Source organism: Rhyacophila brunnea, unplaced genomic scaffold, assembly GCF_057557595.1.
Source record: "Rhyacophila brunnea isolate RB1 unplaced genomic scaffold, BYU_Rbru_1.0 scaffold_12, whole genome shotgun sequence".
Lineage (NCBI taxonomy): Eukaryota > Metazoa > Arthropoda > Insecta > Trichoptera > Rhyacophilidae > Rhyacophila > Rhyacophila brunnea.
In genome coordinates this window covers 18,328,022-18,466,211 of record NW_028232774.1, presented here as the reverse complement: position 1 = coordinate 18,466,211, position 138,190 = coordinate 18,328,022, and the positions used below count along the sequence as shown (strand labels likewise).

The 138,190-nt window shown below is 33.8% G+C and overlaps 9 protein-coding genes and 3 non-coding genes across 15 annotated transcripts; 4 read left to right on the top strand and 8 right to left on the bottom strand.

Annotated features, from left to right (window-relative positions):
- The first annotated feature begins 1,278 nt into the window (after window positions 1-1,278).
- On the top strand, window positions 1,279-45,010 carry LOC147077860 (ethanolaminephosphotransferase 1-like). 2 transcript variants are annotated; one of them, XM_085940146.1, is made up of 8 exons: window positions 1,358-1,540; window positions 23,447-23,515; window positions 35,082-35,280; window positions 36,093-36,355; window positions 36,896-37,053; window positions 37,596-37,776; window positions 38,361-38,537; window positions 44,819-45,010. In XM_085940146.1, the coding sequence occupies exons 1-8, from the start codon at window positions 1,487-1,489 to the stop codon at window positions 44,879-44,881; spliced, it is 1,164 nt and encodes a 387-aa protein (XP_085796272.1). In that variant the 5' UTR covers window positions 1,358-1,486; the 3' UTR covers window positions 44,882-45,010. The 2 variants fall into 2 exon arrangements, with proteins under 2 accessions (XP_085796271.1, XP_085796272.1); XM_085940145.1 differs by lacking the exon at window positions 44,819-45,010 and having other exon boundaries at window positions 1,279-1,540; window positions 38,361-38,703.
- An 11,875-nt stretch (window positions 45,011-56,885) lies between these two features.
- LOC147077859 (coiled-coil-helix-coiled-coil-helix domain-containing protein 7) lies at window positions 56,886-60,058 on the bottom strand. Its single transcript, XM_085960897.1, has 3 exons — window positions 59,881-60,058; window positions 58,673-58,771; window positions 56,886-57,655 (listed from the first exon to the last, which is right to left on the bottom strand). The coding sequence occupies exons 1-3, from the start codon at window positions 59,935-59,937 to the stop codon at window positions 57,551-57,553; spliced, it is 261 nt and encodes an 86-aa protein (XP_085817023.1). The 5' UTR covers window positions 59,938-60,058; the 3' UTR covers window positions 56,886-57,550.
- A 10,497-nt stretch (window positions 60,059-70,555) lies between these two features.
- Cep89 (Centrosomal protein 89kDa) lies at window positions 70,556-83,099 on the bottom strand. The gene is made up of 12 exons (XM_085960879.1): window positions 82,872-83,099; window positions 81,633-82,096; window positions 80,608-81,084; window positions 79,143-79,471; window positions 78,110-78,336; window positions 77,399-77,623; window positions 76,721-77,014; window positions 75,892-76,066; window positions 75,602-75,769; window positions 75,161-75,344; window positions 74,338-74,516; window positions 70,556-73,921 (listed from the first exon to the last, which is right to left on the bottom strand). The coding sequence occupies exons 2-12, from the start codon at window positions 82,074-82,076 to the stop codon at window positions 73,741-73,743; spliced, it is 2,883 nt and encodes a 960-aa protein (XP_085817005.1). The 5' UTR covers window positions 82,077-82,096; window positions 82,872-83,099; the 3' UTR covers window positions 70,556-73,740.
- Window positions 83,100-83,303: 204 nt separating this feature from the next.
- Window positions 83,304-87,185, top strand: ND-B22 (NADH dehydrogenase (ubiquinone) B22 subunit). Of its 2 annotated transcripts, none has more exons than XM_085960882.1 (3): window positions 83,304-83,405; window positions 86,178-86,320; window positions 86,809-87,185. In XM_085960882.1, the coding sequence occupies exons 1-3, from the start codon at window positions 83,368-83,370 to the stop codon at window positions 87,000-87,002; spliced, it is 375 nt and encodes a 124-aa protein (XP_085817008.1). In that variant the 5' UTR covers window positions 83,304-83,367; the 3' UTR covers window positions 87,003-87,185. The 2 variants fall into 2 exon arrangements, with proteins under 2 accessions (XP_085817008.1, XP_085817007.1); XM_085960881.1 differs by having other exon boundaries at window positions 83,304-83,461.
- A 171-nt stretch (window positions 87,186-87,356) lies between these two features.
- On the bottom strand, window positions 87,357-101,871 carry Der-1 (derlin 1). Its single transcript, XM_085960880.1, has 7 exons — window positions 101,435-101,871; window positions 99,035-99,238; window positions 98,301-98,449; window positions 96,791-96,901; window positions 96,103-96,242; window positions 94,911-94,984; window positions 87,357-90,318 (listed from the first exon to the last, which is right to left on the bottom strand). The coding sequence occupies exons 1-6, from the start codon at window positions 101,585-101,587 to the stop codon at window positions 94,980-94,982; spliced, it is 762 nt and encodes a 253-aa protein (XP_085817006.1). The 5' UTR covers window positions 101,588-101,871; the 3' UTR covers window positions 87,357-90,318; window positions 94,911-94,979.
- A 7,145-nt stretch (window positions 101,872-109,016) lies between these two features.
- Window positions 109,017-117,644, bottom strand: RpL7 (ribosomal protein L7). Its single transcript, XM_085960878.1, has 5 exons — window positions 117,600-117,644; window positions 117,062-117,232; window positions 114,873-115,082; window positions 109,721-109,864; window positions 109,017-109,374 (listed from the first exon to the last, which is right to left on the bottom strand). Exons 2-5 carry the CDS (start codon window positions 117,218-117,220, stop codon window positions 109,084-109,086), a joined length of 804 nt encoding a protein of 267 aa, XP_085817004.1. The 5' UTR covers window positions 117,221-117,232; window positions 117,600-117,644; the 3' UTR covers window positions 109,017-109,083.
- Window positions 109,567-109,652, bottom strand: LOC147077855 (small nucleolar RNA snR60/Z15/Z230/Z193/J17). The gene has a single exon (XR_015069279.1). It is a non-coding gene; the product is annotated as a small nucleolar RNA snR60/Z15/Z230/Z193/J17 (small nucleolar RNA).
- LOC147077854 (small nucleolar RNA snR60/Z15/Z230/Z193/J17) lies at window positions 111,675-111,759 on the bottom strand. The gene has a single exon (XR_015069277.1). It is a non-coding gene; the product is annotated as a small nucleolar RNA snR60/Z15/Z230/Z193/J17 (small nucleolar RNA).
- Window positions 115,202-115,287, bottom strand: LOC147077853 (small nucleolar RNA snR60/Z15/Z230/Z193/J17). Its single transcript, XR_015069278.1, has one exon. It is a non-coding gene; the product is annotated as a small nucleolar RNA snR60/Z15/Z230/Z193/J17 (small nucleolar RNA).
- A 362-nt stretch (window positions 117,645-118,006) lies between the features above and the next one.
- Window positions 118,007-125,122, top strand: Zmynd10 (zinc finger MYND-type containing 10). Its single transcript, XM_085960874.1, has 11 exons — window positions 118,007-118,113; window positions 118,193-118,301; window positions 118,508-118,621; window positions 118,885-119,024; window positions 119,685-119,801; window positions 121,085-121,233; window positions 122,194-122,345; window positions 122,598-122,744; window positions 124,168-124,280; window positions 124,370-124,495; window positions 124,734-125,122. The coding sequence occupies exons 1-11, from the start codon at window positions 118,010-118,012 to the stop codon at window positions 124,801-124,803; spliced, it is 1,341 nt and encodes a 446-aa protein (XP_085817000.1). The 5' UTR covers window positions 118,007-118,009; the 3' UTR covers window positions 124,804-125,122.
- Window positions 125,108-130,209, bottom strand: RpS12 (ribosomal protein S12). 2 transcript variants are annotated; one of them, XM_085960877.1, is made up of 6 exons: window positions 130,148-130,209; window positions 129,987-130,023; window positions 129,553-129,693; window positions 127,797-127,899; window positions 125,754-125,855; window positions 125,108-125,238 (listed from the first exon to the last, which is right to left on the bottom strand). In XM_085960877.1, exons 2-6 carry the CDS (start codon window positions 130,001-130,003, stop codon window positions 125,176-125,178), a joined length of 426 nt encoding a protein of 141 aa, XP_085817003.1. In that variant the 5' UTR covers window positions 130,004-130,023; window positions 130,148-130,209; the 3' UTR covers window positions 125,108-125,175. The 2 variants fall into 2 exon arrangements, with proteins under 2 accessions (XP_085817003.1, XP_085817002.1); XM_085960876.1 differs by having other exon boundaries at window positions 130,137-130,167.
- A 251-nt stretch (window positions 130,210-130,460) lies between these two features.
- On the top strand, window positions 130,461-136,077 carry LOC147077849 (uncharacterized). Its single transcript, XM_085940086.1, has 6 exons — window positions 130,461-130,660; window positions 130,764-131,486; window positions 131,905-132,198; window positions 133,001-133,180; window positions 134,181-134,942; window positions 135,404-136,077. The coding sequence occupies exons 1-6, from the start codon at window positions 130,505-130,507 to the stop codon at window positions 135,716-135,718; spliced, it is 2,430 nt and encodes an 809-aa protein (XP_085796212.1). The 5' UTR covers window positions 130,461-130,504; the 3' UTR covers window positions 135,719-136,077.
- Window positions 136,078-138,190: the final 2,113 nt, after the last annotated feature.

The window sequence follows — 138,190 nt, the reverse complement described above, 5'->3', positions numbered from 1 at the left end:
ACAAAAAAATGTGTTATTTTAAAAAAAAATCCAATCGATTTTAGAGAATTGGTAAAATAGTTTGAGACTTTAATATTTGTGTCGCTGAGTTTCAAAACCCGCTATAACACTTTTTCATTATGTTGAGAAAATCAATAAAAACTTTTTGAACTAAAAAGGTTTTTGAATGTTTCAGTAGTGTTATAGCGGAATTTGATAGACACATTGATTTTGTTTCATAAATGACAGTTAATCGTAGCAGATTTTGAAAGAGGCGATAAAATTTTCATGTAGGGATTCTAATAACGAATACAACGATATATATATATATCTTAATTATTTCAAAAAAGTGTTATAGCGGGTTTTGAAACTCAGCGACACATTTGCTTGTATCTATTTAGTTATTACTTTTTTTTCTTACTAGACGTTTATATTTCATTCACAAGTTTTATGTACAATTTAAATAATATGGCTGAACGTTATGTGATGCATTTTTACTTAGAACTTGTTTGAAACACACTTTGACCAATATTATTTATTATCCATCATCAAACACTTTTTTACGATAGCCTCAATAATTGATAATTAACAATAATTGATAATATACCAATAATTATTATTGGTGGTTTATTTCATTTTTTTAGGAAAACTACAATCTGTTCAAACTAAGTTGGAGTAAAACTATTAATTATTTTCAATCAAAATTATTTAGGAACGTCTTGATTTTCACAACGAAAATAATATCACATAGTTTTAAGCGCCAAAATTTGTGGTCAAATCGTAAATAAATTATTGCATATTTTGTCTATGGTAATCCCGAGAAATGAATCATGTGTAGCTTCAGACAGGTCCGATTTAGTCAATTTTTCCTTGCCTCCCTCTATATAATTGTATTGAGGGCCCAACCCTAACGGAACAATGCCTCACACGCTTATCAAAAACAAATCATTAAGTTCGGAGCGAAACATGCTATTGATGTAAGAAAAAGAAAAATTGAACACTTGATGGAAACCAACAGGTAATGTTACAGATGACCCGACATAGTTGTAACATTTGACGGTTGGGTGGCCTGACACCCGATATTAATATCGTCCTACACACCAGTCAAATTAGCCTGAACGCGCATTTAAGTTGATTGTTTGATTACATACTCAATATAATAAAAGAAAACCCAAGAAGTAGGTACCTCAAAGTTGGTCTTTGTATCCGAAAAAGTTCGTTGGTCGAGTATTTTTGACGCGGGCAACTTTGAGTGCAATACGCAAATTAAATTTGTGGTTATGTTTGCAATTCCAGTTTGTAGTTCCATAGTAAAAGTCATGAATTGAGTTAGTGTGTGAGCGGTATCGTTTATTCAATTGAATTTGAAGGACGGAAATGAGTTGATGTTTATTCAATAGACCTAGCCTTAGTTTTATAAATTTAGCACCCTTTCTAGTCTACTAAGTGAAATAGTGACCTGTTTTCTGTTATAAAATTGCAGTGCAATAATAAATCAAACGCCAAAATGGATTACGAATATTTGTCGGCGGAACAGCTAAAAGGCTTCGATAATTACAAGGTATGCATTTAATCTCTATCGATTCAATAATGAGCATTCAATTATATGTAAAACCACACGAAGCTGACTCGTTTATCAATTTCGTTACACATTTTATGTCATCATTTGCGAACTGAAAATGGGTGCAACTTCCTATTATAATGAGCGCTAATCGTTTAGATTGCGCAAAATACTAAATGTCAAAATTAAATAAATAGTAATAGACATTATACTATAAATCAGATACAGTAGGGATGGATTTAGATTACTTACAGATTCACCAATTACTCAGAAGCATATATTTTTTCTGTCACTTTTATTGAGTGCCCAAAAAATGAAAATGAGTAGGTACATAGATACCTACATCATTTTTATCATTGCACCGTTTCTGAAGTATGTAATTGAACCAAATCAATTTAAAATACTTATCTCTCGAGGCCATGGAAAAAAACGCACAATTCATTCAATTATTTTATAGGAACACTAAAGGCGTAATGTCTGTAAATTATCGTAATTTATAATACTTATTATAGGTAATGATATGTTTACAAGAAAACTGTATGATCGATTTTTGTTTCGAAGATCTTGATTTAAAAAAAAAGGAACGTTTAACGCTAAAAAATATTTTTATGTTTAAAATTTAATCTGACAACAAATAAAATAAAATGTATCCTACAAGTCGTTCTTATTTCAAATAAAACATTTCTTTACTAGGCGATTTTGGGTCTGTTTACGTTTTCATCAGGGCCGATAATATTAAATTGTTATGAAAACTGTTTCTACCTATTGGTAAGATTTTAGGTACTTAGTTAACAAAATCTACAATATTTTCAAATATTTTATAAAACTTGTATTTTACATTATTAATTTTTAGATCCGCGTAAATCCGCGTAATTTTTAGATCATATAGTTTTAGGTTAATAAATTGATAAGTATATATCTCTATACATCTCAATTGAAAAAATAATTGTGTATTATAAATAAACAATAACAATCAACATTTTCATGGTGATATTTTGAGAATAGAAAATTAATTCGGAAAACTGGTTTTATAATCTTTTACGCAACCGTAGTATTATTAAATTGTTATATTAACATATTATTATACGCAAAAGCCGTAAAACTCGAATAAATATGACATTTAACCTACATCGTACTATAATGAAAAAATAAAGTAAGTAGGTACGTCATGTTACATATTTATTATCGTCTAACATTGACACCTCGTATCTGACATTCAATATTTTTGATAGGGGGTACCTAGTTAAAATTTTATACAAAAACTATTAATAATGATATTAAATAAAAACAAAAATACGCTTAGTGAAAAAATAATTTAGCTCTAACTTTGTTAATAATGCGAAGCATTGTTTTTTCCAATCTTTCTCATTTTTATTAATTTATGTGAAAAAATAAAATAAATAGGCAACTTACACATGGGTATAAATCAATCTTCATTCAAACTCAGTTTATTTCTAATGTAGTTAGGTATTTGTTATTTAAAGTATTTTTTCTGTTATATTTTAGTTTTTATTTTATTTTTCATAAAAATTGATCGGGATTATGTTTATCAATTCCTCGATTCATAGGTATCGAAAATAACTCGGGATTGGAATCCCTAGTCTGGACTATACATTATGATTTGTCATAAATCCAGACAATCATAGATTGATCGCTGCCGCCAATTGTGCGCACATGCGTGAATAATAGATACCTAGGGTTATTGACATAGATAATACTGTAAGGCACTATCAATCTAGATCGCGGTCGGTCAGTTTAATCTTGATCCATGATCGTGATCTAGATTGAACGTGTAATGCCCCCTATATAATATATTAGTATGTAGGTACAAGGGATACAATGGAATTTCAGTCTCAGTGTTGAGACCCGCTGAGACCAATAATTATTTATTTTATAATAAGTTATGAGGACAGTTGTCTTTAATAATAGGTACCTAATTAAATAAGTACATTAGTAAAACCATGTAGGTACTGCAATATAATTATTCATTTTATTTATTGTTTTTTAGACAAATAACAATCGTAAATAATACAATATCTCTGAAACTTCCTGTAGCTCCTTCCTGGATGAGCAACCCGCATGATATAGGGATGATTTCTTGAGGTCCAGGAAGGATTTTTTAAATAATAATTTGTCGAAAAGTGTGTATTTTTATTGAACTTATTATAATATAAAAATAATGTAATATTTATGTGGTTTCTGATAATAAGTGATCGTTATGTTATGAATCATTTTTATTCCCTCACATAATTATATATTTTTTGTCCAATCAAATACTCCGTTAAGAAAATCATACGACTGATAATAGTAATTATTATTATCAGACTTAGAACTTTAACATTCCATAATTAAAACACAATTAGAACATTTTTTTTATTATAGACAGGGGTTCTAAATCTTGGCCTTCGAACAAATGACAACATATATTATTAAGCCAATATTATTTATTGAATGCGAACGACTAGTTATTTGGATAATAATACAATTAAACCACCATAAAAAACCTAAAACACAACTTGTTGCAATTTCGAGTCAATTGCAAATTCCAAGTTTACCAAATATATTTTACTGTTAAGTACTTACTATCATTAAAATTAGAGGTACATTATATGCATTGACAAAAGAATAATTTTAAGAGGTGCCATGACCCCACTACGGACATCAGATGTACCAAAATATGGCTTTAATACCTTTTTTATGGTATTAATATATTTCATATTATGATCATGGAATGTTAGAATGCAATTCTTAATTTTCGACCTTTACAGGGCATGTAGGCCATATAATTGATACAATAATTGTAAAAAGACGTCTTAATTTAAAGTTTTGTGAGCGTTTTCGAGGTTAAGTTTGGATATTATATTATTTTTAATATAAATTATATATACTAAATTAGTCCTTGTATATTGTTGTGCCTACATACTTACGTAAATAAGTACTTAATAATTCTACTTTAATTGAGTCAATTACGTTGACAACTGTTTCGAGCTATAAACCCATCTTCGATCGTATAGTCGATTGCTCCGAAGGTTTGTAACCCGAAACAGGTGTCAACGTAAATGATTCAATTAAAATAGAATTAACAAAAATTACTTTGTTTCAAAATTAATTATACACTTCACTTTAAACATTTAGTACCACAATACTACTAAATATTTAGATTTTTACGAAGAAATACTATAATAGTTAATTTGTAGATAGGTATTACCTAGTGCTAGTCGATAATGAAATATCATTAGTGTCATAATTTTGACATTATCATATATACGCGGTATCCTTGCCTGCATCCACTCATTTCTTAATATCACTTATTATTTGCGAAATATTTATCATAATGGAGAGAGCCTTCGTGTAATCTATTTAAATTTGTTTTCGTAATTCAAACGGGTTTGGCGCCACTGCCGAAAAGAAATATGACAAGATAACATTATTATTGTTTATGGTTCACCAAACGGCAGTACCTACTGCAGACGGCGCAACGTGCTTGACTGTGACTCCAATTTAAGTAAAAATAGCCGCGTTATGTATTACTTATTGGTCTTATCATTAAATTTGCTTGAAAGAACAGAGAGTATGAAATTTCTCTACCAATTTTATTCTGAGTTGTACTTTCACCATAATGAGTAGGTGCTAATAAATTGTTATACTATTCATGTGAAACTTTATAATTACAGGTGATTGCAAATCGGTAGATATAATAATAGGTATACCGCACGTTTGATTTTAAGTCACCTTTCCCCGACACCACCAGGTTTGTATGTCGATTATGGATCATGATAAATTATTTTCATTAGTTAAACGGTGAGAGAGAAGTAACAATACAAATCCTTCGCACTATTATAGCCCATTCACAATCAGGATCTTGGGAAGCATCCAACGTACATACTTGTGGAAGGAGCTTGTCGGTCGTTACGCCATGCTATGCTCCCAGTGACGTCCCTAGGCAAAATTCCGCCCCTAGGCAGCGCCAAAATGCCGCCCCATTTTTTATACAGTATTTTTTATCATACTTTCATGACTCTAATATCTAAGAAATGTGTTGTAGGGATGTATTACTAACAAAATATATAGGTACCGCTAAAACATACAACTTTAAATTTATAAATATTTTTTTGACGTTGGTAATACAGTGGCTTCTTACATGACATTTTTGCGATACATTAATTTACTCTGTCTTGACGATCCGTGTCACTTTTCTTATTCAAAAAACTTGGTAACATTTGTAATGATATTTTTAGCCTGAGATCACAAAGTTTTGGGCATTAGGCATAAAGTCCACTAAAGCAGGCTTACGGAACGTAATCAAATACGCCAGCGCACACTGGACTTGACGACGCTTTGTGCCCGCCTGCCCCATGAGTCACCGTTTTTGGCTTCTCAGCGATACGAATTAACGAAAATACAACGTAGTCCATTCATTGAACACGGCAAGCAAAATCACGCTCCTCGAAGCGTCGTCGATCGATGGGCGAGAAGCCATTATTTAAGAACAATGAACTCTTTGTTTAGTTATTGCGTGTCCGATATTAATTACAAGCCCCGAGAAATTTAATAATATTTGTATTGCTTTGTTATGAGAGACGCTGATAATAATAATTATTTTGTGCTCCTTGAGCCCCTTATTACATAGGTGAAGGGTAATGCGCGGGTGGGAGGGGCCTACTCAGTAGTGAGCGCACCGAACGCTTTTTTGGTGGGCTTTATGCCTTAAATCGATTTCTGGTCACCAAGAACATCAAAGGGCAACGGAAGTAAACTAGTCATCGCAAACCAATTAATTATTGCATTGTTTCCAACCAGTGAGCTGATTTTTTAATGGAAAGATATTTGCGTTTTTACTAAGTTTATGTAGCTATTTCTATGTTATTTATATCAAATGATTCTCCTCGATTTGCCGCCCTTCGAGTAACTGCCTCTCCCAAGCGACACTCAATCTGCATACCCCTGCGGGACGTGACTGTATGCTCCCGAATGATTGTGGATACGGTGTGAATAATTATTTATAATAATTTCGTTGGCGAAAATCACAACGTCGTTCAATACTATCATTCACTCAACATGAAACATTGGCTGGTATTAATTTTCTCTTTAGAGAAGTAACCCGTTTTATTTCCCATGCTTTCATAATGTAATTAGAATAAGTAATAATATCCGCAATGCATCAAAATGATAGAAAATTGCTATGCATGCATTCGCCTAGTAATTTGTTATTTTATTAGTTATTTATTACACTATCAAAGAGTTTGGAATATAAATAACTAAATAAGTTCATATAAAGTTTTGTATTACAAAACTACCTAATTGGTAATTGAATGATGTATATACGTATGTTTGGATCGTTGTAACTATTGCTTTATATACCAAAGCGGCTGTCGACTTAAATAACTCGAATATCAAAGAATTAATTAAAAAAAATGTTTCAAAACTATATGTGTATATTCAAATTATTCGCGTTAGTTATTGTCCTTGACAGTGATATGCATCGTTCCCGCTTGGTGTTGCCATGTTGGGGCTATTGGCTTCCTTATGAAGCCATTCCCTAACGCCTAACAGGAAGGACTTTATACAACTATATTTTGTACTTAAAATACTTAGTAACTCATGGATCAGGCCTGCGATTTCCTAACTATCGACTCGTGTGTCACCCGACGACATGACGTAATTGTGACGTCAGCCAATACACGCTCGAGGCATGCCGCCCAATACACACTGCTCACCATAGATATTATTATGATGAAACACCTATTTGTGTATGGTGACAATGAATAACGCCACTATTTGACTAGCGTTATTTTCTCGAATGCTATTATCACTCCGGTAGTACGTCACAATGATGTCATATGACGTCATGTCGACCGGGCGGCTTGGACTCGCAAGTTCTAACATAGGGCCCCAGATAAGTTACACATTTAAGAACTAGTACATAATCAGATATAGAGAATACGATACATTCATAGAGGAGATACTCTTATCAAATAAGGATCTCACATTATGACGTCGTAGATCATGAAAGTAAGTAGGTATGTATCGTATCTACATAATATAAGGAATTTATCACAATTAAATGACCATTAAATGGCAATTCACTTCATTCAAAAATATTTTCTACTATTCACATTAATATTATTATGTAATAACCACGTGACATTTTATTGATAAGAACGATCAATTATTGATAGAGCATTGATCCAATAAGAAGTACCGATTAAAAATGTGATAACAGATGAAATGACAGAACGTAAACAATGTTTTATTGATTTCATACTTTTAATATTATACTTAGTATTTATAACTTAGTTACCCTCTAACTTAATATATTATTTTCTAAAAACGGATGAGATTGTTGAAGTCACTATAGTCCAGTAGCAAGGTATAGTTTGATCCTGCAAAAGGTCGGAATATTTTCTGTTTTTAAAGGTTATATATTCCAGGTACACACCCGCTCTCGCCGCCATCTTGGAAAAATGACGTACAAAATCGGTACCTAGATGAAAAGATAATTGCCAGGTTACAGGTTTTGGTTGATTTTTATATCTAATGGATAGCTACAGCGCTGTAAGGCATAAATCCCACTAAAAAGCGCTCGGTGCGCTCACTACTGAGTAGGTCCCCTCCCACCCGCGCATTACCCTTCACATATGTAATAAGGGGCCCAAGAAGCACAAAATAATTATTATTATCAGCGTCTCCCATAACAAAGCAATAAAAATATTATATTATTTCTCGGGGCTTGTAATTAATATTCACGATGACATCATTCTACCAGCAAAATATTGGACACGCAGCAAACTAAACAATGGGTTCACTGTTATTAAATAATGCCTTCTCGCCCGTCTATCGACGACGCTTCCGAAGCGTGATTTTGCTTGCCGTGTTCAATGAATGGACTGCGTTGTATTTTCGTTAATTCGTATCGCTGAGAAGCCTAAAAACGATGAATCATGGGGTACGCGGGCACAATGCGTCGTCAAATCCAGTGTGCGCTGGCGTATTTGATTACGTTGTATTTTCGATGATTCACATAGAATATGCGCGAGCGCCCCGCAAGTCCGCTTTAGTGGACTTTATGCCTAAGGTAGAGAAAAATATTTTAAAAAAATGCCATTTTACAATTTATACAATCCTCTATGGATCTTGTCCGCTTTCAGATCTCTCCATGCCTGCATATTATAATGTGGTGTATTTCTCCAATTTTAAAGACTCAATGTAGTGTGTGTCCTTTCAAACTCAACTCAGTCTTCCAATTATTTTTCTTACCTCTAGATTTGTTGTCATTAAAATGTGCTATACTTGGGTCCGCAAACATGCGATATAGCTCTGAGTTGTACCTCGTTCGCCAGACATTTTATTGTATGGCTCAAAAAATCCATCGTAGGGTTCCCCTCCCACGTACCTTAATTTATTTGCCACCCATACGTAGCGCATGACCTGTCCATCCCCACCAGGCACCAATGGGTGTATTAAATTATTTATTGATAAGAGAACACACTAATTCCCTCGACCAATCTGAAAGTCTTTCACCCTGCTACCATGCTACAACCAGGATGTATGTCCAGTGATCTCCCGTGGGGGTAGGCGGATTGAGCGTCGCTTGGGGGCGGCAGTTACTCGAAGGGCGGCAAATCGAGGAGAATCATTTGTTATATTATATAAAAATAGCTAAGTACCTAATCTTAGTAATGAAAATATCTTGCTATTAAAAAAAATCAGCTCACTGGTTGGAAACAAAATGTATTAATTAATATTATAAAAGATTTAACAGTACTTCAATTTTATTATTTTGTCGGGTTCGCGATGTCTAGTTCACTTTCGTTGCCCTTCGACGTCCTCGGTGACCAGAAAACGGATGATAAAAAATTTTGTTTAAAAAATGGGGCGGCATTTTAGCGCTGCCCAGTGGCGGCATTTTGTCTGGGGACGTCACTGTGTATGTCTTCATAACAATGACGGTCACGAGTTTGGATCAAGATAATTTTATTATTGTTACGCCAAGGTTTGCTAATGTACCTACCGACTACCGACGATGTAGCAGGTAGCGTGTAGAGGCAAAAGTAAGATTATATGGAATTGTACGAATAGTATGTAATCGTAGACATTTAACCAGGCGCCTACGTAATTAAGTGAGTTACATAATAATTAACGTAATAAACGTACCACATTACCGTGCGGTTCAATAGTTTGGGCGGGAAAAAGAATAGGACGAACGCTAAGCCAATACAACAGTGCGATCTAAACACGGTCGACGATAGCGACCATAGACAATATACACATTTTCTCCGCCTACTTTCTGCACATGTTTTTATAATATCATCATGCGACAACCCGGTGTGGGTCTTGGCCTCCTCCAACAGCTCTCTCCACCTGTCCCCGCCGCGTGTGGCCGCTTTCCAATTCGGTACCCCCAGAATACGGCAGTCACTGGCAGCTCCATCCAACCAGCGAATCTTTGGCCTGCCTCTTCTTCTATGCCCTATTGGATTTCTGAACATCACTCTCTTTGCCGGTTCATTGTCATTCATACGGTGCACATGACCTAGCCATCGCAATCTCCCAATCTTAAGGCTATATCTCAGTTGAGGCATGGTCTAAAAAGATCGTGGCTAGGCGATGCGCGGATTGCGGGTCGCGGGTGCAAATGACGCATGCCAAACGAAATATAATTTGTCATATAAATCCAAAATGCGTCCATTTAATGTTCTGTTTATGGTTCTATTAGTAACAATAATAATAAATTCATTCACATGTTTTCTTTTTAAAGTAAATGGGTAACGTTTTTAGTCATCTTTACACGATTTAAGAATTAATACCCCCGTCGCCATCACGAAACAAATTGACGTGTTCCCAGCTCGACGTTCTCTCTCCGAATAGCAGCGAGTCCAAAATTTCGTCGCGCCTATAGTTGAAAATTATTTGCCGTTTCACTGATGTATCTCCTTAATTGATTGAACTGCGCTGCAATCTTCGTACAGCCGTAGAGCTCAGCATTATATCTCCTCCAATTGGTGCCGTCCTTGATCGGTCCATATATACTGCGGAGAATAATATAAACTATCATTATTTAGAATATTTAGAAACCGAAACAGAGACGAGCCCGGATGGATTTTCCATCAGTTATCGTATCCGTTATTAGAGTTGCCAGTTAAATAATTGACGTGAAAATTACTATATTGCCATATTTTTCATACTACCCACTTTTCTAATTTCGATTGAAATATTATTATTTCTTAAAATATAGGTACTGCATTATACCAACCAATATGTTTAGAAACTAATTATAAAAATAATATTAATTTTAGTGGATAAAAATGCGTAAATATACATCGAACGGAGACTGAACGGACAACTAAACTGATCGTCTAAATACACCGCCGTTTAAAAACTGAACGGAGACCTCGACTGAACGGACAACAGAACTGACGTCTAAAAGGACCGTTCCCGTATCTTTCAAATTATGTTTGCCAACGAGAGAAGTGAAAATTTACATCGCCTTTCGATTCCTTATTATTTAAGCCTTGGAGAAATAAACGACTAATTTAGGTATATTGTTATCTGCAATCTGGTAAATAAAAAAATACGGCGGTAATATTGTATATTATGATAATCTTTATGTTGATTTAATTACTGATTAACTGAGGAGTAATGATGATTGATGAATACTTCATGTTCAAATTTATGAGATTAGCTAAGCTACGAGATTTGATTAACATAATAAAATTACCTTCCGTCCGTTCATTTCTGTTATCTATTTAATATCGATATTTTCTCTTTAGAAATAGGTACATAGCAAAATTATTTCAGGGCATGAGTACCTACCGCAAAAAGATTGAAAATGAAAAGAAACCAACACAACTTGATTCGCTGTTTAAACTCAATTTAAAACACAAATATAAAGTTTTACCGAAAATACTTTACGGTTCACCTAAAAATATAATATATAAGCAAAACTTTCCTTTTATTTAAATGAGTACTTAATTCTAAAGATTTAAGAATGTAACATTATTAATTAAATATATTTTTACATAATATACTTACCTATTAGTTTTTTTTAGAATTAAACTATTTTACCACGTTTTTATTAACTCGCATTCTTGTTTGTCTGGTACAGATTTTTTCTTGTGCAGTACAATTTTTTTAAACTAACTTCCCGACTAGCTAGACATATGAAACTTTTAGAATATATTAGAGCACGACGACAATGCATTCTTTTAATACTTTTGGCCATCTTTAAACAGTATTGAATTCATTTTCAGTTAATCCTGTTTTGTATGTTTCGGAAAAAAATCGTTAAAAGTAATATTTACTTATTTATTATTCCATGTCCGATCCTAATAGGATCATATGGGCCTCCACAGAGTGGAGGTTTGTATTAACAGATTTTATGTTTACGAGAAATGGATGTCAGCCACTTGCTCAACCTATTAGGTCCATACCCTGACTCATACACAAATTGAAAAACAATATGTGTACTTGCCAGACCCAGGATTCGAACCTGGGACCCTCGACACCACATACCGGCGCTTAAGCCACGCGGCCATCGTGTCTATCATATTTACTACTCACTATTATTGGTTGCTAAGTGGGTCCTAGCATCTGAATTATTAATATATACGTGCGTTACTATGTAAATCAATATGAAATGTCAAAATGGCATTTCTGTATTCTATAATATTTATTCAGTATTTCTATCAAGTACCTACAATAAAAAGATTTATTCATACAAAGAATCGTCAAGTTTATATGATTCAACAGAAAATCTTAAAACGAGGTATATAAAAAGTTCTTTTTATATTGTAATTATTTAATAAAGATTGTTATATTCTTAAGTCTTGTGGATTATTGATTTGAGAAAAAATAGATCAATTAAATTATTAGCAACTGCACGTACATTAAAATAAAAAATGAGACATCGCGAGTAGAAAACTACAAGGTTCTAAGTGGTTATCCTTGGCGAAACAAAAGTAACAATGTTTCAGCTTAGAATACTACTTCATTATTGGGTTTGCTTTCTCAAGGATGAACACTTAGAACCTTGTAGTATTAGGCTCGCGACATGCAGACGCCGTCTATGAATTAAAGTTAATAATATATTGATTCCAAATTATATTAAATATGAACAAAACACCTCAAATGCATAAGTATAGTTAAGAAATCTCGATCAGCGGCCCTATGTTAGAACTTGCGAGTGCAAGCTTCCTGGTCGACATGACGTCATATGACATCATTGTGACGTACTACCGGTGTGATAATAGCACTCGAGAAAATAACGCTACTCAGACAGCGGCGCTATTCATTGTCACCATACACATATAGGTGTTTCATCGTAATAATATCTACGGTGAGCACTGCGCGCGGGCGGCATGCCTCGAGCGTGTATTGGCTGACGTCACAATTACGTCATGTCGTCTGGTGCCACACGAGTCGATAGTTAGGAAATCGCGGTGCAGATTACAACTTACATCGATAGCTTAATTGGATAAAGCAGAAAATCCAGAATGCGGTTGTTGTTGCTTCAAATCGTACTTGGAGTGCTATTTTTCTAAAAAAAAAGTCTTGTATGTGTGTTTCTAAGATTGTTTTAGAATAATGTAGGTATGTTAAATTAGATTTATAATTCACGTGTTCACCGAAAAATAATTGGAAAAAGTTGCCAAAATCATTGATGTCTTATTGGTTGTATTCATAATTTTAGAATGATGACGTAGTAATATTTTTTATGTGATAATGCCATCAGAAGTCAAGACAAAAATAACTGTATTAAGTATTACATAATATAAAGTGGGCGGATTGGTAATGAATGGCTGAGAACCATTCCTTGTAAAAATTCTAACTTCCATACTGTGGAGTGGCCGTATATATGCTAATCTTTGGCGCGAAAATGGTAATTTTCTTTTTAAAAAGATCGACATGATACGTCGTATGGAGTGTACAGTAGAACCTCTATATAACGGACTAACGCGGGTGAGGGGGTATCCGTTAAAGCCGAAAGTCCGTTATATATAACACAAACATAATCCTCTTTATTCGTCTTCGGATGATATATCCAGACACACCCGTTGTGGAGTGCCGTTAATGTTCGATGTCGACGCGCTTGTTTTCGGTAATCCTGCTTTGAAAAAAGAATTAAGTTTTGTTTGCACTTTTGAAGTCTGCTGTTTTTTATAATTAACTCTCTCATTAAAAGCCTTAAATGGAAATGGGCTGGACACATAGCTCAACGAAGAGACAACCGTTTGACAAATTTAGTCATCCAGTGGTATCCAAGAGGTACAACACATCCGCAAGGTTGACCTAGAGGCCGCTGGATCGATGAAATGATAAAGTTCTGCGGAAGTACGTGGCAACGCAACGCACAGGACCGAGAGATGTGGAATTAGCTTGGAGAGGCCTTCATCCAACAGTGGCTATATTCAGGCTGATGATGATAATGAACTCTCTAAAATAATTAAAATGCCTGTTGGTTATTATAATATAGTTAAATTATTTGACGAATAGTCAATAAATGTGATTAAATTATGCGTGGAACATTATTTACAAGCGCGCGTAGATTTAAACAATATGTACGTATATAACAGCCGGTTCTCGCGCCGGCCTTCCATCCGAGAGCTCTGGGTTCGATCCCAGTGAGGACACAATATAATTATGTGATTTTCTCAAAGCCTGGGTGTTTGTGATTGTTTAAAATTACTAACAATCACCTTGTACGAAAAAGCAAGGACATGGTTATTAATAATTATTACTAAAAAACAAACAGGATGTTTTCAACAATTTTCACATTTTTTGACCGTATAATTTTGTCCGTTACATCGAGGTTCTACTGTGTATTTATTTACATCGTGGCCTTGTTTCGCTGCGCTCCAAAGATCCGGAGAGTACTGGATGATTAAATGTGTGTAGATACCTACATGTATTATTTTAATTTTTTTTAATTGTGAAGACATTATAAATATTATTGGATGCCTAAATAACACTAATTTTTACTAGCAAAAAACGATTCTAGAGAACTCGCAAAAAACCAAGCATTCATACATACATTTTGTACAGCCATAATAGTAAAATCATTTCAATTCGTATTACTTACAACTTTATTTGCATAATTAAATGTTGTGGTTACATGAATTATTATTATAAATAATTAAGTAATGTATTATTAATATCTTATTGTCACGTCATTTCCTTTCGTTGTAGACTGCCTACCACGTGTAACATTTGTATTAGGAAAACAAACACGTGAGAACATATTACAGCAAATACGTTGATTTTTAAATCGTGACAATGACCAATTATTATGACATGGAATAATAGCTGACACAGTCAGAACCAAATGTATCTTGAGAAGCCTAGTAAGTAGGACACTAAAAAAACGAAAAACTATCAGAGATCACATAAAACTGGTCAGATGGGGAATGGGGAAGAAAGTTCCCAAATGCACACGTGGGAAATGGATAAAACTAGGATCACACAACATGATCATAGGTACTTCATACTATAAATTAGCATAGAAAAGGATAGCAACACTGTATAGATATTAGTTATTAATTGTGTTACGTAAAAAGTAGTTTCATAATACAACGCGTGCTGATAAATTGGATTATTCTTATTTCAACTTGCCTTTGTTTGTCTGTCGTCTTCATGACAACGACGATCTTCGATGACGTCACACCGCAGCGTCGACGTCCGCGGCGCCCTTTTCATTTCCACGCTCTGTTTTCAAATCCAGAATGAAATTGAATTGACGTCGCCGGATCGATGCGAAGTTGGCGGCGAGCGAAAGGGCTTCTTATTTAGTTTTTTTTTTGCTTCAATTTTCTTTTATTCTAATGCAATACAATGTAATATTACGCAATACTTGTAAAATATAATAATAGATGCCAGTCGACACGATACCATATTGTGAGTTAAAGGAAAATCGATAAAAAACTTTAACGTATCTTTGTTTCAGGGATCGGTCAAAAGATAAATCCACTGATAAAAAATTCAACTGTCAATTCCTTTGTCAATATCTTTATTCAAAAATCTAAAGGAATCACTCCAATCCCTAATAGTATAGTAGTCCAGTCATTATGTAGTTTTATCTAGAAAATTTCGCGGGTGTTTTTATACTTTGCTTTTTATGGATTTTGGGGTGCTCTTTTCGAATTTCCACTTTGCCACCTCGATTTTTTCCCGCTCGCTCCATTATATTTGACTAAAAAGTCGGAAAATAAATATTTTGTGATAAATTAGTTATGTAGTAAAATAAACTAGATAAATGTCATATAATCTATACCTTAATTCAATGCTTACGGGCCCTTCTAATTAATTTTGTAATTAACGTGTTATTTGAATTTGAAAATCAGTTAGCAAAAAAACAATTTTGTGCGCCCCCCTAAACATTGAATTAATATTCTGAGTGGTTAAGGCGTAGGAGCACGACAAATATTCGATTGCATTATGGCTAGTGGCGATTATAAAATACGTGCCTATAAAATCAGTAATTCTTAATATTTAAATACTTCCCAATTAGGAAATCTAATCCCGACCCAAAATTCAGATCCCGGGATTTCGGGCTTACAATTTGACAATCCCGGGATTGGCATTTTTTGTTAATATAAAATTTTTATATTTACAAATAACATTGATAAAATCGGTCAAAAATAAATCTAGTATAATTTATACTATTTAAGACATTTATTGTTAATATTGTAGGTATACGTTCAATCTTGGAAATACAAAAGTTTTAATGAAGTAAATAATATTGTAATATAAATAATAATGTGAATTTATTATGAGATTGCTGTTTCTGATAGTAAAGACTTAATGAATGGGTTACCGAGATTTAAAATAGTAAATCAAATCATGGTGTGCTTATGACCTTTCCGCTACATAAATCTAATTAGTCAGCCAAATATGAAACTGCCGTAAAACGTAAGAGATCATGGTGGAATTACTTTGTTTAGTGCGAAGTATTGTTTTTTCCAATATTTCTAATTTTAAAATGTATCGGCAACTTACACATGGGTATAAAATAAACTTCATTCAAACTCAGTTTATTTCTAATGTAGTTATTTGTTATTATAGGTATTTTTTCTGTTATATTTTCGTTTTTATTTTATTTTCCATAAAAATTGATAAAAAAAACTATGTTTATCAATACCGGGATTCATAGGTATCGAAAATAACCCGGGATTAGAATCCCTATTCCCAATTGACAATCTCTGTCAGGACAAAGTCAGTTGTTTATATTACAAAGCTTATTCTTTTGGTACCGTCTTCTATCGAAGGTTGGCAACCAATTTGCAATACATCTCCCTATTCTTGGCCAGTCATATGAGATCACCAACGGCTTAACATTAAGCCACGTATGGAGGTTGTGTAGGTGTAGACAATATAATCTACTTATGCTGCCTCAACCTATCTCTGCATTATAAGCTAAAAGAAATCTTACTTCTCACTGCGCAAAATATAGCCCAAGTATAGGTACAGCCTTCCTGTGCGTGATAGTAGCTATAGGTCTTCTTGGCTAACTTCGCAGATCTGCAGTTCGGGTATAATAATATAGCACCCGATAGCGCTCCATCCAGTGGCTATCCCGACTAGACAGCCTGTCGACCAAAACAAGCAGGATGTCCCGTCAGATGACGACGACCAAACCGACCAACATGACACGGATCCCGCGAGTATCGCCAGAATGAAAGACCTGGCGTTGAAATTCCTGAGCATCGGCAAAACCAATCTGTTAGAATCAGATCAAGCAGATAAAGCTGTCACCATCCAAAAATTAACAGACGTTGAACAGCTCTTCGAAAACCTCCCACTCGACGACCCAAGTCTCCTTGGTGATCTACTGAGTCGACTAGAGCTACTACACGATGAAATTAAAAACCACCCAGACCCTCACCTGCCGGAACCAGACCAACCGGCTAAACCGAAGAAGACCAAAAAACAAAGAAAAATCAACCAAGCCACCGACAAATACCGGAAGCGACGAGGATGAAGACGGAGAACACTCGCTCGCATTATTAGGCCGAATGAAGAACCAGCGCGCCTCCTTCATGAAACATTAAGCTATCATGAACTGAACGCCAGCCAACCGAACATACGGATGCATGGAGTGAAGAGAAGAAACTGGTGAAGCGGAGTCTAATTCTGCGCCTCAATAATGCTACTCCTTCGCCAGCTAGCCGAGGGGGAGGGACGAGGTGAAAATCACCAACGTCGGCCTCCTCGCCCTTGAGGAGCAATATTTTTGCTGCCTGTATGATTAGCTTCGTTCTTTAATTTAATAAACAAGTAGGTTCATTTTCTTTTTAGTAATTTCCATGTGCTTTTTCTCTCCCTGGCACTTTGCATTAGAGTAAACTCAGTAAACTCAGTCAGAGCTCACTTTGAGCGTAGCAATCTAAGTCTTGGGCATCTTCTCCCAGGACACTCCCAGGCCAATTCTTAGATGCTTCACATCACCAATTGATGGGTCCCGTGATACTCTCGATTAAGACCGAGGGTGGTACGGGGCGGGTTTGGTGGAGGGACTTTAACTTCAATGGTGAAGCGGACAGTCAATCGGGAATCGACGGGCGGCAGAAGAATACGCTAGTGTCACGAACACGTTTAGTGTGCCCCTGAGAGGACGCTCCCATAAGGAGTGGTACCATCCAACCGCTCGATCTGATCAAAATAGTCAATGTACCACCGGTTATATAGCGAGAAGCTCACGACCCCCGACAAAGACGAGCCATATATGATGTATGAGGAAGTCCTACAGTTGCCCCAGCAGGTTCCACTGCTCCTCAGGGTGAACTGTAGAAGAGATAAGTCGGTCATAAGGACCATGAAGAGTGATGGTAAGAATGTAAATAACGACGGAGTAATAATAAGGTAGTAATTAAAATTCAATTAAATAAATAATTGATAGGTATATAAATGTTAAATTAGCATAATACTGTATTGGACTTCGAGTAGATATAATAATGTAATTAAGATAAATGGATCTAATATTGTATAATTGCGATGATTAGGTATTGTCAGCGTGTGTAATTGTAAACCGACATTAATATATAAATCTGTACCTATAATTAGAATATAATGTTGACATAGTTCGATCCACGAAATTAAGCTAGATAATAATTAATCAATATTTTAATTAATTTAATTAGACGAGAATCGGTCCAGACCTGGGCTCTGTACGTAGCATCTACATAGCATCTAAGCCACTCACGAGGTACCGTATACCTCTGGCATCTAATTTTCATCACTCTCATATTAATACCATACGCGTGATCCGCACATCCAGCGCGAGATTGCCCCGCGGGATTTCTCGCGGATCATGTGTGTCATATGAGCAGCCTTGGCGCTGCGTTCGCTGGTCGGTAACCGGACAGTTGTCTCCCTCGCACAACTGGATCAATTCCCTATCCCGACCGCGGCCACAGCCGATTGGCTCATGTGTGGAGCGAAAACCCGGTTACGCAATCCATGACAGCCGCGAGATCTCCATACAAACACATTATCAATGATAGCTAGAGCTGCGCGTGTCCGATCAACGTGAAACTTGAAATGACGTATGCGTCTATGGACCGCGGAGATTTTGGTTATTTTATAGTACGCGTAACCATAAAGGTTCGCGAGATATAGAGCTCGGAGACTGGTCAGATTCCATTAATTTTAGCGCCTTAAATATAAGTTAATTAGATATAACATTTATATGTATACGTAGAGAATAAGACCTAATATTTTAATAATTTTTATTTTTATCATAAATATACACGTAGCGCGTGGGCGGCCCGCTTATAGGTCCGGACTGGTGGCTCCCGCCCTTCAATCATGAGGAGACTCACATCACGGGGTGCATACTCAAATGCTAGCGTAAGCGGTAACGAGCAGATTGACGTATCACACTCTTTGATACACTGAGTTTTCGCTTGGTTAATTAAAATCTAAAAGTACAATACCAGCTAAAAAACACATTCATTGTAAGGAGAGCTATATGAAATCGCGCTCTCAGCGGGATGTCGCGAACGAGATTTCATGCCAGCGGCCCGCGCCTACCGAACTCCGTTGATTTCAGCTCGCTCGCGGCTTGCGGTTCCGCGGGGCAATCAATTGAGTCCAAATCTCATAGTGAAAATGATATGTGGATTTTTGACCCGTAGAACGCTCGCCGAGGGGATGAAATCTCCCGATTCGAATAAAAACCCAGGATTTCCGAATTCTGTATCCAGTTTTCTCACTGCTTCCGAGGACGTCACCACGCCGGTGGACGATCCAAATTCGCATCTATTTTCATACATTTGTGCAGTTGCACAGGAGTTTGGGACCACCCAACTCCCCCTTTCCTCCTGCGGGTAAAATACCCTAAGTTGGACTTAGCGTTTCGGCGCGAAAAATCGTTTAGAAGTACCTAACCGGGACTTATAAAAATTTCGTGAATAATTTTCGGGAATAAATACCTATCTGGTACTTTAACATTTTCGGTGTGAGAAATAAATTATAAATACCTAACTGGGACTTATAAAAATTTCGTGAATAATTTTCTGTCATAAATACCTATCTGGTACTTTAATATTTTTGGAACAAATTGTGAAGTTTCTCTCTCGAATCAATATCTTTTTTTGTGTTGCGAGTGTTAATGTACTTTATCATCTGACGGATGACCGTATACTGTGCTTCGAACATTTATGTGAATAATATTAACTTTTTTTTTGAACACTAATAATTATAATATGATGAACCATTGTGAACTTTGTGAACTTTTGTGAACTTGAACAATATATGGACCATCTACCAACTATGAGTTTTTATTCTGACTTCCAACCATACGAAGACCTTGGCCTGTGACTCCTCTTGGCATTGACAACCTTCACTTCCATACCCTTGGAACTAGCCGCGGCAGTGGAGGGCCCCGTCACTAGCTTACAGTCACTACCAAGAGATAATCAAACTCAGACCATAAATTGGGCCTCGGCTCGGTCGCGAAGCCACCGAGGCCCAATAACCACAGAATAGGTTAACAAAACCCATAAGGCAATCACAAAGACAGCTACAACATATAACGGGGATGGCTATACACTAGTCGGCGCCCCATAAATTTAGCCTATATCCAAAGCAAACAAGCAGCCATCCAGTGCCCAGACGCATGCCTCGGCCGCAAACGAGGTATTTTAAACGTGTTCTAAATATTTTCTTGTAGACGGAAATCGCAATATTTCACATACTCCACTCTCTTTACTGGCTGCCAGATACATTGATTAATTACGAAACTGATTGACCTGCCATTGTCGAAATTTGAAAACATCTGATAACTTAGTTGTTAGAATTAATTCTAATGACTCGTAGACAGTAAGCACTCGCTCAGACAGTGAAAACGAGAATTCGAATCGTACGCTGTCAGTGGTGTGGAGACGTATCTACTTTACATAAAAAAACTATGCATTGACGCAAAATCCCATATACTCAAACAACAAAATAAAAATATACTATGTATGTATCTACTATTTAACATAACATTGAGATAAGTATATAATGTACTCATATTCACCATACTTGGTGGTGTGGCATGGCTTCACACCCACACCCACGTCCTATCAAAACCTTTCTGATTTTTGTTATTCTATTAATACGGTGAAGGCATAGACCCCTGTACAATATGTATTTATAGTTCGTGTTTATACGGGTAAGTACTCATTACAGTGGCGAAAGGTAGAGGTGGGCTATTAAGATCAGACATAAATAGTGCACAGAAAACTACAAATTGCAAATAGTGTTGGTTAGTTTTCAAAATTCAATCAAACCCTGCGTAAACCGCGTCGGCTTATAATGTCGTGGGTCCTAGGTTCGAAACCTGGGTCTGGCAAATACGCATATTGTTTTTCAATAATTTGTTTTTCGAGTCAGAGTATGGACCTAATAGGTTGAGCAAGTGGCTAACATCCATTTTTCGTAAAAACAAAAATCTATGGATGTTTGTATTACTTAACAGTAATAAAAAAAATTTATTGAAAAACAATATGCGTATTTGCCAGACCCAGGTTTCGAACCTAGGACCCACGACATTATAAGCCGACGCGGTTTACGCAGGGTTTAATTGAATTTTAAAAACTAACCAATGCCATCTGCAAATTATATTCTTAGTTCAAAAAAAAAATATGTAAGTACCTATGACTGACAAAGTTTGGTTTGCACTATTTATGTCAGATCTTAACAGTCTACTTCCACCCCTCGCCGCTGATAGAATCATAGTGTATTTAATCCAATATCCATTAAATAATCTAATAATACTAAAACACACTTCTGTACGCATATTCCGGCCACTAAACTAACCTAGTAAGGCGACTAACGATTGGTTGAACCGATTATTTTTGTGCGGAACTGATTTTAGGTCAATCGTGTTTCGGGCAATAGTGCCCACATAATAAACTACATCCGTACCTAGTTATAGTGGGTGAAATACCGTTGCATGTCATTAGAACATTGCGCAAAGGTATCGATCCTCACAAACTGGAGTAGGTACTTACCTATTTCCTTACCGAAAATAATATTGGCCGAGGTGAAAAAAAACTGAGTTGAATCCTGCTGTAGTCATTTGGCGTAGTCTACCTACCTCCCGCATTATTCGCAGGGCTTGTGTGGATTTTTATATTACCGGATAACCGGGCCAATATTATTTCTGTCCTACCGGTAATGAAATCGTACACCTTCTTTTTGTGCTGTATTCTATTACATTGGAAATATTTTTCTTGTCTGTCGCTGATCTGTATAGGGATGAATTGCTGAGGTTATTATGATATAACTAAACGAAAATTCAAAATGAAATGTTAGATACAGACCTACAAACATGGCCCCCACAAGGGAGGGAGGCTGACAGGGCTCTAGTCTTGGGGCCCGGCGAGACGAGTCGACCGGATAAGTGACATAATCACACATCCCAAATTTGCTTTAATAGAGAAAAAGTCGCCTGCGGCGCTATTTTCCTTTAGTAATGTTATTGTTTAAAATTATTTGGTTGTACGATAAAAATTTTAATTGTGTATCGATACTCGACAACTCCATAATTCAAATGGATGTATTAAAATAAAATAAAAAAACACTAAATATAGGTAGGTACACCAATTTAGAAAACGCTACTGTATTATAGAGCGTCACACTGCTTTTATCCTTCGCGATAGGTAGGGGGGCCGCCAAAGATCCTAGCCTGGGGGGCCACTGTCGAAAACTACACAATCAAGACTCGCAACTGGATAGAATCTTACATTCGAATGGCGTCCATATGATAGTTAATAGTTCCATTTTTGACCGTTCTTTAGATAAGTTTGTAGGACTGTACTTACTATTCGCGGACATATCATTATTATGTATAGGATTATCAGATAATAGATATATATTTTAGAGATATATCTCAATAAGCTAATTGTGTCACGAGCTGTATGGCATGTTGCACCATACTGTTGGAACCACATATCGTCCAGATCAAAATCATTAAATTCATAAAAGAATCGAATCTAGAAAAAATCAGTAATCATGTTTCTGTATCGTTCTCCATTGAGAATAACTGTATTGCCATTTTCATATTTTTAAAAATAGGGTTCAATTACACAACCACACCAAACTGTTAATATTTGTGGATGTAACGGTGTTTTTTGTGTAATTTGATAAAGAATAGCATGTGGTTTTCATTACTCCAAATAAGCCATTTAACCAAAAATGAGCTTCATCCATTTTGCTCTAATTAAGGACCAGATATGGTCAAAGACGAAGAAGAAAAAATGTGCTCCCGAAATACGCACCGCTTTTTTTAGATTAAAAATAAATTAATATCAAGGAACATAATGTTTGAAATTAAAAAGAACCTTTTGCGTACCCTACCTACCTACTTTTAATGTTGAATTATGTATTTATTAAATATTAATATTTTTTTCTCCCTCTTGTCCACAGTACAATTCAGTAGACACTAGTCCTATCTCCGTCTACATAATGCATCCCTTCTGGAACAGACTTGTGGAGGTAAGTTATTTTAAATACTTTTTTATACACGTTTTATAACTATTACAGTTTTAACCTATCGAAATGTGGTAAGTACGTTTTTCTTCTACGGTTGGATAGTCCATATAATCCACAGATGACCACTTGATGAACACAACGTGTTCTTACAGACCTACAAACTTATCTAAAGAATGGTTGGGGGAGCCACTGTCGAAAACTAACCAATCATGGAAAGAATCTGACATTCGAATGACGTTTTCAAAATGGCGTCCATATGGTAGATCGTAGTTCCATTTTTGACCGTTCTTTAGATAAGTTTGTAGGACTGTACTTATAACTTTTTTCGGAGCCACATTATTAATTATTTAGTTTGCAACTAACCACAGATGACAACAATTAATTAAAAATTGTCACTTTTCTGTGGACGTTGCTTAATAATGAACATAATATGAGGCAACTAATTACAAAAAGCGACAAGTCCACAATTCAATATTTTCGGGAAACAACGTTTTTATGTTTCTAGCTTCAATTATTTGTTTTAACGTGAGATTTTTTTTTCTGTTGTATTCTATGTCGAAATTAGAACCAAATGGAAATTTGTTTAAATAAAATTGGACTTAGCGCTACTTGTAGTTCACTTTTTAATTTATCCAGCATAAGGCGCATATTTCCGTGGCACTGTCATAAGTTAACCAGATGCTACAGCATGGGAGACGCCCTTTTCAATATTGAACGTTCCCTTATTGATTGACTTACACAGGCGCAAAATCAACCAAGCTTTAAATAATATGAAAAACGGACTTGTCGCTTTTTGTATTTTTTTTTTCGTAGGGATATGTCGCGTTTTGGAATTTATAAATCAATACATATTGTGTACAATTATACAAAGAATACGTGCGTATTTTTTTCTCGATTTTGACCAAATGTGGACTTAACGCTTTTTGGAATTAGACGCCTCATATATAGGTACACGAGCTTCTTCGAAAGTACATCATACTATCGATTGCTTAAAGTCAAACAACGTTATCTACAAAAAAATATGAAAGTCAAACAACGCTATGTCAACATTTTCTAATTTCTTCTTAAATCGTCAGTAAAGTTTAACGTTAACTACATAAGTTACCTTTTTTTCATATATTTTTTTAAACTATTCCTATAAATTTTAACATCATTATAAGCAAGATGAATGTACAATACACAATAAATTATAAAATATGAACATTAGGTTTTAAATAAACATTTCCCTTGTTGAGTTACAAGAATCTAAAATAACGATTTTTGGCTCTCCTGAAAAGTTGCACTTTTGTAGATAGTGTTGTTTGACATTAAGCCCTCGCTATATCGTCGGTGTTTTGTAAAAAGGGCGAATTAACCAAAATGCTACTTTACAGGAGGAGGATTTTTAACTTTTGACATTTATTTGTTTTTTACCTGTAGATGATTATAAATATCTAACAAGTTTATAATAAAGCTTAGAAAGAACACTGTCATTATAATATGTATTATTATATAATATTTTAAAAGGCCTAATATGTCACATTTGCTTTTTATTTCGTAATTTTAATTAATTTAATTTTAGTCGATTATCGTTTTTAAGTACTTTCCTGTGGAGATAAAAATTCGCCGTTTTTACACAACAAAGCTAGTGGGGTACATATTGTATTTTCATTAAAATCTCGATTTCGCCAAAATGATTGATTCGCCCTTTTTACAAAACACCGACGATATTATTAATTCGCATTATTACACCAACGGCGATATAATCTCGAATAGTGCTAAAATTACACCGACTCATCCAGGAAGACGGCACTATACTACCCCGTCACTTTGAATAAAATTTAGGTTTAGACAGTCTGGAGTGAAATTTATTGAAATATAAAGTGCTTTACTTGCCCAAGCAGCCTGATAACCAAAATATAGTTTTTGGTCTATTTAGATTATTATTTTTAACACTAGCAACAGAGCGTACGTATGATATATTGAGTCAATCAAAAGAAGCGCTGAGATATTGGCTGAGATAAACTATCTGAATCGTCGTGTGTAATAATTACTTACATTTGATCGTGTAATTTAGTCATAACGCGGGCATGTCGGATATTGCTCGACGAGCGTTGCACCTTTAGCATTTTTCTTGCCACATTTAGCATTTTTTAATATACATAACTTGCAAAATACGAGTGCGAAATCTATCATTTTTCAACATCACAAACAGCTTAAAAATGTATCTTTAATATAACACCAGATTTGCTTGGAAATCATCAATAAAATAAATATAAGCTATGACCAAATTTCGTGCATACATTATTTTTTAGTTATTTGACTGACTTATCTGTATGTCTCTTCTTGACAAAATTATGGCATCTTTTAAAATGCCGGTTTCCAGACATTTTTTAATTTTCAGAAAAGCTAACATTTTTGTGCTGATTGGCGTATTTCCGTATCGTGTCTGTCACATTCATACATTGTGTTCACTGCTAGATAGAGAATTTTTATACACTCCGTCACCGAGTGTGAGACCCTGTAAACTTCGTCTTGGAAGACTTTCCGAGAAACAAAAATTGTTATATTTTTGACAGAATTTTGACGCAAAAATTACGTCAAACCTTGTTATCTTATCAGTATCATATACGTGAGGTACAAATATATAATATGTGTACCTACATACGATGTCAACATATTTGCTACGTAACGTAATTCTATTTTGACACAAATAAGCAGTAGGGTATACCACCAACCAACATCTTTTGTTATCGGCAAAATATTCTGAAATCAAATCACTTTTAGTGGATTATTACACGGTTACATTATGATGTAACATTGTTATGTTACTAAAGTATAATAATTAATAGACTAACCATACGTCCCGATTTGTCATTTTGTCTCCGGTATATAATTATTTAATAGTGAGTATTTTGTTTATCCACGCGCAAGAGATCAATAATTTAACGCCAGCCATTGCATTAAAAAAACTATATGAATAGCATACAGAGGTACACATTTTAGCCAAGAGTATTTAATTACAGTGTTGCCAATCGTACTATGATTAAAGTATTAGCACTTTAATTTTAGTCCGCGTACTATGTATGATATAAAACAGGTATAGTACGCCCAAAATTCTATAATTTTGAATATCGAAAGAAATACGTAAAAAGCACTAAAATTTCGATATTTTCATAAGTAATATTATAAATTGCTGCAAAGTACTATAATTTTGCAATATAAGAAAAAAGAGAACCTGAAATAAAAAATGCTCGAAAAACGTAAAAAATCCCTTGCCTTTGGTTTAAAATGAAATTTCTTGAATTCGTCGGTAATCGTTTTTTGATCGAAAGAGGTAGGTACCTAAATAAAAAGGGTTTTGAAATTTCTCAAATTCTCGCGTCATTTTTTTTTGTGATAAGCAAAAATCCTATACATTTTCAACATTATGACAACGTGTACTATAAATTTGACCGAAATATTATAATTTCTTGGACCGTCACATAAAATATGGCAACACTGATTTAATATTTATTACCGTACTCAGTGCTCAATCCTTCTTCACAGAATTGTCGAAAAGGTTCTCTATTGCAATAAATTAATGTCCTCTCAATTTTTTTACAACTGAATATAGTGTATGCAAAAATATATAACATAATATTATTTCCTGGTACTTATTAAATTTTATTTGATTTAGTCTGCCTCCCCCTGGATATTTCTATGACTCCCAAAAGTTATTTTATACTTCAATCTTTCAAAATTTAGTATTGCACTATTCCCATTGTTGATGTAAAAGAAAATGATTTCATTGTATGGGAAGAATGTACCTTATCTGTCATCACATCGTTGTAGTTTATTTTAATATTCAATCGGTGTCGATTTTTTTTTTGTATACGGAAGATCTTATTATTCATTGGTGTTTTACATATCATTAATTATTAAAACAAACACACCTCGCGTTATGATATAGTGACCATACATACAATACAGAACACTACTTACCGCTTTGAATCTACAATCATGTCCAGACCAATATCATGCCCACCACAGATTAAAACAGTGGTTTCCAAACTTTATGTCACTACATTTAAAATACTTAATAGTCGTTTTTTTACTATTAATAAAATAATATGAAAAGTGCATTAGCAAACTAACCAAGAACTCAGTAAGTAGATTTTTGATTGCTTCAATATATCTGGCGCAGAAATTTATAAGTGGAAACATGGCAAATGACAAAATGATTTTTTTTTTTGTAATTTTAACTTCCAATGCTCCAATTTTTTGTGAATGCCAAGTTTAACATCAAAATTATCGTTTTTTCGGGTTTGGGTCGAAATCCCGAAATCCCGAACGCTGAAATCCCGAATGGCCGGAATCCCGTAGGCCGAAATCCCGAAAAATAAAAAAATACAAACAGTATCGAATAACTGCACAATCTTGACACTTATCTTCTCTCACTCTCTTGCAAAAATTGCGCAACTCAATATAAGTGTTAAGATTGCGCAATTTTCCCCGGATATACAAAAACCGACATTCATACAAGACCACGCATCGCTACTTACGATGAAACAGTAAAATTTTACCCATAAATAATATGATAAGATAACACTAAACTTGCTTGTTTGTCTATATGTTTGTACAAGTTTTCCATCTTCGGTGGAATACAAAAAAAAATTGTATAAAAAAAAACATTTCAAATACTTCTTATACATTTTTTTAAAATTGCATAGGGATAATTACAATTTTTTATATATATATACCCATACTTACTGTTTTCATAATTTTTATTCTTTCTTTGTTTTTAAATGTCAAACTGTGAGCGTCTTAAATTAATAATTTGCAATGTTCACTATTTGTAAAATAAATAAAACTTGATTGATTGATCAAAAAGATATACTTAATTATAATATTTATCTGGGGAAATATATATATTATAATAATATATAGTTCGATTTTTTTGGATTTTGAACATTTGCGTGTGTTTTTAATGGTCGTGAAGAGCAGGGTGGCCGCGCGGCATAAGCGTTGGACTATCATGCCGTGGGTCCCAGGTTCGAATCCTGGGTCTGGCAAGTACACATATTGTTTTTCAATATGTGTGTGAGTCAGGGTATGGACCTAATAGGTTGAGCAAGTGGCTGACATCCATTTCTCGTAAAAACAAAATCTGTTAATACAAACCTCTACTCTGTGGAGGCCCATATGATCCTATTAGGATTGGACATGGTCGAAGAAGAAGAAGAAGAAGAAGAGCAGGTGGCGGCTAATTGAATTGGGCCTGGTTCGTCGTATTTCATTGCGTATCCTGTGTACAATAACAGACGCTGTCTGTACTACCACAGGCCAAAGCTACATTTGCATTATATGAATGTTTTGGTTTCGGTACAAGTCGACCGTGATCCGTGCCCGAAATAGTAAATGTGTAATTGATAAAATAATACAACACCCATTCATAATTAATTCCAGCTCGACAATATGTTCACAGTCAATCATTTGTGAAATTGACTTATTGATTCGTCTCTATAGTAAAGGGGTTTTTAACACATTTAATATTTTAACTGCAATATTACGTTATCGTCAATCTTGATACCTACACTGCTGAATGAAAGAATCTCCTTGCAGCTAATTTAATCATACGTCTTAGTTACCTTTTTCAACTTCACTTTCATGTAGGTATGTATTTCATTATTATCGCGCACATATATCGTAAAAATTTCTTCAATAACACAAAGGATGATAATTTTTATTAATTAAAATTAAACACAATATAAATAACTGATTTCACTTAATATTACTATTATAATTTATAATATTTAATAAGTGTTTTATTTTAATAAATAAAATGCATTTCCACCATGAATTGACAGTTAACACCATATAATTTTATTAAAAACAATTGATTACTAATATTATTATTATTGCTTTATTATATTGTTATTTTTTATCGTAGTATAAAATAAATTTAATTTTTATTGATCAGAATAGGTCTCGACCTCCAATGTCAAATGAAAGGAGATTTAAAATAAATAATTAATTATTCTAAACGCATGTTTTTTTTATCAAATTAATAATAATTCAGAAACCGGGTCACACAAATATTAAAAAAAAACATTTTATAGGTAGGTAGGTACGTCTCGAATATATTGAACTCGAAAATGAGTGATTCCAATGTTCTGTTTATCGTTCAAAACCGGGGTTGAAAATGAATAACTTTACCCCCGATTCTGACGGGACACCGGTGTCGCGCTCGTATATAATATAGGAGGCATTTGTATTCGAATAAAGGGGCCTTTGTATTATGTTTATGAACCCCCCAGAGCTAACGAGTCAACGCGTGCCCGGTACACTTTTCCTTCGCTCGCTACGTTCTCAAGCCGCCGATACACTTGTTTTTATTACCGTAGCCAGTTCTTTGTTCTAATTTATAACGCGAATTTATTATGCGTTGTCTCATTAGCTCTGGGGCGTTCATAAACATAATACAAAGACCCCTTTATTCGAATACGAAGGCCTCCTATATTCTATACGAGCGCGACACTGGTGTCCCGTCTGAAACGGATGTAGATCTACGCGAGACACCCTTCTAACAGCCCAGTTTTATTTTGATGTCATGATGACGCATTTTTAATAATTAAGTATTACTATCTACAGTGGTTTTGCTGCTTGTTTCTGTTTCGTCTGTCACTAACAACCCGCCGTCATAATATTATAAATTAAGTTTCAGATTTATTTAAAATACGTGTATCCACTATGTCTTAGATCAGGGGAGGGCAAACTGCGGGCTGCATGTGGCTCGCCCGGTATTTTTTTGCGGCCCGCCATCATTAATTGTACTTCTGATTACGGATAACTTTTTTATATATTTTTTTTAAATATTGACAATAGATTAAAATTTGAAGAATTTGTTGTTTCGTAAATGTATTATCTCAGTACGTCTTCCTTGCGTCTCGTCTCACACTATGTAACCACTATTTTCTACGTTGAACATCGATTGGGAATGAATGGAAAAAAAAATCGGATTGTAATTTCGCTCTGGATGTAGATATTGTATGTAGATCAATAGATATTGATAGTGTACCGTCAGAGCTACAACTTGAGATTATTGATCTGCAGTGTGACACTGATTTAAGAGAATTGCATCGTCGTGAAGAAATCTCCAAATTTTACAATGCCCTTAATTCAGACAAATTCGACCAACTTAAAGATTATGCAAGAAAAATGTTCGTTATTTTTGGATCAACCTATTATACGTGAACAAACATTTTCGATCATGAACCTCAATAAAAATTCTTTAGGATCAAATATCTCCGATGCCCATTTACAAGCAGTTTTGAGAATATCAACTACAAAATTAACACCTGAATTTAAAAAAAATGAACAGTTTCATTCTTCTCATTAATTTTTCGTGATAATAAATAGTGTATATCTAAAAATGGTATTTTACTTGCGGCCCGCCGCTCATTTTGAATTCTTGAATTTGGCCCTCCATCCAAAAAGTTTCCCCCCCCCCCCTGTCCTAGATTCATTATAAAAATTACTGGGATGGCAAATCGTATCCCATAAGTGGGTCAAAATTGAATTTAAAATGCTGTAACTCCTAATCGCTGGGTATCGCGAATGACTAACTGTTTTTGGCAAAACAAAAAATAGCTACTGTGATTCCAAATAACACTCAAAAGATGTAGGTACATCCCCTATTTTACACGCAGCTAATTTTACCGCCGCGATAATTTTCCGCCAAGCAAGTGGAGCCTGGAACAGTATTGAAGCTTTCACATTGCACGTCGGTGACTTTGCATCGCACGATAAAATTAGCTGCGTGTGAAACGGGGTAAGGAGGGTGTGAAAAATATCCGGGGGATTTAACCTATCAGCAGTTGAGACCGGCGGTCGGACAACAATGTCATACGTACACTTCACCGGTGCCCACGTACCTACGGGTGTAGAATTTTACTACTTAGGGGCCAAGACACACGGTGCGAAAACGAGTCATCGCCGGTATTATTTAATTCCAAATATATCCGTGTATCGTGGCCGTACGTAGTCAATTCCTATATGTATGTACTTACGTATAGATTGGAATATAGCACATATTTCGGGTGGTATTTAGAGTGGAGATAGAACGTTTCCGATGCTGTAAGTGCGAGTTCGAACCCGAAATCATTCTGATTTTTGCGGGATTTTTGACATCATGTCATGTAGTGAAAACAATGTGTTTAATCCAGATCAATGATTTAATAAGTTGGGGGAATGGTTAACAATCATTATTCAGAAAAATGTATGTTAATTAGTATAACCTCAGGGTTCGAAATGACCGGAGTCCGGCTCTGGTTCGTTAAATCCCCGTGATTATCGTTCTGTCTCGTGGAAAAATTAATTTGACCGTCTGAGCTTAGCCAATATAACACACAATCAAACATATTTTTTTTAAATAAAATAAATACATAAAATTAGATGGATATGTTATCATTTTCGGAAACTTATCGAACGCTCCGGTTCGTAAAATTTTCCATTTCGAGTGCTGAATTATTTCCACTGTGTTCTGGCCCAAATGCTCCGCTCAAAAGCGAAATAGCAATTCACTTACATATCGTAATGTTTAGCAATGCTCTGATACACATTGCCTCGTGACTATTATCTGTGACATGTGAAGAGCAACATATTTTTTTTGTTAGATAATTATATTGTGATGTTTTCATTTTTTACCAAAATTAACTGATATCGTAACCATGCGTATCTGTTTTCGTAAATAAAATACTTTTCTTGAGGAAACCGCGTGGTCGACTTATTATGCAATCTTGATACCTACGGTGATTGCGAATCTTTTTGCCATTATTAAGCGAAGAGAAAATTTAAAAAATATTAAAACTAATTCGCGCATGATCGACAGATTGATAATAATTATCGACGTATCTACATACTACTATAGTTACTCAAAGATCTTTTGGCGGCAGCCTTTTTCTTGCCAGGTCTAGCATCTAGCTTATGGCGTTTTTGTTAGCGTTTTTTGACATTTAGTTTATTTATTTTCTTGCACATCAGATATCTGACTATCAGATAGATATTTAATGTAGGTAGGTCGGTACTTGAGAAATAAAATAACACTATGAAATAATAGGAACATTCTTGGCGTTATACTTATAGTGATATCATGGTATCGGATATAATTTAATGTGTGCTTACGCATGTGGCATCGAATTGACGATTATCGGGGATTCCCCTCTCTGCTATTACTTACCTAATTATTACTTATAGTGGGTTGTTAGATAAATATATTTTTTTTTTCATTTTTAAAATAAGTGTCTGGGAAAATTTGGTGTAATTTTTACCTGTATACCGACTTTTTTCATTTTTTGCACTTTTCTTCGATTGGCAAAAAAGTGGTATTTTCACAAAATCTAACGTTTTTTCCTGCCATATGGCTTGTTTTCGTACCCCATCTAGCATGTTTTTGTTAAGACAGTTGGCAACACTGGTTGGCGGTCCTTGGCATATCAATTGGCGGAACGGATTAGTTGACAAATATTGGACAGAATGCCCACAAGGTGTGGAATTTGTGAGGAGCGTATGTGGTACGCTCAACGTTTAAAAAATAGAGACGTCTACAGTAACTGCACTGCCCAGTTTAGTAGTTGTTTGCCATTAATTATCTCGGAAAGTAGATCGGCGCCATTCTTTAAATTGCATTTTTACTCTGAAACCGATCACGAATAATGCATTGGCATATGGTGTTAAGTCTAGTCTTAGCCTGCGACATCGCAAATAGCTTAAAACCTCTAATAAAGCTTGTACCTACATTAACATGATTGCCATTTGTATAGTGTGTCTTACCAATAAAGTAAATGTTACATAGAATATTTTAGTGATGACCAGAATTTGTACATTCAATGGTTTTTAGCTGTACCTATAATTTATTTATTTATTGTGAAATAATAAATTCTTCTTTAATCTTTGTTCTCGTATTTTGTAAAAATCGTCATTTTTTCTATCATTTAGCTTGTTTTCCCAACCTATCTGGCATATTTTGGCATATACAGTTTGAAACATTGCCTACACCCCGTATCGCTGAGACACTCCTAGTGTCATTATCATCAGCCTGAATCTATCCACTGCTAGATGAAGGCCTCTCTAAGCCGATTCCACTTCTCTCGGTTCTGTGCGTTGCGTTGCCACATACTTCCGCAGAACTTTATCATTTCATCGATCCAGCGGCCTCAAGGTCTACCTTGCGGACGTTTTGTACCTCTTGGATACCACTGGATGACTACATTTGTCCATTGTCCCTTCTTCGAGCTATGTGTCCAGCCCATCTCCATTTGAGGTTTTTAACGAACTCTATTGTACTAGTGTACTCTGCAAAATAAGTTGTCATTGTATTTTTGTTGAGTGGTCGCACCACTCGTGAAACTGACGCCCGCGCTACGTTGACATATTATGTAGGCTTTGCGTCACACGGTTTTTTATTGGTAGTACGGTTTTTTTGTGCGTGATCGCCTTCCATGGCGATATAAACGTGTCAGAATTAAAGATATTAATCGTTGAAGCAACCACACCACCCATTTAGTTATACTGAGATGCTTTTTCACGAACTTGAACAAGTGTCGATATTTCACACATATTCTAAAGAAATCAACAGATTGTCATTGTGTTTACAGTTAGACCATAACTAAAGTTAAATTGCTTTTTTCTTTTTTTTTTAAGTTTTCGTGCCATTATTTTAAAAATTACATTGTTTCAGTAAGGTTTCTAGTTTTATTGACTGCATAAAAAACGCACCTGCGATAGTCTAGCTAGCGGCTGACGATTTATGTTTGAACATGCGTATGCAATGGTTGATACTAACCCTTTACTCATCAATAAGCCGATCGAGAGCGCAATTTGAATCAAGATTGGGTTGGGTAGGTATGTACATGTCGTGAGTGACAGACGGCGGCCTTCCAATAAACTCTTTTCTCATTATGTTAAAAGCCTCCATGACAATGTGTTTTTTTTCTTCCCGGCACTCCAAATCCCAAACATTAAATTTTTATTTTTAGTTCTCCAATGGTAATAATGTCATGTCATGAGTCATGACATTTGAAATGAGAATGTGATGTTTTTAACACCAAAATTCCAATAGTTTTCGTGTCACTCAAAAAAAAATTTTAAACCCCATTTTTCCATTGTTTTTTTTTAAATTTCACCGTGTCGTTGATGGTTTTAATACCACCATCACGGGTTTCTCATAATAAATAATTTATTTATTATAAACTTACCTACAATTATACCCATTCACTATAAATAATTGTAGTTTGTGGCCAGCACTATCTCGAAAATGAAGAATTTGGGGTATCTTTGCTAGCAAAGCCTGAACAATATGTAGACTTTTCGTTGGAGTTTAGGTGTTTTACAAATAGGGCTCACGGTGTACTTGCATGTACTTTCTTACTACATTTTTATGATTTTTTAATGTATTCTTATTATTGATAAAACCTACTGTTCCTTATTTTCTTTTTTTTTCATGTCATACTGTGAATTCATTGAATTTATTTATTGTAATGTTCACTCCATGCAAAATAAATTGAATCTGAATGGCTGTATTCAAATTCTTTTTCTTTCTCCTCCGCAGTACTTTCCCCGATGGATCGCCCCCAACTCTATGACTTTCATCGGTTTCCTGATGACGGCGGCCAACTTTCTAGTGGTGGCGTATTTGGACTATCCGTTCCTGGCCTCGTCAGTTCTCGCCCCACCTAACATGCCTCCTCCTCTGCCCAAGTGGATCTGGCTGGTTATCGGGCTCTCACTCTTCATAGCTTATACACTAGGTTTGTAGATTTAAACAAAAATTCAGTATTGTCACTCTCCATTTCGTAGCAAGGTCAGACCATCTCCTACAGTCCAATGTAATACTATAGGCCTCTTTCTGCTCTCTTGGCAGTGTTGCCAAGTCATATTTTAAAATTACAGTAGTTTGTGGAAAAAAAATCAGTAGATTCGACAAAATATCAGTAGATTTCAAATTCTAAATGGTACTGGTTTTTAGATAAAAATTCCGCGGTGGGCCACAGTGGGCTCATTTTTTCACATGCGGCTCGTTTTTTCATGCTTTAGAAATTTACTTATAATTTCATTAATAACTGCACCATTACATTCATTTGATTTGATAATCTGTCATCAAGTATTTAGTAGAAATAATATTTTCAAATTTCAAATAGGTACATATAGGCATAATGCTTTTGAAGAGCATGCCTGATCTCAAAAGACTCCGCAAGCCACTAATATATATTTATATTAAAAACAAAACAATGATTCGGTCGGTCGATGGTGTGCGTGCGGATGTTTAGCCCTACTAGTGCTACTAATTACCTGGCAGCCGATGTACTCGTAGCGCTGACGACGGTATAAATATTCGTACGCATACAATCCATGAACCGATTCATTGTTTTGTTTTTACTGTAGGTACTTATTAATTTTTTTTATTACATACCTAGTTATTCCTGCCGATTGCTATCATAGCTGTGAAGTGAGTGACAATCAAACAATACGATGAATTCCAGGAAGTTGGACCATCTTTTTGATCAAAGGCATGACAGATATGATATCTATCTTGTAAATAATATGATCTTTCCCATTCTAGATGGCATTGACGGGAAGCAAGCGAGACGGACGCAATCATCAGGACCTCTCGGCGAGCTATTTGACCATGGTCTGGACTCATTCTCGGCCGCCCTCGTCCCCATCTGCCTGTACTCATGCTTCGGCCGCCTGGACCACTCCATCTCGCCATGGCGCATGTACTTTGTGCTGTGGAATATCCTCATTTCCTTTTATCTGACACATTGGGAGAAATACAATACGGGCATATTGTTTTTGCCGTGGGGCTACGATTTTGGAATGCTGGTAAGTTAATGGCTAGAAGTGTTTGAAATCCTTTAATCTGGTAAAGTTACTTATTTTTCATTTTCTTTGTGTTTCAGTGAAACCTATTTTTAATTATTTCATTTGTCACTTTGACCAGGGCTATTCTAACATATTACTTAAGTCCAAAATCAATATAAAAAGTTATAAATATGATATCTTGTATTCAGGCAATTAATTATCCCGGTAAGTTAGCTGTCGGGCGTGATGTTTTTAACATGCCATACTTTATTCCAAATGCATCCAGTTAGAACTCCAATTGGACTTTTTATCCAATTGGAGATTCTAATCAAGTAAGACGCAGTGCCGTGTGTTACTAATTATTGCAGATACCTTGTATATGGAATAGCCCTGAGTGATATCCGTGTTATATTGGATCAAGAAAAATAACGGAAGCGTGTTAGATACCTTAATAACTACTTAGAATAATTGTGCAATTGTAAATAGTTTCGTTTCCCACGCTAGCTAAAACAAATCTCATGTTAAATCAATATGATAATAAAACATTTAACTTCCTTACAGAGTTCAGCGTTTGTCTTTCTGGTGACCGGAATTGGTGGCCATTACATCTGGAAGTTTGACCTTCCTTTTGGATACAACTCCGGAACACTCTTTGAAGTCCTCATCTACCTGACGTCTTTGGTGCTCAATCTTCCCGTTACTCTATACAACATTTACAAGTTGGTCCATTTACCTTTATTCACAATATCTATTTTTATTACTTTGATATTCTACCGTCAGATATTTTCATCAGCTGCACAAAGTCCATGAGATTCCGTTTATTTTCATTCGGCTCTGATAAAATAATTTTTTCTGTTTATTTCTTTTTCATCATCGCAACCATCTGAAAGCCTCCATGACATATTGTCTCTATCCCTTTGAGGACCTGTGTCAGTGGGAAACTCGCGGCATTCATGATTTGGTCTGTCCATCTGGAGGGATCTTTTCCTCGTCCTATCCGACCTTCAACCTGACCAAATATCATAAGTTTTTTCTGATTGTCATCTTCCCTGTGTGCTAAATTTATATATTATATTGACCAAAAAATTTTACATCCGGTCAACGCACAACATGGTGTCTTGAATCCGGAGTTGTTGGTACGTTTAGCCATCCATGAGATTTTCAGCATCTGTCTCGAGCACCACATTTTAAAACCATCTAATTTCTGCCTTTATCTTCTGCATATTTAATCGGTTAATAAATATTTAATATTGTGTTTCAGATCATACTCTAGCGGCAGCGGTAAATGTTACGGCTTGAGTGAAGGATCGCGGCCACTGTGGTCTCTCTGTGCCACCATGGCACTCACCACCTTGTGGATGATGGCCTCTCCAAACGACCTCCTCAATCGAGATCCTAGAGCGGTTTATTTGCTCTGTGGAACGTTATTTAGTAATGTCAGTGTAAGTATCGTGAAGCCATCGCCTCATGAACCACTCATTAATGTTTAACCATGTTGTCTCTTGTAAAGATGGACTGGTCATATACACTATGAGCGCTTTTATTGATCGGCCAGAAGACAGATGAAGTTCCTGAAACCATTGAGAAATGTTTTCGGGCAATTACAAAATGAGCCCCTATCACAATATGCTAGTATTAAATAATTGATAATATTTATTATATCACAAATTAACAATCTGTAAAAACTTACACATCGAGATCATAATAAAGTGTTTGTAGAACAATATTTATGATGTTATATAATAAATTAGTTTGTATTATTAACCTTATTATTGGCAACACTAGCTAGCTCAGCCTTCCGGATGTGTGTCAAAACAAAGCAGGACTTTTTATTCGCTTAGTGGTGGAGTTCGATGTATGGGGGACTGGTGGATGAGTTAACTGATTAGATTCTTGCTCTGGAAGAAAAAAATTCGTTTGACCTGACTCTGGCATGGAGATTCATACTCGCATACACTACAACATCTATAGTATTATAATATGTTGAATACATTGTAATATCACATTTTGTGTTGTATCTTTCTAGTGCCGGTTGATTGTGTCACAAATGAGCAACACACGATGCGAGGGTCTGAACTTAATGATGGCTCCCGTAGCCATAGCAGCCATGTTCAGCGTGATGTCACCGCGTGCTGAACCAGCGATACTCTACTCCATCTGCTTCCTGTCGCTGATGGCACACTTTCATTATGGAACTTGTGTGGTAACTATCAAAACCATTCCTCATTACTGCACTCTCGTAGGTGACGTTGTGGAGTGTATTTTCATTTGGGGATACTATGACTTTCAAGACTAATCAAGGCCAGAATATGGCCTTGACAAACTAGGCAATCACCCAACATTTTATAGCGGTCCTAGTGAACAATATTAAAAATAAAAAATACTTTTTTTAAGTTTTGAAAACAAAGCATATCTCTGAATGTAAATTCCATACTATACTATATTTTTGTCAAAAGAAAGGTAATATCATCACAATCTCCATCCTGTCTGTGTGTCATTTGCGAATCCGAAGATACAACATCACACTGCTGAAATCAACCCAACCCTTTCCATATTTTTCGTCACACAACAGATTTCCGAGCCATACGTGAGAATTGGTATTATTAACGTTTTTGGCAGGATGTTTTTAAGTGTTATTTAATATCTTACACTCTGTGTATTCAATATAAATAACATGTGAAACTTTGTTGACTTGTCAAGAATTTTATTAACGATTCTGTTTTACCTCAGGGTATGATACGATTAAGTGCCTTGTTGGGAATGGGACGATTTGACACCGCGAACTGGCCTCCGCCGATTGGCCTCCGGTTATTGGCCGCCGGTACAATCGGACACCGACCCAATTGGCCTCCGGGAGATTGGACGCCGCACGGCTGAATTAAATGCGCAAAGGAAAAGACCTACGTAATGACTTGGTAGAGAAAGTAGACACGACATTTTAATATGCTTCTATCTACTTAGTGGTTGTACTTAATATATTTTTCGCTTAACGTATTTTTATTATGATTGATAATAATTATTACTTATGCTTTATGCTGTTTATAAATAGAAAAGAATTCTTTCCTCGTCAGAACTTGAAGTTGTGCCTAATTAAGTGGTGTATTGTGTACACTTACCTATTCATATTAAAAAAAAAACAAATATTAATAATGAATTGGTTAGTTAAAGTAATATCTTTCGGCGTTTTTTCGATTTCATGTTATTATAATTGAACTTTATATGTGTACATAATCCGTAAATAAGAATTTTGAAGATTATGAAATTACAAACAATATAATTAGGTAAACCACTTGAAAGATACCCACATACCTAATTTTTATATTATATCATTGTTTGAAATGACGATCTTTAATAATTAGGTGCAATTTATATTAATCAAGCCGTATACGTAATAAATAAAATAAGTCTATAATAATTAGCAAACTATACCGTATTCGGTACCTACTTTATTATATATTATGTTGACAAAGCGGATTTGTATGTAGGTGTATATTATTATTAATACACCATCGTTTGAAATAGGTAGTAGGTATCTTCGACTTAAAATTGCTTATTCCATTTTTATTACTAAACGTATTTTACAAAAAACGCGCTAACTCACATTAGATGAATTTCAAGAAAAGTTGACTTAAAAAATTCAGCATGGTGCATAGGTAAATGAATATTTTTTCATAGTGTGGTATATTTGTTTACATTATTTTAAAAATAACTGGAGTAGAGTGAAGTAGATATTAATTTAAGTCGAAATGTTCATATGTTAAAAATTTCACCTTTAATTTAAATGTGTATTTCATCAATACATATTTTTGTTGAAAGATAGATAGTATAGCTAACATTAATACATTATTATAAACATTATTATGGACGCTATACTAAGAGATGTCACGGAGACTTGAAGCTTTCGAGATGTGGCTGTATAGACGCATCCTCAAAATTTCTTGGACTGACCGGGTGACAAAATATGTTTGAAGTTCTTACTCGAATAGGGAAGGACCACGAAGTTCTACGTAGTATCAAAACCAGGAAACTACAGTACCTCGGCCACATTATGAGAGGACAAAAGTAGAGTATCCCCAACTTGTCATTCAAGGAAAAATTAATGTTAAGCGTAGCAGAGGACGGCGCCGCATTTCGTGGCTTAAAAACCTCCGTGATTAGTACGAGTGCAGCTCCACTGAACTATTCCAGGTAGCAGACGACAAAGCTAATATTACCTTGATGGTGTTCGACCTCCGCTAGGGGATGGCATAGTAAGAAGAAGAGATAAATATTTATTTCTGAAGAAAATGTCAAAAAGGTCAAAATTCACTGTCGGAATATGAATACGTATACCTAATATAACAAAAATAGTATAACAAAATAGTAATAAGAAACAGTGTAAACTTAATAATTATATATCCTCTTTGACAACAAAAGTCAATACCACCATCTGTCACCTGACCAAGGCTGTTTTTCAAGCCAACTCGATTTTATTTTATTTATTTTTTACGAGTTGTATTTTTTTGTGTAACTACGTCGAAATATATAATACCTATTATATAAATCACTAGGAAGCCGATGTTTGTAATAGGGAATTATTTTTAATTTACCTGTGGAAATACCCGGGTACGTGCTAAGGCCCCAGGTATTTAAAATGAATCTAATCTAACTACATCGTTAGTCAGGGGTTAAAAATGATTGGTCATTTTCATGAGAATCATACAAAATATTATAATAGCGTTAAAATATTTTTAATAGGACAAGAATTTCGAAAAATGCCTAACTCATCGGCTAGTAATCTAAGGGTAGGGCCATTCAGTGGATTCGTCCAGATTCATTATACCTAGCCAAACAAAATTATCAGCAAAATATAATATAAAACACTGGAGTGATCCCGAAATCGATAATTCAATACCTACTTTGATTTAAAATACAAAAGCCGATTGCCAATAACGCGTCTGGGCGCGAATCCTGTTGGATGTCGTATTTTTTTAGTTAGGTTATACTGGGTAATTATTGAGTTTGGAAGAAAATAAATCATTAAATCGACATTAACTGATTATATTGCAACACGTATTTATAAATTAAATAATTATTAACATAACACAAATAATTATGACTTAATATGTAGAAATGAACAGAATTTAATATGTAAGTATATTAAATATATCGATGACCCAATCAGATGAACCTTTATAACTGCGACCGGTTTCGTCCACCCAGTGGCTAGTCTAGTCAGTAGGTCAGTACGATAAAAAATTGCGTTTTATTAAATTAAATCAATAATACAATTCATTTCTACCATGAATTGACAGTTAACACAATAAAAGAAATTTTATATTAAACAGAATTATAGGAGTGAACACAGTTTGAAAACCCCTTTTTTGGAGAAAAATAGGTTTAATAGTATTATCTCGATCAGGGTTGGCGAACCTTTTTTCGTATGCCTGCCAAAATTTCCTTATTATAATTTTTGGACTGTCTGACACACCGAGCAGTTTTTCATGAGAAAAAGATGAAAACCAGTTTTTAAGAATGCTATTGAAAAAGTTTAAGGATTACAATTAAGTTCTCAAATTATATTTTCACCGTGTTTCTAGCCGAAAGCTAATCTTTTATTCGTTGAATAATTTTTTCCTTGTTTTCAAAATTTCAAAGAGATCGTGTAAGCATTTTAGCAACGCTATTTTCATATTATTATAATATTCCCTGTCACTAAGCGGTTTTCCGTTTTTAGCGATTATGTTTGAGGTAAAATAATAAGCAGCTGTTTATATTTGAATGACTGCCGATAAATTTCATCAAGTTGTCATCATTGTTGGTTGAATATTTTTATTTTTAATCTGTCATTTTTGCCTGACTTTCGTCGATTGGTTAAAATAATATTAAACACCGAAGAAAACACGCATTGCTCTGTCGTTTTTCATTTTTTCATATACTTCATTTTAATATTATATACTTACTTATAGGAATATTAATTTATTTGCAAAACTTTCTTGTATATTATTAAATTATTGTAGGTTTTTTCTCTTTTTAAAATAAAACATTCGCGTGCCATGAAAAATTATCTCGCGTGACACTAGTGTCACAGGCTCGCCATCACTGATCTAGGTGCATTCTGTAGGGTTAATGCTTTTAACTTTTGCATTATCTACTTAGTAATAGTATTTTGAGATGTTTAAAAAATACCTAATGATTATTTACCTTTGTATACATAGACCATAATTTCGGAGTATATTTTCGGGGCAGATTTTCATAACAACTAAAAATGGTAAAATAAAAAAATGTATAATCCTCGTCATAGACATTTTCTTTGATCATTGTGGCAGTGTCAGTGTAATATTACTTATATAAATTTGTGACATTTATGATAAATTCACGATTGAATATAAATTCCACAACGTTATTCATGTTCTTCGGAAGCAGATTAACGCAACTCCATTTTTTTCAGAAATGAGTTTTTGACGGAATAATTAAGATGAAACCATTTTTAATAATTGATAAAAATGTCCTACAGTCAATCTTCGTGACTATCCAACTAAATGATTGCCAAGTTCTTGTCGGTTGACTTTGGGATCAAGACAATGTGTCGGAATGATGGGCTATTTTCGCGTAAGAGGCAATACGATGCTAATCATTACTGCTTATTTTAATAATAATTTAGTTTATATTCTAAATTTAATTAAACGTTTATTTTTTTTAAATATTCTAAAAGTGCTTTAATGAATTAAATTTACCAAAAAGATGATCGCCTTTTGTTTATGTTTTTAGTTCTTATTAGTTATAGGCATTCATCAAAAATTTTAATTGTTTTTTTGCTCTTTGAAAAAAATTGAGAATATGGCAGTTGCCGCCGTCTGCCTCTGAGGTATAGATATTATTTATTTAGTAGATTCTAATGTAATGAACAAGGAAAGGCTTCAGAAATACAATCATTTAAAGGTGCTGATAACCGTATTTAAAAAATATACAGGATTATGGTTGTAGAAATCCAATTGCATATTATAATGGACTCTTTCACAACTACAAAATGTCTCAATACGTCCGATAGTTTTTGTATAACTCCAAGTAGGCCTATTACTTAATAACCATTATATTTATAAGAATATAAATACATTACTTATGAGGTATTCGATACAATAAATAATATGAATTATATTATATAATTAATTGCCATACAAAACCAATGATTTAAGAATTCTATGCGAGAGTTAATTTGAAAACCTTTAACAATAAAAAGGTACCTAATTGTCAATTTTTTTATAAATAAAACAATTTAAAAAACTGTAGGTATCCATTAACTAATTATTGGGTAGGTATGGATTTTTAACTTCACATCAAATAAAAACATGTTATTTGTAAAATTATGGATACCATCAAACTGGGTAACCTATAATATGATAAGGTATAAAACGATTACTTGGGAGGATCGACTTATCCAGTATTCAAAATCGTGTTTAAATGACTAAAACTTCCAATAAAGTTACAAATTCGCTTTGTCAACATAATATATAATGTAATATGTAGGTACCTTTCAAGTAGTTTACCTACTTATATTGTTTGTAATTTCATAATCTTCAAAATACGTATTTACGGATTATGTACACATATAAAGTTCAATTATAATAACATGAAATCTAAAAAACGCCGAAAGATATTATTTTAACCAACCAATTCATTATTAATATTTGTTTTTTTTTTAATATGAATAGGTAGGTAAACACAATAAACCACTTAATTATGCACATCTTCAAGTTCTGACGAGGAAATAATTCTTTTCTATTGATAAACAGCATAAAGCATAAGTAATAATTATTATCAATCATAATAAAAATACGTTAAGCGCAAAATATATTAGGTACAACTACTAAGTAGATAGAAGCATATTAAAGTCTCGCGTCTACTTTCTCTACCAAGTCGTTACGTACGTCTTTTCCTTTGCGCATTTTATTCAGCCGTGCGGCGTCCAATCTCCCGGCGGCCAGTTGGGCCGGTGTCAAATTGGGCCGGCGCCCAATTGTACCGGCGTCCGATCGTCCCGGAGGCCAATTGGGTCGGCGTCCAATTGTACCGGCGGCCAATTACCGGAGGCCAATCGGCGGAGGCCAGTTCGCGGTGCCAAATCATCCTAGACCCGCCTTGTTGGATACCACTATACTATGTCATCTACACCAATGTTTCTTAACCTTTTTACATCTGCGGACCACAAAAAAATCAAAAAATGTTTTGCGGACCATCACATTGGAATAAAATAATAAATATTTATATTTACACTATTTTTTAAACAATTTTCGGAATATAATACAACCCCACTTCAAATGTTCTGTTTCTAGGTAACTATTTTTGAACTGCAGAAAATTTTTGTGGCCCACCCAAAAATCTTCGCGGACCACCGGTTGAGAAACTATGATCTACATACACTCCATGTACTCTTATCTGCTTAATTCAAAAGATGTGTGATGTATTTCTTTATGCTCATTTTTAACATTATTCATTAATTTGCAGGTGCGTCAGATGTGCCGTCACTTCAAAATACACTGCTTTAGAATCAAGCACCAGTCGGAGTGACTCACGCACGCCCAAGAATGCTAAAAAGTGCGTGGATACTGCGTGCTCAAGACCGAAATATATTAACTATTTGTAAATATAATCCAAAAAGATTGACGATGTGATCAACACTCTTTTGGAATGTTTTTTATCCAGTGATTATGCTAAAGACATTTTTTTTACAGCTTTATTTATTGTTGTTACGTAGAATGTTAATCGTAGCTTAGTCATTTAGAATTTAGCTTGCTGTAATGAGTGGATATTATTATATTGATATCATGGATTTGTATCATTGTCATATGATATGTTTTTGAACCTTTCCTAACTAATATCGTATTCATTAGGGTTTGCAACCTCGGCATCCCGCCAATTCCGGGATTAAAAATATTTGAATCCTGGGATTTCGAAATTTCTTTTTAAATCTTTGATTAACTAGTGTATAATTTTAAAGATAGTGGCTAGTATATAATATCGTCTCTGTTCTGGCAGAACACACTAACTGGAGAATACTAGTTTTGAGTAATTTGACTTTGAAGTTGTTAAAATGTTTGAAATGGTCTATCATGTGAGTTTATTAAGTAATCGTAAAAAGGATGACTTTAAAATAAAGTCTGTTTATTTATTAAGAAGGTTTCCAGACGGTAAAGTTTGAAATAAAGAACATTTTGGTATAACTAACTCAATATGTAATTTTTTCGAATTAGTGTCTTCTGCCAGAACAGTGACGATATTATGTCCACGATTTAATATTTACAGTTGACGACATTTCCGTGTTTAAACATAAATATGTGGTTCTAATGTTAGATTTTTTTCTATCGTATAGTATTTTCAAATTTAAAAAGCACACCAAAGATTTTGAAGAAAACCTTATTTGGATAATTTTAATTCATTAGTTTCTATATATATATTTTATTGTTATTTCTATAAATATATACCTATCAGTCATTATCATTAAATTGAATTTTTAAACATTTTATTTATATACTTTCAGTGAGTTGTGGAAGTCATAGATCATTTACATGTTATTATGTGTTATTTATACATGGAATATGTATGGATTTTTTGTTAGATTTTTAAAATCAAAATCAAATCAAAAGGTATTAAAATCGAGGAAAAATACCATTAACTGTTATGTTGGTGCCAGACATTAGAAAATTTCACTTGTTTTCTTTATCCATGGAACCCAAGATTTAAAAAAAAAAAAAAACCCGGTATTCAAAAACTGCTAATCCCGGAATTGAAAAATATTAATCCCGGGATTGGACATGTTAATCCTTGTTTTTAAAATAATATGCTAATCCCAGGATTTAAAATTACGTCTTGGATTGTGATCCCTAGTATTCATAATACATCACCTATCTACTAATATTAAGATAATAATATAATATGTCTGTTGCTGTAGTTTAGTTGTAGTGTTGCACTTTAGCAATGGATTACAAGAGCTATTTAACTCATCGGAGAATCTTTTAAATTTGCTAGAAATCCGCTATAAACTACAAATATTGGTTGTGATTAAATATACTACTGCATTGACGAATAAATTAGTTAGGAAAGGATTTTAAAAAATTTAAGAAAGGTTTTTATTATTATTGACTGAAAATATTTGGCTTATGTTTATTTACGATCATATTTTATATCAGCTTCCTTACACTTTTGAAGAAAAGGAAGTACCAATTTTTTTGTGTATCCACCAGTATAAATAATTGTCCGATTAAAGCGCTACAACCTGACAATTGGTATATCATTCACTATTTTACAGTAGCGAAAGGTGGAGTTAAACTGTGAAGATCATACATAAATAGTGCACACTAAACTTTTTCAGTCACAGAATACAAATTGCAGATGGTTAGTTTATAAAATTCTATTAAACACTGCCTAAGCCAAACCGCAACCGCAGAACTCAAACTTACGACCCACTGAACAAGAGAGGAGTATTCTAGTCTCTGTTCCACAGTACATAATATATCGTCGGCTTAACTAGAAAACTGCTTATCTACAGTTTAGCAAAATGTTCAGGAGAGCATAAAAACTGAATAAAATCAGTTGTAACCAATATCATGTTGTGAATTTTACATATGTTACGTAAATAATAATTTTTGTTGATTTGGCATTCAAATATTAAGAAAAATTTTAACCTGTCTCCCAAAAAACACAAAAAATGCAGATACGTATTATTCTCTTTTCCTTACCAACATAAAATTTGGAGATACGCAGTTTGCGTAACTTATTTTAAGTATGCAAATTTAGTGTGAGGATACTAATACTAATATCACACCCACGGTGGCCGCGCGGCATAAGCTTTGGACTATCATGCCGTGGGTCCCAGGTTCGAATCCTGGGTCTGGCAAGTACACATATTGTTTTTCAATATGTGTGTGAGTCAGGGTATGGACCTAATAGGTTGAGCAAGTGGCTGACATCCATTTCTCGTAAAAACAAAATCTGTTAATTCAAACCTCTACTCTGTGGAGGCCCATATGATCCTATTAGGATCGGACATGGTCGGAAAAAAAAAAAAAAAATACTAATATTACCCAATTATCAACACACAATGAATGTAACAGCATGATATAACAAGCTGAAAGAAGTACCTACATAGCAAGCTTTTCTCCTACCAAGTATAATCATAGGAAAATAAGTTTGAACTATTAACTTATGGAAGAATAATATTTTATTAAAATGTTAACATATAAAATTTTTACAAAAATAGTTTCTTGCACACTCTGACATATCTATTTCTGCATTTTAAGGATAGCACAGTGGAAGTTGATCTTCTTGATGCTTTTTTCGTACTGGTTTTTCTATTTGTTGCATTAACTGTTACAAGCGTATTAACCAACACTTTCTTTTCTGCCCAAGATAACTTCCAAAAAATCATTAAACATAACTCTCCTCTCTTCTGATATCGACTGATATTTTATAACAGAGCGATCTTTCTTTGAGGAACTGCAATTAAACCTTTCTTTCAGTGTTCTTTTCTCTTTGCCGATGCCATACTTCCATTTTCCATTTATTTTCTTTTTTCCTTTGTAAGATTCACCCTTTTCTCTCTTTTTTGCGATTGCCCATTGGTTTTTATCCATCTGACCCGTTTGAGATCTTCGTTTATCAACTGTGTTATCTTCAGTTGACAGACTAGCATTAATCTGTACCTCCTTTTTTGTATGTATTCCTTCCACCTGCTCTGCAAAGACTAACACATCGTCTAGCGAATTGTTATTCGAATCCATTTGGATGTAGTTTTGAGTCTCCACTTGCTCAATCAAACAATGAGTTGTCTCTAAAATGTTATTTGACTCCATTTGGATATAGTTTTGAGTCTCCGCTTGCGCAAACAATGAGTTGTCTTTTCTTCATAACCATTTTCCACCTGTGCTACCGAAATGCAAATTTCACCTAATTCAAGATTGTTTGAATCAATAATTGTATTTACAGTCCTTGTCTCCACTGGCTCAATTTTCTTTGTGAGACTACCATCATCATTGACGACGTAATTTTTAAGGGCATTCATAATTTTATGGGCTCTTAACGACGACATGGTTGATTTCTGTAACATAAAAATTCAATGTGTCACTAACCCCTTCCGTGAATTTTAATAAAACAAGTAAATAACCATAATAATATTTATTATCAAACTGTAAATTATTTTCTATACTTTTGTAGTGTCAGTAATTAAGTTTTAGTACAAGAAATGGGATCAACAAAAATAATAATATCATATTAATCGTATTACAAACGCCCGCAAACTGCGTATCTACTGACACACTCTTATGAGAAAAGTAGGTATCTACCACAGTGAATTTAAAGTTCATTTTAAACATGTAAACAGCACTTTTTCATATAAACTTAATATTTAATGATATTATAATGACATAACATACCTCGAATAATGTGAAGATTCGTTTAAAAACACCAAATTTGAGCAATTGAACTAGTCTGAACAGGAACGTTGCTCGCTGCTCGCCAAACTTAGAGCGAATGAAAGCAGATACGCACTTTTCTTGTCACTAATATGATGTTAGAAGTTACGCATTTTTCTAAAGCGAAGATTGTGCAAATGCCATATTTTTTTTAATTATACGTAGTTTGCAGTTCGATGACGTATAAAATTCTCTACAAAATGGCGTTCTCAACTTTTTTTCGACCAAATACGTAGATAAGCAGTTTTCTAGTTAAGCCGACGATATGACATTATATCAAACACTGACCGTGCCCCAATTTTAAGGCCTGTCTGGCATTTATTATTTCTCCATATTTTGAGGCCGTCTTCTATCGAAGATTGTCGATCAACTTGTTCACTTACAAAGATTGCACATCCAAGAGAATCTCCGTCTACCTACACTTCTGCTGCCTTCTACCTTTCCCTGCATTATAAGCTGGAATAAATATAGCCAGATTATGTGCTTGATAGTAACTATAAGTTTTTTCGTCTTAAAACCTCCTCATTGGCAATGTGATCAGCCCAGGATATCTTCATGGTGCACTGATACAGACATCCGTTCCATTAACATCTTAAAGTTTCAACTCTGTAGGCCAGTACTGGGTGTGATGTAGTACCTGATCGCCTTACATCAAGTGCCCAACACTATATCTCGATTGCAGAAGAGATGTTTTAATCTCTATCTATATCTTGACCTTGATCTCACGCCTGGCTACACTTACAGATGGAATAATAAATCAACTTACACTATTTATATCTATTGCATTATATTTAGGATTGAATCTTCGGTACCATATGTGGTTAACCATGTCTATCAATTTTTCTTTTGAGTATTAATGTTGACATAGTTCGTAGAGCGGTCACCTTTTTATAAATATGATGCTGTGGATCGCGGGTTCGAACCCATGAATGATCAAAAAATGCATGTTGTTATTTTCAATATCCTCGGCTTACGATCAAATATGGTAGGTACCTCTACCAAAAGAAAAATAATCTAAATATGTCAAATATTTTCAGTCAGTACGTAAATTGCCATCGATTCAAGAATATTGTTAATAAAATCAGCTAGTCTGTAATGTTAATTGATAATTAATTATATTTAATAATCGTAATACGTAGATAGTTTATAATATTTTTAGATAATTGTAATGAAATTGATCCAAAATCATACATATTATTATGTATCTGTTATTCCTTTATAAGACTTATTTTATTTATTTATATCATTTTATGTGTAAAAACCATTGAAAAATGGAGACAGACAATTATTGCTCAAAACATAAGAGTTGTTCATTCTTGCAAAACTGCAACACTTGCGCCAAAGCTGTTTAAATAAAACCATCTTCCGTGCAGATAGGACTTTTATATATATACCATAAAAGACATTGCACAATTTTCTGTATTTTTTGATCACATTCTACCCATCCATTCGTTAAAAAACAAATTCGTTGAAAATCAAAAATTTCGTTATTATGTAATGTTAAGTTGAAATAATATATGAACAACTACTTACTGTCTAATGCCTAAATTACGTGTAATGTCATTTTGCTTTGCAGATTTATTTGTAACAGTTCACACTTGTGCCGAGATTTATTTGCCAGGATGAAAACATCTTGCATTTATGTTTCAGGCATAAAAAAAAGGTTTTTGTATACAATGAACCACCAAACAATCATATTATAAAGTCGCATAAACAGAACCAATGTAAGTAACTAAAGCAAGACGTCAATAAAAGGCCGCCATTTTCTTTTTTATTTACAAGCAATGCATTCGATGCTGTAAATATTAATTATTTATTTATAATTTTCAATTATTCGACCATTCTAAAAATATTTTTGAATTGCTATCAAATGTTGTATCTAATACAAATAAATTGTAATTCTCTTTCTATAATAGAGAATATAGCACTCTATCAATCTCTATGGTCTTATTGTCACTGTGAGACTTTGAATATGAGGATCTAAATCAGTTACATCACATTGATAAAGCTACTTTCAATTTAATGATAAGTAGTAATTTAAATCGCGCAAGTCATTCTTAACCGTTTCTATGCCTTCAGTGAGTTATCTCGCTCTATGAGGCCGTGATCGACAGGTCGCACAAACAAATTTCGCGAGTTATGTCATCCGACTAAGCTCAAATTACTAGCCACTGTCGATTGATTTGTGTAATCTAAAAAATTAAACACACAGTGACATCTGTTTGAATAATTATGGAATACTAAGCCATAAATTATCGCCATATTAATATCGTGAGGCATAGAAAAGGTTAAAGGGACGGTTTTAAAGACATTTTAGCTTCATTGTAACATAGGTCATTGAAAATCACAGAATAAACGTTTTTTGTATTAGAAGATTGTGTAGGTATGGCTAATTAGTATTTTGCCTGTTTCCAGTAATGTTTCACTGGTTAAAGTCACAAATCCTCTTTACCAAAGTTGTTTTGAAAATAATATACCTAGATGATTATTTAAGACACTGATTGTCTTTGGTTTTTTATTAAAATTAATTCTAAATTTGGAGATTTTCCAAAACAATTTACATACATAAATCATATGATTTTGTTTTAATGTTTGTACAAAAAATTTATATTCCTCTTTTGTGGATATGTCATTCCATTTTTATTTTACTATACTAATTATGTATCATATTTTTTTTCATATTTATTTACTTCCTTAACAAGACAACTAATAAGGTAGGTAGATATTATATTTAATAAACTTTTTAAACAAATTTAAAAAAATTTGTATTAACACGTGTTGGCAACTGTGTAAGTAAGACATTAGAACAAAAGATTGCTGATTAAGTGGAACCTATGGATGGATGTCACCGTAACTCTGTATTCAAATGTTATTTAAATTAATAAGATAGAAATGCGAAAGCTAGTCAACAAAGACCAAGGCTTTTATGCCAGTTTTCGTTTATGACTTAATAAAGGCAATAAATAGAAAGCCCCCCTTGAATGTCCCGAAATATTTCTAATATTGAATGCGTGTTGCGTTTACGTGACAAACTTTAATGCATTTTTGATACAGACGTAAATATTTAAAACAACATTCTTTAACACGTGTTTAAGTTTATCCCATATTTCTCCACATTTGAGAATCGTACCTTCTTATAACCACACCCGGGTCTCAGTATTGTTTTGTTCCCCGGTATTTACTGGTCACTTATGGCATCCGAACAGGTTGAAATGTACAAATAACATTGTGAATCTAAACAGGGACATAGCAAATGGAAACAATTTTTTAAAGGTAAATTTCTAAATGTTTTCATTAATGACAGACACTTCTTACCTTTGTACTTAAATTGTTTATTTTACCATTCTTTGAAGAGTGTCCACATCGCGCACATCATAAATGTACCATATTCTGTTTCTACCTTTTTAAAGTATTTTAATGAGTAATTATTTTCGTTTGTGTAAAGCATCTGAAGGAAATATTCTGTTGCATAATATGTAAATTATTGTATGTTGTAAGTACAAAAGAATAATGCATATGTAATACATATTTTACAACAAACAGCCATGTCATAATGTCTACCTATTATTTTAACAGCCATTTTGATTGAACTTGAATTTTCAACACCTGATAACATTTGAAATAGTTAGTAGGTATATATCTATTATAAAAATAAACATATACCCATATCAAATTATGATGGTTGAATTTTATGTTTATTCGACATAATAATATTTTTTCTCATTCAGTTGATCAATGAATAATATCTGGTCTCAAATTTAAACAAAGAATAGTATGTAATTAGGATTTTCTTTTTTTATACTATGATAAGTACTATTTTTAATGTATTATTTCTGTATAAGTTTTATATGCAATACATACAATATACAAAAGTATGTACGATAGATACACTTTTTCAAACAGCAGTTAGTAGGTATCGAAAACATGTTCTTAATAATCTGTTGTAATACTCAAATAAGATTTTGTAACCTTATACAGAGAGCATAATGCGCAACCATACTTAGAAGCATAAATGTAAAAAATAGATGTCTAACTTATGAGGTCGAAATCAGCAACTTAAAATGCGAAAAGTTTAACTTGATGTACCGCAGTAATCAAGTTAAACTTTTATTTGTGCGCACTGTAAGTCATTTAGATGTGTTAATAATCCAAAAAGATATGAAAAGTGACAGTAAGAAGATATAAGTCATACTGCAAAGAAGAAAAACAAGCAAATGAACTCAATTGGCCCATAAACAATGTTGACAAAAATGTCATGGCGTTGAAAGGTACAAATAATTTGTCATTTTTGTGTTTTTTTTTTTTGTTTTATTATTGATAACCATATCCTTGCTTTTTCGTACACGGTGGTTGTTAGTAATTTTGAAAAATCACAAACACCCAGGCTTTGTGAAAATCACATAAATATATTGTGTCCTTACCGGGATTGAACCCAGAGCTCCCAGATGGAAGACCAGCGCCTTACGCACTGTACCATGAGAGTCGTCTCATTTTAATGTTGTCATGTAACTATTCTTATCTTTTCTACTTACGCTACTAATTATGGATTATGCATTATGCTCTAAAAGATTTTCATTGATATTGACAAAATGTGTTTACAAACATATTATTCTATCATTAATTGTTTGGATTAAGTTAGTATGTTTTATAGATAATTATTTAAAAATATGTCCAACCTAAAAAATGGTTATTTGAACACATGGCTGCTCCCAAAAATGCAATGAGGACTACGATAATCGTCACAAACTCATGATAACTGGATGTTATGTAAAATGTTATATAAATAACTCGTATCTTTAACATAAAAAAATACTCGCTTTATATTATTATATAATGGTTAAGTGTTCCACTTTTACCTTTTGTCCTGTCATTATAGTTATGTTGTTGAATTAGAAAATTTTCTTGTAGTTAATTGACAAATTTTTCTTAGTAAATCGTAAATATAACTGTCAGACTAATGTATTGAAATTAAATTATTGTTAAGTCATAATGCATTTATTTTTTTGTCAATTAATTATTATTATATTGTAAGAAACATTAGGATTTTTTAAAGTTTTGTGAAATGTAAGGAATTGTACAAAATAGTTTATTTATATCTTCATGATCATGTTATTTAAATCATGTGGTAACACACAGGGTCACAATCTTGAGTTAAACCCCAATTTGGCTTGTGCGTCAAAACGTATGTATTGTGGATGTATTTTTTTTTTTACATTTTCGACAGGTAAAAAAATGTTTTCACTTAGCATAAATTTTTAACACTACCCATTCACATTACACTATTAAATGACATTAATGAAATCACCCAGTGATAGGTAGCTATTGTTTATTTCGATTTCTATCATCATTTTTATCATAATTGTATTGTAGCTGTTCCAATGTACCCGGAAAAATTAAAATACAACTCAGGTTTTTGTCTTCGCTCAATTGTCCTGAAACTCAGTTCAATAATATACAGGTAACCGTTGATCGCAGGAGATATGTATTGGACATGCACGCAATAAGCGAAATTTCGCAGTCAACGTGGGAGTAGACGAAACAAAAGGATTTTAAATATGGAAACACTGTATTAATAAACTAAACAAAATAATATGCATTTTGTTACGCATTGCAAAAAAGAATCTAGGTAGATATTTTATCCTGCTTGGCTTATCTGCACTTACTATGTAAATTGTTCCGTAATTGTCAAATAATCTGATTGTATGTGCGTGATTCCACTCGTTATAAAAAAATTTGGCAGTGGCATATGTCAAAACATTTGTGGGATAAAGAAAATATTAAAAATTGATCGCGATTTAATGAGTTCCCACTCTCCAGTGTCGCAATGAATGAGGGTTACCTGTATTATTATTATTGTGTGTATTTGGAGAAATGTTTAGGTGTACAACAAAATAGTCAAGGTTAAATTATTGTACATAATTTTATTATTGTCTCATTTTAAATCATTATGTTGTAGATATTTTTTTGCTGTATTTGTTTTTAATTGAATATTTTTTTTATTATGAATGATGATAGTGTCATTTTCAAAATCTATGATTTGGTTAAGTTATTGTGTCATTGATATATTCCTTTGAATGTGCCTATATAAAATTTGTAATAACGCGATAATAAAATGGTTTGTAAGAATAATCTATGTAACATATAAGTAGAATAATGTTAACTAAATCAATTCTGTGTTCATAATCTCAAATAATTTATCGTTTCAATTACACGCACTATATAATTTGCAAACATCAATAAAAAGTTTCTTGTTTTGCGAAGATGTAGTATGTACCTAATATTTTCTATATAATTTTATAATGTGCTAAGAAAAAAAGTAAATAAATCATATTTTTGTGTTAAGTGTTAAAATCGTGTTAGTTTTATTATGAAAGCAAATCATATCAAAAAATAAGTTCAATTCGATAAACTTAAAATCATGTTCATCTCCAAATAGCGATGATTTAGGGATATTTATATTTTAGTCTTTGTGAAGCCTAGTCGAGACCGAGAACAACCGCAACCGCGGCGGACACAAAAATATGAAGACATTTTGTATCAGAACATAATATTAAACATTAGTAAACAGTATCACAAATCCATTTGTATCTTGCTCTGGACTAGACATCAAAATTTTTTCATGGAAACATCAGGAATGTACGATCACTTTAAATTAATCTCATACATATGTAATGATTTAGAATTATTAATGAAATTAAATTCATTAAAAACCAATTATACCAAAATTTCCATATCGACGGAAAAATAAATCAAATATTAAATTTAGTCTAGGCCAGTCTATTTTCTAGTTCTCGATGTATGAAAATAATATAATTATTATACAGTATGGATGAGTGCCGTAATGAAAAACATTACTTATTTATTATTTTGTGTACATTGTTTGTCTAATAACAATAATTCGTGAAATAATAAATGTTATTTTTAAAAATTGTCGAGTTTTATTATTTAAAGGATAATTAAAATGATAGGTATTATACGAAGTTGTTGGTTTCCAAAATCGGTTACTCCGTTACATGTGGAATTTCAATAACTATCAAATAATGCAGCTTCCTTTTTAGTAAAACAGTATTACAAATGGAGGTTGGTTGCATGACATGCCCCTACAAGGGAGGGGGCTGACAGGGCTCTAGCCTGGGATCCTGACGTGGCAGGACAACGATATAAGTGAAATAAACATGTACCCATCACAAATTTTCTCTGATTGTAAAAAAAAGTTGCTATTTTTCTTTGTGTAATAACATTTTAAAAATGTGGTTGCACAATATAATTTGAAGTGATGTGATGATTGATAATAATTACATGCTATGTAATTCATTTGTAGAATTTTATTTTATAATTATTTTTAGTGTGTTTCCTGATTAATACAAATAATTATTTGTCCAAAACAGCGAGAGGTCGCGTGTTACTTGACTACCACAAAAAAGGATCGCGATTAGTATTAATATGATGTCGAGTGCAAACAACTCAATCACTTACGCGGATTTATTTAAAGATACAAAAATGCTAAAAATACAAGGAATACTCTTAGTTTTATCCCGCAGAATATCATTTGGAAAAAGCTGCCCTTAATCTTAGTGATAGGTAAGGGGGCCTGCCAAAGATCCTGGCCTAGGGGCCGGCTTCAGTATATAGGGGTCAAGGTTCGTTGAATAGTAAGTTATATCTATCAGCTGCCATTTTTTATATTTTTTGACCAACTTTAAAAATGGTTTTCTAATCAACATGTTTCAAGTCATTCTAGTTCACCATTCGCTTTTTCTAAATTATAAAAAAAATATCTTTCCAAAACAACTATTCTATTTGCAGTCCTAAATTAATGTGGTTAGCGGATTTTACTAGTAGCCAATAGGGAGCCAAAGCCTCAAGTATATTAGGCATACATAGTTTTTCAGTAGAAAATTGGAGGTAAGAAAACTTGAGTCAATTTATGCACATTCGTGCCACACTACTACAAACCCTGTATGTGACTGAATGCGTGTCATGCGAAAGAGGTGAACCCGAGTAGTGAAAAATGCAAGAGGTGACGGCTGAATCTGAGGTACGTACTCAACTTAGATTTTTTCAGTCATATGTAATAAAATTATAGCTTTCAATTTAAACACATATTTTTTATGCTTAAGATTTTTTTATTACAAATCATGTACAATCACAATACTGAATACACAGACATGTAAAATTAAATGTACTTTTTTTTTAATAATTGGTGCTATGGATTAAACGAATACAAGTGACATTATACCTAATTGATAATTGATTTATGAACCGTTTTTACAATGTACATACCTTTTTATGTGTGAAATAGGATTTCGATATTCAGCTGCTTTCTATGAAAAGTTACAAACAATTTATTACCAACATTGGATTACACTCTATTGATTTACGCTTTGTGCACTTTTATTCATTTAATCCTCATCTCCGTTATTATTACGATAATTTATATGTCCATTCCATGTATAATTTGCATCTATTATATGCAGATATATAGATTGCTTCTTTTCTAATTTATTTAAAAAATATCTAAAAATTGAAAAATAATTTTAAGAAAAAACTACAATGGAAAAGTAATATGTAGGAGTATGTGATTTACAAAATAAAAAATAATTAAACACAAGTTAGTTATATAATTAATAGGGTCTTGTTTTAATTAAAATAAATGCAGTTAATTATAAATGAAACCTTTTGTAAATACACATAGTCCTATGCAATCATAATCAAATAAACTGATGTGGTTTACTATTAATTATTGATGATGTCATAGTAAAAAATATTACTACTTAAAATTAGCTATAAACTCCGCTTTCACTCTCTCTCGGTCTTCTAATTCAGGCAAGTAAGGTTCTATTCCCTGCCTTTTTCTATGAAGTGTGACAGTCCCCTGAAGCAATTTTAAAGACAAGCTGGTTAAATTGTGCTCTGAACAAATTCCAATAATATGGTATGTATGTTTATACAGAGATCTAATTGCAAGTCAGTGATTGCTGGTGAATATACTAGAACCAACCAATGTTTTGTACCACACCGTAATTTAAATTTAGATAAATTAAATGTGCTAAGGCATGTATTATACAATGTGAATCAACAAATCTAATATAAAGTATCTACATGTAATAAAGCAAGGTTTAAGGTTGTTACAAAGACACGTCGATGGTGTGCTTTCACATTCCAATCTTGCACTGAACTGCAGCAATATTATCCTACATTTATAATATTTACAAAATCGGTCAATATTCCGTAAATTGCTTAACACCTAAATTATCAACTTACCAACCCCACTTGAACCAGCAAGTCTAATTAAAATTGATTGAAAAAAAATGTTACAGATTTTTTTGACTCTTGAACAAAATATTTTTTCACAGTAAGTACTTAATTTAAAAAACTTCAAGAGTTTTTTTTGCTCTTCCGGTGAATAATGAATATTTCTTGCCTAGGAATTTGACAAATTCCATTCCGCATTTCCGCATTATTTTCGCAGATCAAAATCAGCAAATTCAACAATGGTCATTTCTTTTTCTTACTCGTAAATTTTATCGTCAAATTCAAAATTATAGCATTTTAGGCATACTATATAATACGCGGACCCAAAATTATAGTACAAATACTACAATTATTACAATACGGTTAGCAACACTGATATCTGGTGCAATATTTTAGTGTTTCTATGGGAAATTTAATTGTGGTATCAAAAAACACTAGATTTAACGCCACACGCCAGGGTATTCAAAAATGGTGGATCTGGAAAGAACAACGCTAAGTTGGCACCACTATCTATGGCGGTGCCTAGATAACTGATCTCCAGTTCTATCATCATTCAATTGACCGACATCTGGAATCGCCCCATTCCATACCTTGTAGGAGCTACCATTTATCTGTTAAGATATTATGTATTACTTACCCAAAACTTCTTGCATGCATTGTAGTTGTCAAAATGTAAATGACATTTATCATGATCGTAATTATTCTTGTTCAAACATTCGTAAGACATTTCGTGTTCCTGGGGAGAGAAATAAATAAAAACACTTATTATTTGAACACAATATATTTCATTCGACAATACACTTTAATGAAACATCTTTGACTTCGCTATATATTGAGCAGCGGTGATATATGATAAAAATGTAGGGGCTAATATCACAGCACATTATAATTCTTAAATGATGATCTCTCGTAATATACTGGTAGCCAGGACATTTTGTAAGTTGTAAAAAAAGATTTATTTGAATACAAAACTTGAAATGGCATATATAATAGTGAAATCTTTAAAAAAATCTTTGAGTAAATGGGGTTTTAACAGACGTCTTTTGCTTACCAAACGAGTGCTTTAAACAATCAAGCCACTGGAGAAAGAACTCACTGAAGAAACCCAGAAACAAATGAAAACCGTTACGTTTCTGGGTTACAGTAGATCAGTGGTTTCCAAACTTTATGATATTATGCCTCCCTTTTAAAAACTCTAATTTTGGTCCTTGCATTGATTTATTCACTTTTTTTTTTAAATTTCAACCAAATAGACTAGTCTCCATATTTTTAGACAGATTTGCAAACAACCTTTTATAGGACTGTTTTTATGTAGTTTATAACTATGTAGTTTATAACTAGCGGCCGTTTTATAAACCATGCATTTGCAAACTGCAAACCTGTGGTTACATTAATTGTGTTAAACTTTTCGCGCCTCCCTTTGCAACACTCCACACCTCTCCAGGGAGGCGCGCCTGCCAGTTTGGAAATCGCTGCAGTAGATTGTGTTATGTTTTAGATCTCAATTAGAAGATGGCATTAAATAAATTTCGGCAAGCGCTAATGTCTCATTTGATTCTTACATCAATAGGTCAAATTGACTCGTATTTATTATTAGTAATGAAATTTATTATGTTTTATATAGGATGTACTGGTGTGGTATTTATTATGTTCATTGTGACATATAGATATATATGTATACAAGGTTTGTTTTATTGACGATATGGAGTGCTTTATCTTCACCATTTACTATTACTTAGTGTCTATTATTCACGTTAAAAAAGTCTGGCGTGGAAATACATTCAATATTAATTTTAGGTTAAATTTATATAATACACTTTAATACTGTAATAAATGAAAAGCAACCTTATGACATGGGTTATTTCGTATGGCTGCTGTATTAATCGACTTTACTCTATTCATTGCTTGCTCCTTCAGAAATAATATGTCGGTATAAAATACAATAATTTCCAAAATTGGCTTCCGTATTATTATTATGCTTTTCGTTTTGATTGACGTTTAGTTTGTTGACGTTTCTCTTCTCATTGCTTTTTTTTATTCTTTATGGCTATTAGCTAATCAAATACCATTCACCGGTTTTTATTTTATTCATAATACACGAAGGAAAGAACAAAGTAGACTAATTTAGTTAGAACTAGTCAGTAGCGCACCCAGGGGGGGGGCCAAGGAGCCTTGCCCCCCCCCAAAAACATTGAAATTGAAAGCCAATAGGTTAGACAAATAAAAACACGGCAAAAAATGATTTGTAATAATTCTCCAGCACCCTTTTTAGAAAAATTTCTTAGATTTTAATTTCTAACACAAAAATTTCGAAACATTAATGTCAGGTTTTTTAGAAACCCAATACCTTCAATTCTCGGTGTCGACCCGAATTCCGAAGCGGTGTAGGTCATGGCTGGGGAGGGCTGACAGGGCTCTAGCCTGGGGGCCCGGCGTCTCGGGTTGACCAGATAAGTGAGATAAACACACATCATAAATTAGCTTTAATAGTAAAAAAGTAGCCTGCGGCGCTATTACACCTCATGGCCATGAACATTTTCAATTACTTATATAATTGTGCAATATATTTTTTGATTATTACGTGTCGATACTCGACAGCTCCATTATTAAAGTAGATGTATTAAAAATCGCCAATAATTCACTGTTTAAGTACCCTTGATTTGAACTAAAACACAATTTGAAAAACGTTAATGTAGTGTTTCACACTGCATTTAATCTTAGCGGTAGGTAGGGGGCCCGCCAAATATCCTAGCCTGAGGACCCGTTTCAGGATGTGGGGACCATGGTATAGGTACACCGAGTGCAATAGACAAAAGACCGATAAACGAGAATTTAAGCTGGGAAGAAGAAAAAGAGTATATGGGACTAATTTACATTCTCCTCCTTGCCCCCCCCCCAATATTAAATCCTAGGTGCGCCACTGGAACTAGTGGAGGTTAAAACTCCAACTTTTTTTGGGTACGTTCGTTTGTGCACCTATAATAACCGAAAAATTTCAAATTGGGTGTTCCAGCTAAACGTTGGGTCACCAGGTCCATTTACCTGGATCACCCAATGTTAAAACTCCAACTTTTTTTGGGTGCGTTTGTTTGTGCACGATTTTTTTTCGTTTGTGCACCTTTAATAACCGAAAAATTCCAATTTCAAATTGAGTGTTTCAGCTAAACGTTGGGTCACCCGAGTGCGTTCGTTTGTGCATCGCTAGCATGTGTCACTAAACTTGGGTATTTTATTAAATTTAAATTGTAAACACTTGTGCGTTGGTAGTGAACGTTAGTGCACGATTTTGTTTTGCCTTTTCATCTATATTCAGTGCGCTATTTAATTTTCGGTAATATTTAATTGGCGGTCAACGGCTGGTCGGCCCCAAGTGGACACATTGACGCCAATAGATGTGTTCATAGCAAAAGTTGGGAAATGCCAAACTGTCAGCATCAGAAGTCCCATCTGCTGGCCTCCCCGCGGCGACCTCCGGGCAATGCAGCGTACGCTGTAGCTAACAGCAGGGGGCGAAGGACGAGTGACCGGCGCCATAAAACTGACCTTCTGGCTAAGGGAAGGAAATCCCTGACAGAAAAACCTGGTCGAGCCGACCTTCAGGGCCCTCATGGCTCAGGCCTCGGGAGCGCTGGGTTAATCACCTTGCCTCCTTAAACGAAACAGATTAACAAAACACCTACACAGCAGCCTCGGACGACAACCGGCTCTGTAAAACGACGACCTTGCATGGAAATGGACAATGAAACAGGTAGGGTAATCCTCTCTAACAACTCGAGTATGCGCATTGGGACATATAATGTTCGCACCCTGCGTACCCCCGGAAAGGACCTGCACGCCACACGCATCATGCACACCTACGGTGTGGACATCCTAGGGCTGAGCGAAGTGCGCTGGAAAGGAGCCGGGAGAAAGTTGATTGAGGTTTACTCTATTGTCTACTCAGGTCAGGAGCAATACCATCGCCAGGGAGTGGCAGTATTGATGTCAAAGAGAGCGGCCCGTTGCTTCGTGAAATGGGAACCGATTTTGGAGAGACTGATACGTGCCTCCTTCAAGACGCCTGGTAGCTCCTTGACCGTCTTTCAGTGCTACGCCCCCACTGAGGATGCCGACGCGCAGACAAAGGATTCTTTTTACGATTCTCTTCACGCGGCAGTCTCCGCCATCCCCCGAAGAGACCGCGTGATTGTAATGGGGGATTATAATGCGAGAGTAGGAGCAGAGCCGGTGCCGGTGCCGGTCCCCACGGTGATGGGACGACACGGCCTCGGTGACCCCAACGATAATGGTGAGCGGCTCGTAGAATTCGCCACTCTGAACGAACTTGCAATCGGAGGCACTGTTTTTCCCCACAAAGACATTCACAAATATACGTGGACGTCTCCTGATGGACGCACGAGGACGCAGATTGACCACTTCTTGTACAGCTTGAAGCACCGAAAGGAACTTCTCGACGTGCGTACTTACAGAGGCACCAATATCCATAGCAATCATGAGTTTACTTATTGGAAACATCCGAGTAAAACTCAGTCGCCAGGCGAGGCCTCCAAAGCGCGAACGAATTGACATTGAGAAGCTCCGACGCCGAAGAATTCGGATCGACTTCGAAACTGCTGTACGAGATAGTGTAGATCGTATCTACGAGCGGCACAAATCTGAATCCGACCTCATTGAGGCGGATTGGAGCCTCATAAAGAATGCGATTGTGTCGTCGGCTCGTACCGTCCTTGGTACCAGAAGGAGTGAGCAGCCAAAGTGGATGTCTGACGAAACGTGGGTTGAAATTGGTGAACGAGCCAGGCTGAAAGCCCTGAGAGACGAGGAGACAGACACCGACCGAACCGAGGACCGCCGGACTGACTACCAGACCTAAGACAGGGTAGTCAAACGATCCGTGCGGTTGGACAAACGCAATTTTATGAAGCGGCAGAGGAGGCAGCAAGCAGAAATGACACCAGGAAACTCTTCCGAATCACCCGTGAAGTCTGCGGCAGGCGACCACCGACTCCCAGAGCCATTTGTGGTCCCAGTGGAGCAATAGAGTCTGACGCAGAATGCGTCAAGAAGATTTTGAAGAATCATTTCTGCGGAGTGCTGAACCGCCCACCCCGTTCAACATTATAAGGACTTATATTGTATTGTATGCATGTTATGTTACAATGGTGATGCTTTGGTTACCATTATTGTAATATACATCTACCACCGTATTTATTTAATAATCTATGACTAACACCACCTAAGATAATTAGATGTCCGCACTGGACACATAGGTACCTAATTTGTTAGTACCTACTTATTCTAAGCGATTCAATCTATGTCCTTCCCTACTCACATTATTATTGCCATGGAAATGATAATATGTACCTACATACAATACAGATATTATGATAGTCGTACATTTTTATTGAAGGATATTCTTATATTTTTTTTAAACAAATTTACAAACAAAAATTAAGTAAAAGTTCTCTCCACACTACCTATGTATTATTTCTATTATTTTTAAAGTCACAAGCTACAATGCATGTAATAATAATTGTAATACAATAGGAACGTCCCAAATAAATAAACTCTGCAGAAGGCTATTCAATATTTTCTGCCCAAACCATCAATGGCCCAAACACATTTTTGTAGAAAAAATCATTCATTATTCATTGTAAAAAATGGGGTTTACGACTTATCATAAATATTTTTTTAACACGAGTCAAGTTGTTGAGATGATAATAATTATTGAATCACAGAACAGATGTTGCCACTGTATTGTCCACCGGAAAGAATTCTTAATGTTTTAGCAGATTTACACGAAGTACCTACTACGTAATTAAGCCTTCATTGTTTTTATAAATATCCACAAAATTATCAAATTGTGCGTGTGGCCAGAATTATCTTAAATCAGTTTGGATATCAGCGACAATAGTATATAGGTATATATGTAATAATATAATTATGTAAAAATGGCGAATTTGTATCCCTCAGGAAAGTACTTATTAAAAACGATAATTGTAAGGGTGATTATCCACATAGTGTTACGAATAAAAAGCGAATTTAACATAATAGACTTTTTAAAATATTATATTATAAAGCCTATTATAAGGACAGCTAATTAATAAATAAATGTCAAAGGTTAAAAATTTTAAATATAAAATAAAATTTAAATAAAAAAATATTAAAAATAGTATTTTGGTTAATTCGCCCTTTTTACAATACACCGACGATATAAAGGTATTCGTATCGCATGCTGACAATTTTAACTAACTTTTAAGAGAACAAATTGTTATTAAAAAATATGTTCAACACAAAGTTAAAATTAAAACACAAAACTTACCAGAAGCAACAAAATTCACTTACAAAAAAGTATACCTACTCATCATGACCTATGGCAAACAAATGAATGAATGTAGTAGTTATATCACAAGGTTTATTGTAATATAGTCGCAATTCAACAATAATGTAAATTACAAAACAAATGTAAACATCGTAAAAATAGGGGTTTACGACACGTCATAAGCTTTTTTTAACAAAAGTCAATTGTTGAGATGAATACCATCTGTTGCCACTTCAATGGTTATTGGAGTGAATTCCTAATGTAATGTAATGTAATGTAATGTGGTTTTAGCAGATTTACACGAATTACCTACTACTTTATTATATCGTCATTATTTTTATAAATAACCACCCAATATCAATTTTTAAATGATCAAATTGTGTAGGTATGTGGCCAGCGTTACGTTACCTGCGACAAAATATTTTTCAATAGTTTCGGTTAACACGTTTCGCCTGATGACATTTTTGACCAACTTTTAGGAGAACAATTTTTTATTAAAAAATCAAGTTAAACACACAGTTAAAATTAAAACACAAAACTTACTAGAATGTAGCAAAAAAACACCAAACTAATAATATAAACAATTTTGTTTAGAAACGTATTTATATCTTAAATAATACAAAATATTTTAAAAGGCAACTAATAGGAATATTATAGCGGATTGCACGAGTCAAATTATCAAACTTTTTTGTATTAATTTAACCATCGAAAACACAATTCATTCACCCGAAAATAAATGGCGAAGTAATATATTTTTTGTCACTCCGAATAAAATAATATAATAAATTAGTAGGTAAGTAAATTAACAATGCGTAAGTCAAAGGCAAGATTGTATTGAGATTTGAAATGTTTCATCCTTTAGAAATTATTAAACAATGTATACTTTATTTTTTAAGAGTTTTCAAATAGTGTCAGCAAGGAACATTTTTTTGGGTAATAAAGTAATTTACGCTTGCAGCTGGTTGTTTCTTGTTATTTAGACAATGCATTTATGCATGGACATATCGACACAAAATAAGAAGGTTGAAAGAAATTTAGGGATGTCATAATTTTTATTTTTAACCCTTGCTCGCCCGGCATAACATAACTTCGTTAATTTTTAATTTTGAGAAAAACTTTAAAAGATACATTCATATATAATTATCTCAATCTCACGAACCGCAACGCAATTTTAAATTAATCCACGAGCCGGAACGGTATATTTTGGAATTCCACGAACCACAACGGCACTCCGGTGCGTTCCTGTCCATTCCGAGCGCTGAATCAAACAGATAAATTGAGGTATTTACGCCAACTGGCCAACATGCAGTGATTACAATATACAATTTTATATACTCTATATATAAAAAAATGCATGATTTTCAAAATAAATAAAAAATGAAAATATATATTATACCTTGATGATTTCACTTAAAAATTGATTTTTTTTTAAATATTAAATATGTATATATAAGTATATGTATTTCGTTTCAAATTTAATTAACAAATAGATTCCACAAAAAATAATGTTTCATTTTTCCCCTAGCTGTTCTGTTTTGTCATGTTCTGTTTTGTTTTGTTCTGTTTTGTCATGTTCTGTTTTGTCGTGTTCTGTTTGTCGTGTTCTGTTTTGTCTTGTTCTGTTTTGTCATGGAACCAGCTACCTACTTATGTGAAGTTAATATTATGTTATCGGTGGAAAAATGAATTTTAGGATGTAATTTATTTTATATGAAATGTACGTATAATTCTGATAATGGTTTGCATGGTCTCCATAGCCTAAAACAGGTCCCTAGGTCAGGATATTTGGTAGGCCCCCCTACCAATTACTAAAGGTAGTATGGCGCTCTACAATAACTTTTTCCAAATGGTATTCGAGGTAAAATTAAAAGTATTTAGTATATTTTTTAGCGATTTTTAGTATTTTTTAATACTGAATTGTCGAGTATCGACACACATCAAAAATTGTTTCGCATAACTACATGCCTCTTCTTGGTCGTGCACTCATGGCTAAGGATCGTGACCACATTTAAATTTCGCCATCTTTTGAGCGACCAAGACTTTCCATCCTTCTCGATTTTCCGCTTCTCTCAGGGCAGAATGGATGGTGCCCCCAGTCAGCTCTTTCACTTGGTCGCTCGATCACGCAGACGCTCTTCCTCTGCCTCGCTTTTCCTGGAGGCTACCAAAAACTACCAGTCTCTCCAGCTTGTCCGGTCCGCGCCTGACAATATGTCCAAAAAACTGCAGAATTCTTCTCAGACATATCGTCGAGAGCGGTTCCTTTATCTTCAGTCACTGGATGATTGACTGGTTCGTCCTGTGCTCCGTCCAAGAAATGCGAAGCATTCGACGCCAACACCACATCTCAAAGGCATCAATTGCCTTCCGTTCTCTTGCCTTCAGGGTCCACGAAATATCGAGAACACTAATGTTTGCACAAGCATCATTTTTGTGGCAATCGAAATTCCCCGATCCTTCCATATAGTGGTAAGGCGTGTCATCGCATTTTTTGCAATCTGTGTGCGCCTTCTTATTTCCGCTTCGCATCTGCCCTTTCCACTTGACTGATGGTCGATCCCAGATATACAAACTCGTCGACTGTTTCGAGGTTTTGGAGTGTACTTGGTGTTGGTAGAAGGTTGGCCCGATCAACAACCATTAACTTGGTCTTATTCCTATTAATAAGGAGGCCGTATTTGCGACTCTCTTCCTCTACCCGGTGTAGCAGCTCTGTAGGTTCCCTTTCATCAGCAGCGATTAGTGTGGTATCATCTGCGAATCTTATGTTGTTTATTTTCTGGCCACCAATTGTTATTCCGCCTTGCCAATGATCTAGGGCTCTTCGCATTATATGCTCTCCATATATATTGAATAACTGGGGAGATAAAACACATCCCTGACGAACTCCCTTCTCGGTTCGGAAACTCTCAGAAAACGCACTATTTACTCTTACCTTTATGTGGCTATTGTTATATAAGTTTTTGATGAGACAGGTAAGGTGTGATGGAACTCCCATTTCCAGAAGTACCTTCCACATACAGTTCCATCTTACGCAGTCGAATGCCTTCTGTGGGTCTATTCTATACTTATCGACCGCAAAAGTGATAAATATTATCAAACTTAGGGTAGGTTTGTATCAAAATATTAGCACTTATTGTAACAATTACACGAAGTTGGTTTTTATTGTTGCAATAAGTGCTATATTTTAACAGCACCTATCTTGCTGCTGTTAAAATATCGCACTTATTGCAACAATAAAAAACAACTTCATGTAATTGTTACAATAAGTGCTAATATTTTGATACAAACCTACCCTAAGTTTGATACTATTTATCACTTTAGTGTTCGATAAGTATAGAATAGACCCACTGATAGTCAATAAAGCATAACATCATAGGGGTATGTATTAGAACCATAATCAACATTTCAAGTAAATTAGTTCCACAGGCGACTTTTTTACTATTAGGGTCAATTTGTCATGTGTGTTTATCTCACTTATCTGGTTGAACCACCACGCCCCCGGGCCCCCAGGCTAGAGCCTTGTCAGCCCCCACCCCTTGGAGAACCAATATAGCTATCAACTATAAAACGGATCTATACAATTTAAAATTCGGTACTTAGGTATGTTATACCCTAATAAAAATAATGTACCTATTTCTGCATGTTCATGTAAAATATTGCAAACATACCTAATGTTGTTTTGGCACCATGAATAATTAGGTGACCGGACAAAACAGAACAAGACAAAACAGAACAGCCAGGGGAAAAATGAAACATTAATTTTTGTGGAATCTATTTATTAATTAAATTTTAAACGAAATACATAAACTTATATATAAATATTTAATAATTAAAAAAAATAATAACAATCATCAACGTATAATATATACTATCTGATAATTTATCTGTTTGATTTTGATAATCATGCACGACTATTGCCACTCGATTACTAAGTGTCTCATACGTTTTTTTTTATCTTCAAGGCGACCTGTATGAGCACTAGCTAATAATAATCGGGTGCCGGACGAAATCAAAAATCACGAAAAAAAAATGGTTTTTTGTCTCTCCTGTAAAAATTGCTTTTGAATTGCGCATATTTTACAAGAGAGACAAAAAAATCATACATTTTGTGAAATTTGCGCAATTCAAGATAAGTGTTACGATTGCGCAATTTTTTACAGGAGACAAAAAAGCATATTTTTATCTCTTAATTATTTTTCGGGATTCCGGCCTTCGGGATTTAGGCTTTCTAGATTTCAGCCATTCGGGATTTCGGCCATTCGGGATTTCAGCATTCGGGATTTCGGCCTTCAGGATTTCGACCCAAACCCATCCTAAGCTTGCCGGCAACACCGAGTTAAGTTTATTTGAGGCTTTCTAGCGATTAGTAATGCAGAAATTAGGTATATAATTTGATTTATTATGGCGTATTGAAAATTTCTGCTATTAAAAATCTGTCAACATAATAGAGATAGGACAATTTCAATATTAAATTTATATTATTCCTGAAAGGTCATAGTTATATTTATCGTTGTTCTGTTTTGTCATGTTTGGCTTGATTAGTATTTAGTGAGAGTTGGTGGGGGTCGCTACTCGACCGAAAAATTGGAACAAAATGGATTGACTAGACTAAATGATTTTACTAATTTTGTCTGTTCATACACGCTTAGTTACTAAATTACCCGCCACTCAACTAAATTACTAGACTAATCCGAACCGGTCTTTAGTTTCAGTTTCAAAGTCGGTAACCTCCATATTCTGCCATTTCGAGATAATCTTCAAAAACCACCAAGCAGATTTAGGATTTTTGCATATAAAATATTGTCTTTTTACGAACATATTAAACATATTAACATAGTAAACAATTAGAAAAACAAAAGGCGAAATAAAATGTCTCTATCATCATTAAAATTAATACAAAAACATGTTTAAATTAAGGCCATTTGACCCGTTTTTTCCTGTCTTCTCGGAAACATGTATATACCATGCATGATTAAAATCTCATAAAAAGTATTCTAATAAAACTATTTGTGTCATCAAAATTTTCCGAATCACTTTACTTTTTAAAATAAATGACAAATAGTCGGTCCTGTTTTCGAAATTGGCCAAAACGACTGTCACGCCACAATGAATGTAGAACTTAATAATAGTTTTGCAGGTATAGATTGTATGAAAGAAATGCGTAAAATAATACATTTCATTGATTAACCCACGTACTTTTTTTTAATATCAGAAAAATAAAGATTTTAAAGCCATTTTAGTTTGAGCATAAATAAGCCAATTTTGAATGTTTTTTTCTCACAAAATAATGTATACTGTAAAATAAAAATGTAATTTTATTATAATATAATATTCATGTATTACTTGTAAATAATAATCAACAATGAAAAAATAAATAAAACCCTATAAATTTGGTATAATTAGTGACGCTATATTACCAAAATACGTCGAACGTTTCATGTATGTATCCTCTTCCAGACGATTTAGAAATATAATTATTTTGCAAAATTAACAAAAAGAGACCATTTGATCGATTAATCCATAGTTTTTCTAATTTCTTATTTCTAACGTTAGTAGTCGCCAGAATTTCAACGAGTGAGAACGTCTATTTTTTCCAAAATTTAGTCCATCGCCGAACATTATTTTGACTTGGAAAAATGACCTCTAGTCGCATTGCAGTAACAATCAAATTGGCAATTCGCAATTATTTGCATATATACTAGTATCGTTCTATTCAGACCACACGACGCAGGCCAGGTGTTATAATTTGTGTTGACTAATATCAAACATCGTAAAGTCCACTGAATGTCAAACTGAGAAAAATGTAGTTTTATCATAATATCTTGTAATAGAAATGGTTGCAGCATGTGAGATATTGTAAGATAATTGAATCTAATAACCATGATGGCTACAAGAAAGTCCTGAAGGTATTCGTTCGGTGCAACATTTATAAAAAAATAAATATTTTGGACTTTAATTGTTTTGATAAATATCTACTTAGTTGGGCTTTAAGCGATTTGAAAAACTTTGCGTGTACTTAATACAGTTTTTATTTCCCTGGGTGGCCATGTTTTGTTATTTTCAAAGGGACCTATCCAGGAGTATGTCTATTGGCATTATCAATAGAAACAAAATAATATTATTTTTCAAGGTTTATTTATTATCGATCCTAAGTGGTTTATGTCACAAATAGAAAATTGGTAGAAAATACGTACCATCACATTTCAACTATTCATAATTAATTGTTTGTTATATTTTTTATTGTGATCTTTGACTTAATAGGTAGGTGATAACGTTTTTACCTTACTTTATTGTATTAATTTACTGTTAAGTGAGAGTTAGCTGTTTTCGTTGTCAGTGTATATATGATGAGCGGGCATATTACCTGTCGATGGCGAAAGGCGAAACCAGGATCGCATAAAACGACTCAAATGAAATAGTACAAAACTTAAATCCATTAGAATTTAATATATTTAATGCCGAATTGAATTGAGTGGAATCACCTTAGGCATTTATTAGTAATTATTAAACTCAAGTAAAAATATATATTGAGGTAAGAACCTAGTTCATTGAATAATAATATACATAAGAGAAAATCAGAATCAAGAAAAATATAAAAAAAGTAAAAATGGAGGTTACCAACTTTGAAACGAATAGCCTTATATTGACCAATACTGTTGGCAAAAATGTATACATCATCTATATTCTAGATTTAATCCAACATACCAAACACTACATTGTTTTACCCACCTCTGCTATAAAAATGTTCCTTATTTTTCATGATAAAAAGGATACAAAGCATTTTATAAATAAATTAATAAAAATAGACAATAAAGTATGTATAATATTTTTATTTAGATATAGGTACATATTACACAATATTTGACAATTATTTATTGATATGTATACAATTTTGACTAGATTACCTTAATGTTAATACAATATTTTGAATTGGAACATAATGCAATACCGTTATCCCTATTTATATAGATTTACACTTACGTCGTCTGTAATTTAAATATTTCATACAATAAATTAGCAAAAAATTTAATCAAAAGAGCAGCGCAGCAACTGCCAAGGCATCAAAGAAAGTGCTCCTGGAAAATAAATATCACAGTAGAAAAAAATTTTATTCCTCCAGATTTCGCTATTCTACTTTTTAAAATCATCTTTCTCTAACTAAAAACGGTTGAATTAAAAAAGCTAAATTAATTCACAATTATTGCATTTTGATTATGTAATCAAATGGATCACCAAAACCAATAATGATACTTTAGTATGGAAATGCATGAAGTTTTCTATCTCGATTTATTTACTTTAGACTTGGTGGAACCACCTGTGGTTACTGTGCATAGTTAATTTGCCAAAATAGCCATTCGATGGACTATGGGACTAATGCTGGTATGGTAATAGGTTTGAATGTCCAATGTAATGGCAAAATATTTTAACTTTTCCGAAACATAAGTTTTTTCTTGTAACAATTTGGCAAACATATCTATTGAATATTATACGTTATTACATATTAGTAAAAATGACTAGACTAATTCATATCACTAACATCAATAAACTATTTTAATTATTTGATTTGTCTTATATTAACTATAGCGGAATATATTGATTAAATTTGAGATATCATACATTCACAATTTTGAATCCAATTAAGTAAACAAAATAAAAATTTTTTTTTATTAATTATAAATTATATTATAATAGTATTTTAGCAGTGGGGTAATTATTTTTACTGTTTTATTCTCCAAAACATCCTAATGAGTAAGTGTCACGATGACGAACATTATTTTATGTTGACGAAAATAAATATAGGTTCATAATTTGAAGCGGTAATAAAAACGACTTACTAAGTGCGATAACCCACTGATCATTCCACAAGTGTGATTTTGATTTAGTAATATATCTGTCATAGACCGTAACCAACTCTGGCAGCATGTACTCAGCCCTGCATATTACAAATACAAACGCGGCGGAGCGCTCGCTAGTATGTGACATTGGACGGCCGCCATATTGACCGTGCAGTCAAAGCTTGGATATTTTTTTTGGAAATTACTGTAATTTATTTATCACCCGATCAGTAACTGTAGGCTATATATTCGTTCTCTAGCCATATTCGATGCAACCATCTCAACCATCTCGCTAAATGGACGGTCACTTAGTCTTAATTAAGTCATCTATGATAATGGAGATTAAATTTTTTACATGTGGTTACCAAAATTCATATATGACATTGATTATTTAATCACATTACATATTGTATTCTTATTCTTCTTATAAGTCCATGTCCGCACCTTTAGTGCTAGAACACAGTGGTCAAGCGGGCGGCGTGCACAACTCAAACGTATAACCATTTGTGAAATGTTCGGAGACAGTGTCTTTTTTTTGGGCATTTCACACACGGTTATACGTTTGAGTTTCACGCACCGCTGCCGCCCCGCTGCTCATGCGTTCACTCTGGCCAAGCACTTAGATGGAATATGGATACCACGTAGCGTCTCCAAGAATTGCATTGGATTTGAATAGTACAACATTATAATACGTATTTATATTCATTAAATTAATCACAATATACAATTATTATGTTATGCTTCAAGCCATGACTAGGTATCTCAAAATAATTTATGATATTTTTAAGAATCACTTTAGTATTTGGTACATAATAATTTATATGGTTGCCTCCAATGACATTAATATGGACGAAGCATCTGGGGAAAAAAATGACACTCACTTTTTTGCCGGGTCTGCCGAATGGCATAATCTGTTCTAACGCCCTTACAATAAAGGTGATATTGCTATAAATTCCCGATGCTTTTTGTCGGGTCTGCCGAATGGTTCGGTTCGAACGGATTCGCTCAAATGGACATTGACACTAGAAACACTGTTCTAACGCCATTACAATAAAGGTGATATTGCTATAAATTCCCGATGCGTGATATCACATAATGGAAATTGAGTGACGTCTACCTATACATGTGCGAATGTCGTATGCGCGAATTTACTTGCTAACTACTGTATTGAGTGCGTTGTCCATTAATAATGTCATTGGTTGCCTCCACTAAAAAAGATAATTGTTTTTTCACCACTTCTTGAATCAAAATGGCACATAGAAATTTAATCTTAATATCATTTATGTGGCTCTTTGACTAGACAATTTTATCTGTAAAAATAATTTACAAAAATAAATCCATATTATCAAATCAACAGTAGGTATATAATTTCCTGCAAATAACCTTGAAAAAATATAACGTAATTTTATTATCTTAGAAATTACCAACGTTTTATTTCCTAAAGTAAAATGTGGTACATAATTATTTGATTAATAATAATTTTAATAACTAGTATAGATTCGATAGATGTCAGTTTAGTTTCACTTTCACCAATGGTCTTCTCTATCATTGAAATTTATCTGGATCCTCGTTGAAAACGTACCCTCCTTTGTCGGAAGCCACAGCCGTAGACGGAAGATCTTTCCGAGGAGGTTTCGGGGGAAATCTTTTGATTTCTTCAAAAGTCTTCTTGGTCAAATCAGCCGGCGGGTGAGCAGTTATCCTTCGATCCGAGTAGCGCTCCAGTCTGTGCCGCGTTAATAAAACAAAGACACATTACAACTTGCTCAACCAAATATATTATATAAAAAATTAATAACTAGATATATTATAATAAATGTTGTAGAGTTGGTTATATTATTTATTAGAGCAGAACTAGCGATATATGTAACATATGTAAAATATAGTCACCATCATCATTATTGGCACTATAATCTAATGTAGATCTTGGCCGCCTCTGAAAGAGGTCCCTTCAATTTTTAAATGTTATGATTGATGGTTGTTAACCATTCATCCAACCTATTAAGTCCGTGCTCTGAGTCCAAACACGCATTACAGAAACATGTGATTTTGCCAGATGAGAAATACAAGTCAGTGACCCACGATTTCACAAGTGAACATTAATAGTATGAATTGCAAAAATATGTAGTGATTAATGAACACCTCTCTTTATTTATATGCCTTCTCATAGCCTCAATAGTTGCATCCTTTTCCCTCATGAGGTCTTCGAATCTGTCCAGCTCCCTTTGAGTGCTCTCCCTAATCAGGGTCATGTTTCTATCCTGCTCTTTTATCCTCACCTCCACAGCGTCCAGTTCTTTGAGAGCTTCCTTTTGAACAGACTAAAACAAACGAAAAATGACCGCACAATCAGATAATTTTGTCCAACGATCTAACCTTCAACCGAGAATTTTGGGACTAGGGATTTATGAGCTTTTTAAATTACACCACTCAATTGTGATTCCAGAAAGTTTTTAGAGTGATTGAATTAGTAGTCATATAAAAACTAATAATCGATGCCTCGGCAGCATTGAAACATGGCGGCGTAAATAAGACATCGGTTTTTTTGATATTTTGCTATGCTATATTATGAAGTACTGTTACTTGAGATTTTTTGTGATTCTTCATCTAAATACTCGATGATAATAATGGTTCGTTTTATAAAATTTTACTAATGCAATGCGTTTTTATCTCAGTGCAGCTCTGACAAATGAATCTTAAGAGCACGAAAGTGTAATGTTTGCTTCCAATTATCTACAATGCAGAACAACTTGCATGATCTTTGCCTCCACTCAATCAGCTCATTGTGGCTACATATTATTTCTTCTTCTTATCGTGCCATCCCCTAAGGGAGGTCAGGAACCATCAGGGGGATCTTAGCCTTATCATCTGCTACCCGGAACAGTTTGGTAGAGCTGCACTCGTACGAATCACGGAGGTTCTTAAGCCACGAAATGCGGCACATGTTATTTAACATTATACAAACCATTTTTTCAGCCCTCATATTATGTTGATGCTGCAGTCTCTTTCCACCCTGCGCTTGCTCCAAAGCCGAGGCGAGCTGCCGGCAAAGATTTGTAGCACGACCCGTCCGCCGCTTGGATGCATCGAGAGACGACTTAACCGCTGTCAATTCATTGCGCATTAATAGTGCATCTCGCCGGCCTTTTCTATAAAAAAATAAAAAATATATTTTTCAAGATATGAAGCAACCAATGTTGATTCCATTCGAATAGTGCCAATACTGCTCTTGATATGTAACGATAATAATATTAATATAGAAATGTGCGTTTACATGGTAGTACTTCATTATAATGGGAAAATGAGTTCGTAGTAGGAAACAGGTACATAAATAACTCAAATAATGTAAAATCAACAGAAGGTTCTATTTAAAACCATTATACATACATAATATGTAATGTCTCACCTTATAATTCTATCGCAATTTTTAACTTTCACTTCCAATCTTTGCTTCTCATTACCAATGTCTAAAAGTCTCTTTTCGGTTTGCGAGTTGGTATCTTGTAACACCATTAGTCTGGCGTTCACCCGATTTTTATCCGCAGTGTATCTGCTTTTTAACTCTTCGAATAATCTATAGAAAATAATCATAATCAGTAAACACTCATCCCTCAATGTAAGCAATATTTTTAAATTATTCCACCCTTCACTACTGGTATCTATATAATAGTAAATTTAATACACAGTATCGTAGACCTTTTGCATTCATCAATACTGGAATGATGCAGCTTGGCAGGTATCGTCGCTTCGCCTTGAAGTTCCTTGTACTGATGTTGCAGCACCTGGCAGCGACCTTGAACAGTAGCGAGACCTGTTTTTGTTTTGAAGTACTCCTGATGAATCATGGTGTAGTCTCGAGACATTGATTCAACTGAAACAAATCAATCACGTAAATGAAGGTATAGGTACAAATCTAAAGATAATATGTATGTATAGCTTCTGCAAACATTTTATGGGAGTCAAAAAACATCTTCACGCGTAACCAAAGAGATTTAACTTCTTTATAGGAGGGAGTAATATGAACTTTTTATAGTACAACATGTGGTCGGGATAAAATAAAAATATTCTTCACGTTGGCAGAATTAAATGAAATGTTTATAAAAACGGCCGCCTGCTGTTCACATCTCACCTAGGTTACTTACCTATTACTATTTATGATTTTACATGATTCTTCATCTCAATAATGATAGTTCACTGTACAAAAAAGCCTTTTTGTAGCACCAATACAAGGTGTTTTCATCTCAACCTAATAAATAAATCAGAGCACAAGTGAACCTTTTTATAAGTGGATCTAAAATACAAAATGATTTGCAAATAATACCTCAGTAACCATTTTCTGGTTCACTCCATAGAAGAAGATTTCTTTTCTATTCTTTTGGGCCAAACTTTGGGTTATTATTACATTCCTAATCTTCATTAAAAATGTTAATAACTAAAAATGGTTAATTACTGAGGATCTAACAGAAACAAAAAAGTGTCTCAGAATTCTCATAGGTTGTAATGGAAAGCAAATAAAACAAATCACCTTTTTGCTCATAGCATTCATGAACTTCTTTAAGTTTTTTCTCCAGTTGGGCACATCTATCTTTAAAAGAGGAACAGTCCCGTCTCAGCTCGTCTCTTTCCCTCGTGGCCATACCGCACGCTTGCCTGGTCGTCGCAGTCTCACTCACGACTTTCGATACCCGCAAATGTAGAATGTCATTTTCGCTCAACACCGTCTTCAATTTAGAAGTGAAACGGTTGAATTCCACCTCGTAGCCGCGAATTAATTCATCTTTCTCCGTGATGGATTCTTGGTAAGCATTTAAAAGTGGAGCTGAAATAGCAACGGAAATCATAAATAATGATAATAAAAGGAATATTATCAATACATACAGCAGTCTTCTTTCAAAGATGTAGCAGTGGTACACTTGTTACAAGAATTGTCTCACCCAATAGTTGTTTGCTGTAGACAAACCGATTCTTTTCAACGAGTAGAGATTATTCACTCCCCATAAGATGCCATTATCAAAAGATGACTGTGTTTATTGAATTCTTTAGATGCCAAATGCATATTAGCTATAATTATCATTATCTATAAAAAAAAAAACATGTTTTGATTTGGAAAACATAGGACTGAATAATTAATAATTCTCTTGATAAGATATTAATTATTGAGGCTATTGGAAACAAAGGCAACAGAGCTTCATTTATTCCTCACCTAGTGTATGCGTGTTAACATCTCCCCAAATAGATCGTCCATCATATTGAGCAGACGAGACGTTGGACTGCCGAGTCAGATGACCTTTAATCTCCCCCTGGAGCTGACTTTCTGCAGCGTCACGTTTTTTCTCATCGCGGCCGTCCAGTACAGCATCACAATTAATTTTTACTGACTTCACTTGGTCATTAGCTTCATTATTATCTTCAGGATTTTTGCTTGTATCTGAAAGTTCTTAAACGATTTATTTGCTGGAGTAATTAATATAGTTTAAGGACAGCCAGTCAAAGACTTTTGTCTACAAGTCTACTACGCTGGAGGACGACACAATAAACATTCCTAAATTACATATTATCAAAATAATCTCAAAACACCATTTTCAAATTATTATTTTAAAATATATATATTATTCTTTTCATAAATGAAGTCAAAACATGCTAACCGCCTACAATACATCTGAGTTGTAAAGATTTAGGGTATTGTCAAAGCTACGGATATTATATTTTTCGGATAAAAAACATAATTTTAACTGGCAAGTTAAAGCATAAAATAGCACATACATACATTATTACTATAGTATATAATAAAATTAAGGATGAGTGTAACCGTCACACATGTTCAATTATATCTCATTGATCAATAATTTTATATGAACAGAAATAATATATAAATTCAGTTGACCATCCCATGTCCCATTAAATATTTCATTACCTAGATCTCCTTCGAAAGTCGGTAGCGGAGGAATCGAAATACCCTCCTCGGTTATTGTGAAAGTATTGGTTCGGATGATATTTGCATCTTGTGAAACAGTTTTAGCGCCAGATTCAGTTGTGCTATTGCCGTTATTCAATTTCCAGGGTGAATTTTTAGAATCTGTCCGTGACAGCGGATTGGCATGACAAAGTTTCTCTTGATATCTCGACAGCTGGACGTTTAACCTGGAACGAAATACACATTCACACAATTAAAACTATTTAGCGAATAATCAAAAGTTCTAAGTGACATTGTCCATCTAAGTATAAAACAAAACAAAATACTGTATTATAATAATATGTATGTTGTGTTATATTTTAATTACCTAGTAAGTAGGTATAATGTTTTACACCAATAATAAAAATGACGGTACAGAATACTTTTATATTCACCAAAATTACTAATATACATAATATGTCTTGCCACGGCATCTATCACCAAATCTGTACATATTTGGATGTAGGGATATGAACCACTCCATTACTCATACGAGGAAAAATTAAGGCAATTTTTTTATTCAAAACTGAATAGACTCAGGAGTATAGCATTCTAAAATTAAAAACACATTAAAGACAAATTAAAAACACACACACACAACTCGGAAAAGACTATTAATCCTTTCTGTGCCGCAATTAGTTAATTAGTGTACTTAACGTACAATTAGGTTGCGTAAACGCACTTGCGGCACTGTGGTACTCCACAACCAGTTAAAACTTAGTTAGGTATAATAAATAATTTGCATGAATCCTATGATCGATCCGTCTATGGATCGATAGCTTAGAGATGAAAGCACTCACACATAGAAAATGAAAGACATGAATTCATGTCCCACCAGGCCCATGTATATTTCCGAGGTTTCAAAATTGTGTTTTTTCTATAATAAAGAATCATAACATTCATAAAACCTTACATATTATATTCAGTATTGAATTAAAAAAATAATAATTACAAGATTATACTTAGATAGATAGATTATTTCTACAATACATACCTGTAAACAACGTTTTTGAGCATCATCAAATCCTCGTTGAGCCGAGCGTTTAATCGTTCAGATTTGATTGTGGCCACTTCGTTGGCGGTGCAGTTTACACACGTCCCCACCATCAGGACGGATCCTTCCGGTGCCTGCTGCTTCAGCTCTACATTCCTGTTGTGCTCCTCCAGCGAAACAATGTAACTTTTGTATTGGTCGATGCAGATTTTCATGTCTTCGTGTTGTTTTTTCAGATAGTCATTCTCGTCTGCAAACTGATCGTTGTATTTTAGGACCTGTTTTAATTTGGTTTTCAGTTTTATGACATGTTCATCTTTTTCTTGAATCTGAAAGGAGGGAGCAATATGATTATTGAGGAAACAATTTGGACAAGAGGGTGGGGTGTCTTATAAACATTTAGTATTACAAGAGTTGATGGAGATTCTACAATACTATTGTTTACAGTTGCCTTATTTGCTGACTGCTTTGATGTTTCAGTATTATGAAACGTATGGCGGTATATGCAATTTCTGTGATGGTTCATCTTAACATTCTAAATTATGATAGTTTGGTGTACTGGGATAGCTGCCTGTCTATCTATATACAATAATAAACTGATATTGTCAGTCCTATCATAGAGAATTATATAAACAGTGAAACCCCGATATTACGTTTTTGAAGGGACAAACAAAAAAATGTGAATAAAGTGAAAATATAATTAAATCATGGGTATTGAAAAATGAAGCTTATTTTTTTATTAAAAAGACATAAAAATTGATTTGATGCATATGTTAACGTGTTCTTTCGTCTCTACGAGAATGTTCCTTTTCTCTTGGTCAGACAACCTTCTATAAACTTGGTTTTGGGCACCAGACATGTCTATAAATAGAAATGCACAAGTGTGTCTGTAATTTATTTCGACGATTACCATGCATTTAATGGAATGTGTTGAAAAATATATATATTTTTTTTAATATCTACAACGGAACTGCAGAAATTACACGCAATCAGCAGGAAAATATGAATTCCAGGCATATAAACGCCACCCCATTTACATTGTTTTTGTCTGTCCTTTCAGAAATGTAAAATCGGGGGTTTCACTGTATGCACTGGTTTGGTTTCGGTCCAAATAGACCATGTCTTGTGTTTGAATCGGTCAATGTATGTAATAATAAATAAAACAACACCATCCATTCATTAAACATTCATTAAACAAGTTTCAGGGTTTCTCTTGGCAATATCTGCACATTTAGTAATCTACAGAATTTGCGATAATAATGTGAACTGATAATGATCTGCAATGTGAAATGACTTGCGGGTAATTTAATCATTAGTCATATGTACCTAATAGTATTTTTATAAGCTTGGCTTTCATATTATATTTAGGCTCTGTCTTATAGATAAGGTTTTCTTCAATGTCTTTGATATTGAGGTAAGTATTTCATTTTGTAAATATTCAATATTTATAAAAATTGTATCTCACAATGGCATCCTTTTCTTGACATTTATTCAGCAAGGCGGCCAGCATTTCCTCGTACCTCCTTACAATAATTTTACTCTTCATTCTTCCGCCGGGTTCAGAGTCATGTCCGGGAGACAATTTCCCTGAAGAATCGTCAAAATATTTCTCATGCTTAAGTTTACGATGTCGACTTTTCCTACTCGAGTTACTTCTAACTATGTCTTTTGGTACCTCGTAAGTCGGACAGTCGGAATGCTCTGTATTAGTTGCATTATTTTCAGTGTCAGAATTGAAGTCATCTTCTGTGAGGTCTTTGAAATGTCGCGAAAGGTCTACTCCATCATCTCTGTACATGTTGAGGCTCATTTCGGTGAACATACCGGTTTTTTTTCTACCCGGAGACAAAGACGAAGATGCCCTTCCACGCTGTGTGATTGAATAGTTATTATTGGTGCTGTCTATGGTATGTTTTGACTTGCGAGTCTTTCTGTGTACATCCTGAAAAACAATATAACATTCTATGATTGGTGTAACATCATTGTACCTATGTGTTTTTAATAATGAAAGATTTGATTGAAGCAAATTAGTTCTCGTGGATGGTGAAGGCTGGATTTATCATAGGGCTAAACGGCCTTTAAATTAATAGAGGCTTCGTGGCTTGAAAGATAAATTGAAAATATACATGAAAATTTTGATTACGAATGAATTTAGGGGGTCCAAAAAGTCGACAGAAGTAGGTAGCTACTTTCAATAAAATATGATATTATTGAAATCAATTGCAAGAAAACTATGACATCGAAGAAATATTTACGATGAAAAAATATATCGAAAGTGCATTCAGGAAACACAAAAATAATTTGCATCAATCAAATCTTTCATTATTAAAAACACATAGGTACAATGATGTTACACCAATCATATTATTTTTACGGAGATTTCGCAAATAACATTTTACCGAGTGGTGGTTTTGGTCCCTTGATAGGTATTAGCCTAGGGCCCCTTCAAGTGTAAATCCGGCCATGTGAATAGTGATGGTAAAAACTTACCGAATCTTTCTTTTTATGCCAATGACTTCTATGCTTATCCGACTTAGGCATGTGCTCAATATAACCATTGTCTTCGACTTGCTCCATCTTTAACCTCCGTCTTCGTTTATTTCTTCTCTTATGGTCTCTACCGATCCTCACCGTCCTTCCATGGTAGTGTTCAGAACAAGCGTCAACACCATTCCGGCTATTATTAAAACGTTCAATTTTGGGAATATTCACATCGGGAAAGTAGTTCCCGGATGATAAATTCTCTGACTCCGCATATCGGTGAAGGACAATATCTTTACCTTCAGTGAGAACAGATGTGTTTTCAAAGTAATAGCCGGAATTGATAGTCTGCAGCGATGTATTGGATTGGTAGGGCTTTTCTAGGTCTGATACGACTTGAAACAACGGCAGCATGTGCTTCGATGTGGTGACGTTTGAAGATTTGGCACCCATTTCAAATAAATGGACGCAGACTGAAATGAATAGGAAAATATATTATTACTTTCATCCAGCGACCTCACAAAAATTGGATTTTAGCCATTGGCTCAACTCTAAGTAACTCCAGACGATGTGTTGAAGATTGATAAAACTAATCGATTTTTCATCTAGTGGTCACCAACACATTGAAAACTGTCCAGTTTGCATATTAAAACTAAAGCACCTGGAGCCTTCATTCGAGTTCAGAGAATGATAATAGGGAATGAGAGGGCACTATCAACACATGTACATTCGATATAAATACCCAAGGTGCTTGACAGAACCATATTATGTTCATTGTATATTTCTACATGATAGATAGCTGGTTTGACGATATTTTATTGTAACTTAATAATATACGTCATGCTTTTTAAAATAAACTTACTGAGAATTAATCGGTATATAGTATAAATATATTGATTCTTATACTATACACTATTTGTATGTTTATTGTATCACAATACTCTACGTTTTAAGATAAAGATGATTCTTTTAAAGCACTACAAAAACTGTACACAAAAAAGGATTAAAAACGTATAGATAGAAGGTGTTCGTATTTGATTTAAATCAATATTCTTCACTAGCAGTGCCATCTTCTCACTTTCACCAGCCAAATTGGGCTTATTCACGCCATGCAGTCGTTCGAAAATAAATGAAAATAACTCAGTAATCAAACTTAAAAAGTGGGTCAAACTATCGCAAAAGTATTGACCAAACAAATGAAATAAATAATTATATAATATTATATAATCAACATTGTTTATTTCTTACCATTTCTTTATTTTTATAAGAACTATTCTGATCGCGAAACAATTAGAAAATGTATTGTGAAAACTTCTAATGCAAGTCGATAGCATTTGTTTTGTATTTTTAGTTTTGTTTTGATAAGTGACATTGGCATTTAATGTTGCTATAAACAATGTTTTATATTATCTTAGTCCGTGATACAATACCGTGGTTTTATTAATTAATTACAATACGTTTTATAGACGATAGTATTATTTTTATTATTTTCACTGAATGAACTAAATGTTTCTTGGTTTTTTAATAGACACCAAAGTCATTTCCATCTCAAAAACATTATTTTTTCTTTTTTATTAGGTTGTAACCGTGCAATGTCTGCGTTGTATGCTATTTAGAAACGAGTTTCGTTCTGTTATGTTGGTACCTAATTACTGTGAAGTTAGTAGTTTTGAGAATCGAGGACGAGAGAAAATATAAATAAAGTGAAACTGATAAGCCGAACTTCGCGAAACGAAAATGGCCCATGTTCCGATTGCTGGTCTTCGGACACATGGACAGCAAGTATGTTCTCTCTATAAAAGAGCCTGTAGGAATTTGGAATGCTGGTTTGATTCAAGGTACTTGCACAAATCCACTATTGACGTATCACAGTCTTCCATTATCAGAAAATATATTATGTAATTAACTGTCAACATTTCTCTATTTAGACTGTCACTATACGTTTATGTCGATTATTAATTAGTATTTCAATGTGCTCCGTTTCGAATACATGAATATTAATTGATCCTAGTATATATCTCATGTGATATTATCTAAGTTACACAGGGTAAGAAAAAACATAATCATGTGATCTGTCACAATCTACTTTCTACTACCTATTATTGAAGTTCTATAGTTCAACCAACCCTTAAATAATGACTAAGTATAAACATATTCAATATGATAAGATAGAGCTGCTACTGTACTTAATCAATATTTTTAAAGATGGTAATTTTATAGTACCTACTCCATATAATATCATCATTATGGTTAAGGTGAGACCAAAAACCTAACACAACCTAGGTACTTATGTTTAAGTTACAGTAAGTTGTGTTAGGTTTTGATTTAGTTATTGCTCTAAAAAGACCACAATCACGAAAACAATATGAAGTACTATAAAATTACCTTCAAGGGTTTCTTTTCAATTTTTTGATTTCCTAATGGACACTGTCTTATATACAAAATCTCAATAAATGGACACATCAGCACTGTGTTTTTCAACCGATGTACTGCCAAATTTTTTTTCACCTTCAAGTTTCACCTTTAAAGAGGCCTACTATAATAATATATTCATAAAGCGGGAATTTTTCTCAATGGCCCAAGAAACAGAAACACTGTCACTAAGTTTTGTATTTTCATTTTGTGTATTTAATTATACTTTGTGTTACTGTTTTCACCGCCGAAACTGGGAGAGATTAATAATCTTTGTTCTCATTTTTATGCAGCATTTATTTTGAGTTCACTGGATGACCAGATTAGTTGTCACCATGAAATCCAAAACTACTCACTGGAACTATAACTATTCTTTCAAAGTTCTTCACCTTTTGGATAATGCCATGACACATTACCTTACGCGCCGGCTAGACACTCATGCTTTACGACAATCTTACTTGCGCAAACCGGTGTTTATCGGTGGACGGGAAAACGAAAAGCGCTATAAAAGTTTATATCGCGCAGGCAAGTTGCTGCCATCTAGCTGGCGCATTAGGCCTCTGCGGCCGATCATGAAAGAGCCCAACAACCCACACCCAGTGACGTAGCTACCTCACCGCAAGAGTATCCTAAGCAATGGGGCACAACCAAATAAGAGACCCCGAATCTTTGTCTAAATCCTCTATTTCAATGGTGGCGAACCTATGGCACGCGTGTCACCAGTGGCACGTGAAATGATTTTGCATGGCACGGGTTTGAAGAGAAAAAAAATACCTAATAATAATAAATTACAAATAGCATTGTATAAAAAATAGTAGGCAAATACTCTTCAAGAATAAGCATTACATTTAATATAAATATAATTACATAGGTCGGTCGTTAGGCGTTATGTGTCACATATAATATTATAGCACTAACCTCATCAGGCGACGGGGGATGCCGCACTGCGAACCTCTAATTTTGATCGATTTACAATGCTTGAGACCACTGTAGCGAGAGAATATCTCATCTGATCGGAGCAACTCTGATGTCAATGTGTGCGTAAAGAACTAAACTAATTAATACATTAACAATCTAATAACTACTCACAAAAAATGACTGCACCAAATAAAAAACAAAAACTTGGTGATGCTAGTAATAGTAATTCTGGCAGACAGTTTCAAAATTGGTAGACCGGAATGTATGGCGTAATTGACAAAAGTGATAAAGCTATACGTGTGCTATGTTCTTTGAGTGGTGTCTAGAACATCATCATTTTTAATGGGAATTTTAAAAACTATTTTTCCCCGTGACAAACTACTCAGCACGTCAGTCGAAAAATAATAGGGAAATTTTGGCACGCCTACGTAAAAAGGTTCGTCAACCCTGCTCTATTTTATAATATCAATACCATTCGATGTACAAAGATTATCTCCTTATAATTCAGTACTAAAATAATTTTGAAAAATGTGTTAAGGTGTAATTAATCTAATTCAATTATTACGAGATCGAATTTTCTTCAAAATTTGAGATATTTGAATTGAAATGAGAATTTTTTTGATAACACCATTATCTTAGAATAAGGTTTTCTTTGGTTATTTTACTGTTGAACTGGAGTATCGGTATTATACTGTTCATAAAAAATACATCTGGTGTCGCTAGCAACAAATTTCACGCAATTCGCACTGCATTTTGCTCGCCATCCGTGTTGCAGTTACGCATGCGCAAACCGCTGCTGCGAGTCAGCCATTTTAATTCAAACGTCAAGTCAAATTCACCAGTCGCCGTGTCTCCTACATAATGACAGACAAGCGCACCAATATTTACTTTGTCGAAGAGATTGAAAAATATCCTTGCATATATAATATGATTATACAGAGGCCAGAAGAGACCACTTCTGCGTCTGATGGCACTTTTGTGCATTGATGTTTCATTTTTTTGACGACTTACGTTTCGAGAGGTTGGGATCGTCACTGTCACCAGGCTCCTATGTGCGCAGCTGGTTATGCAACATGAATGCGTAATTCCTACAAGGTTTAATTTATGGCTGTGTCGTAGACGGGATGAGTTTAGATGTGCGAGCCGGCTAAGGTACTACCGGATGGCTAGATTTGTCTATTTGTATGTATGAGGATTTTATTAAATAAAGGTTTTTTTTTACAGGGATAAGTACCGCCTGGAAGTAACACAGTTGCGAGCGAGGTTCGATGAGAAGAAAGACCTGAAAGACATGATCCTTGCAAAGCAATTAATCCTTGACGGAGAAGAAGAGCTATTTCAACATCAACACTTCCAACCCAAGAAATGTAAGTTCAGAATAGGCAGGCGAAGTTTTTATTGAGTATTTTTTTTTTGTGAAATTTTTTATCACTCAAATCAGTGGTGCGCACAACCTTTGATGCTATGCCACTGTCAAATGAAATATATGAATAAATCCTAATATCGTAACCTAACCTTTAGACTAAATTTTCAGTAAATCATGGTAAAATACTTTCATCCATTAATCACAAAAGTGTCCCCAACCTAAAAGCACGCTTTACAAGACACTTGTAAAACCTGCGCTCAGTTACGCTTCAACAATCTGTATGAAGATTGCTGCACAGTTCAATCTAAAACGATTCGCAGGCAGCGCTGGCTAGCTCCATGTGCTCTGTATGCATGACAATGAACTGGCAAAAAGAAGCACAACCCGGTGTGATATTATGTTTTATTATTTCTACTTCGCTGGACAACTCACTAAACTAACGGAGAACAAACACGTGGTGTATTAATAATTATATATTTTTATTTACAGTCCCCCACAGCCCTGGAGGTGTAGCGTACCAAAGAGTGGTCACAGCGCCAGACTGGGTCCTCGATTATTGGCATCCTTTGGAGAAAGCGCATTACCCCAAATACTTCGCCAAACGGGAGGAGAGGAAAAAAGAGTACGTCGCTTGGTGGGAAAAAAAATACGGCAAACCCAGCCCGGGAGAGCACCACCAATAAATTACATCTCTTTAGTTAAAATACTTAGTATACAAAATATGCAGTACTCTTTGTTTTCTGTGATGATCCATATCATTGAATGCTGTTTTAGTTACCGCATGGTTTTCTGTTTTCCAAATTGGTAATCTTTGAATGTCATTATTATTTATATTTGTTAATAAAGTATCTTAACCTTCACAGAAATCATGATTCATTTATTTAATTGATCTGTTGAATTTAAGAGGTAAATAATTACCATTTCCGCTACAACGTAAACCCATGAAGACCTGTAGAGTGTGGAGGTATCAAAAAAAACTTTTTTTTATGAAAGAAACATTGGGAGGCATAGACATTATTTAAAATAAAAACAATTGATAATATTAAAAACATAGTTTTAATCGCTACCATTTTTTATGTACAAAATTGAACAGACACCAAAAATGATAAATATTACAACAGTTTATTAAAATATATATTATATTTCCACACATTCTCTAAACATACAACCGTACTTACAAAACAAATTATTATGCAACAAGAGTTTTTTTCGAAATTAAATGCAATTTCATTAATTTTGGCGGTAGCTTGAGCCTCAAATTTAATTAACCTCGACAGCATCTGATAATTTGTCATAAATTGAAAAGCACTAAATAGTTAAAACAGACTCAAATATTGATTGGCATTTAAGAAAAGGGGAAAAAAATTAAAATATTGTTTTTAAATGCCGGGAGGTATTAGCATGTCTGTACCCTGTGGGCCATGAATTTCTATGGAAAAAAAAACATCTTGGGAATATATTAAAAGTATATAATATACAATATATTACTTAAATTATTTTAAACAATTGACTCGGAATAGTATAATGAGTGTAAAGTACAGCATGTATACACGCTCATTTTCTATGGCCGGCCTTGATTTGGTTAATATAGTTAACTATAAATTACATCTAACTTAATATCAAGCCATTTAAGAAATTATAAGAATTAATTATAAGAAATTTACGTTATCTTGATTTGAGAGTTAGTTGTAGCTTCTCAAAATCGCACCTGTTTGTAAATTGGGAACTACATAGCCTTTCAGTAACTAATGGTCAAACGCAGAGATGTACTAACTTTTAACATTTTAATACGAATAATAAATAAACATGTCACTTTTTTTTCACTTTCACAAGTCACTGATATTTTGGCATAAGGTTACGCATCTAAATTTGATTATACATGTCTTGAAAATAGACCCAGCGAATATTTGCCAACCATCATTGTATATTATGCAATGTGTGATTTGAAACATAAACCAAAGACTACAGTAACCGTGTCTTAATAGAAGAGATGTTTCAATGATTAAGTTTATGAAATTGTCGATGCTGTATGGATATTTGGAGCAGACTTGAAAGACTATTTTCTATCTTTTCTATAGATGATGAAATATTAGTTAAACAAATATTATCGATCAACAGTTTTAATGAAATTGTTTAACATTGGCTGGTAGGATTATATTATGGTAGCAATTAAAATGTCTAATAGACTTTTGAAAGGTGATAATAAAAACATTTTAACCAATTTTATGTTAAATACAGTAAAACCCTGTTAATTCAAAATCGACGCGGCCGAAAATTCAAAAAAAATTCTAATTACGAAATACAAAATATATAACAAAAAACAGTAAAACTTTTAAAAAAGGTTTTTTTGTTGCAAGTTTGTAACATTGTTTCCGTTTATTTACATTTCCGTACTATTATTCATCGAATTAGTGAAAATCACTATAAATAGATTTTACAAATTTTACCGATAATTTCGATTTACAGCGAATTTAGAATTAACTGTGTTCGTATTACTGTAATACGTTATTCAGCCAAATTGCTTTCATAAGCCGTTGCCAAATTATAATTCTTAAAAAATCTACATTAATACAACAGCGGTTAACAAAATTATGCAATTTGATTAAACAATAAGCATATATAAATAATAATAATTCGATTAATTTTCTTGTAAAGCATGTGAGACAATTAGTTACAACAGACCACAATCTATAATAAATAAGAATGATATATTATGTAGGTAAGTATTGAGACTCTTTATGAATTTATTATTTTGTAATGACTAAATGTATTAATCCTTTCTCAACCACATTCATACCCATTTTGATTATCTAAATCAATGATACTCAACCTTTTTTTTCATCGGGACAAATACATATATTTGTAAAGTAACGCGGGCCGCATCACTACTGGTGTGACGAAAAAAATCATGAAACCCCCCCTTTTTCACAAAACACTTTTGAGATTTTAAAAATTATGCGTGTTTTTTTAATTAATTGTGTGTAATAGCAACACTCTTATACCAGATCTGATGTGGATCATAATGACAATCCTCTTCAGGTGTCACTATCTGTGCGTCAAAGTCGAAACGAAACTCAAGATATACGAAATTCCTGATAATAAATGTGTTTTGGGCCGCACATAAAAGCTTAAAGGGCCGCAGGTTGAGTATCGCTGATCTAAGTGAAACAAGGCTGTTGATGAAATGGATGACTTACAAATTGAGATCTTCTATTGTGACAGATATTGTCATTAGAAGATTATATTAGCGTAAGGCCTCCTGCTGATGGTACTACTCAAAGAAGATGTTCAGATGGACCAGTCAGCGTCACCGCTAATGGGGTTTTGCTCATGGTGTGGTTAATTTAAACAGTTTTCAAAATGTCTCTGATTAGTGACTAGAGATGTGATTTGCTAGTCGTGAGGCTTGTAGTAACAAACAGAAAGTGTTATCTCTAATATAAATATCAGTAAGAGTCCATGAAAAATTATACATCAGTTATCAACAAGCCCGAAACATCAAGGAAAAAAGGAAGAAGTACACGCGGTGGAAACCCAAGAATTGTATACGTTAAAAAACAACTGTAAAAACTCTCAAACATAGTTACTGACCAATTTGTACTAACTAGTCTGATAACAGTCAGAAGGCCTAGGGGAGAATAAATAAGAAAAATTATCTTTCTCTGTTTTTACGTTAAACATGTTTATTGAAATAACATGTTCATTATTAAAAAAAAATGATTATTTTAAATGAAGTAAAATTTGAACTGTTTAACTTTGCAATAATGTAATAATATATTATGATTCATAAAAAATCTCCAAACTGAATAACACACTTGATGATGAATATTATAAATAAATAATGCAGGAGTAGTGAACTTAGTAACGTAATCCCGAGTGACGGATGTTGGTGTTTTAATTTCTGTCATTCAACATTTCACAATACACTTTACTCTAAACGATAGTGACATATCACAATGGGCACTAGATGTAGAGGTCAGTGGATGGTTGTTTAGCCTCCTGTAAAAAGAAAAAAATATTATATTACTAAAAAACGGTACAGTATAACATAAAATGATGGCTATATTGACAGGTTATCTTGGCATCAGTGGTGAAGGGTGGAGTCAAGCTGTGAAGATCTAACATAAATAGTTTATACTAAACTTTGTCAATCATACTTATTTGTTTTCATTGAACTTAAGAGAATACAGATTGCCGATGGTCTTGGTTAGTTTTTAAAATTTAATTAAGCCCTGCCTAACCAAACCATAATAGATAACAAATATTCTTCCATTTATAAAATATCTAAAGCTATGGTATTAAATCATACATAACTTTACATATTTTATAAATAGAAGAATCTTTTTTATTTATTATGGTTTGCTTAGGCAGGGTTTCATCGAATTTTTAAAACCATCTGCAATTTAAATTCTTAGTTCAATGAAAACAAATAAGCATGACTGGCAAAGTATGGTGTGCCGCCCCAAAGGGAAGAGGGGATCTGATATAATGTGATGATGTCACAAAACTGACAGCATATAAACTCATTTTTTTCTAATAATAAATATTCCGCGAGAATGTTATATTGAAATCAATAATCTTCTATGAAATTTGTTTAGAACGAATAGGGAGTTGAAAAGTCTGACATAAATTAGAGAGGTTATGTGACGAGCAAAAATACAGATATTGTATGACGTCATTTATGGACAACCCCTATCTTATGCTTATGGTTATTTCCTGTATCACTTGTACTCGGCTTCATATCGCCGTGTGTGCCTTATTCTTCCTTCTTTCTCAACATTTTAGGCTCGAGAAATAATATGGTAAAGTGTACTTTTATGTGAATATCTGAGAATTTTAAGAATGGCCCCTGTAATGAGCCCAAAATGTTGAAAAAGAATAATAAAGCACAATGCAAATAGCTCACGCGTCAAAAACTACTTTGTACAACATATTTCACAGCTACAAATATTTTGGATAACATAATTATGTGAAAAAAAAATTGCTTCTACTGTAATATGAATAATTGAAAGTCGAAACCTAACTAAATGCCATTTTTTTTTGAAATTTTCAGAAAAAGATATAAATGTCTATGATGTGCACCTATATTCTAGAACTATCATATCTTCACTGCTATTTTATAGCGCTGTGTAGCAGGGATCAAGGAAGTCCATAGTTCCGCAGCCACAATATAACAACGCCTGTATACGTGCATGGATTTACTGGCACCAATAATGTGTAAATTAAACTATCGCAATAATAGCTATTTACACACAAAAGTGCAGACTGTCTCACCAATTCATTGTTATCATTTGTATGGTGCTATTAGATAGGTTGTGAAAATTGCTAAATGTCAAAATGAGCTGCGCGGCGTAGTTTGTCTTTTTTCCGGCAGGTTCGCCACTATCGTTCTACTAGGCATACGCATACATCATGCAAGTTGCAACTGTCGTGTGAAAATTCAGAAGCTGCTAAACTTTTTTGATCCATGCATACGATCTTGAAACATGCACGATAATACGTGTTTACATTTGCATTTTATCATTATTGTCGCGACAATACATATTACCGCCCGATTTACTAATGCGTGTAAACAGGCTATAATAGTGAGGCTATAGAATATCAGATTTCGAACAGTCACTCATCTTGCATCGTATTCATTTTTAATCAATATTCTATGTAATAAAACTGTTTTTTTTTTTATTAAATGTGCTTTAAAATCAATTTTTCAATTTGCTAAAATTTGTTTTATAGATAAGTATGGTTTTAAAAGTAATCATTGTTTCATATATGAATACACTCTGTGGTTTAATCTAAGCATTCATAGAGTGTTATCAATAGTAACACAATAAAATGCTACATATTATTTTAAAAAGATTAATATATTGCGACTATAATAATATAAGTTTTTAATATTCGTGATTATTAAATGCTTACAGTTGTACGTACCTACTATACGCTGATACAAAATATTGATAAGTAAAACATTCAAACAGAATTATGTCACAAACAAGTAAATGTGTGCTTCCTGTGGACACTTATTAAATACATAACCTTTTAAATGTTACCGCGAATTTTAATAGGGCTGTCCACTAGTCACAAAATGAAATATACTACTCCGCCGACACAAATACACAAATGTAAGAAATAAAAGAATCTTTATGATGTATCATCATATTATAATCATCATTGGTGTACTAAATCCAAACTAAAAGTCCTTGTTTTTGTCATTTTCATGCTTGTTAATTTTTCGAAATGTATTATGAAATGTTACAGTTAAACCTTTGATCAAACGAATGAAAAAATTTGGCATAGAAAGGTGTGTTGCCATTTTGGGGAATTGCTGTGACTGCGTAATTCAGCAATCATTTAGCAAGGAGAAAATATTACAGTCAAATTTCGATTAATAATCACCGATTTTATTTGTAAATGAATCAAAAACATGAAATAATTATATTGATGGTTAATTAATATCGTTACATGGCTTTTAAAAATCTCTGAAGGTTTGAAACTAAACAAATTTCAAAAAAACATTTAGCTTCTGTTCACGGAAGTATCTGTCTTTCAATAGTTTCATATTTTGTTCGAATCATTCGATATCTGCTATGCGGAAGAGTGTCTCAAAATCCTGTATATTTTTGCATTGAAGTTTCCACTGAAGAAGTCCAAAGTAATGGAAACTCTAAATTAAAACTGCAGCCCAAAATAACAAGAACTTCATCACCAAATTTTTCATTGAATACGACAAAATTCTTATTTCCTATAATATGTACTAAGTTCTATCATGCAAATACATATGTACGTAATGCAGAATGGGGAGTGATTGAAGTAGGTGATATGTAACTATTAAATTTATAGTAATAAAATTAATGTCTAGTCTAGTATAAATAATATATTATTATTTTTCAACACTTTTACCCAATGGGGCCAAATTATAAAATGGATAAACTGGCCCTTCTTTCAAATAGGTTGTGCACCACTGCTCTAATTGAAGTCAATTTATAATATCATGGAATATCAAAAATCATTAATAGACGGCCTCATGACTTTAATATGTTACAGGAATAGGACATCATCAGCTGATTGAAAAAAATTGTTTAATCAATACAAGTATATGGTTAAAATTAAGCTGTTAGTGCACCACACTGTAAGTAAGGTTCAATATTTTAGGCGGGAAACAAGGGAGTGTGGAGGGGGTTACATGAGAGACAAGCCCGAACGACAAAAGCAAAATACAAATCAGCCCCGAATATGTACTTCTTTTGCAGAGGCAGAATTATTATCCGCGTTACCTTACTCTCACTGTGGTACACTATACCTGTTCTGCGTCAACAAGAATTCTTTTGATTAGGTATATTTTTAATATGTGTCACATTCAACTACAGTACTCTCTCAGTAATCCGCTACCCCAAAAACCAGACAAGTGTCCAATTAGTGAAAACGGCGAATTATAGTGCATAAATACAAAATATTGTAAAAATCAAGAGAGGTATATCGTAAAAATAGGTTTTATTGAGAAATTTGTACTTGTAGATATTAATTTAAACTAAATTTATTAACTGGATAGATATTAAACAGTAAATCACTTAAGAGCGTACTTCAGTGAAATGGAAAATAATTTTCAACAGTAGGTGCGATGAAATTTCTCACTAGTCGCCAATTGGAGACCGACAGTCAAAGTGTGCGCACGTCGATTTGTTTTGTCATGGCGTTGGATGAAAATATTCTTAAATCGTATAAAGATGACTAAAAAACTTTACGTATGTACTTAAAAAAGAAAACATGTCAATGAATATACTATTATTATTAGTAATATAACAATAAACATAACATTAACACGTTGACGCATGTTGGATTTTTATGACAAATTATATTTCGTTCGGCACGCGTCATTTGCACAATCCGCGCATCGCCTAGCCACGATCTTTTTAGACCATGCCTCAACTGAAGTATAGCCTTAACACAACCACTTGTTCCGTGTTGTTTGCTTTTTTTCTGAATATTGTTGGAAGATTGTGTCATCTCGTAATTTATGCAACATGGTGAATGTGTTGACGGTAGCGTTATCTTCCTCTGCCCATTTAATGGTAACGCGTCAGTCCCCGCTAATGCATCTTCTGATTTGACTGTATAAGCTGCAGTCAGTTGACAATTATTGTCTTCATCCTCAGAATCCAAGCCTCTTGATGTATTTTATGAGCTCGTCTTCAGTCGGAAGTGGCGCATACTTCTCAGAACTTTCTGCTATCCGGTTCCTAGTTTTCATCATCTTGTTTCATAGAGGGCCACAGCTTTTTTCACGATTAAATTATTGCTCGTCCCGGTAGGTTGTTCCATGTCTCAGCTAAGTTAAATACGACGGCGGACGGCTGATATAGGCACGCAGCGGACTATTGAATTTTACATACAAATATCGGCGAATTATAGAGCTTGATTTTGTGATTTTAACTAGTAAAAATAACGGCGGATTACAGTAGTTGTCAGATAATCGAGCGGCGGATTACTGAAAGAGTATTGTATATGTACATTTATCTGGGAAAAAGGTTTGATTATAATATTATGTGTAATTAAAGCGATATTCCGCTAAATATTAGAGAGCAGTCAATGCATACCTCATTTTTATGACTGCTTGTGGTCTGTCGGTGTGAGTGCCGACTGTGAGTATGTATTGGGTCTCGGGTTCAACCTACAGATGATTTATATTAAAAAAATGACATATTGTTGACAGTTATGTCATACATAATAGGTTAAATTTCTATAGTCACCACACAAGTTATATCTTTCTTATTGTCAATTGGTATTCTCGCGAGTGGTTGACATTTAGCCAGTAAACGCAGTACGAAGTGGTGTGAGTTTTAGAGAATATAAGTCATGAATAAGAAGACTCCAAACAATGATAACGAGATTATCTGAGTGTAAACCACCCTTAGGTTTGCCACCCATTAAAACTAGACGCAATCACTAATCACAGTAGCAGTCTAGTTAAAAATTCCTGGGAGAGATCATACATGAGCATTGTGACTGCATCTAGTCGTCTAGTATAGTTAACGTGCTGAGAGACCACGACTCAGGTGGCTGGTCGGAGAAGATAGACATCCAGACTCTCGGAGGAGCTGCAAAGGCCTATACATGGCTGTAGCATCATCGATAATACCTAATAAACAATCCTTGATTACAGAATTTATATTTCTGCAGAAAACTTTCTGTTGTGGATACATCATTTGCTCATTTTCAACATCAGTTTTACTTAAATATGAGTTATATGGGAAACAATTAATCAAAGATTTCAATGGGGGTGGCCCTCATAGTCCAATACGCAAGGCCCTGGCTTCTCATACTGGAGATTCTGTGTTTGATTCCCGGTGAAGGTGCAATACATCAGATTGAAACAATGGAGTTATTCTTTTACCAATGCAGAACCATTGACTTTCTCTGTGGTCAGTTACGGTAAGCAAACGCATATGATTTAAGTGTCAAGGAATAGATTTGTATAATAAAAACAATGTGAAGCCATTGTTGTGCGTGTGCAGTTACACACAACATAAAGAGCATTCAACAAATAACACGGCAGACGTATGATGTACTGATGTGTAAAGCCATATTATCTTCGTTGATAAATTACACAAGCAAATTCTATTTCAGGAACACACAATGAATTATACATGTGCGGTGGGGTCATATTCAAAAGAAACAATAATTTAATAATTGCATCCTTGGGTATAATGTGGACTCTTAATTAACCAGGTTATTTGAGTAAATTCATAATTTCAACATTTCCTAATATGAAAGGTGAGTGTTAGGTACCTAACGTTTGGCCTCTGCCCCAGTCGTGTCTCCGGTTGAAGAGTCCGGGCCTCGCGGCCGCCGGCTGAGCTGCCGCTGCACTTTGCGGAGGGACTCCAAATCCACTCGAACCGCCTGTCACGTCAGGGAATAATCTTTTCCTGCAAAATAACAAAGAATTAAATAAATGTAAAAATTATTTTATCAATATTGTACAAGTCTCTTATAATCATCAGTGCTCACAGAAACATTAAAACAAAACCTTTCATTGGACAGTTGGGTAATCACTGAACAAATAGTGATTCAGTGGTAATATCTACTAAATGGTACATGCCACCCAACATGTTGCCGGATCAGAAAAAAAATGTATAGTGCATTAGTGCCAAAAAACCAAAGTATTCAATAACCTAAATTTTCACCAATTCATCAATATATTGACTTTATTATAGTCAAATTATTATTTTATTATTCGATACTCAATATACTCAAGATTTAAAAATATTAAATTCTTATTGAAAATACACAACATTGAAACACACACTAAAAGATCCTAGCAAAAAGGTTAAGCCAAGTGGGAATCGAAAATCATATTTTTTAACTCTTGGGTTAACTGCTCTATCCCCTGAGCTATCAGTTTGCCTACGATTCATGAAACTTGAAACTTAAATCTAATATCTCAACAAAACAAAATAAGCTAAATAGTACTTACAATATAGATGGAGTATTGAGGAGAGTGGGTCCTCCCATATCCTGGGGATATTTGAACATGAGGAAGAAGTAGGTGTGTCCAATGAAAATTCCGACCAGCTCCATCATTCCTCTGAAAAAAAATCAATATGTATTATCTGAAAAGAAACCATGTTAAATCGCAGCCTTGGTAGTGAACTAACCCAGTCCACATTCATAAAATTGAATGTTGTTGGATCAAATCAATGACATTAATATGGACGAATCATCTGGGAATAAAAATGACACTCACTTTTTTGTCGGGTCTGCCGAATGGCATAATCTGTTCTAACGCCATTACAATAAAGGTGATATTGCTATAAATTCCCGATGCTTTTAGTCGGGTCTGCCGAACGGTTCAGTTCGAACGGGTTCGCTCAAATGAACATTGACACTAGAAACACTATTCTAACTCCATTACAATAAAGGTGATATTGCTATAAATTCCCGATGCGTGATATCGCATAATGGAAATTGCGTGACGTCTATCTATACATGTGCGAATGTCGCTGTGCGTGAATTTAATTGCTAGCTACTGTATTGAGTGCGTTGTCCATTAATAATGTCATTGGATCAAATGAAACTATTTTTTAAATGTATGCCGTATAACGACTATGTTAAATTCTTGCAATATGTGTGTGCAGAAAGCCATGTGTGTGCAGAAAGCCATGTTAGTTCATCACTCGGTGTGCCAAGTATGGTGGCACATACAAACTCAGCGCAACTGGAACTCGTTGACTATGCGTATGTTATTTAGTTACGATTCACAAAACACATATAACGTAAAGTACTCAATGCACACAGCATCGATGGAACATTGTTTGTTGGAAAGACACCTGTTAGTACATGCAGCAAAGTCAGAAGGCGCTCCGCTTACATGTCGCAGACCAAAGTCCACACAAGACAGCCACTTTTTTAGAATGCAATGGCAACTCTTAGATCTCTAAAAATAAGCTTAATAGCTGAACATGATTCTCTTGGCAAAATCAGGATGATAAAATTTAATTATAGCTGTACGTTGTTGACCAAGGCATCTGCAAATTTTTCAATTTCGAGATTAAATGCAAAACTGCAAACGTCGTGAACTTGATAATGTAAAAGTGAAGTAACTGAAAGAACATGCAATATAATGTAGATATAAACCAAATATTATGGTTTTATTTTAGAAACTCTATTTGTCCTAACAAAACGAAGACTTCAAACCCTAATATATCCAAAATATGTCTTTTGCAGATGCCTTGGTTATGTCTTTTGCAGATGCCTTGGTTTTACACTCACGGTGCGAAATGGTAAACACAGACAAATGTAAACATCAGATAATGATGGCAAGCGTTTTTGATACATAACCTCAATTTACTGTTAAAGATTCCATTCCCCTATTGAAAACCCTTTAACACAGCTTTCTGTACACAGAAAATGTAAGACGGTGTAAATATGTTATCTTTTGCTGTGAACACTGCTTAAATTATTTGTGTAATGGAGTAGTTTCTTACCCTCCAGAAATGACTAAGTTGAAAGCGAACAGCACCCACGGGAGATACATCGCCTTGAAGCGAGTTCCAAACCAGAACGAAACGATTTGATCTTTGTTCAGTTGGCACCACACGTACAACACGGACAGAACCATCGGATCCATAAGGAACTGAAAGTAGGATGAGCGCAGAAATACAATTTTTAGTACACAATAAAACGTTAATCCTTGATCTTAAGCCATCCAAAATAGGTATGAACAGATGATTATGACACTTGGTTTTTTCAAGCTCCCAACCACAAAAAGATTCGCCAGGCTGTGACATCCGATAAAACCATCACCAACAACCGGAGTCGCTTCACTACTTGATAAAGGGTCGTCATAAATATCACACAATTTTAAATATTTGTTGAACCTGTCAGTCTAAATTACATCACATTTTGAAATGCTGCCCCCCCCCATTCATTAAAAAAAAATTGTCAAAAATGATCTGAGTTCAGTATATTATCAAGGAATATCTTGTTAGTTTAGTGATGTCACATTCTCCACAACTACCCCTTTTCCTTCCCTCACATATCATCGCATTATATTAGACTCCCTCCTCTATTAGGGCATGGTGTCATATATGGACGACCCTGAAAAGCTTCCCTATGCTTTTTCCATTCTTCTCGGTCCTTAATTTTTCACAGCCGGGTATATCCGCTAGATTTAATTGTATGTAAGTAATATAAAAATAATGGATAATTAAAGACTTACGTGTAGGTCTCCCATGAGTCCAATAATAACGCAGCACAACCAATTAAAGAGCAGCATGAAACAATAGTCAGCAGGCCTGTGGGCGAACAAACCCGTCTCCAATCGTAAAGAATAGCTGTACAGGAAGTAGCAATTGATCAGGAAGTGGAAACCGGTCGCTGGGCTGATCGGATAATATACGACTGCGGTAAGAGGTCGCCATATCTGAAATAAAAATTATAAAATAACTAAAAATCACACAATTAGAACGCCATTTGCATTCATATACTATAACAGTACACTTTAATACATTATCTCTTGAGAAAGGCCTCTGCAACGAGCTCAAACGTCGAGGAAAGAAGGTGGAAGAACACATGAAAAATCTAATATAATAACAAAGAACCATGAAAGTCTCAAGTCATTCATACAGTCGATTAACCCGCCTACCCAATTTAGCTACCATACTGTTCAACACCAATTAATGATATATACGGAGAACCATAATTCCGGAGTTATATGCTTTAAGGCACAAACGCGGCACAAACGATAAAAATCTGTGTTCAATATGTGAACAAAATATTATGCAGTAGCAACGATATGTAATCTGAATCGTCACTGATAGAAAACTTAATGTGCAGGTGCAGTCTATTTTTATATTATTGTTTTCAAAACGCGAATTTTAGTGTTAGTTCTCCAGAAATTAGGTATGTCAGTATGTTGTTTGCCAGTATACAGTGTCAGAAATCTTACTACTAAGTTCCATCATGCAAATATGCACGTAATACGGAGTGGAGAGTGATTGAAGTTGCTGATAAAATTATGTAACTATTAAATTAAAAATTAAACATAAAATGCATATCTCACCTAGTATACTTATATCATTATTTTTCAACACTTTTACCCTTTGCAACCCGTGAAAAATTAGAAAATGGCTAAATTGGCCCTTCTTTTAAAAAGCTTGTGCACCACTGCTTTAAGGTCTCAAAATCAGTTTATGGTGATTAGAGAAAGATAAATTAATAGAAATCGATTTTTGAAAATAGGTGTAGATTGTTTACAACATTATATTATTCGTTTTTCACTGCACAAACACTGCAAACAGTGGCGTGCAGTCCATAGATGCACAGTATCCCCAGAAGTATTTGATAAATAGCGATGAAATAATATTATGCCTTTATTGCGTAATTTATTGTATGATACATTTTACTTCTAAAGGCTTTGTTAGACTTTCAAGGGTCGTTGTTATTGTCCCATATTCTAAATTATGAATATCACATTAAAATGTTTAGAATATCGCAGAACTACTACTCTGCAATACCACATACCATAATACTTCATTAGCTATCTGCCAAGTTTCAACTAAGCCAGCTACAAACATACTATATACTTGTTCATATTTTTTTGATCACACATGATGACCATAATATAACCAAGTATACTTGAACAGTGCCAGTCTATGCTTGAATCATGTCGTTAATGGATCACAACAACACACTCGTGACTGTTTAAAACTTACACAAGTCTCTGCTATACATGTTCAGTTATATAGGTAAATCATTCTACAGAGGCCCATAGGTGAATTGCATAGACTGCGGCAAGTTTAACGTGAAGCGTGGCCGTTTCGAGAACTACAATACTGGCATAGATCGCAGCGCCACGGCGGCGGCCATGACACTTCATCTTATCATTTTCGCATTGTACATATTAGTATTGCTTGCTACAATTCCTGTTTCAATGCTACCAATGATTACCAATACAAGTGCGAATCACTTTTGCCATACTCATGGTACCACTGTAAAGTGATTTCTCTATGCCTGTGCAAGTATACAGTGTAGAAGTTATAATATTTTCAAGTCACTGTTACAATCAAAATACTTGTGCAATAGTATCATACACAATGTGCAAAAAAATAGCACAAGAATATTGCTCAAGTATGCAGTTATGTTTGTAGCCGGCATGTCGTAAAGAGTAGGTATAATATTATGTATTTTTTTCAACAGAATCCCCAAGCAAGTCACGCACACAGAGTTAAAGAAAACTTATTTATTAATTATTGTTTAAGATCAATCCAAGAATAGCATGATGTCACTCCCCGCAATGTATATTTGACTGCTAGTGATACTTAGGGCGAACATGATACATTTGGATTATTAAATATTGCTTGGTAGGTATCTAGCAAATGTTGCATTATGAAATGTGTTAAGGTATTGCATTGTGGCATCATTAACCAAATAAGATATAAACATTGCCACATCAAAACAGCCAAATTCTAAACACAGGTTTATGACCGTCAAGAGAATTGCAATAACATTCAAGAAGTTCCATAAATCTAGCCGTATTCATTAGGCTTAAAAGGACGACATTTAATCATTAAATATATTCAAATGATATGGATTAATTAGCAGTAAGTATATCAATTACCTGACATTCGTAAAATAGCTGGTCAAACATAAGTGTCAAATAATAGGGTTTGAGAATACCAAATCTTCCCAGCAAACTGAAGCCCATGGTAAACGTCAGCCAATATTTTGTGAAAAATGGCATTTCATTATACCAATCCTTTATATCTGCCATGGTGTCGCTGGATAACTAATCACCAACTATTAAAACTGAAGTGATATCTCATCTGCTTTCCGAATAGCCGGAAAGCTGCAATAATCTTCGGTCGCACAGCACGATATGAAGTTTTTAAAAATTATCTAATTTGTGGAATTGCTGAAAGCAATGCATCCCTTGGTGAAAAACACAAGTGTGTAATAAATGACATCAGTGTAAACATTCGAGATAGGAAAAAGGACACGTGTACTACGGGAATTTGTCAAAAAGATGCCCACTAACGTAAGATCCTTGTTATCAATGAAGTTGGCTGACAACCATTATGGAACGTCACTTGGAAAATTTCGTTTATGCACTGTATACATATTTTACTTCAGGTCCTCACAAAGGTCATGGTAAGAATAAAAACTATTCGTATAAAAATAAATAGCTATGAGTTTTTCCATTATTAAGATTTTATTCTAATATTTAATATTTTTAAAACCTTATTATTTAAAAAAATATTTCGATCCAATTATTTTTTTCATTTTCATTTGCCAATAGCAGCTTTCGACTTTGGCGAAGGCATCACTGTTCTGCGAGTAACCGGACAAAACAGAACCCAGGGGAAAATAAAACATTCATTTTTGTGGAATCTATTTATTAATTAAATATTTACAAAACCCAAGTTTATAAACGAAATATATACTTATAAATATCTGATATTTAAAAAAAATTCAATTTTTAAGTGAAACATCAACTGTTTATTAGGTACCTAAGTATCTATATACCTACCTAAATATTTTTTTACAAAACCATTATTTTGAAAATAATGCATTTTTTTAATAGCTTGCCAGCGATTATTATTAGCCGATGGTCATTCATACAGGTCACCTTGATGTTATAAAGAAAAAGTATGAGACCAAAGAGATTGAACTCTCCAATCTCTTTGTATGAGACAGTAATCGAGTGGCAATAAATTATTAATAATAGTCGTGCATGGTTATCAAAATCAAATAGATAAATTGAGGTTTTTAGGCCGAATGGCCAACATGCAGTGATTACATTATAAAATTGTATATAGGTACTCTTTATATTAAACAAAATGCATTATTGTCAAAATAACGGTTTTGTAAAAAAATGTAAGATAGGTAATACATAATAACCTAAGGCGAATTGGGGTAAGTGTAACTTTGGGGTACTAAGATATCTCAGTATCTACTACAAATTGGATGATGCCATCTATGGAAAGGTGATAGCAAAGTCACTGATTTAAGTATAAAAATAATCAGAAATGGCGTCGATACCATGTTTTTTGAGGTGACTACATGGATTATTCCCACGACGACATTTTGAAGTCGACGAGTGAGATGGTAGCTGTTACTAAACTATTTTTTAAAACATGGAAATCTGCACATTATGGTTGTTAAATTTTGTGAGTATATGTGTTTTGATATCCTGCTTCACGTGTTGTTATCATTTTACTTATTGATAAGCATTTTAAAAGCTTTAATCGAGTAGACACACTTTCCCCACGAAAGTAAACGCGTGGGGTAAGTGCACCTTGTCACACTTCCCCCATATATTATTATGAATTTGCATAGTCATTATTTTAACTAGTGATGGGACACGACGCATTATTTATATCGATCGAAAAAATGTTCGTAATTGAAATAAAATATTTATAATTTTATTATTATAGTTTTATGTTAGCTAAGTAGGGACTCGGAAGAGGAGATAAGAATTCATGTGCTTCAATTTAATACATAAGTTTTTAAAATAAGTGCTTATCTAACATGACGTGATAATTAATGTGTATTTTTTCCACATCTAAATACGCCGCTGAAATATAAACGAAAGACAGATACAGGAGCTTACGACAATGGAAAATTACAAGAAACAGTTGAATGTGTAAAAAACAGTCTATTGACAGGATATGAAGCTGCGAAAAAATACGGAATCCACGATCTACAATAATTATTGCTCATGTTTACAAAAGAAGGGAAGACAGTTTTAGCAGAAGTACAATATTACCCAAGAGATTGAAACTTCTTTGGCAGAAAATTTGCATACGTTGGAAATGCATGGTTTCTGTTTTACAAAAAAGTAGTCCTCGAATTAATTGGACAGTATATTAAAGAAAATAATAAAAACAAATTACCCAGACACAATTGGTTTATAGGTTTTATTAAAAGAAATAAGTTATCATTTAGAAAAAAATCGCAAGCCGTAGAATATGCTCGCAAAAAACTTTGCGATCTTTTTGTAATCAATTCGAGTGCTTAAAGTCAGACAACGTTATCTACAAAAAAGTGTTTTTTTTTTTTGAGATAACGTTATTTTACATTTACGGCTACATGATAGTCAAACAACGTTATGTCAATCTTTTCTAATTTCTTATTAAATCGTCAGTAAAGTTTAACGCTAACTACATAAGTTACCCTTGTTTTCATATTTTTTAAAAACTATCCCTATAAATTTTAACATCATCATAAGCAAGATAAATGTACAAGACACAATAAATTATAAAATATTAACATTAGGTTTTAAATAAACATTTCCCTTGTTGAGTTACAAGAATCTAAAATAACGAATTTTGGCTCTCCTGTAAACTTGCACTTTTGTAGATAGTGTTGTTTGACACTAAGCCCTCGAATTGGTACTACCTATAACTTGTCTTATTAAGGGGGAGAGGCATAGAAATTCATTATCAAATTAAAGCTTTAAACATATTTTAATCGATCGATACCTATCTAAATACAATGGGAAAAATAAAATATATTTTTTTATTTCAAAGAGAAAGCGACAAATTTGAAAAAATGGCTAAAAATAAGGGTTTTACTAAAATAAATATTTATTGTTCCAAGTAATTTCTTGAAACAAAATTATCGATTTAATGTTGTTTAATAAGTTTTCTTGGAACTAGTGAATCTCTCTTGTCAATTAATTATAGTTTTAATGTTTTTTTTTCAATCTAAAATCAATCGATTTTTACGAAAAATAAAAATGTTCAATGTTCAATAATTGCATCAAGCGAAAACGTGGGCCTGTTCAATATATTTTCCTTACTTTTTAGATATATTTAACGTAATATTTTAATTTATATTTATTATGTTATTTACTAATTTCAAATTAAATACAGTCGTCAAGGACGTGCTGCCTCTAGCGGCAACAACATGCGATACCGAAATAACTGTCATCTGTATTAGATTCTAGTTCGCATGAATAATAGGTACCTACCTCGTATGTAGATACGTGCGGTTAGTATGCATGCACATGGTAATATATATTATTACGAATGGTCTGAAACAATTTGAGAAATTTATGTTAGCATTTATATTAAGCCGTCTTCTCATTTGTTTACTTGTATATTGATAAAATAAAGCAAACATTCATCAGTCAATTTCAATACACTGCTAGCAACGTTCCCTCTAATTTTTCTATTGTGTGTGTGCGGATCATCAATTCACGCATTTGAGCAGTGGAGTAAATAGGGTTGGTGTCACCCGTCAGCCGGTGTGGTAAATTTACACTCCCCCCCCCCCCCACAAACAAACACATACAATTTTTCATTAAAACTTATATTGTTAAGGTAGGTATCTATTTATTAATTTCAGCGATTTTATATAATAATAACACTAACAACGATAATTTTTGAAGTATGTACCTAGTTAAATAAAAAAATAGGAAATAAAGAAAAAAAGTAAAACGCCCGATCTGGTCCCACAAAAGCCAATTTGTTGCATTTAGAAAATTTGCATACTGTCAACGTGAAGATGTTTTTACTTCCTTAGATAATTCATAATTATCAGCTTTGTATGAGCTACCAAAATTTTTAATTTTGCTTGTGTTCCTTTCTTTCATGGCCACTCTTGACTAGTCATATAAATTCGGTTAAAGCACACTTGAGTGCATGGCAACCTCAGTTTGGGTAACTGCTCCTGAGACATTCTCAGTTATAAAAAAGCAATTAGACGAAATAATGTTCGCGCTTACGTAGTAGGTAGGTACAAGTTAATTTTCCTGAATCATCTTATATGAAAAGACATACATATCCTGAAAAACTATCGCGTTTGATATATTATATGCATTGAATTCTATTACCATTACTTCAAGTGAATGTGAACGCGAATTTTCGCAAATGAATCTAATTATTACCCCAATAAGCAGTGGCGCACCCAGGAAGAATGTAAATTAGTCCCATAGGCTCTTTTTCTTCTTCACAGCCTAATTTATCGTTTATCGGTCTTTTGTCTATTGCACTCGGTACTCGGTACCTAGACCATGGTCCCCACATCCTGAAACGGGCCCTCAGGCTAGGATATTTGGCGGGCCCCCTACCTACCGCTAAGATTAAAGGCAGTGTGAAACACTACATTAACGTTTTTCAAATTGTGTTTTAGTTCAAATTAAGGGTACTTATACAGTGAATTATTGACGATTTTTAATACATCTACTTTAATAATGGAGCTGTCGAGTATCGACACGTAATAATCAAAAAATATATTGCACAATTATATAAGTAATTGAAAATGTTCATGGCCATTAAGTGTAATAGCGCCGCAGGCGAATTTTTCTACTATTAAAGCTACTTTATGATGTGTGTTTATCTCACTTATCTGGTCAACCCGACACGCCGGGCCCCCCACAACCCGGGCTCCCAGACTAGAGCCCTGTCAGCCCTCCCCAGCCATGACCAACACCACTCCTGAATTCAGTTGGACACCGAGAATTTTTTGACAGTTCATTAGGGATTGGGTTTCTAAAATTTTGTTTGTTTTTTGTCGTTTTTTTCGAAATTTTTGTGTTAGAAATTAAAATCTAAGAAATTTTTATAAAAAGAGTGCTGGAGAATTATTACAAATCATTTTTTTGCCGTATTTTTATTTGTCTAAGCCCAAAGGTATAGTTTATTGGCTTTCAATTTCAATGTTTAAAATCATTCTGATAATTTTCATGTTTGGGGGATGCCAGGGCCCCTCGATCCAGGGCATATCGACTTGGACACTAAAGACGTACCTAGTACGTAACGATTAGGTGGCCAATCGACATAATTAGCATACTATTTAAAAGTGGTAATTAAAAAGCAATTATCTAATCAGCAGTCAATGTGTTAAGTAATTAACATACCTACTTAATATATATTCATCGAAAATAAAATTGATACAATGTTTGTAAGTAGCTACATAAAAAAAACATTACTTATAAAATATCTGCAAACTAAATAATGTCAAAATTAATTATAAAATTAATTTGGGATATACCTATTCAGATTTAAATAATTAGATCAGTCCTTATTTGGTTTCACTTAACCAGTTTCCAATATTTGTATAAGTAATCAGAAGTATTTACCTACCAAAAATAATCTCGACTGGCATATTTATACCTAGTCACGCTAGTCACAAATCAAAACTGGCGCAACGTTGCTTTTTTGCGATGGTCCGAGACCACAGAAAAGAAAAAAAAATATTTCTGAGTTCCCTGTCCAGCCAATTCAGCCAGCATTGATATATTACTCGGTAGGTACCTGCACGACTGACAGATGCTTTCCAAATAAACCCTGCAGTGTGCCTGCCTACATTTATTATTATTACCTACGTTTTGTGAATGCCAGAAAAAATAAATTATCAACACATTCGACGTACTGTTTTGAGTCCCTATGGGTCTATTCTATTCAGATGTTAGGTATATTTTCTTATGATGAGAATAAATTATTATTGTCAATGTTTTGGGTTTATTTAATTATTTTCAAATCACCAAACCGGCTTCTCATCTTCGGATTGTTCTAATAATGTATTGATAATATTTATATTTTTACTTAGGTAACCTAATCATTATTTTCTAAAAATGTGTTGTAAAATAGTCTATGACGCCATTTTTATGGAGATCGTGTGTATGGTCTAATGATTCCATACCTAATTAATTATCTTCATTACTATGAGAATGTCTATAATTCACAGATTGTTATCACATATAAATATCATTACACAATATTATTATATGTATATATTTTTTTAATATTACTATAAAATCCAAATTCTAATACAATCCAATCCATTCCAATTAAACTCACATAAGTAATTATTATAAGGTACTACCAGGTCGATGGTCCACGTATATTTTTATAATAATCTGACAAAATATAAAAAAGTCCGATTGAAATAAAATGCAAATATATATATACCATTGTTTAAATAATAACTGTAATTATATCACCTGTTTTTAGATTTTTTATTAATATATAATTACAGTGACATCTAGATAAGATGCCTCGAAGATTCATTCAAAAAGGATTGTAATTGGAATTAGATTCTGATATAATTTTGACCTATATGCTTTGTAATTCGGGGAATAGATGGCTCTATAAAAACGAAACTTTTGATGACATCCCCCTTAAACAGTACAATCATAAACCTGAATTTAAAAGATTGTCAACAAAGCATATAATATTATAATGTTGACAAAACAAATTTTTCCCATGATCCTTCAAAAAGTAAAGTCGTTAGTCGCATCGGATTTCCTTCAACTAGGATACGTTAACTATCGAATAAAAAATACGTCGTTTTTGTTTCGGCACATCACTAGCTTTTCATACATTAGTATGACACACTTACCCCAAAAAAAATGTTTTAGTACATTTTGTTAAAATTCTATACTATAGTTTTAACTCAAGATCCATTAAATTAAATATTACCTTTCTATGTATGTAATACGTTATGGTTTTGAAGTGTTTTTGGAATAAAGATGAATTTAGTTACACTTACCCCAATATTGCTTACTTTTTATATTGACGACATACCTAGTGTCTATGACCTGTCGCACCCGCAAGTAGTTATTGTATTGCACGTAGCTTAACTCATTTAGTGCTAACAACGCGACTGGCACGTTTGCAGTAGTGTAATCGTATTAGTAATATAATGTATTAGCAGTGCTTATTGTTAAAACAATCGGTCTCCATTTGTTTTCTGCACCAGACTGTCCCATCTTTTAAGCATGCCGCATGACAACGTTGAATTGAAACATCGGTTTTAATATCATTGTGGTAAGAAATTATGCTATGAAATTTGCGATTTTCATTCATAGAGAACTTAAGCGTGTACACCTGCTGAATTTAACAAAATAATTGATATCTTCTTAAAATGTATTTTCTATAGCCAAGGTGGAACTGTTAAACCACCAATATTATTTATGTGTGCTAGAGGGGATGTATTTATTTTATTGTTGGCTTTGCTAAAAGATTGCGCCCGTTGATCTCTATTACTGAGCTGCCCATTCCTATTGTGACAATACCACCAAAATATTTTAACAAGACTGCAGCTCTTCTCCTGACTTCACGTTAGTAGACTGCTCATTAGAATATATTATATTAACGTAAAATACATTATACGGTAGGTCCTACCTGGAAGAACTGAAACATCACAGAGTGGTAATGAAATAATCAAGATGGACACAAAAATAAAACGCAATAAAGTTTTTTACTTTTTTTTTATTTTCTTTTTCTTATCACGATAATATACAAAACAACGTCGCAATCCTTAGATCATCTTTCTGACGAGCGAGTTAATCTTGTCTTCCCTGTTGCCAAAGTCTCCGCCTTCCACGTAGTGGGTGGTCTTCTTTCTCCATCCTCCGGTGGGGGTGTTTAGTTTGAAGGGCCACAGGAAGTTAGAGGCGTACTTGAAGCGACTGCCAACCGTGAAGATCTCATGGACAAGATCCTCCACACAGATGATGTTGGACCTCTTGAGGTGCTTCTCGATGATGGTGTTTGAGGTGATCGGAATGCGCTGGTGGTTGATCTTGGCGAAACCACGCTTGTAGATCATCTGATTTCAAAAACAAACATTTCATTAATTAAATATGTGCAACAATAAAGTGATAACCGCCGCATTATCATAGAAGTCGTTACATAAAAAAAGATTGTTTTTGAAAAGTTAGCAGGATTTTTTGATTTTGAATAATTATCTGTCAATGACATGAATAAATTATTATGATAAAATTAAATTCAAGAGAATTTAGGATCACATCAGATAGGGACGAAAGACATTGTCAGCATGTCATCAATACAATATTCAGCTGAACTATGGTATCATCATCGTGATCAAAAATAACAACAAAACCAAGAAAAAAGATGGGTAACAATAATATCAATAAATTATGGTGTATATTTACCTCTCTGACTGTCTTGAGGTTGGGGTATCCCCATGTGATGTATGGCTCGCAGATGCGCAACATGTTAAGGGTGGCTTTGTTGAGACGGACAAACACGGCGTTGTTGATCTGTCTCAGTCTGAACAGCTGGAGGACTTTACGGACCTGTAGGAAAAGAAGACCAGATATATAATAATGGTGATTATGGCTAAATGTAAATATAAAATCACAATGATCCGGAGAGCTAGCACCCAATAGCCAATGCAATAGGTTGGGCCAACAACAATTCATTTTGAAGATAACCTGTCTTCAATTAAGAATGAAGATGTATTTACCATTTTTACCACAACTAAAACTCCACAGAATACAGAAGAATGCTACATTCATAAATACTAAGCAAACACAAGTATATCCACAAAGTTAACTTATTTAGTGCTGACACCGCATTCCCATTAATTGGTCATTAGATATAATTAACATGATGTTTAAATGTGGTAATTAATTAGTAATTATCTGGTCAGCAGTGAATGCGTTAAAGTACATACGTACAAAGTACCTATTAATACCTTGATTCAATAATCACAAGATAGCCACTGATATTAACAAAATTTGGTGAAGACCTTGGATGCATTGTTATTGGTTAATTTCATAATACTTAAGTATGGTGGAGTTTTAGACTCGCCTGGCACTAATATTTTTTCTAATAGGTATAGAAGTGTTCCTAATTATAAATACAGGTTATTTAACTCTTTTACTCCCAGCTGATTTAGCCTAGCATATGCGAAAACTCCCAAGCGTTTTTTGACAAAAAATCGTCGATTTAGTTTTTTTTAAATAACTAATTCTACACATGTTTTAAAAATTTTAAACTTTTTTTGAGTGTTTTCAATGGTGTATAAAGCAATAATAAGTAATAATATTGATAGTTTACATCAATAAAACAAAAGAAAAAAATAATGTATCAATATTTATTTAGAAATGAACGGATAAAACTATGTTTGAACAACAAAACAAGTGTGACAACATTTTTTTATTTATAATTGATTTATAAAATTTTATAATATAATCTATCCTTATGTAGTAACAGAAAAAAAAATAAACAAATTATTATTTATCTATGAAATAGAATTTTTATAAAGTAATCAAAAAAAAAATCGTATAGTGTCCAAGGTATTCAAGAATATTATTCAATTCACGAAATCGCAAGAGAATTCGATACAGTATCGATGACTAACTGATATGAATGAAGTAATTTCAAAAAATAAGTCTCAAAGCACTAAATCATTTATAATAATATTTATATTCATGTATTTTTTCACCATCTTACCAAAAGTACAGTGGCATCCATTGTTAGTTCAAAAATTACAAACTTCATTTTGTAATGTGATATATGAATCATAAAACAACTAAAAGAAATATCAGAATTTAAAATGTGTCATAAAAATAATGTTTTATTATTTTTATGACCCTCTTTGGTCTCAAGTTCGACAGCAGAGCAATTATGACTTGTGAGTTAATAGGGTGTGACATAATTATAAATAAAGCCACAGTGAATATAATGATTCGTCTACACGAGACGAAATATGACGGGAAAAAATTTGGAATAAATCGTAAATTTGGTTCCAAACTTTCGGCCGATGGATCGGCCCAGATGGAGTTTTCGCATAGGTATGGTGGGCCGAAATATCGGCCCCGTGGGAGTAAAAGGGTTAAGCATACATTCCATCAAAAGATATTTGCTGTTTCATGATTTTACCATCTTCAATTTTAGTCTAATAAGGATAGATAATCAAAGTATTTTAATAAGCAGACAGAATAAAAAGTTTCAACTTGGTGCAAAAACATTTCTTCATTCGGTAAGTTTTGACATTGTATCATCCAGACCAAAGTATCAATGAAGGATATATTACACACGGAGAATAGAATAAAATGAATAATGTTTTGGCTATTAGAATTACATATCAATACAGGATCAATATCACATCAGATAGGAGCGAAAGACAAGCTGATAGGCAACACAGTTACATTCAGATGAACTATGGTATCATCATATGAGATAAATTGATCCTGCTCACTACATGAATCAAGCAGAAATATAAAATATATACAGACGGTTCTAGACTTTCGTACAATTCACTATTTCGTATATTTCTTATTCTATCTATATTATATCTTATTTTAGTCGATAAAGCAAAAAAAGGTACACTTCCATGCAGTCGCTCGCTCCCCCCCTTCACATTCTCAAATAAACAGGTATAGGGTCGTATGCATGAGATTCCCGAATACTTTATAGGCTTAAATACTGCTCATTTGTATGCATGAGTGCAAATGTAATCCGTTGTTTAGTGACGTCATAATGTGTCATAGCGTCCATATAATGGCAAAGGTATAAAATTTCATTCCCCGATCATTAATTTAAAATTGTAAATGTGTCTGAAAGTGTGCGAACGGTAACATATAAATTTAATAATTATTATGAACTTTAAATAATTTATCAGTTATTTAATCACATTTATTTTATAATTCTACTGTACGAAAGGATTGAGTATTCCCAGTAAACATTTCCATTGGGTGGCAATACATACGTTATATTATGACTAACTTCACTTCAATCACTTCTGTTATGACTAATATGAGAAACGGAATAAGAATAAATGACAGAAATGAAAATGGATTTAGATAATAATATGTAATGATTTCTGTATAATATTATCCTTTATACCAATCACCGTATTATACTATTGATTTTGCCAATGTGTATGCCTTACAATTAACTAGGTAGGTAGGTACCATAATATTTTAAGGGAATGCAGAATACTTCCAATTGCATATTTTAATGCCAGATACAGCAGTAGGTACCTATCTTTGCGGTCGTTTAGGTATTTTATAGTAATCCTACGTAAATTCATCATATCTCCATGAGAAATACTGCGTTTTTTGATGCACCTAAGCGAAATACGACAGCATTGTATCAGCTACCTACTACAATATAGATTATAGACTGGATCAAAATTATATGTATTTTGTAAACAGCACGACTAGGAACTGTTTTTAAAGTTCGCAAATGTTTTACAGTCTACAAAATGAACGAGGGCCTCAAGCAAACGTTTGTTGTAATGAATGCATTATTAAAATGAAGTTTGAAAGTGACATAAATAAGGCAGTCATTTTGAATGACGTGTGACGTCAGCTTGCTTACGTCACAAACAGTGCTATACGCTATATGGTGGAAAATCGGTTAAATAGCTTATAAAGAATTTGGTAATCTCATACATACGGCCCTTAGTCTTGTGTCAGGACACATGCCGATGCGTTGTGCGTTTTGCCAGTTTATTTGTTCAAGTTTAATATTGCACCTTTACGTATTTATAAACATAAGTGGGAAACAGAAATTGCAGTGTTGATATAGACAAAAGAAGTTTAAGGACTTATAAACTTCATACAATCGAGACAAAGATGGAAATAATTAAGCATTTTGAGAGCGGCGAATCTTTTGCTTCAATTGACCATTCAAGGAATGAAAGCCTGTCTACGATACATTCAATTTTGAAATAAAATTATAATTGCGGAATATGTTCAAAATTGTGGAAATATATATTCAAAGAATGTTACGAAAAGACACGGCATAGTGATGGATTAAACGGAGAGATCTTTGTCATCATGGATAGATGATAAACATTAAAAAGATGTCCCTCTTGAGTTTTTCAATTATTCAATCCAAGGCTCTTTAGTTTGCACGAAGATTGCTATTTTTTTTTTTTTTTGACCATGTCCGATCCTGATAGGATCATATGGACCTCCACAGAGTGGAGGTTTGTATTGACAGATTTAGTTTTTTACGAGAAATGGATGTCAGCCACTTGCTCAACCTATTAGGTCCATACCCTGACACACACAAATTGAAAAACAATATGTGTACTTGCCAGACCCAGGATTCGAACCTGGGACCCACGGCTTTATAGTCCTACGCTTATGCCGCGCCACCTAATACGCCTTGTTAACTTTATTATATATTATGTAATCCGATTGATAAATATTTTAAAGTACACTTTTTGATGTTTTTTTACATTGCTTTACTATCGTACACATTTTCACCTATAATCATTTTTTTTGTCGATTATATCATCACTTGCAGTGTCAATAAAATAAGCACACCAAGTGGTAACAAAACTAGATTTTCTACACAGACCGTCATGTACATACACCAAGGTCCATTTGTTAAGACCTGACGGGTCTGACGGCTGATGAATATCAGTCTACTACTGGTTAGAAAATCTTCTGTTGAAATCAAAATAAGATATGGGCAAAGAAATGTACACTCCTAATTAGATCACATGAAGTGGCAACAAGACTAGATTTCCGCAGACAACCAACAAAAAAACGAGTGATATCTCGGTAAATCTATAAATTCTGTAGTCATGTAATTGTTGAAAACCAACGAGTTACATTCCAGACACAAAGAAAAGCAAGGTCATTCTGAACATTGGTTTTAATCCTTTCCACGCGGACGGCACACCTGTTGTGCCCTCATTAATTGGCCATTCGATATAATTAGCATGTTATTTAAATGTGGTAATTAAATAGTAATTATATGCTCCGCGGTCAACAAGTTACAGAATGTTTTTGTTATGTATGATTTGACTTCTGTGAAATTGTTATAATCATTTCATTTACATGAAATTGTTATAATCATTTCATTTACATTCAAGAAATATTTTATTGTATATTTACTAATATTGACCATGTACGATTCTAATAAGATCATATGGGCCTCCACAGAGTGGAGCTTTGTATTAACAGATTACTGTTTTTACGAGAAATCAATGTTAGCCACCTGCTCAACCTATTAGGTCCATACTGACTCAAACACAAATTGAAAAACAATATGTGTATTTTCCAGACACGGGATTTGAACCTGGGACCCACGAAGTTATAGGCTGACGCTTAAGCTGCGCGGCGATCGTGGGCATTAAATATACATTTACTCCAGTTATATTAAAGAAATCTTCTCCGCTTATATTCACTCATGTACTTAAAAATATATTGAATATATGGCTCGTACCATCTACATTATGAGTTATGGTTATCACTAAAAGCGGCCAAATGAAAAATAACCGAAATATCATAGGCATGGTTTCAATTTGTAATTTATGTAATAAAAGGTCAAACATACCTTAGGCGCCAATTGGTTGATACCCCTAATACGGGTGACCAGAGCCAGTTTAGCTTCTGAGGGGATGTAGTAGTCTCCCTTGCGGCGAGCCTGTCGCTGCAGACGGATGGCTTCCCTCTCTTTGAGGTTATACTCCTTCACGTAACGTTCCGCGCGCTTGAAGACCTCCTTACGTTTCTTCGCCGCACTTGTGCGCCTCTTGATGGTCAACTGGAATCACATCGTTGGTTATAACATCTTACAGATGTGTACCGAGATAATAAAATATGTATATTGTATATGGTGAATAAAAAAATATATTTTATTGCGGTTGTATTAATTAGATCACGTGATTCAATCAGATAGGGACGAAAGACATTGTCAGTTGTCAGCAATACTATATTCAGTTGAACTATGTTATCATCATTTTGAATCACTTACAATAAGGAAAAAAGGTATGTTCTAAAAGCAAGGATGTCAAACCCTTTTATATAAGGGTGTCAAAATTATATGATAAAATGTTTTAAAAACTCGTCAGCTAAATAAAATAAAAAAAATACGAGCGGAGTATATTATTTACAATTTGATTTCTTACTTTCGAGTTTATGTAAATCATGGTTGAAAATAGTTTGCAATACATATTTGCAAAGACGATAAAAACAGCAATGTTTTTTCTTTTTAAAATTAAATGTGGTAATAACGCAAGCTCAGAACACAGATCGATTGAAAACAAAGTAACTTTTATTATGCCATTTGCACCGACTGGCTGAGTAGTATGATGAATTATTTGTTTGATCGTGTTTCGGTATGTTCAGCATTGTGTCTCGGAATTACCTTAAATTGCATGGACAACTATTTCATAGCACTTCAGTATAGAAAAACACTACATCTGTTTATTTAACTTAATCTGAGAGTAATGCGTTGCTTTCATTTAAAAGTATCTACATTCTCCAATAAAATTCTTCTATTATTCAGACACGTTGCTACGGATACTCTGTTAAAAAAATTCAGAGTCAGAGTCAGTCAAACAAGTCAGGAGGGTTACCAAGCCCATTTTTTTTTTACAAAGAATCTTAACTTGGCCTTAAGTGTCACAAAAAAGGTCTTATATCCATCTGGAGAGGCCTACATACTGTAAAATGTAGCGGAAATGGGAACTGGCTCTTTCTAATTACACATTTCTTGAGAGATCGATTTGATATAGGTCTAAGACTGATATACCTACACCAAATTAAACCAAGTGTATGTTTCAGAGACAAACATGTGTATAAAACACAAACTGTAAGCACTTCTTGATCTGGTACCGTAAAACAGGGTGAATAGGAACAGTTCCCGGTAAAAAGATTCAGAGTGGTGCAATTGCCAAAATGTTATCGTTTGCATTCCAAATGTATGTTATTTGACAGATAATTATTTTACTGCCTTTTGGAAAGTCCGGATAGGACAGGAAACTTGACCATTTGTTATTCATCAAACGTGAAAAAGTTTGTTGTGTTTCGCATGTCTGAAAAACTTCGAATGTGTCCATGTCCATGAATGAACACAATTAAATAAGTACCTAATTTTGTTCCAGCTAATCCAATGATTAAAGAAATAATCCAGTTTCTGTTTTATAAAGAAATATTTTTAATTTAATCATCTTTTAATAAAATTTCCGGTTTTTCTCTCCTCGTTCCTATTCACCCCGTTTCGCTGGTGAACGGGAACAGACCATTTTGAGAAAATATCGATGGCGAGTGAATGTTGAGTGTTCCCATAAACCAAACCATACTGATGAATCGCGGACACAATGTTTGACAAACAAATTTAGCTTTTCAGTCATACAGCATAGGGTTTAAATTAAACATGAAATCTGAAAACGTTTCTATTCACCCCGTTTTACGGTAATTATAATAAGTTAACATATTATTTTGATCGATTTTCACAGCAAACGGTATGAAAACTATTGGTAATGATTTGTCTACTTACGGGGTTGTCAGTGACAAACCCAAAATGAACTCTTATGTATGATACGGATACAGAATATTATATTCATATGGCTTGTTCATTTTCCATAGAATGTCGTTTGTGAAAGACGTCCTTCAGATAAGCTACATAATATATGTTAAGGCATCCCATAATTCCAGATTCCAACAAATATACGAAACACTGTTAAACTCATCCAATCAAGGCACACGCACATATTGTTTAATTATTTCGATTAATGGTACCTGAACGAGCTTAGCGCGGTTGACATCTCTCCTTTTGCGGTGCTTCAAAACGGATTCGGGAACCGCTGGAAGTTTCTTTCCGTCCTTAACTTCCTTCTTAGGGCTTTTTGCCGCGGCTTTAGGGGCAGCCGGGGCCTTGGGGGCTGTTGTTGCAACCATTTTTGTATCGTGCTGAAAATATTACAATGTGATTAGACATGGCGGACACCATTGACAGTTGCAGGTTATGAAGCATGTTTGGTAAAATCAGAAACATTCCAAATTCGCACACAGCAGATAAATAGCAATACACATTATTCGAATCAGGGAAACTTTTCTCAATTATTATTGAGCAATTGATTGATCAATGATAAAAGTCACTATGTGACAATGTTGGTCGGTCGACATGCCAATATTTATCGGCCGAAAAAACTTATAACATCGTGTTAAATCCACCATAAGTATCTTCCACACGACATGTATTAGTTACAAAATACTTTGCCACTATATATATTCAGGATTAGAGGGTATTTAGTAATTATTACTAATAAAAAATTACCAGCGGGCCAAATCCACGCGGCACGTGTATTAAACAACTTGAAAGAACGTAAATCTGAGACGTTTGCTATATCCGGCGAATTATGGATTCGTTCGTTTTTATGGACTTACTTATCATGTTTTTAGTTTATTGTCTATGATATAAAATATTATTTTCAATAAATTTAAATTGCATAACCGATTCTTTACTGTTACAATACAGAATTATGATTGATTCATTTATGTACAATTAAATTAATAAGTAATTCTATTTATGAAAAGGTTTATGATTTTATAAATAATTATTATTTTTTATGAATCCTTAAATGGAAGGAGTAAACGAACAATCCTTACCGCCAATGGTTCAAATTAAGAACAGAATAAAAAGTTTGATCAATAAAATTATTTTTCATAATAACATCTGACGATAAAATGGACGAAAATAATGATGGACTTCGTGCTTTGGAACCAGGAGAATTAGACATCTTCGTGAGATGTGCAGAGCCTTCAAAGATCGATGAACTCGGTAGCAAAGCGTATGTACACACCTAAAGAAACATAAGAATATATTATAACTGCAATAAGTTACTGACATATTTTTTTCTAATTCTGCAGATGGGTAGATTGCCATTTAAGATTTCACAAATTACAGCAGCAGGCTGTTTTAGAAGCTGCAAGCTCTCAAGAAGAAGCAACAAGAGATGCTATTATATCATATGGGAAAGTAAGTAGCTAGCCTAAATTATGTTGGCAATTTTTATAACTAGGTGGTACCTACCTATTTGTGGTACATATTTGGAGAAGTTGAATCGCTTTGCTGAAATTTAATATTAAGCTATCTATGAGTTTATAACAAAACTTTCTGTAATTCAATGACGTTTTAAATTTATGAATAGCCAGATATAATTTATTGTATGTATATTGTTTTAGATTCCAACATTGATTAGTGAGGCTATCTGCATATCAATATGGAGACAAAAAATTTTCCCAAAAATTTTGCAAATGGAGAAAGAATTGAGCAATACTTTCCTGTTGTATTCTGTGGTATGTAATAAGTTTAGCATTATTTTCCTGATATAAATATAGTCATACATTAAAAAGTGGCTTCAGATTCCCGAATTTCATGTTATAAAAAACACATAATTTTTTCATTAATAATGTAGGTAGGTATCTGAATCTAGTGCATAAATGTTTAGATTCCTCTCTACTTTTACAGCCGAAATAGAGGTTGAACAAATAGCTAGCAATCAATACTCGTAAAAAGTATATGAAGAAACAATATTTCATATTGATTACTCCTTTTACAGTTGTATCATGAGACAGTGGCGGTTGGACTCCTAGAGGTGATACTTTTCGACGAAGAAGCATGCAGTGCAATACCAGATGTCCTTGTAGACCTCATCGATTACTGTGTCGAGAGGATTACAGATGTCATTGGATTAGTCAAGTACCTATGTGTATTGATTTACCATAATACAAGATATTATGCATTTGGCTAAATTCACTTAAATTTGATGCATACACAATTTCAGACAGTTCGTAAAGCATTCGGGGTCATTCATTGGTCGGCGGATTAGTATGGAGTGGTATTCTACCAATTAGATTTTATATCATTACGATCCAGGTTTACCTAAACTGTGGGTGGGCATTGGAAAAAATCAAACCCTGTTGATTACCTACCTACAATAATTGTTTCAATAATAGTGTTTTGTAAAAACATGTTAATGTTCTTAATTTTATTTAACACCATCAATCAGCCTGGATCAATACACTGTCGGATGAAGGCCTCTCCGAAGCGATTCCATTCCTCTCGATTATGCATGTTGCATTGTCACATACTTCTACAAAACCTAACTAGGTCCACCTTACAGATGTTTTCTAATTCTTGGGAACCAGTGGATGACTTGATTTGTCACCTCCATCTCCATTTTTACCTATAGATCTATTTGTACCAACTGTTCGGTGGCATGTGTTTTTATTATCATTAGTTTTATTTTCTGCCAATAGATGTTACTATAAAATGCACAATGCTGTCGAAAGTATTATAAATAATATAATATCATGGTGTAAGTATTTAAATTCGTTAATATTAATTATATTGTTTTAGTACTGGTTATTTGGAGCCGATGCCGAATACTAATGATGAAAATAGTGTCAATGAGCTGCTTACACAGCAGAAGAATTTACAATTTGATATTGGCATGAGATGTATAACGATTATCAGGTTTGTCAGTCAAGAAATAATTTCATAATATTATGTATTGTATTTTCAAAGATTAAAATAGCATATTGCGACCATATAATATACCAGCAATGCTCATCTCACATGACAGGGAGAAAATCATAATACACATTGTGATTATCATTGTAGACAGGGCACAGTGAATTGAATGTTTATACAATTGTTACGGTGGGATGAGCAGGGCAACTTGAACGACCGAAAATAACCATTGGGATAAAACTGGTCTTGGACGTAATATGATAATTATGGAATAAGTACTACATAATAAAATTATAATTCAACGTTTTTAAGTATTAAATTTATTATGTCTAATTTAGTAATAATTTAAATTACAAAAATGGTAGTGAGATACCCGGGGTTCCGGGGGCTAGCTCAGGTGTCCATCGAACCCCGGATTCACAAAAAAAAGATATTTTAAATTGAGGAGAAATTAAATGAAACCACGTCTGTCTCGTGCGTAACTTAGTATTATCTTATATTTTACATTTTCTTTACACGTTTACATATTTTGTTTTAACAATAAGTTTCGCAGGTCCGTACATGTTGGAAAAGGGACGCTCACTACTCTTTTTTTTCTTTTTCAAACTTCGCGTACCCACGCCGTCCAACAAAAAGGACTCTCGTGATTGGCCAAATTTTATCGCGTGATGTTTTTGATTTGACGAATCACGAGGACCACCCCGGCGCAGGCGCGTGGAAATTTGAACGTTGCCGGCAAGCGCGGCAGAATTTATTATTTTTGAATAAGTACTTATATTTAATCTTAAAATTATCTCTTTCATCCATCATCATTTATACTTTAAAATCTATCTTAATTACACCTCCGCCCAGTGAGTGATTTTCACGCACCGGACGAAGGCCTTTACTCATGAATAAATAAAAAAAATAAAATTACGTAGTTGAGCAAGGAATCAGATTTATGAAGCCGTTTCTAGAGGTCAGGGTTACGTTTCGACTTATGACTACTAAATGATTATTTTACACCGGGAGAAGCCCGCCTGTAACAGGGGTGTATCAGTAGCCATCAGCTATTGATAGATTTTGACACAGAAAACTGTCAGATTAATTTGTATTGTACAAAATTCACGACGGCTGCATATGGGCCGATAGCTCATTGGTAAGAACAGTCACCAGGCAAGGGAAAGATCTATTTTAGTATCCCCACTCATTCTAAGATATTTCTAAGTTTTTTTTCTATTTGGACCTACCTATATTTCTAGCGGTTTTCAAAGTTATGAAATAATGTTTTTTTTTATTCGTTGCAGTTGCTTAGCAAATTTGCTTGATAATATACACGTCTCTGCGTCATCCAGGCTGTACGGAAACCATGATGCACCTCTATTATTGGCAGAACTTCTACATAAGCAGCCGTGGCAAAGGAATGATGACAAGGGCAACATTCAATATTTCATTGGTTTGATTTACTAAATTTGTATTATATGACTGGGTGACTATAGACTTAGTCAAACAGCATATAATTCTAAATCATTGATTTTTTCTGTCGTGTTAGTGTTCTGACAAATATTTAATCAACTGCCAGTTTTTATTTTCGATATGCAAGTATGCCTGTGTCTATGATAGAAATCAGGACCACCATTTTTTGTCCTCCCGAGGTGCAGAGCTAACCTAACCGTGTTCAACTGAATCGTTTTGGATATTGATATTTTCCACTTGCGTGAAAAGAATTTACTTTACCCACACAGTGTACTTTTTATGATTTTGTGTTTATTTTCTTAATACTTACATCATTTTTTGTTTAATCTATACATATGAAAGATTTTCATGTCATCTACGCTTCATATAAATAAATAAATTTGTACAATATTTTGAGTGGATTGGCTGTTATCCAATCTCTCAAATCTTAAATTTAGATCGGGAGAACATTACAGACATCCATAATGATCGATAAAACTTATATATCATCCTGGATTTTAACTGGGCATTTTAATCCTGGATTCCTCCATAGTTACCGCAACATACTTCAGTACCTCCCTCATCTTTATCGATAACTTGCTCTCAGTACAATACTTTTAAGATATAAAGCGAGGGCTGTGCGGCTGGTCAATGCACTCCCTACAGATGTAGACATTTTAGCGATGCATTATTTTTTTTAAATTCTATTTTATTGTTTAATTTGTATTTTTTTTTGAATTATTGTTTTCTTATTTTATTTATTTTCTATAAAATTACTTTTTGCTTTGTTTTTTTCTCTATGTTGATTTACCTGTAGGTACATTTTATTGTAAATGTCATGTTGTGAACGTCTTGAATTAATAATTTGTTATGTGCTCAATGTCTTTTTTTAATAAATAAAATGTTTTAAAAAATTGATGTAATAGTAGTTTGTAATGTTGGATGAAATATAATATTGCAGATGGCAGATGGAAATTGATCAATAAAAATGAAATGGATCAAATATGCCGCTGTGAAACCCTCACGTGGATCGCTTTAGTACGCCTCATCTTAAATCCGGACATTAATAAGTTTTACGAGATCAACAATTTTCGGAAGACACAACTATGCAAGGTACATAGTACTTTTAAACCTTTACTGTGCTGTGGATTATTTTTTAGTGTTTCTTGTGCCCACCTATTGAACTAATAATCCAAACATAAATTGCCATGCTAAACCATGCATATCCACTCTAGACAGAGCATGTGGGCAAGGTTTGGGTATTATAACAATGCACATTCAGCCATCACTAGAGTGCAACAACTATATTTATGATAAATCAAATCTCCTCAATATGTATTATAATTATATTAGTTGTGTTTGTAGTTAATGTACCAGATAACGGACCCGCATATGGACCAAATACCGATGCTGATCGAGCTAAAGAGATCCCTCGGTCAACTGGCAGCAGCCGATGTCTCATTCGGTCAAGCGAAAACTAAGAAACCTTTTCTTATCGAAGTAGTGCCAGAGGTAAGTCTAATTTTCTTGATGCTCGTTTCTTACGGGAGATTGGAAACATCTGCTCCAAGATCAAAACCATTTTCCAGATAATTTAGCCATAGAGTTTGGTTACTGTGTATTTTACATTGAAAGACAAGTTTCGCACTAATTTACTTCCGAGTTGTACATAACGTAAAATATACTTTATATTTACTGAAGGCTATACCTCAGTTGAGGCATGGTCTAAAAAGATCGTGGCTAGGCGATGCGCGGATTGTGCAAATAACGCATGCCGAACGAAATATAATTTGTCATATAAATCCAACATGTGTCCATTTAATGTTCTATTAGTAACAATAATAATATATTCATTGACATGTTTTCTTTTTCAAGTAAATGGGTAACGTTTTTTAGTCATCTTTACACAATTTAAGAATTAATACCCCCGTCGCCATCACGAAACAAATTTACGTGTTCACAGCTCTCGTACGCTCTCCGATTGCCAGCGAGTCCAAAATTACGTCGCACCTATAGTTGAAAATTATTTGCCATTTCACTGAAGTACCGTCGGAACTTTTTATATACGTTTTTAATTTTTTTTTGAATTATTATGCTCAAACTTGTACTTGATATGAAGTAAATAAAAAACAAACAAATATAGAATACTGAAATGTCCTTTTGATTTCCTTAGTAACGCACGTATGTATTAATAATTTAGCTGCTAGGACCACCCCCTTACAATCAAGTCTTACTTTTTAGATTTTTCTGAAATAAATTTCCATAACAGAATTAACTGAAAATGAATTCAATTCTGCTAAAAGTATTAAAAGAATGCACTGGCATCTTGTTCTGATATATTCTAAAAGTTTCAAATGTCTAGCTAGTCGGGAAATTAAAAATCGATAGCAAGATTTGTACTGGACAAACAAGAATGAGCTTATAAAATCGTTGTGAAATAGTATTGCCCATGTACATTTTTTATTTGAAGCAATTCATTTTTTTTTCAGAATTAGTTAGGTAGGTAACTATACAATTTTGATAGGGAGCATGGAGATTTTTGAATCGTTGAAGTGGGGCTTAGCAGACAGTGAATTTTTAAGGATCACTTTACGAAAATTGATAGACTCAATTAATTTAATTCAAATAAATTCTTTAAAGATTTATCTATATTTTAAGTTAATTATATATCAGACTCTATATAACTGACATGATAAAATGATAGCTACATTTATTAATAAGTAATTTCAACTTTTAAAAAAATCAAATTATAATTAAAAATATTTGATATTCACCATGTCCTGCATCCTGTAACAGCGGCGCCAATTGTCTCCATTGGGTTAAAGTGCAACGGTTTTTGTGATTATCTTAAAATAGCATAATATGGAGGTTACTACATAACAGCCTCGTATGAAAATCCTGTATGCCCGTATTTCAAGCTTAATTTCAATTTCAGCTAAAAACTTCTATAATGAATACGATTCACAAGAGAACAAAATCTATTGCAAAGTCGCAGTTGGAGAACTATTTTAAGCCAGACAAAAATGAGATGATGGAGCTTGCTAGAATGTAAGATGTGAAAATGCTTGTTTAAATTATTTATACTCAATAGTAGCATAATATGCAGTTATTTCATTATGTAATGGATTTCTTATCAGGCTGAGCAGTTCATATACTTCAGAAGTGTTGGAACACTTGGATGAGGGGGGCGCTAAATGTGCATCGTGCGGAGACCAGGCAGCCAAGAAATGCTCACGATGTAAAACTGAGTGGTATTGTGGCAGGTATAATCAAAATTATGAATTCTATAAAATATGAAACCATAATCAATCCCACAAATTCTGTTGTCATTGCGGCTTCAGTACAAAATGCATACACATCACACAGCTATGTTTATTTAATTGAACATATCGAGCAATGGCTTGTTGAACTAAATAAAATACACAAACAGTATTTCATAAGACGTGTGAACGTAGTTTGTTTTGAAGGTGCAGCGATATGTTATTTAAAATTAATTTTCAGGGAATGTCAAGTGAAGAGATGGCCAAACCACAAAGATATTTGTGACCAATTTGTCTCAATAACCAAGTGAACACTTTAAAGTTTTCTCCAACATGAGCCCATCAGCTAAAACTAAAATTGAACCACAGAATGGGAGCAAATTCATGTAAAATATTTTACACAGCGGATATAAAGATGTGTGAAGAACAATTAATTCTAAGATAGCATTAGTAACACCAAATTCACATAATGGATGAGTCTTTTATGGTGATGGCAGTTTTGAATTCGACAATCTAGTTTTGTGGACTTCACATCCACCTAACCTATGCATGTGTTTTGTGAAACTTATTTTAAAAATGTAATTTAATGCAAGTAGTGTTGAATAAAAGACTTAGTAATTTTGTCACATTTTTTTTTGTTTTTTTATTAATAGGTAAATAGAAATAAATTTACACGGTTATGTCTAGCTGGATGATTTAAGGTAATCCTTGAGGACATCCAATGCTGGTGTCTCCTCACCGAAATCCTGAAAACAAAAATATCATTAAAACATTGGTACATTTCAGCAGAATAATCTACACAGGGTAAGTCAAATCTGTAGATCCTTAATGATTGAACGTAAAAAGTAGGGAATATGTAATCACAATATGATTCATCATATATAAAAGACGTTTACAAAGTCTTTTATTATGAAGGACAGTGTGAAAAGGGGGAACTGGGTAATGTAATGTATACTTTGGGTTTTAATTCAGTTTTATGAGCTGAAAATACCAGGAAATAACATGGCCCGTGCAGTTAAAGATAGTGTATTTGAGTTTAGATCAGTATTTCCTGGCACTGTTCCCATGTTCTCGGCATTATCTCGCCGTATATCCTTATTATTACTAATAACACCACTAAAGCGCGACAATGCTTTTTTAGCGCTTGATACATGTTTTAATTGCAGGAGGATTTTTGGATTCGCTAGTTTGTTCAGCATGGCCAATCATGGACAACATGTAGATTAATACATTCTGGGTAATTAAATTGTTTTTAATTTACCTTGATGACAACACATGAGCAACCGACAATCTTTCTCGCCTTGGCGTCTTTGTCGAGTTTGCAGAGACCAGCCCATTCTCCCAATTTCTTGTTATTATCAACCTGTAGGAAAATATCAATATACATCAAATTAAAATCTTTACAGAATGTGATGATTTGTATCCCTTGGTAGTTCAAGTCTGTGCATATAGATTTTGGTTACCCATCTATTGAAGAGTGAATTCAATTTGGATGTGTTAAAGATAAGTTATGTTGCACTAATGGGAGGCCAAATGATAAAATTAAAATTTCAATCAATTGGTACTATGACACGTGCTTTTATGTCGGCAGCAAACTTAAACCCCACAGCCCAATCAGACCATGTGATATTTCTACGCCGACCAAATCTAGAACAGATCCAATCGACGTAAATATTGTTTGTAATATTCGCTGCCATTGTGTATAATACATTAAATCTTCCATTTCACATGTCGAGTCTGGATGTCAGTAAATTTGGGAAAAGATAATTATTCAGAGTGCCCTTCTCAGATTTAGTATATTAATGGATAATAACTGAACATCGCTATTAATTGTGCTTATAGTAAGTCCTCGACTTACGTGATTGATTCATTCTGAAGATTTTCGTTAAAGTCAAAAAACTGCGTAAGTCGAATAAAACTTAAAATCATGCATTTTTAAAAAAAATAATGTGTTATGGGTGAAAATAAAATAGACCTACATACATAAACTTAAGAAAACATTATTGATTGATGAAGTGATTTGATTTTGAAATCCCCAGCAGCATTTCCACTATGTAAAAGGGTTAGCTTATCTTCAGACACCTTAAAACCTGGCATAGATTTTTCTAATTGAGATATATAATATGACTGATCTGGCATTTCTTTCCAATAAGCTCAGTTTCGTTAACATTCTGTGGCTTGCAGTGAATGTATTAGTATCAACACTATCATCATTTTACCACGTTTTTATTAGCTCGTATTCTTGTTTGTCCATGATTTGTATTGGACGATTAAAGATTTTTAACTAACTTCCCGACTAGCTAGACATTTGAAACTTTTACAATGTATCAGAACACGACGACAGTGCATTCTTTTAATACTTTTAGCCATTTTTAAGCAGAATTGAATTCATTTTCAGTTAATTCTGTTTTGCATGGAAAGTTATTATTGTTGGTTGCTAAGGGGGTCCTAGCAACTAAATTATTAATATATACGTGCGTTACTATGGAAATCAATATGAAATGTCAAAATGACATTTCAGTATTCTATAATATTTATTTAGTATTTCTATCAAGTACAATAACAAGTTTTTATTAATACATAGAATTGTCAAGTTTATATGAATTTAACAGAAAATTTGAAAACGTGGTATATAAAAAGTTCTTTTTATCTTGTAATTATTTATACTTTATGTCTTCAAAACGACTCAAGACTTTATCCTGTACGAGTATACGGCTTATTTGTATTTGTTGTTGCTGTATATCTTCCATCTACATATATAACCAATTTTCCATTTCTTCTATTAACACAATGCTTACGGGCCCCTTTTAATTAATTTTGTAATTAACGTGTTAATTTGCATTTGAAAAGTAATAAGCGAAAACACAATTTTGTGCGGCCCGTAAGCATTGGGTTAATATTCCTCTTTTCTTGATAATTATCGTAGATTACATTACGCATTACTACTAATTTTTTTACATCATCCATATTATACTTGTATAACATAATATTCTATGTAAACACAAGGGCAGAGAAACAAACTGCAGCAAAAAGAGCATTTTTAAAAAAATCGCATAAGTATGAATTCACGTAAGTTGAGGACTTACTGTATTGTAAAACATACAATGTTCATCAATTAATACAAAAACACCATCTGCCCTTGTCAAAAATGATATTCTTCACATTAAAAAAGAGAAGTTTGATGGAACTTAACGGTAACTCTTTTTATATCAACCAAACATCACTCCAAATAATCAAACCTGTGTAAATATATAATGGTTTATTAAAATACAATTTATAGATACGTAAATGGAGTTGCATTTACCTTAACTAGGGGGATCTGGTGCTCATTGCAAAGTGCTTGTACAAGCTTCTTGTACATTGGCTCATCACAGTTCTCAGCCAAGACGCACAGGACAGCTTGCCTCCTATTAAATAAATTACTCACATGAGAAAAGGAAAATATAATCAAATTCTTTAAGTGTCAGCCCTAAATCGTCTCCAAGACTCGCTAATGGTTATTAGTGCCATAAATGATAATATGCTTCCATCACATTGTTAGAACTATTTCCCGATCAAAGAAAACAGTTTATATCATAGCTGTAGAAACTAAATATTTATTAAAGGCAAAAGTGAAATAAAAAAAACAAGAAATTCATTACTTCTAAAATAAAATTTGAATCCTTATTTTCAAGGGATTTACTGGAATAGAATTAATTTTGGGTGAGAATATTTCAGTCTGACACTGAAATTAAGGGGAAAATAGAAAATTTCAAAATTCATATCTTCCAAAAAAGCACGCGAAAAACAATTCGAACAAATAATAATCTCAATCCATAAAGCCTGAAATGATAAGAAACAAGGAAAAGAGGTAAACACGATAACTGGAGATTACGGTTACGGAGATCAAGTCTTATTTGGTCTAATCTATAGAAATTAGAATTCATAGAATACCATAAGTATTTAAAATAATACATTGAACATAATAAAGCCCTTTTAACTTTCACACAATGGACATGTCACATTACATGGAAATAAAGAAAATTATCAAATAGGAAACTGTGTCCGCAATAGAAAACTGGGTTCGAAATGGACCTTAGTGAAACAGGCAAAATTGGGTGCTTTTTACTGGTTCTCCGTCATCGTAATCTGTCAGTCGCCATTTTGGATTTTGGCTATCTTTTTGTCATTGAATTATAGTACGCGGTCCAAGCCATTATAGTATTTCGGCAAAAATTATAGGACGTGTAGAAAATGAAAGTTTTTTGTTTGTCACATAAACATAACGGAGAATTCGAGAAATTCCGATGCCTTGCTTTATTAAAACACCTCTTACGACCGATAAATGCTAACATCGACCGCCGTCATTAACTGTCACGTTAGTTTTTTAGAGTGGGTACCTATACAACGCAAAACCACGTCCATAGACTAATATCGCACACTGAGATCTTATAATTATACACCTAGATTATACTTACTACGTCCCTCGCTTCACGTTATTACGATTTGCTGTGATTGAAGTACGAACATTTTACGGAACTTTAAACATCGCAACATATGAACCCCTAACCAAATCGGCGAATTCAATTAATAATTTTTTTCAAAATTGTGGTATTTTTGACGAACTATACTTTTTTAATAGTACGGGGACGAAAATGTAACTTTTCGAATAGTACGCGAACCAAAATGTACTATAGTTATAGTTCAGTTGACAACACTGCGCTCACTGACAGATGACAGCGAGCGGTGGCGGAGAACCAGTAAAAAGACCCCAAAATTGTCTTGTTTTGTAGTAAAAATAATTTGACCTGAGCTGGATAGACCATAAAACAAAAAAAATCCACTTTTTATAAAATTAGCTGTAATTTTCGGAAACTTGAGCGCCGATAAGAGACACACTTTGAAGTGTATAAAACAGATTAGACACGCTTTGTTTTATATCACCATATTCACCACTACCACTTGCTTAGTTTATGCCGAAAAAGTTTTCAAGTTGATAAACATAACCTCTTAGATTCCACAACAATTGGATATTCACAGGGAAAAGATTTTACTATTGAAGCAGTAAAATAGTGCCTTACTTGTCCAAGACCTTAGCGGCTTGGTGGAGTCCATGGACTAATCCATCGTGGATCAGAGCAGTCTTCAGGACTTCTTGCAGGGCAGTGTTGACATCGAGGGGGCCTCCACCCAAAACTGGGGCTGCGGGAGCTTCGACAGCACTGTTCAAGAAAGAAACAAGATTAAAACATGTATTTCAAATGCTACTAAAGTGAAATTATACATAAAAATTGATTGATCAGAAATAACTAGGCATTCATCTTCATGGTTTAATTTTTGGGTTCGATCAGATGAGGGAGCCTGTTGACATGTCATCATTTTCAATTAATTATAGGAATTACGTTACAATTATGAATCGTGGTTGTTAATACAAGCTAATAGATTTATAAAAAAAGTTTACAATACGACGATTACACGTTTTGACGTATAAGATAGAAGCATGAAAGGTACTTACACTTCGGCGTCAGACATGGTTGTGAATTGAATCTGGGCTGAAATAAAGATAGATATCGTTGAATTAACATTGTGGCGAGAATCTTAAGTCTTTTATAAATAGTTATTGCACAGGATTGAAGAAAAATGGACGGATGAATGGAACAAGAACGTTTCGTTTACCTAGTATGCCGGAAAAGAGCTATACTGGTGGCAACACAGTGACAGCTGATCTCAGCGATTGCGGAAAAATATGGTACTACCTACTTACCTATAATTAGTCTATGGATAGCTAAACTTACCCATCTTTTCCTGAAAAAGTGATTTCTCCTACCTTTTTTCTGATTTATCCTCTAAATTCCTATACATATATAAAAAACAGAGGTTATATCAGTTTCAACTAGGCAGTAATTCATTTTTCAGGACGACTTTATAATTTTTATTGCCACATTTATTATTGTAATGGCAACATCCATATTTAATTTTTTGACAGAAAATGAATGACAGATTATTAAAAACAACAATAGTTTAAAATCTAAAATGTCTCTAAACGGTTATGCCAAGAATAAAGTAAACAGTAAAACGATCACAAATATGAACACCTGTCGGGTATGCCTCATCGATAGGGCAAAGCTTTCTATATTTCAGGAAAATTCAATTGTACTTGATAAACTTATATCGTATTGTAGATTGAAGGTTAGTAGTCGATTAATGCTTATGAAATTATGTTTATTTTGTATAATAATCTACTATTATTATGTTTAGTGGTTTAAGATTGACACCACATTGTTATTTTTAGGCATTCAAAAATGATGGACTACCAGAGCATATCTGTAAAATATGTTTGAAAGGATTAGAAGCTGTCGTTAAATTTATAACTCAATGCGAAGAAAGTGACAGACTATTTCGCAAAAATCTATTTGTCGACTGTGTAAAATCAGAATCACAAGACATCAAGCAAGATCCTGATTCCAACGATGATTCCATCCAAGAAGGTGAAGCCAATAATGATGCTGATGAAAGGTTTTTAAATTCATATTCTGAAATTGCAAAAAATGAAGACAAACAAATGCAAATGGGGACAGATGAAAAACATTGTGTTACGCTATTAGGGGTGAAAGTACGTGTTAAAAAGACTGAATGTGCAATGTCAAAAAAATCAGAATGCAAACAGAATAAATCTATATATTATAAAAAGTCTACAAATAGTAATACTACCAGTAAATTATGTCCTATCTGTGGGAAATCTTTTACACATTCCGATACATATAGGAAACATATTAAGTTGCACAGTGGGGAGCGATTCAACTGTCCGGAGTGCGATAAGACCTTTCCAACTAAGCCACAAATGCAGCAGCATCTTAAAACACATTTTGTAATGAAGGCGTTCCCTTGTCCTGTATGCGGTAAAACTTTCAACGCTAATTATATAAAAAAACATATGGAGGTGTTTCATCAGCGAATGAAGAAAGTTAATTGCGAATTGTGTAATAAGACATTGAATACTACTTATAGCTATAGGGTAAGTTACTATATCCATCGGATTATCAGTATTAGTCAGACAGCATAGCTTGGAAAATCCAACGAATTGTGCAGTTTTGTAAAACCATAAAGTTTGGCATTTTGCAATTGGAAATCCATAAAATACTAAGATGGCCAAAATATCTATTTTCTACCAATACCGATTTGATTGATTTTAGTATAAACATGTATTTTATGATGCTGAATACTACTTCAAAGTTAAGCTTGATATTTTTAATTGAAGCCCATAAAATATCAAGATGGCAGCCAAAATAATCACAGTTTTTTATGAATCAATTAATTACATATTATTATTTAATTATATATTATTTGACTTTGGAATGTTTCTATTGTTGCGTTAAAAGTACTTTTTATTGACATATGCTATTATGATTAATCATGAAAGATTTACATTTCAGGAACACATGAAAATTCATACAGGCGAAAAGAACTATGAATGTGACATTTGCAAAAAAAAATTTACACAGAAGTGTGGATTGACGATTCACATGCGAGTTCACACTGGTGAAAAACCGTATTCATGCAAATACTGTGAGAATCGGTTCGGTTCCTCTAAGAGCTTGCAGCTTCATGAGAGACTTCACACCGGCGAAAGACCATATGTCTGTCCAGTCTGCAGCAAAGGGTTCATGCAGTCATCCAATATGAAAAGTCATATAAAAAATAACCATAAAGATTTTGATTTGAAGAGTTAAAGCTTTATTCGATATGGATAAATGTGTGTACTATCGAATACAACTATTATTTAATAAAGTTTATTTAATTACTTATATACATATTCAATTCATGGTTTTTTGATCACTCTGTGACTAATATAATAGCCGTAGCGAGTACAGACCTACACACATATCTGAAGAATGGGATGGGGGAGCCACTGTCGAAAACTACCCAATCGAGACTCGTAACTGGACAAAATTTGACATTCAAATGAAATTTTCAAAATGGCGTCCTATGGTAGTTCGAGTTCCATTCTACCGATAAGTTTGTAGGTCTATATTTTTGGTGTTCTAGCAAATTCTGCATCTTCCTCTGCTTATGATGATTTTTTAGTAAAGATAATAATTTTCCAAATGTGTATTCTACTGAAACAAAAAATAAATAAAGCAATTTATTTAGACTACCTACCTACCCACCTAATAAGTAAATATTTCTGCTGATTCATTATTTTATGGAAAGATTTGAAGGTGACTTATTGATGGTCATTATTTGACGGGGAACATTAGAAATATTTTCAGTATAAATGTTTATACCTACCTATTTGGAAACTTTCTTCAAGATTACTTGCTTGCTAAGAATTTGTACAAGAATAACAATTTTTGTGTGCTTGTCAATGGATCAGCAGAAATAGGTGATAGGTATTCCCAGATAGTAAAGAGTTATTATCACATTGGTAATCAAATACTTTGATAGAGCAACACTTATTTTCCCATAGCAACATTAATAGAATTTGACGTTTCGAATGTGTCAAATATTTACCAACCACAATAATATTGTTCTACATTTAAAATGTCTAAAATACGTTCTGCAACTAAACGTAAAATCAACAAAAATAAAATATTCATTCACGAGGAATTGAAAACATGTCGATTATGTCTCATTGATAGAGCTGTTTATAGTATATTCGATGAAGACTTGACAGCTCTCAACGAAGTTTTATCTTACTGTAATTTAAAGGTTAGTTACAAATTCATGAGGTGATTTACAATCGGGCACTCTTGCCTGTATTTATTTCATTATCCAATTTTTGACTAGAAAACAGCCCTTTTGTCAAGATTTGATTAATTGGAGTTAATTGAAATAGATTTTATTTATCAGTGATAGAAATTCTTTTCCAAAATGTTCGAAACGTATTTATTTTCGGAGTTATCTAATGACTAATTTTGGTTAGTCCTTTCGTATAACACACTTTAATAGATGAAGACAAATCGTTAAATACGAGTAAAATCGGGTGTACCCACACACAAATGAACATTATTTTTTTGAATTTTTCTGAGAATACATCTCATTTATTATTTGTGTGAAATGGGTTTTAATAAAAAATATTACTTTTCTTTTTTCCTCGTCGAGGTTATTGTGTTTCGCTTTTCATTGGTGTGTTACGGGTTTGAATCTCACTGATGGAGTAAAGTTGACATGTTGTACTGTCAGTTGTATTTAGATTTACTATTTAAAAGATTTACTATTCAAAAAAAAAAATGATTCACCAGTCTTGATGGAAAAATCAATTCCGCAAATAATCGATTTTCCGGACCAAACCACCAATAAAAACATTCAAATTTATGCAATTATAATAACTTTAATACACAACTTACAACCACACCAATAGGAATTGAGTAATCATTAAAAATATAATAGTAGTAGTGGAACACTTCTAAATTAGACTATCACAAACACAAACATTTATTCAAATTCATAGGAATTTTTCTCACCGTATCCTGTATTTGTAACACTCAATGTTGGTTTATTGTCCTAGCCAAAATATCGCAAAGGGACCTCCATATCTGTCTGCTTTGGGCATAGACTTACATTAAACTGCCACCGGTTCAAAGTACGAAAATTATGATTTTATATAAGTAATGTTTTTCCTTTTTTTCTTCCTCACTTCCAATCCACTGCCAGGTTGTTATGACCCCGTTAAATTAAGAGTTAAGTGTATATTATGTTCTTTTTTCAGCCTTTTAAAAATGACGGCCTCCCTGAGCATGTTTGTAAAGTTTGTCTGAAGGAATCTCAACGCATTGTAAAGTTTATCAAACACTGTGAAGAAAATGATAGGCTGTACCGTGAAAATCTTAAATTGGCGACCATTGATATTGACGGTGTCAAAACTGAATGCAAAGAATTAAAAGAAGAACCGAGAGACAATGAAGATGATTCAGAGGATTACGGATTCACCCTGGATGATAACGTTTATAGCGAAGAAGCATATTTTAATTCATATTCAGAAGACAATAAAGCGGATGTGGAACGATTGAAACTTGAAAAAAAGGAAATCGGCGATATTACGAATGTATTACCTGACTTATGTGCCAAAGATCATCTAGAAGAAATTAGTTTAGCGAAAAAGTCACAATCGAAAGAAGTGAAACCAAAAGTGAAAAAAAAATACGTTAGGAAAAATAGTGACAAGACCAGCAAGTTATGCCAAATATGCGGCAAAGTCTTAAAGCATTCCAGCTCGTACCGGCATCACATAAAACTGCACAGCGGAGAAAAGTTTGATTGTTTAGAATGTGAGAAGTCATTTCCGACCAAAGCGCAGATGACCCAACATCACAAACTGCATTTTCCATCGCCAACAGTGCCGTGTCAGATTTGTGGCAAATCCTACAGCGCCAAGACCCTCAAAATGCATATGAGAGTGTTCCATGAACGAAAGCAACAGATAACATGCGAAATTTGCAAAAGAGTGTTGAATACGGCTACTAGTTATAGTGTGAGCAATCATTCATTTTTTACTTGTTTTATTTGTGATCCTCTTGTATTTATAACTATTTTAACAAAGTATTTTAACACCCGATTCTCATTTTGCACGTTCCAGAAAGAAAGTGTGAAAAAAGATAAGGCGCACATAAAATAATTGGAGGATAGGCTCTATTACTTAAAATCAACTCAAAATATAAAATTCTTACCATTCTAATATGGCTGCGGATGTCTTAGTGGCGACCTAAAAAACTTATTCACATAAACACATCTATCTTTTGAATCAATCATATTTCGTTTTATTCATTAGATATTTGTCATGAATACAAATGTCTCAAAACCTTTTGATTTTTTTGCATATCACTTGTGTACCCTCTTAAAGGGTTGGCGACAAATTGAAATTCCTTTGTGGAAACGCAAAATGTCATTTTATATTGCCTGTTATTAAAATGATATTTTTAATTTGGTATTTAGGTACATATGAAAGTCCACAGAGGCGAGAAGAAGTATGAGTGTGATATGTGCGGCAGGAAGTTCACGTTGAAGAGTGTGCTGGCCATCCATGTCCGTACCCACACGGGTGATAAGCCATTTGTCTGCGACTACTGCCCCCATCGGTTTTCTGCCCGCAAGAGTTTAAAGCGCCACACCAGACTCCACACCGGGGAAAGACCGTACGTCTGTCCTGTCTGCACCAAGGGGTTCATGCAGTCTTCTAATCTAAAGAGCCACGTTAGAAACAATCACAAACATTTTAATTTGAAGGACTTGAAGAAATTGAACGAATGATAGAAAATAAGTGTGCTGTTTAATTTGGTCAATAGCTAAAAATGAAGCAGATGAAGGAGTGAAGACCTTGATTTATGACATCTATTTTGAAATACTCCACGCTCAACTAATTACACACAATTTAAAATTCATGTTGTACGATGTTTTCGTGTATCAAGCTACGGGTTAGGATTTTCGTTACTTTGTTATATTTTGGATGTAATTGTTTTTGGAAGTAGACATCTCTTATAAATACAGAATATTAAAGAGTAATAAAAGACAACGCCAATTATCTCAATTTTGTCAAAGTATCGCTTGATCTACAAATGCATTTACCAATAAAATATTTATAAAACTGATTTTATAATAAAGTTTATTTGAATGTTTAATTTTTTTTGAATGTTTAATTTTTTCTGTTTCTACAATATACCCTCTCCATAATGGCAAACGCACATATTGTAGTTATACCCCGTTTATACGTGTATGGATTTACTGCTGACAGTACATATCATCACGGCCATAACAATATAATGCACGTGTAAACACTTATTATCATGCAAGTTGCACGATTGTATGCATGGATTGAAAAATTTCAGAAGTTTCTGAATTTTCACGCAATAATAATTGATATTTAGTAGAACGCAGAAGTGCAGTAGAACGATAGTGGCAAACCTGCTGGAAGAAATACGACCCACACCGGGCAGAACATTTTGACGTTTACCGAGTATCTACAAACCTGTCAAAAAGCAACATCGCGTCTTGCTTACTCTTGAAGAATGAGATTGGAGAGACAGTCACCACTTTTACGAGTAAACAGTTATTATTGCGATAGTTTAAAATACTCACTATTGGTGCCAGTAAATCCATGCACGTGTACAGGCGCTATTAGTCATCGTCGCGAGTCTATTGTTGTAAATACGGTGTCCTTCAGATTTACTACCAGCGACTCGGTGAGGGTTTTTCTTGAAATGCAGGAAGTGCTCGCTTCGTCAGAAAGTTCCAAAAACATGTAATTACTGTAACAAATATGTGTATTTTTTGTATTGTGAAATTTTAAGTTTGAAAATTTTTATTTTAATACAACCCTATTACTGTATTTTTAACACTCAGTGGGGGGGGGGGGGGGGCATATTGTACAGATCACTGATTTCAACATAACCACCAAATCAATCAAACCTATCACAAAATACAAACTAATAAGATATGAGATAAATACATAGGTATGTACGTTGATCTGTTTCTGTAAATTAATTGAATACAACAAAATTGACTACCGAATTAAATTATATAAATTAAATTGCGACTGCAGCTACCAAATTAGTCATCCAGAGAATCTCCAAAACATTCACTGCAAAATAATAGGACCTCTAGGTTTTGGTGGTGGAAATGAAAATATATGAGTGAGAGTCACTCTGTGATAACTCAATCTCGCATGAGAATCTACCAGTGGCGAAGGGTGACTTTTGGAAAGAGGTAGGCTGTGGATAGACCACACTTGTCAGGTAAATATTTACGGGAAATAAGAAGATAATCCGATATTACTACTGATGAATAGGTACGCACTGATGACGACACACTAAATCGTTGAAATTTCAAAAACTCACTGACGATATAAAATTAAGCAATCCATTTGAATTATGTATTATCCTAAACATTTATAAACGTAACATACACTCAAAATATATTTGTCATCTTTGGAAAATCCATTGTTGTCTATCTATTCCACAACATTTTATGATTGCTCCCGTAAAACTAAACATTTTAATATACTTTTATATTTAAAACACTGACTTATGACTTAGGTGCAATATCAGATCTCAACTGACATAGGTGACTGACTGAGTAAATTATCTAAGTCTTTAACTCAACTAACAGAAAAATAAAAATCACAAGAAATAACTTTTTATTTTTAACAATCAATGCGTTTGAATCCCATAGAATTTTTTTTTAAATCATCTTATCTATTTATTATTTGCAGCAACCATCGACAATAAACATTTACATAAAGAGTACAAGCTGACTCTGAGGCGCTTATAAATCCAGACCAAATTTTTAGACTTGCCTTAAGAGATGTGACGTTACACATTTTAGATTATCACGTTAAGATTTCAGTCATTTAGTCGAAAACAGATGGCGCTTATCATTTGTTTTTGATTCTAAACTTGACTGAATTAAACAGTCGGCATTCTAAATTCAAATTCTGACGATAGATGACTATCAATATTTTTAGATTTTGCACATTTTATTTATTTATTTAAATTTAAATTAAATACTTGAAGATATAGTTTTCTTATAAGGTAGGCTTTAAATAATCGCCTAGTATGGAGCCATCGCCATTGGAATCTACAGACTTTCCAACATCCTGAAGTGCCACTTCATGTTTAAATTGGTCACTAAACATCTTCTTACGGTTTCGAATGTTTGTGACATATTAGTACCCAGGGCCACGCCAAGCAGGGGTGCACAGTACCCGACTGGCAGGGTTCAGGCTGT

What these genes read in the sequence shown, in the direction of transcription:
- LOC147077860 (XM_085940145.1), top strand. Translation starts at nt 1,487, where the DNA reads ATGGATTACGAATATTTGTCGGCGGAACAGCTAAAAGGCTTCGATAAT. An exon ending in CTTCATAGCTTATACACTAG is followed by an intron (nt 35,281 to 36,092) that starts GTTTGTAGATTT and finishes TTCCCATTCTAG; the next exon opens with ATGGCATTGACGGGAAGCAA. An exon ending in ACTCTATACAACATTTACAA is followed by an intron (nt 37,054 to 37,595) that starts GTTGGTCCATTT and finishes ATTGTGTTTCAG; the next exon opens with ATCATACTCTAGCGGCAGCG.
- RpL7 (XM_085960878.1), bottom strand. Translation starts at nt 117,220, where the DNA reads ATGGTTGCAACAACAGCCCCCAAGGCCCCGGCTGCCCCTAAAGCCGCG. An exon ending in ACCGCGCTAAGCTCGTTCAG is followed by an intron (nt 115,083 to 117,061) that starts GTACCATTAATC and finishes ATGTGATTCCAG; the next exon opens with TTGACCATCAAGAGGCGCAC. An exon ending in ACCTCAAGACAGTCAGAGAG is followed by an intron (nt 109,375 to 109,720) that starts GTAAATATACAC and finishes TTTTGAAATCAG; the next exon opens with ATGATCTACAAGCGTGGTTT.
- LOC147077849 (XM_085940086.1), top strand. Translation starts at nt 130,505, where the DNA reads ATGTCTCTAAACGGTTATGCCAAGAATAAAGTAAACAGTAAAACGATC. An exon ending in ATACTACTTATAGCTATAGG is followed by an intron (nt 131,487 to 131,904) that starts GTAAGTTACTAT and finishes TTTACATTTCAG; the next exon opens with GAACACATGAAAATTCATAC. An exon ending in ATACGGCTACTAGTTATAGT is followed by an intron (nt 134,943 to 135,403) that starts GTGAGCAATCAT and finishes TTTGGTATTTAG; the next exon opens with GTACATATGAAAGTCCACAG.
- Der-1 (XM_085960880.1), bottom strand. Translation starts at nt 101,587, where the DNA reads ATGGCAGATATAAAGGATTGGTATAATGAAATGCCATTTTTCACAAAA. An exon ending in AGCTATTTTACGAATGTCAG is followed by an intron (nt 99,239 to 101,434) that starts GTAATTGATATA and finishes TTTTTATTTCAG; the next exon opens with ATATGGCGACCTCTTACCGC. An exon ending in CTCAATACTCCATCTATATT is followed by an intron (nt 96,243 to 96,790) that starts GTAAGTACTATT and finishes GTTATTTTGCAG; the next exon opens with GAAAAGATTATTCCCTGACG.
- Zmynd10 (XM_085960874.1), top strand. Translation starts at nt 118,010, where the DNA reads ATGGACGAAAATAATGATGGACTTCGTGCTTTGGAACCAGGAGAATTA. An exon ending in AGATGTATAACGATTATCAG is followed by an intron (nt 119,802 to 121,084) that starts GTTTGTCAGTCA and finishes TATTCGTTGCAG; the next exon opens with TTGCTTAGCAAATTTGCTTG. An exon ending in GGAAGACACAACTATGCAAG is followed by an intron (nt 122,346 to 122,597) that starts GTACATAGTACT and finishes TTGTGTTTGTAG; the next exon opens with TTAATGTACCAGATAACGGA.
- LOC147077859 (XM_085960897.1), bottom strand. Translation starts at nt 59,937, where the DNA reads ATGAATAGAGTAAAGTCGATTAATACAGCAGCCATACGAAATAACCCA. An exon ending in GAAATAACCCATGTCATAAG is followed by an intron (nt 58,772 to 59,880) that starts GTTGCTTTTCAT and finishes TTCTCTCCCCAG; the next exon opens with GAACACGAAATGTCTTACGA. An exon ending in ATGCATGCAAGAAGTTTTGG is followed by an intron (nt 57,656 to 58,672) that starts GTAAGTAATACA and finishes AAATTGCTTCAG; the next exon opens with GGGACTGTCACACTTCATAG.
- RpS12 (XM_085960877.1), bottom strand. An exon ending in GCCGCTAAGGTCTTGGACAA is followed by an intron (nt 127,900 to 129,552) that starts GTAAGGCACTAT and finishes TTTATTTAATAG; the next exon opens with GAGGCAAGCTGTCCTGTGCG. An exon ending in ACCAGATCCCCCTAGTTAAG is followed by an intron (nt 125,856 to 127,796) that starts GTAAATGCAACT and finishes ATTTTCCTACAG; the next exon opens with GTTGATAATAACAAGAAATT.
- ND-B22 (XM_085960881.1), top strand. Translation starts at nt 83,361, where the DNA reads ATGGCCCATGTTCCGATTGCTGGTCTTCGGACACATGGACAGCAAGTA. An exon ending in GAATGCTGGTTTGATTCAAG is followed by an intron (nt 83,462 to 86,177) that starts GTACTTGCACAA and finishes TTTTTTTTACAG; the next exon opens with GGATAAGTACCGCCTGGAAG. An exon ending in ACACTTCCAACCCAAGAAAT is followed by an intron (nt 86,321 to 86,808) that starts GTAAGTTCAGAA and finishes TTTTATTTACAG; the next exon opens with TCCCCCACAGCCCTGGAGGT.
- Cep89 (XM_085960879.1), bottom strand. Translation starts at nt 82,076, where the DNA reads ATGGGTGCCAAATCTTCAAACGTCACCACATCGAAGCACATGCTGCCG. An exon ending in TGTTAACACGCATACACTAG is followed by an intron (nt 77,015 to 77,398) that starts GTGAGGAATAAA and finishes TTGCTATTTCAG; the next exon opens with CTCCACTTTTAAATGCTTAC. An exon ending in AATTGCGATAGAATTATAAG is followed by an intron (nt 75,345 to 75,601) that starts GTGAGACATTAC and finishes ATTTTTTTATAG; the next exon opens with AAAAGGCCGGCGAGATGCAC.